The sequence below is a fragment of the Rissa tridactyla genome, chromosome 1 (assembly GCF_028500815.1).
Source record: "Rissa tridactyla isolate bRisTri1 chromosome 1, bRisTri1.patW.cur.20221130, whole genome shotgun sequence".
Lineage (NCBI taxonomy): Eukaryota > Metazoa > Chordata > Aves > Charadriiformes > Laridae > Rissa > Rissa tridactyla.
Window position 1 is genome coordinate 134,481,169 of NC_071466.1, and position 127,012 is coordinate 134,608,180.

The 127,012-nt window shown below is 40.4% G+C and overlaps 3 protein-coding genes and 1 gene segment (V, D, J or C); 1 reads left to right on the plus strand and 3 right to left on the minus strand.

Moving 5' to 3' along the window:
• Nucleotides 1–792, minus strand: part of LOC128907155 (T cell receptor beta variable 14-like) — an 823-nt gene extending 31 nt beyond the window's left edge. Inside the window, 2 exon segments of the V gene segment in view lie at nt 1–283; nt 694–792. The exon segment at nt 1–283 is cut by the window's left edge and continues 31 nt beyond it. Coding sequence covers nt 1–283; nt 694–736 — 326 coding nt within the window.
• Nucleotides 793–12,290: 11,498 nt separating this feature from the next.
• Nucleotides 12,291–15,745, plus strand: LOC128913001 (trypsin I-P1-like). Its single transcript, XM_054209891.1, has 5 exons — nt 12,291–12,345; nt 12,812–12,980; nt 13,589–13,842; nt 14,615–14,751; nt 15,496–15,745. The coding sequence occupies exons 1-5, from the start codon at nt 12,306–12,308 to the stop codon at nt 15,643–15,645; spliced, it is 750 nt and encodes a 249-aa protein (XP_054065866.1). The 5' UTR covers nt 12,291–12,305; the 3' UTR covers nt 15,646–15,745.
• An 11,401-nt stretch (nt 15,746–27,146) lies between these two features.
• On the minus strand, nt 27,147–92,094 carry PACSIN2 (protein kinase C and casein kinase substrate in neurons 2). 6 transcript variants are annotated; one of them, XM_054204558.1, is made up of 13 exons: nt 91,939–92,088; nt 71,008–71,118; nt 70,628–70,784; nt 56,958–57,068; nt 44,201–44,357; nt 43,220–43,455; nt 42,376–42,531; nt 40,284–40,459; nt 37,381–37,501; nt 35,112–35,236; nt 34,304–34,420; nt 33,168–33,364; nt 27,147–28,984 (listed from the first exon to the last, which is right to left on the minus strand). In XM_054204558.1, exons 4-13 carry the CDS (start codon nt 57,015–57,017, stop codon nt 28,872–28,874), a joined length of 1,458 nt encoding a protein of 485 aa, XP_054060533.1. In that variant the 5' UTR covers nt 57,018–57,068; nt 70,628–70,784; nt 71,008–71,118; nt 91,939–92,088; the 3' UTR covers nt 27,147–28,871. The 6 variants fall into 6 exon arrangements, with proteins under 6 accessions (XP_054060533.1, XP_054060525.1, XP_054060543.1 ...); XM_054204550.1 differs by lacking the exons at nt 70,628–70,784; nt 71,008–71,118 and adding an exon at nt 86,674–86,751 and having other exon boundaries at nt 91,939–92,089; XM_054204568.1 differs by lacking the exon at nt 70,628–70,784.
• A 9,008-nt stretch (nt 92,095–101,102) lies between these two features.
• TTLL1 (TTL family tubulin polyglutamylase complex subunit L1) lies at nt 101,103–121,076 on the minus strand. 3 transcript variants are annotated; one of them, XM_054218351.1, is made up of 10 exons: nt 120,986–121,076; nt 115,829–115,961; nt 113,835–114,043; nt 111,872–112,052; nt 110,653–110,787; nt 110,376–110,484; nt 106,969–107,112; nt 105,100–105,186; nt 103,825–103,988; nt 101,103–102,294 (listed from the first exon to the last, which is right to left on the minus strand). In XM_054218351.1, the coding sequence occupies exons 2-10, from the start codon at nt 115,939–115,941 to the stop codon at nt 102,165–102,167; spliced, it is 1,272 nt and encodes a 423-aa protein (XP_054074326.1). In that variant the 5' UTR covers nt 115,942–115,961; nt 120,986–121,076; the 3' UTR covers nt 101,103–102,164. The 3 variants fall into 3 exon arrangements, with proteins under 3 accessions (XP_054074326.1, XP_054074316.1, XP_054074336.1); XM_054218341.1 differs by lacking the exon at nt 120,986–121,076 and adding an exon at nt 120,822–120,935; XM_054218361.1 differs by lacking the exons at nt 115,829–115,961; nt 120,986–121,076 and adding an exon at nt 114,636–114,675.
• Nucleotides 121,077–127,012: the final 5,936 nt, after the last annotated feature.

Here is a 127,012-nt window from a genome sequence, read left to right on the forward strand (position 1 = left end):
GCACAGTAATACGTGCCAGAGTCATTCAGAAAGGCATGCTCGATCGAGATGGTCATCGCGTCTCCTTGTATCCCACTGCTCTTCAAACGGCTGCGGAGATCCTCCTCCACATCTGCTTTACCACCTTTTACTGCTGAAGCAACAAGGATAAGTCTAGAATCCTTCCCCAGGGGAATCTTGTACCAGAACACATATGTGCTGGTGGATTTCTTCTTGGAACAGCTCAGACTCACGGACTGGCCTTCTCGTGTCACTGTGTCTGGGGACTGTTCCAGAGCCAGCACTGGAAGGGAAAAGGAAGAGCATTGAGGACGAGGAAAAAATGGGAAAACTTTAACTAGGCACTGTGGGTTTGTAGAGAAGAGGGTGGGAAGGAACAGGACAGATTAAGGAGCAGTGGAAGGGATGGGACAGCTCTTCCGATCAGCAGGGGACTTTCCAGTCTCTCTCCAAGCGGCAAGAAACATTCCTGGGCAGTTTGTGTCCAAAACATGAACCATGTGGGGGCTGAGCACAGAAGAAAAAATAGACAGCCTTTGCAGGAGATTCAGGGATTCCTGCCCACGGCACTCAGTGCCCATCCTCAGCACTGGAAGCTTTGGGGAATGGAGCTCTGCCAGCAAGCGGGGATGCAGCTGGGACAGCAGCAGTGGAATCGCTGTAGGTGCTCAGGGGGGAGTTGAGATCACTTACCCATAGGGGCCAGCATGGCCACAAAGAACCAGCAGGGAGCCATGCGGGAAAAGCCCCTGTCCTTTCAGGGACCTGCCTTTTCTCGCTGCCCAGAGACATGGGAAGAGGAAGCCCTGGGTGAGGAGGATGAGACATATTAGACATATTGGGGTTGGGCAGGACATGAAAGGCGAGAAAGGATTGGCTGGCTGGGAACAGTGGGGAAGGACACGCACAGTCACAGGAAACTATAAACCCTGCAGAGATGGGGGGCGGTGGGTGTGTGTGTGGGGAGGGGAGAAGGGGGGGTTGTACGGAGAGGACCGTGCTGAGGTTGCATGGGAGTCTGAGTGCGTGCAAGGCAGAGAAATGCTGAGAGTTCCCCTTCTGCTTCTGGAAACCTCGAGAGCTGGAGACATGAGCTATGCAGGACACACACAGGTCCCTTGCATTTCCCCAGGCATTTTCCCTCTCTCCCCCAGCCATGGGTCGTTCTTTTTTTATAGGTATATGAGGGGTCACTCTGTGTGGGGGTGGGGGTGGGTGTGTGCAGGGCTCCCTCCAGCCTTGGCTCAGCAGACCTGGGGAGAGGAGTAGGAGAGGAAGGTAAATGCCTTTGAAGAGTGTGGCCCAAAGGGGGAGGCATGAGGGAGAAGAGGCGCTGAGGACTGGGGCTAGGGTGGCTTCTCCCTCCACTTTCCTTGCTGACAGGCAGTAGCCCAGCTTCCTCCAGAGATGGTTTCTCCCTGGGACCTGGGACCCAGCTGGGGACCCTTGGTTGTCTCAGCCTGGTGCTGCAGCCGTACAGTGCGATTTCATTCACTCGTGCTCCACCAGTGACACTGCTCTACTGCTCTGCTCACAGGGTCACGGGACTCCAGCCGCTGCCGTCATCCCCACAGCGCCCTCGGGTGTCTCTGCCCAGGGGGACAGCCACATGGCCTCTCCTGAATGGGGCAAACTCGGCACAGGGATGCGCAGCCGGGAGAGTGGCAAGAGTGAAAGGAACCCAGGCAACAAATGACAGAGGTCTCCACCATGCCCAGCGCTGCTGGCAGCACCTTTCCCTCCTCATAGGAACTGTCGGACCCTGTGCCTGGAGCTCTACCTGGTGACAGGCAAAGAGACAAAATGGCAATGGGCTAGGATCCCTGGTGGTACTCCTGCCTCATCATGCTGGGAAGAAGGAGGCTAGTGGGATGTCACCCAGCTCAGTGTTTCTCTGAAGAAGACAGTTCAGGAAAGGCATAAGGAAAACTGTATGCGGGTGCGAAGCGGGAGACTCTGGATCAACAGGTGGAGACTGTGGTGTTGCACAGTCCACTTGCACGCCAGACAGCATCTCCCTCTCCCCACAGTTACAGCATGAGCTGGAGCACCCCGGACTGGACCTATCCCTCACACTCCATTAAGGATTTCTCAGCTCCCGTCCTTGGTAAACTGTGAAAATATACCTGAGCATCAGCTTCCCCTGGGGACTCCCACTCTCTTTTGCCATTCTCCGGCACGGGAGAAAAAGAAGAGTGGGCAAGTCAGGGCAGCCCTCTTGTCTTGCAGCAAGCAGCAAGGGTTGCAGTGGGTGGGACAGACTAGATGCTACGAAACAATGGGTGTCCCAACAATCCCTTCTGAAACTTCTCCAGACTTTCTCATCCTGGCCATCCCATGCCTCATCTGGGATGTCTCTTGCTGGGAGTGGGAACAGCTCACTTCCTGTTGCCTGCCTAACCCTTTTAAGCCATAGACCCCAATGCCTGCCAGGACAGATCAGGTGGGGAGACCGTCCATGCGTTTGGCTCCAGGTAATTCCTGGGTTGCATCCTCCTGGAGGTTTGTGGTCTTGATAAACCCATGTCCTAGAGAGCTGGGGTTGTGGTTTGCAAGCTTGTGACTCCCACAATGGTCCCAACAGATTCAAATGTAGAAATTGCATGTCAGCGCTCCTCACCCTCTCCACATTGCTTTGTTCTCTGTGATCACCGTTTGTGGCCTTGCTTTCCCAACTGTGGTTCTCCACAAACCCAGAGCCCTATGGCTCCATGCTGAAGGGAGCGGAGAGCTGAAGGAGGTGGAGGCCTGAGGTTGTCTTTTGCGGGTGAGAAATGAGGACAAACGGGTATAAATTGGATGCATCCCTGTTTGAGACATGGCTGTTTCATCTACACACACGAAGAATCCTCAGATGTGATGCGTCCACCCCTCCTTTCCATTGACCCTGGGATAACTGGCCTCCAGTGCCCCCCAAGCTTATTTACTTCATGATGCAGTGAAGTGGTTATCTTTCTTCTTTTCTCCGAGGATTTTGTGGATCTGGGAGTGGGAAGGACCGCCTCTATGCTGGTTTTCTCAGCCTACTTCTGGGAAGCCAGCCACGTCTGCAGATTAGAGTCAGGTGTAGTGGCCCAGACACCTTGTTTTCTTTGGAGGGCAGTGGGTTTTGGGAATTAGACCAGGGTATGCCTGAACATCGCGTTCCCTGAGGAGGAGGCGGTTTACAGGCAGATGAAGGAAAAGCCTCCCACAGTCACTTTTGGGGAAAGGGTCGGGAGGTGGTTCCTAATTAACCAATGGTGGTGAGGTGGCAGGTGAACATACATCCCCCACCTGGCTGGGGGACCTCATGCCCCCCGGGGGTTTTGGGATTGCCACGGGGGCAGAGGGTTTTGGGAATCTGGGTGTGACTGGATTACCAGGAACAACCGCTGGGGTGGGGGTGGGCAGCGCGCCTGGGACTCAGCTGTGGGAGCATCTCAGTGAGGTGCCGCATCTCAGTGGGGTGGCGGGTTCCTGCTGAGCCGGGGCTGAAACTCCTCCGCACGCTTGGCAGGAGCCAGGTGCCGGCCGGGAACGTGAGGGGAGACGCGGGGACGGGGCGGCAGAAAATCCCGCTCTGTCAGCAGTTACTGGTGCCACCCAGGGGTCAAAACCCGAACTGCACCGGTCCCACGGTGCATTCTCCTGGCGGTTATTTAGGAGACAAATAAAACACCCAGCACATTAAATGGGGAGGTTGTCTGTACTCCACCTCCAATCAGATGCATCGCCTCTCCGTCGGGAAGGGCATAGAAGGAACAGCAGCCCCAACATCTGGATTCCTTCTGGCTCTGGCCATGCATCGCCTCTCCGTCGGGAATGGCATAGAAGGAACAGCAGCCCCAACATCTGGATTCCCTCTGGCTCTGGCCATGGAGCAGACGACTGTGGCGATACAGAAAGGGAAGGAGGTACTGAGAAGCCAGACGTCTGCGTCCTGTTCTCTGCTTTCATGCGGAGACACTTCATTCCTGGCTGTTAATCACTACGGTCCTGGCATCACACGTGCAGGACCAGACTGATGCCCACAGCAGTGAGTTCTGCCCCAGGGGACATCTTTGGATGTCAGCAAAACACCCTCCCCACTTGTAAGACAGGCACAATTATCACAAATGCAAGACCTTTAATTACTCACACATGGGGCTTTAATCCCTCCAGTCCAGCTTGGGCACCTGGGCTGCTCCCCCATTCCCTCACTTCTATTCCACTAAGACCTGGAATCTCCCCATGGAAGGGAGGAGGACCCCCGCATTCAAGCACTTGGTCCCCTACAGCCCCCTCTGCCTGTAGGGTGTGTATTGTGCCCCAGAGAGTGCCAGAAATGAGACCTTCTCTCTGTAGGCATCATATGTGGCCGTCCATCCAGAGCTAGGCAGGTTCTCCTCCACCCTGCCCCTAGAAAGGCTGTTCCCAGTGACGATGATTCTCTCCCCCCATCCTTCCACTGCCCATCACCTGAGATCTCCAGGATTCCTGTTTTCCAGATAAATGAATCGCAATCCCAGGCCCTGGAACTGTTGCAAACCACTCCCTGACACAGCAGGCCAGTGAGAGGAAAACAGTTTCTCAGAAATCATGTTTGGGGAAAGAGAGGGACATGGACAAATGGATGGGGACACACACACACACACAAAGAGAAACACACATGGATATGTATGCACACTGTTGGTTGCACACCATGGTGTGCACACACACACATACACTCCTGCGTACTCACACAGTGTTTCATACACACTCATTCCATGCGCACGCCCAGAAACAGTGTTGAACACACTCCCTGTACACACACACCTTGTTGTGTTCACACACCATTATACACACACCATCCCTCACACACAAAGACACTGCCACACAATCCCATGGTCACGCATACCGACCTTGTGCATGTGCGCACTCACACACACACACACACACACAGAGGCACAAACCCTACAGCTTACATATACAATGCCTGCCGGGCCTATGTGAAGTGCCTAGCACATTAGGCAAGGGCCCTGCTCGGGTTAGGCTCTTCCCCGTGGGTGGAGAGGAGGGGCCCGGTGCAGCCATCTGGCCAAAGTTCTGGTTCCCGTCAGCCCTGCTTAGAGGCAGCCGTGGAAGACAGACTCTTCGCCCTCTGTCTCTTCCTCTTCTTGTTCCTCCTTCTCTTCCTCCTGGGGCACATCTCGCTAGTGTGGTAAGGGAACACAGTGAAGCACCTATGAATGACAGTGTGAAAACGATCAAGTCTGTGTCCCGTCCTGTGGGCTCATGGGTTGTTGCCCAGCAGATCAAGTCACGGCCCTGTGGGCATCTGGCCTCCTAGTCCTTTCCTACCACCTACCTGGCACTGAGACGAGAACACAGGTGTCCTGGCTCCCAGTCCTGTGGGACTGTGAGGGTCACCAATGTCTTTCACCTGCAGGGAGCCTGGAGGAGGCTGGGAAGCTGTTGGTTCTGCTGATTCTGCTGTGAGAGGCACTGCAGGCTGTTCTGTGAAAAGGGGGCTGTTTCCAAGACGTCACTGCAGCTCCCCATTTGACCACTACACCCCAACCCCCCAGTGACTATCTCTGCCATGGCCCCTCCACTGAGAATTAGGGCAGTGGAGTTCCTCTACTGGGAAACGGGGAATCACAAAGAGAATCAAAGATTATCATTCATCAAAATAAACTCAATGTTCTTAGTGTCCTCCTAGCAGAGTGAATTTTTGGCTGGCTCTAATCACTCTCTACTGCTGTCGAGGGAAGGGGTAGAATGCCTGGGTTCTCTCTCCACGTGGGTTTAGGGACCTGGATACCTCAGTTCTTACCCCAGCTTCAAGAGGAGCAACAGAACTTGAGGCTTACAAGATGGAACAGGGTAGGAGCCAGTGGTCTCACAGTTGCCCTGGTCCCATGCCTGTCAGACTGCAGTTCAGCTCTGGGATGGGACAGTTGCCCCTGTGGAATAGGAAGCCCTTCATGCTTTCATGCACCGTTGTCATGTCTTGTCTGGGGTTGCAGTAGCTCTCTCTGTCCATGCCTGGCGGTTACCAAATCATGGTAAATGCTACAAGGCACTACACACTGTACTTTAGGAAGATCCTACTCTGGTCTCAGTTTCCCCATGTGCACAAGTTGGAACAGTGGAAATCCCATGAGGGCCCAGAGAGAAGTCCTTCCCTGGAGGACCCATAGCAGGACAACAGGAAGAACCTCACTTATAAGCCACTGACTGGGGACTGTGGCAATTCATTGGCATGGCCTTGAAGTCTCAGAGCCAAAATCTTGCATCCCTGAGAAACTGGAGAATGTGGATGAAAAGAAAACAAAGTTGAGGCAAAAGGGAGTGGCAAACAGAGTGACAAGCCATGGCAGATATTGGCGGTACCAAGAAACCTGATGGTGATAAAACAGGGCTTGGCTCAGGCAGGGCTGAGGTGGCAGAATCTGACTTCCTTATAAATCCAGCCTCAGGCTCAGCATCCTGCAGAGTCCCGACCTGAAGGGCACAGGTACCCCAGGTTGAGGAAAGAGCAATGGAGGGGCAAATTTGTGCTACATTCCTGACTGTCTTCTGGCGTTGAGATGCATCATGGCAGCTTTCAGGTAAAATGAGCTTTTCCCTAGTTATCATGGTGCCTTGGAATAGACACAGAGAGGGAAAGTGAGATTTAGACTAGAGGCAGAGGTGTCTTTCCCACACAAATGTCTAAGTAGCGGGGTTTGGGTTTTCACCAAGGACTCAGACAAACTTCTTTCAGAATGCTGACAGCTTCAGTGGCAATGGGATGAGTAGTGGTGGACTCTGTGTGGACATGACCACCTTGTCTCAAGGGGAAATTATGTCCCCAAATAAATGGGAGGCAACAATTTTCAGGAGGGGGAGGGTATGGGTCTACAATGGGACTTCCATAGGTGGAGGCAGATGTCACAGCTCCACAGCAATGAGGGAGATGAGCAGAAAACACGTCAAAAGAGATTAATAACTCTTTTAAGAGGCTCTGGTATCAGGACAGAAGTTTATGGGGAGACTGGAGCTCTCTGGGTAAAGGTCAAGATCCTCCATGCCCTAGGGAAGCACTGAGCATGGCATAGGTCCATCCAGTGCATTGGCATTCCTGGGAGCAGGAGTTTGCAAATCTTCCACATCTGATTATGTGTTTTCTGGAGATTTTAGTTCCCCTCCTCCAATCCTATACTCTTTCCTCAGCAGAATGTCAGTAGCTCTGATGGCACACTGGAGGGTCTGGCAGTTTCTACAGCAGTAGCATAAGTTGAAATGGAGTTTCTGCTTGGGTTAATATTAGTCAGGATCAATGTCCCCACAAACAGAATGAAGGCCAGGGTTGTCCAAGCAGTAGGGAAGAATTCAGGACAACTGGATCGAGTCAGCTCCAAAACACCAATCTGCTTGATGCAAAGCTTAAATGTGAATGTTCCAGAAAATGATGGGAGAATATAGCTGACTCCTCTACAACTCTCTGGGGGAAAAAAAAAAAGTTAAAAAAGAGCTCCTGGAAAAGCTATTATGTGCAGAAACTGAGCTTCTGGTGGAAGGGAACTGAAGACATGGGACTAGGGAACTGGAAACCTGAAAGACAAGATACTTAGGGCCCAGGGACCCTAGGGACACAGGGCCTGAGACATAGGCCTCATGGAGAGGGGACCCAGGAACATGTGAATCCAGGGATCATGGGATCCAGGGATGTATTACCTGGGAACAAGGGATCCATGGACAGGACTATGCCATTTCCAACAGAGTGGTCTAATAAAAGACCCAGGATTTTTCATTCCCTCTGTCCCATGGCCTCAGAGCAATAACACATCTTTCTATCACTCAGAATGGCTATGGGGAAGCCCAGATTTCTGTCAATATTGGAGACCTTCTGTCCCTCCATTTTGTTTCAGCCAGCTCTATCACATCTGGAGTGGGTGGGGGACCCCACTTCTGAAACTGGGGAAGAGTTGGGCAGTCAGAGGTGCAGCTGGGAAGGGACTCTTGGCAGGTCCTAGTCTTGGAAAGGGATCTTTGTATTTTTTTCAACCTTATCCCCTGCCATCTGATTTTTGCCTGCTGCTCCATGTTCCATCACTCAGAACAAATCAGCTCTGGTGTCTCTTGAGTTGGTCCTGGTTCTTCTTGGACCCTCTGGGCTACAATGATCCACCTCATCTCCCTCCACTCTCCCTGGAGTACGTCTTCCACCACGCCAAAGCCTCTCCCTCTCTCCTTCCCTCCTCCCCTTCCTCTCCCCCTCCCTCTCCTGGTTTCACAGCCCAGTCCCTCTCCACCAGAACAGGATCTTAGGTACCACAGCTTCCCTTGGCCACACTCCTCTCTAAATGCCTGGGTTCTATGCTTTGGACAAGGAAGAAAGAGGAGGGCAGGAAAAAATATCTGTCAAGGCAACTGGAGAATTTCCAGGACCCAGGGAAATATCGCTTAAAGGCTGGAGAAGGAAATGTGCATCACAATCTGTTGCTCTTTCGATCCGATTTAACGATTTATCCAAGCAATACAGGAACCAGCTGTAGGGGAAGGAAGGCAGAAGGGATCTCTACATGGAGATCCTTTCCGAGAAATCCTAGTACCTGAACACAAGAGGAATCCTCTGAAAAGAGATGCTCTGAGGGGTCTTTGTGTTGCCTAGGAAAGCTAGGTGCTTTACTCCCCAGGCAAGTCCCTTCCAGAACTAGGGACCATTACGGCAAATGTTTTAATGATTTAAGCCCCATGCCCGTTTCCCATCTCAGAACAAGAACAGCACAGCAGCATTGTCAGATAAACCCTCCTTCTAACATACATCTTTGTCAGGTCAGACCTGACCTGAGCCCTCCCATTCTGCTCAAAAGGGGCTGAGCTGCTGCCAGGGCCCCATCTACGCTCCAGGAAATGAAGGGATGAGTTTGGGTAACTCTCCAAACTTTCTCGCAGGACTTTGGCAGCCCTGACTATCCTTCTCTGGGTCATGGGAGACGCTCTGTCAGATGAGTGAGAGTCTAGAGGCTTCCACACTTCTCTTTGGTCTCTTACTGGGACAGAGGGGCAGGGAAGTGTCAAACACGAGGAGGTTCCAGGGGACAAGGGAGGTCAGATGGGGTGTCTTTCAACCTCATAGCCCTCAATGGATTTTTCTTCCACAAATTCTTCCCTTCATTATTTGAGGCCGTGTAAACTTTTTGCATCTACAAAAACCTCTGGAAAGGAGTTCACAGATATCCTAAAAGAGGAAGAATTGACCTTTGCTACTTTTGAACCTGCCAAACACCCTAGCATTTCTTGCAAGCCCTTAATTCTTGTACAGGCAGACACAGCAAGCAAACCATCCTTCCCCAGTCTCCCCAGGCCACTCAAAATTTTACACACCCCTGTCATGTCCTACCTCCTCTGTCTCTCTAAGATGCTGACAGTCCAAGTCTCTGACATGGGTGGAAATAGAAGAAAGTCAGAATGCTTTCCGGGGAAAGTGAAATGCAGGCAGAAAGAACCAGACAAGAGGCTGTGAAAGAAGGTTTGCTCAGGTGTAGAGGGCTATAGGATGGGACTCTTTGGAGACTGTACCAGCTCCTACCAGGCAGGGAGGGAGACTGGGGAAGAGAGAATCAACGGTGCCTCCACCACTAAGCTCAGTGAGATATACAAGGACTAGCCTCAGAAACTCCTCCACTTTATGCTCCTGGGAAGCTCTATCTATGTTAGTACATGGTCTCACCACCTTTCCCTTTCCCAGGATCTTGCATCAGCCTGGACAAATGTATGTACTTTATCTGAGTCCGGTGATGATACAGCTGACTGAAATACTTGAACTAGGAACATGGATTTCTAGAAATGCAAGGTGCCATTCCAACCAACACAGCTCCCCTCCACTCACTGATCCTCCTTCTTCCTGTGCCCCTGGAGCTGCAGCTTTGCATTAAATGAGAGACTTGTTTGCACCTGGAGATGTATCCCTGGAGTGTATTTTTTGAAAGACCCTGAAAAAACCTTGCAATGGGTCTGTGGGATGTTCAGCAGCATTGAGCAGAAGAGGGTATTTACATTCCAGGTAGGGATTCGTCATCTTAAAGGAAGGAAGGAGAAGCGGCAGGAGATGTTCCAATTTCATCCTGAATGCAAAGGATTCTCTTCATCCTTCACAGTTCCCACTGAAAGGCCTGAAGGGCTGTTCTGAAGCAGCCTGTCTGCTGGATGACCCCTGAGCTGTGCATCAAAAACAGCCCTTTGCCTTCATTTGAGATCAGTATCCTCCAGGAGCTGCCCTGCTGGCACACACCCTGGAGTTCTGGAATTCATGGGAGCCTCTATAGCAGGGGCCCCTTCTACAGAGGGGAATATAGGAGAACGGGAGGGACTCGGGTGAGGCATGTTCACTAGATATCTGACATCAAGGACTTAGGAACACAAGAACCACAGGAACTGTGACCCAGGACTTTTGCCGTGAGCTCTGGCAGTAGCCTGGGAAGAGGTCAGTACTGTCCTCTTGGTGACTTAAGCAAGTAGCCTAGAGAGTCTCAGAGAGACCTTTTTCTTCAAGGAGATCACCAGCCGTCCCTATATGATGCCTTTCCTGCTGTTGAGAAGAACTGATCTGTTAAAGACCAGAACAGGTTAAACAAGTAACAAGGGAAAAGAAAAAAAGTACCAAGATAAAGGCAGGTATGGTCAAGCTTCCCAATTCAAATGCTGAATTATTGGATTTTCCGAAAATTTGTGAGGATACTAAGCCAAATATTAAACCCTATGAAGAGAAGGAAAAGGAAGTTGTCCCTCATAGCCTAAGTGTTACCTCATAGGTCATTAGAGCTGTATCTCAGGAAAAAATATTGTTTTAAAATATCTGATGACAACCTGTCTCCATGCCAAAGTTATGTTTTGAACAAAGAAATTAAAAATCCACAGGGATGTCAAGTTGTACACTACTGTAGATTAGGAATTGCTCTTTCTCTGCTTAGTTATGATGGGATTAGATAGCCTTGGTAATTTTTGCCATGCTCAGGCCCATTACGGATCTTTCCCCTTTCCACAGGAAGCTTCTAATCCTTATTTGTTTCTCAGGATAAACCATGTTTGTAAGAAAACTGTGCACTGATACCAGTTTAAAGCCCAAGACAAGTCATGCAGCTGCTTGGAGGAGTCCCTTGGTCTTGGACTTGATCTTTAACGTGAAGGAAAATTTCCACCTGGACAGTGCCATTTTGTACACCAGTCTTCCAGGGCTCTCCAAAAACTGATCAAGAAACGGAGTAGAAAGATTATTCCGACTTAGTCTCTCATGCCATTTCAGCATCTCAAAGCACATGACTTCATTTACAGTCACTTGAGGTTACCCCATGTCTTTCAGGAGCTAGCATGATGAAGTTGGCAGCTGCTTGGAAAAACGGACATTCATCAAACGCATTAAGCTTTAGCAAAGGCAGCATCATGAGAGAAATAATCACTCTTTCAAAGAAGGATTGCAGAAGATGTCATTATTTGTGTTCACAGTATTTTTGTTCATACACATTACATCCATAAGCATCAATGTTATACTGAAATTCTTCCATGGCAAAAATTAGTATCTATAGAACATTCCACAGCTAAATAAAAAAATACGTGTTTTGGTACTTAGGCCAATATTATCATAAGGATTAGGTGAGAGAAATGCTTTCAAAGAGATGTGGTGAGAATTCCCACATTTGAGCTATTTAACTTGGAAGGTGGGGTTGGGCACAGAATAGTTTTTTCATCCTCATTGAAATTACTTTTGAATCATTTTATGTGGGGAAACGCTGTGTTCTATATGATAAAAACACACACGAACACATTACTCAAGAAAAGGAATTTGATAAAATACAATTAACAAATGAACACTGAGACGTTTGGGGGTGTTTTGTTTTGCTTCGCTTTGTATATCTTTGTTTTGTTTATTTAAATCTAAATGCATAGTATTACTGTCCATTACCTACAATATTCAGCTTCCAGTAAAAATATACATTTTTAATAATGACACCATCAGCGCAGAGGAATCTCAAAGGGGTTTGAGGGTTGCCCTCAACAGGTGCTGCGTATAGGAATGAGATAGACAGACAAACAACTACACACCTTCCAAAGCCCAAAGGTATTTTTAAGTTGAAGGCAGCCCTCTGAAATAATTTGAAATAGCTCTCTATCTTAGGAAAGGTTTATTATTAACTGATATGTTATTTTTACTTTCTGCCTGTGCCTGTTAATGACCACATTTGGATCTTCAAATTTTCCACTGTGTACTTTTTGTCTGGAGAAAACCTTGGACTAGAGATAAGGCCATCTCAAAAAATGTATTTCTAGCAGCTCACACTTGCAGTGCACCAGTCGGGGCGTGAGGCTGTGTCGAGATCATGAAATTCATACTGTTTCTCACCTTTGTTGGGGTGGCTGGTGAGTATGTTTTGTACTTCTGCTTTTGTGAGTTGTAAGGAAGCCCATTTTCTGAGCACATTTACAGGGCAGTCTACTGGGGGAAAGGGAAGTCCAGTTTCAGCTTGCACAAACTTTACGGCACAGCACTGCAACTTCTTTTGACTGTGTCCGTTCACAATTGCTTGTGTCACAAAATGGGGAACGAAAGCCTTCATAGGGGTTCTCGTCCCAGCACTACTGAAATGTGTGCGTCAGCTTCAAAAAAAGACTGTCTCTCCCTTAAGGAGTACCAAGTACGAAGGTAACACCGCTGGCCAGGAAGTCCTAAAGCTGCTGTAAAGTTTTGGACAATGGCTGCGTGCTTGCCCGCTGGTACTGTGAGTTTTCAGAGAAGTACAGCCTGCAAGTGAGACGCTTCAGTCAGTCGCAGGGGGACAAGACTCCTTATGGCAGATGTTGACATATGCCACTTCTTATCTCCCAGTTGCCTTCCCCGTCAACGCTGACGATGATGATGACAAGATCGTGGGAGGCTACACCTGTGCAGAGAACTCTGTCCCCTACCAGGTGTCCCTGAATTCTGGGTATCACTTCTGTGGAGGTTCCCTCATCAGCAGCCAGTGGGTTGTGTCGGCTGCCCACTGCTACAAGTCGTGAGTACAAAAAACTATATTCTTCCCTAAAGCTACTTCTTTCTTCCAGTTCGCTTCTAGCAGGAAGTCTGAGCTGTGAGATCCAAATCTGGAAGGGACTTTGTTCTGACAGGGGACAACCAAGGAATGGGTGGCTCGTTCAGGAAGCTGGGCTGAGGCATCATGAGGGCTTTTCCACTTCTGCAAATGCTTCTGGGAATGCAGAGCACTTTCTGAAATGGCAAGGTGATAATCGAGCAATGAGTTACGGGCTGTGACTTCTTACAAACTGCATGAATCTTGCTACAACTTAGTCACCGGAGAACAGGAAGGGCAATGAGGTCAGGGTGACAGCAGTTTGCCTTTTTCCAGAATGTTTGTATAAAGCACTGTTATATATCCGACTCGTCCCAGCTCAACAAAAGGAACCTGCAGAAACTCACCAGCTGTGCTGGGAGTGGGTAAGATCTCAGTGTGGATCCCCAGGACGTGTTGCAGGACAAGAAAGATGACCTGCATGAAAACAGCTCCCACAGTAGCGATGTTGCAGCGAGCGCATATGGTGACGGGGAGGTTCCTCATAAGCAGGCGGTAGCAGTAAAGTACGTGCCATTCCTTCTCTTTTCCAGGCGCATCCAAGTGCAGCTCGGGAAACATAACCTGGAACTCACAGAATCGACACAGCAGTTGATCAATTCAGCTAAAGTCATCCGCCACCCTCGCTTCAGCTCCAGAACACTGGACAATGACATTATGCTCATCAAGCTTTCCGTACCAGCCCAGCTCAACCGAGCTGTCCAAACAATTCCTCTGCCTACCAGCTGTGTGACCACAGGCACCACGTGCCTCATCTCTGGCTGGGGCAACACACTCAGCAATGGCAGTGAGTACTCTGTGGGAATGTACAGCATCGCAAGGGCCCGGGAGACGCTCTAAGACTCCGCAATTAACTCCAAACTGTGCAGGGTAAAGCTCAGAGAAGTGCTGTGGGACGGGCCTTTTTCACTGATGAGTCCGTATAGGACGGTAACAATTTAACTGCTTTGAAGGAAATCCTTTATAAGGTCCTTCCTCTTGTTCTGTGGTACGAACATGGAATCACTCGAGTCACCAGCATGTTCACTCCGCCATAAATTTTGTGGCCTGGCGCTATCAGCTGTGCAGTGCCAAGCACTGGCAATTTAACTAATGCCAATAGAGTTGTCAGTGCTCTGAGAACAAGATCAAAATCTGTGATTGTGGATCTCAAATTACTACAAGAGAGCTCCGTTCTCCTACGCCAATGGTCAGATGGCCAATGGCCAATGGCCACATGGCCAATGGTGACTGGTGTCTAATCCACCGACGACAACAAAACCTGCACCAGAGGAGAGGATGGTTTTCCTGAGGCGCAGGTTTCCTCCAGCATATGGGCTACAAGAGTAGCTCGTGGCACCACACTTGCCACTTGATGACTGTCTAGGTATCAGAAAAATTAACGTGGCTGCAGTTCCATCTGAACAAAAGGAATCCATGCTGTGATTACCGTTCAGAGGAAAAATGACGACCACTAAAACAGGATGCTCAGTCATTACTTTTCTGATAAGGAAGATCTCCTCCGGGCTCCAAAATGAACTCAGAGATGTCATCAACCACCTCTCTCTGTTTTCTTCTAGATTTGTTTCCGGACACCTTGCAGTGCCTGAAGGCTCCCGTACTCTCCGCAAGAGAGTGCAGCGATGCCTACCCTCGGCAAATTACCAACAATATGATGTGTGTAGGATTCCTGGAGGGAGGGAAAGACTCCTGCCAGGTAAAACATCTGTCTCTCCTTTCCCATATGTTTCTCTCCTGCCTGTTGCCAGTAGAAGAGGCCGTCGCATTAGAGAATCTGCTACTCTCACTGCACTGGCGTGTCTGAATGTCGTATTTTTGAACAACAGCAGAGACTTAGGGTGAAAGCTGCTTACTGAGTGAGGCTAGCTTTTTTCCCACTCTGTCGGTCATTGTCCCTTTTTGAGATGGCCGATACCTCTGCCCTAAACTTCCACAAGCAGACTATGCCACCTCCTGCACCTTGGGCTATTGAAAAGGGAGGAGTCCTGCACCAGAGAATCAGTAGTAATCACGGTGACTTCAGAGCTTAGGACACAAATGTTAGGTTTGGACTCACCAAAAATTACATAGCCAGTATGCCAAGATCCGGGTAGTCTGGAAAACGAACACACCTGACAATTGGTCTGCATTTTACATGTGCCAAGCTCCACGGAGTTATTTGGCAGAATAATGTTTAAGACACCCATATCCTAAGCGTCTGCCAAGGACTGCATCCATCCAAAATAGGCAGCTTACTCATCCTCAGCTGCAGTGCCCTTGGAGCTAAAGTAAGGCACAGGAGCATCAGGTGTAGAGTGGTAATCAGAAATGACCTCTGTAGAACTTCAGTGCAGAAAAAGCCCAACGGAGCTCCCTCGACTGTCAGTGATTTCTGGGATCTCTGCCTCATCACTTCACGCTCCTCTCATTTGCTGAATATCCGTATCCTTTATGTGCACAGGGGGATTCCGGCGGTCCAGTAGTCTGCAATGGGCAGCTCCAGGGCATTGTTTCCTGGGGTATTGGATGTGCGCAGAGAGGCTATCCCGGAGTTTACACTAAGGTTTGCAACTACGTCTCCTGGATCCAAGACACTATAGCTGCCAACTGAGACGCTCTCTCTCATTCTCTGATGTGACCTGTTTCTTCTCCTCATCATTTTCTTCCGTTTTGGGACTGGACACACCAAAATTATCAAAAAATAAAGACTTTCAGGCACCCCTTCTTTGTGCAACATTTCTCTGGGTACTTCCATAGGCCATTTGTATGGAGGGCAGAGGCAGGGAATGTCACTCCAGGGAAAACATTTAATATTTGTAGTGCCTCTCAACTAGCAGGGTCTTGCAACATTTTTCAGCTTCATCTTCAGGAGCCTGTCAGTCAGTTACAGGCAGACATCTTTTCTGTTTATCAGCATGTACTCAGGTGCTACAAAACTGCCTAAAAAAGCCGACGGAGTGCGCTGAATCATACAGGCAGCAGACTCCTGCTGTAGAAAACAGCAGGCAGCAGCACAAAGGCTCCCCATCGCCCCCACTCTCACCCCCACCCCCGACTATATGACTGAACATTCCTTAGTGGAACCTCTCCGAAAGCTCCACTTGGGGAATGAAACAACCTCTTGCTAAGGGCTTGTTCTCTTCGTGGACCAGTGCCACTGAGGCTGATCTCTATGCTGGGCTTGCTTAGTTTTCCTGCAAGAGCCAAAAGGACAGAGATGTTCCTGGGTTCTGGTTTTAACTTCTCCTAACCCCAACTGGCACTGGAATTGGAAGTCTATGGAAAAGCTGCCAAAGTTGCCAACAGGCTGGGTAGCTTCCTCCTGAAAAAGAAAAGGGAAAAAGAGAGTTTGAGCACAATAAAAGGATAGAAAAAACAGAGAACAGGTGAAATGGGGAGAAATTTAAAAGAAATCCAACACTGGAGGAAAGGCAAGGAGAGGAAAAGTGCAGGGCATGGAGGAACTAGTGCCATTTGCCTACAGAGATGTTTGTGCCTGGCTCTCTCAGATGCTTTGTCACAGAGATACCTCCTAGGAGATTAATAGGTGCCTGAGTCACTGAGACAGGCACAGTATACAAACAGGATCACACTCCAGCTTTGTGACCCATTGCTTTGGGAGCACTTGATGAATTCCTTCTCAGCATCTGCCCTTTTCCAGAAAACGCCCTCAGCCATAGCCTGGCATCCTTCCCTTCATCCTGTTTTCACCAGGAGACAGAGGTCTTACCCGGGAGCAGTTGAAAGTCACAGGTCCCTGCCCTGTAACTACCTGAGCCTGTCTCCCTCCCTGACCACTGTGAATGGAAGGTGGTTGATATCTTTGCTGGTATGTTAGGGGAAAGGAGAAGGAAAAGTTGGAGGACAGAGGAGAGGATGTGATGAAGGATGGTGGGATGAAAATGGGGGGGAAAAAATACGTTTATCATCATGCAGAGTGCATTCTCAAATATGACATCCAGGGATGATGAGAAGAGTAGCCTGGAAACAGTCCCAGTCCTCTTGTCACTGTTCCCTCAATGTGTCAAGGTCTCCAGTGGGTAAAGAAGAAATTCCACTTTCCAGATTATAGTCCATACTTGATTTTCAAATTGTTGGAATATCCTCACAGGATCTCCCCTCTTACATGGCTGGAACATCACTAATGCCTGCAGTGGACAGGGCCATCAAGAGGTTGCTGGCAAAGGTGTTTGCTCCTTTGTGCTGTCTGATAAGAGTAACAGGCACCTGCAGAGCACTGAGATCATAGAATCATAGGATGTGTTGGGTTGGAAGGGACCTTTAAAGGTCATCTAGTCCAACCCCCCTGCAGTAAGCAGGGACATCTTCAACTAGATCAGGTTGCTCAGAGCCTTATCACGCCTGGCCTTGAATGTCTCCAGGGATGGGGCCTCCACCACCTCTCTGGGCAACAGGTTCCAGTGTCTCACCACCCTCATTGTAAAGAACTTCTTCCTCATGTCTAATCTAAACCCACCCTGCTCTAGTTTAAAGCCATTGGCCCTCGACCTGTCGCTACATGCCCTTGCAAACAGCCCCTCCCCAGCTTTCTCATAGGCCCCCTTCAGGTACTGGAAGGCTGCTATAAGGTCTCCCCAGAGCCTTCTCTTCTCCAGGCTGAACAACCCCAACTTTCTTAGCCTGTCCTCGTAGGAGGGGTGCTCCAGCCCTCTGGTCATCTTTGTGGCCCTCCTCTGGACCTGCTCCCATAGGTCCATGTCCTTCTTGTGCTGAGGGCTCCAGAGCTGGACACAGTACTCCACTGTACTTCCTCTGGATGTGAGGACACTAGTTTTCTTTCTCTCCGCTGACATTTCCACCTACTGCTTTTATCACACAGCTCTGCACAGCAGAAGCGAGAGAATGACAGAGCTGTGAGCCCTGACTGGAGCCTGAGGGTCAACAGGACAAAGTGCCCTGTACTTTCTCTATTTTTCTCAAGAAAAATCCAGTGGGATCAAATGTGATGTGTTTGAGTGCACATAGGAAGGCATGAAAACCCTGCACCAACCTGGCATGGCAGGAAGGGAAGTAACCAAGTGGCAGCAGCACTTACCTAAAAGTCTCCTAAGGTGAGACAGAGCTAAAACTCTCACTCAGTCCAACTTCTCCAAAGAAGCACAACACTCAGGAGGAGCATTAAGAAAAGAACTGGGCAACAGATTCTGCTGGTTTGTGTAAAAGTCACCATGTCTCTTGGGGAAGAGCGGAAAGAAGGATCTGCGACTCAGAAATGACACTGTTCTAGACTAAAAAGGAATGGTTCCTGACAAAATGATGGGAGGAGGGAAGAAAGTGAGAAAGATTATCAGTTTTCAAGAAGTGGGGATTGCAACACCTTTGTTAGCCTGCGGGTCACAGCTGAGATGTCTGCTGTTCGATGTGTTTGGAAAAGGAGGTAACAAGGTTTCCAAGGAGATCTCACCGGTGTGGTTGTGCTGTGCTCTCTGGCTGCTTGTTTCAGCAGCTCAGGTGTCCATCTGGCCAGCCTTGAGAAGAGCTAGAGTGCAACCCTCGGATGTTTTTAACTTGCCCTGTTTGAGGTGAAATCATGTCTCTCGTTTAGAGTACACACCATGCTATCTGCTCTGCCTTGGTGGTAAATTATGGGTTTCTGTTTATAGTTTCATTGCCCTCTTCCTTCTTTTGAATCTCTGATGCAGATCACTCAGGGACATTGATCGAAGTTGATTTTTGCTTCATGCCTGTTGCTTTGTTTGTCAGTGCTGCAGGAGGGAAGCTGGGCAGTACTGCTCCGCTGCTGGTTGCTGGGATAGCAATGGAAGAAAGAGGCTTTAGGAAATCCTTTCCCAAGTCTATCTGAAGCTCAAGAAGTTTTCTGCCAATGGAGTTGCCATGACACTTACATCACTTGGCAAGTTCTCTAACTTTTCATGGGTGCACCTCAGCCTCTCTCCTGAGATCGTTGGCAAGCGCTGAATTCACGCAGCCTGTGCTCCTGTTGAATCTTCTTGCTGCTTTTTGTCACAAAGCAGTTTGTCAGACAACCGTCTAGTGAACGACGCTTCCAGTGATGGTTTGCTAGCTGGATATTCAGAAACAGGAGAGGGATGTAAGTTAGCATTTTTAAGCTGGATGGAAACAGCAACTTGAGTTTATTATTTATGTCTTGGCATATGTCAGATCAGGTTTGATAGCATCTTCTGCCTTCTTGTGATGCTCGATATGACCACGAATCTTTAGTCTTGTGCTAAGTTTTCCCCTGTAAACACTTCTCTGTACTTCTACCTGCATCTGCTTTTCTCCCTGTAAAACTGACAGCTGTTCTCTAGGTCTTTTGCTTTGTAATCAATTATATTGTTTTGCAGTTGAGTTTATTTGCATTTCTCTCTTTCCCTCTCCCTCTCTGTTTTGGGTAGCTGAATAATCTAATAACCTGTTAAATAGAACCAGATGTGTGTTCCCCGTTAAAGAATAAAATGCAGGAGAGAAAGGCAGAAATGCATCATCAGGACACATGTAAAAATGCAAGGTGATAGGCAGTTTCAGCTGTGTGTGTCAGTGGTGGTTGCTGTAGCCCTGTGCTAGCTCAGTGCTTCTAGCTTGAACTTGGTACAGACATCATCAATTCAAATAGTGGCTAATACCAAACAGTGAAGCCCTGCTATTTCAGGCATTGATCCTTGGAGGCTTTCAAGACTCTACTGGATAAAAACGCCCAGCATCATGGTCTGACATCCTCACTGGTGCTGCCGGCACCTGAAGGACTGCAGGATGAACATCTCCCCACCCGCGGTGTCCTTTCCAACTTGAATGAACTTGTGACCCTGTGATTTCCCTGCTCTTTTTTTCCCATCCTACTCTCCCCCCTGCCCCTCATCCACCTAGATCTGGCTCTACAGAGGGATCTGTGCAGGCTGGACTGATGGGCCAAGACGAGTGGTATGAGGTTCAACAAGGCAAGTGCCAGGTCCGGCACTTGGGTCACAACAACCCCATGCAGTGCTATAGGCTTGGGGAAGCGTGGCTGGAAAGTTGCCCAATGGAGAAGGACCTGGGAGTATTGGTAGACAGCCGGATGAATATAAGCCAGCAGTGTGCCCAGGTGGCCAAGAGCATCCTGGCCTGTATCAGGAATAGTGTGGCCAACAGGACTAGGGAAGTGATTGTCCTGCTGTACTTGGCACTGGTGAGGCCCCACCTCGAATACTGTGTCCAGCTGTGGGCCTCTCACTACAAGAAAGACATTGAGATTCTGGAGAGTGTCCAGAGAAGGGCAATGGAGCTGGTGAAGGGTCTAGAGAATGAGTCTTATGGGGAGTGGCTGAGGGAACTGGGGTTGTTCAGCCTGGAGAAAAGGAGGCTGAGGGGAGACCTTATCGCTCCCTACAACTACCTCAAAGGAGGTTGTAGCGAGGTGGGTGTTGGTCTCTTTTCACAAGTAGCAAGTAATAGGACAAGAGGAAACCACTTCAAGTCGCACCAGGGGAGGTTTAGATTGGATATTACGAAAAACTTCTTCACAGAAAGGGTTATCAAACATTGGAACAGGCTGCACAGGGAAGTAGTTGAGTCACCACTCCTGGAGGTATTTAAAAGACAGGTAGACATGGTTCTTAGGGACAAGGTTTTGTGGTGGTTTTAAGTGTGTTAAGTTAATGGATGGACTCGATAGAAGGTCCCTTCCAACCTAGACAATTCTATGAATCTATGACTCTAAGTCATCAGGAAAGTGCAGAGCCCTGAGGTTTGTGGGGCTATGAAAGCACTGCCAAGGGACAGGGAGGACAAGAAACAGCTTTCCCTCCTGGCACCACTGGTTTAATCCTCAAAACAGCATTATTTTGCTCTCAACAGCACCAGGCTCAGGATTTGCAAACATCCAATTGCAGTTCCCACACTAAAGGTACCAGGAGGGGACAATGTTGCTCTGCTTCACTGTCCCTTGGCAGTGCTTTCATAGCCACATAAAGCTTGGCACTCCATGGTATCCTGGTGATTATTCCTCAAAACAACATTTTTTCACTCTCACCAGACCCGGGATCAAAAGTTGCAAATGTCCAGCGATTGCTCCCATACGAAAGGAGCCAGGAGGAAAAGCTGTTATTCTTCTGCACTGTCCCTTGGCGGTGCTTTCATCACCCCACAAACCTTGAGGCTCCGCACATTCCTGGAGCCTTAATCCTCAAACCAATATTTCTCAGCTCACCAGGATAAATTATTACAAGCCACCAACGATTGTTCCCACAGCATTTTTTCACTCTCATCAGACCAGGGATCAAAAATTGCAAACGTCCAACTGCAGCTCCTACGCTAAATGTGCCAGGAGGGATGCTGTTGGTCTTCACTATCCCTTGGCAGTGCTTTCATCGCCCCAGAAACCTTGGGCCTCTGCTCTTTCCTGGTGACTTAATCCTCAAAATGATATTTCTCAGCTCATCAGGACAAGGGTAAAGAATTCCAGCCGACCAGCAATTGCTCCCACAGCAGCAGTGCCAGGAGGGAACGCTGTTGGTCATCTTCACTGTCCCTTGGCAGCACTTTTATAGCACCATAAACCTTGGTGCTCCATGATTTCCTGGTGACTTAATACTCAAAATTATTTCGCTCTCATGACGATTAGGGTAAAAGATTGCAATATCCAGCAATTGGTCCCACACGAAAGGTACCAGGAGACAACACCGTAGCTTTTCTTCACTGTCCCTCGGCAGAGCTTTCATAGCACAACACACCTTGGGGCTCTGCCCATTCCTGGAGGCTTAACCCTTAAAACAATATTTCTCAAGCTCACCAGGGCCAGGCAAGAAACTTTGCGATGTGCAGTGATTGCTTCTACATGAAAGGTGGCAGGAGAGACCGCAGTTGCTCTTCTTCACTGTCCCTTGGCAGTGCTTTCATCACCCAACATACCTTGGGGCTCTGCGCTTTCCCGAAGACTTAATCCTCAAAAGAATTTTTCTCAGCTCACCAGCACCAGGGTAAAGAATTCCAAGTGTCCAACGATTACTCCCACACAAAAGGCGCCAGGAGAGAACGCTGTCACTCTTCTTCACTGTCCCTTGGCAGCGCTTTCATCGCCACACAAACCTTGGGGCTCCACAATTGCCTAACAACATAATCCTCAAAACAACAGTTTTTTGCTCTCACCAGACCGTGGATCAAGATTTGCAAATGTTCAGCCTCCCACACGAAAGGTGACAGGAGGGAATGCTGTTGCTCTTCTTCACTGTCCCCTGGCAGTGCTTTCCTAGTACCACAAACCTTGGGGGTCTGCGCTTGTCTAATGACCGAATCCTCAAAACAACATTTCTCAAGGTCAACAGCGCCAGGGCCAAAAATTGCAAGTGTCCAGCGATTGCTCCCTCACGCAAGGTGTCAGGAGGGAAGGCTGCTGCTGTTCTCAGGTGTGCTTAGGTAAGCCTGTTCACGTTAGCAACGCAAGGGACTTGCAAAGCTGCAGCTGGAAGTAGCATCCCATTGCAAAACCCGCCTATGTTTGCCACATGACAGCATTTTGCCTATGCCAGGGCAATCAAATTTCAGTGTTTTCTGCATAGGGGTTCTAGAAATACCTATCATCACAGTACTTCGCAACTGATACGGTCATTTACCTCACAGGGTTGGAGATTTCATGGGTCATGCAGAAAGGTGATTTAGGTGAGGTAACAGGTGACTTGGATTTTCAAAAAGTTCATGCTAATGTCCCCCATAAAAGCCAAAGTTAACTGCCAGGACCTGACTACAGTAATAAAAAGTGGGAGATTACCAGTGTGTCCCCCAAAGGATTCATGCTTGGACTTGTAGATTTGAGTATTTATCTACAAAAAGGGTGAATAGAAAGGTGGCCGTTCATTGATATCAAATTCCTTACGATCACAGAAGTGGAAAACAGCTGCAAAAGGGTCTTGTAGAGTACTGATTGACCAGATAAAGCAACAAGGGAATTCTGAAGTCAAATGCAAAATAAAAACACAGTCTGAACCTCTCTAATGGGGTCAGAACTAGCTACTACTAAGAAAGAACATTACTGGTTCTCTTTTCTGACCTACTTGTTTTAGATCTGTATGAACAAAACTTTTCTGAACGACTTTTAGATCTGTATGAACAACAGCGTGGCGTTCAGTTGTTGCCAAAGCAGTGAACTGAATTTTCAAAATGATGAGGAAAGAATTAATTTTATCGTATTTCATAGGACCAAAGACTCAGTTCGTTGAAAGCCAAAAATAATACGGCTGAAGTGTCACTGCATGTTGTCCTATTCCCACACTCTTCCCAAGGCACCCACTACATACCTCTGGCACAGACTTCGTCTGACCTACTACAGTCATTTTCAGAGAAGAGGTTACACCTTCTGAAATGTGGAGAGGTGCTCACTAAAACTTTCAGATGTACGTAGGTACTCTTCCCTGAATAGAAGGTTCAAGAAGCACCTGAAGTATTTATGAAATTTGGTGCTAAAGGATTAATATAGTATCAGACAGGAATTGGAATTTCTAACAGGTGACAAGTAAAACCAGCTGATAAGGATACATACCCAGCATTAACAGGTAAATTGCTAGGTGTCGAACACACTGAAGGTATTGTCTACTGCAGTAATCACCACACGGCTCTTCTTAGGTTCTGAAATTGCCGTTTATGTTTTAGTTCAAAGGAAGCAAAAGTAAGTCCAGTAAAAGTGGGATTATTTTGCACTCTTCCATTTCAGGAACAGAATCTGCAGCTCTTCAGTTTGACGCTTAGGGATGCTTTCAGCCACAATTAGCAAGCTCCCTCTTGTGGCCAGGTCAATGAACGACTTTCTGCCAAACCAGAAAGACTGGAGAAAGATTAAGGAAACGCTTATGTAACCGTAAAGTTAATTTTTAAAAACAGCTGCAACTCCAGGAGAACAGGGGGTATTGCTGCTGGACATCCAGCCCCCAGTATACCATTCTTTATTCTCTCCCTTTTCTTCTTTGTTTTACAATAACACACAGCTAACACAAATGTTATCTTAAAAGTCACCCAAATCATATACTGGATTAGTACAAAACCATCTCATTTATTGCCTACTTTGATTTCCCACTAGAAGCCTCAGTATTTCTATTTATCTCCAATCGTGAAGCCTGCCTTAATTTTTGCTTGGCAAGTGTTGAGAATAAAGACATAATTGGAAGAAAGACAACATTAGAACAAAAAAAAAAAAACTCAGCTCAGCCATGGTGAGAACAGTTTTAGTACCTCAGGCCAACTTCACAGACGTCTCAGCAAGACCGAATAGCAAAGGATTGGTTTGTTACACTGAGGGTACAGCTTTGCTTTTGGCATCTTTTATGCGTATAGCAAATATATATATTTTCGTATTATAACTTAAAAGTCAATTAAGAGGCAGTTTGGGGAAATTGTGTTCAAAATTTTGCTGTCAAGCTGGCAGACTCAGAAACAACAAATTAAGAGGAATTTTAATATTACTTTGGATTGCGCATCAGGAACTGCTAAACTCTGCACCTTCTCTAATAAAATAGCCTGTTATGTTCCTGCAAAGACTCTCTTGATATTCTATTTTAACTAGACAAATTCATCAGTGTTACCAATTACTGGAAATAAATACCAGTATTACACTAAAAGAAAAAAAAAAAAAAGACAAAGCACCTAATTTGTTAGGTGATCGCTACAAATATCCAGATCAAAAAGTCAACAGCTTTTGTGAAATAAGGCACCGTGTTTTTTCAAAGCATTCAAGAAATACCATGCAAATGGCAAGTATTTTCATACTGTAAGGGTTGAAACATGCTCAAGGTTACCGCAATATTCAGGTAGCTCCATCAGTACAAGGAAATATACCCTAGTAAGTTTTGAAACATACTATTTCCCTTCAGAATTCTAAAGGAAACAGAAGGGACAGCATGGGGAGAAACTACATTCTGAGAATTATATTCTCCTTTTACACCTTGTAAATTTAATCCCGTGAAAGTGAAGTATAGTTGCTTAAACCTGGGATAAGCTTACAAGGAAAATTTCTCTACTGTTACCTAATAGGCTTTATTAGTTCCCCGCTTTAGCTAACCGTAGCAAGGCTTCTCACACAGCCTCCCGTAGCATCCTTGTGGCCAAACGGGTGACTGAATAGACTGGACTGTCAGACTCAGATGGTTGTACTTGGGCATAGGAAACCCAACTGACATCCTGAGGGATGGGTACTAGGGCCAATATTACTTACACCTTTATAACCTCGATGATGGGACAGAACACACTCTCTACAAGCCTGTAGGTGATACCAAATTAGAGAGCTTACAGACGGCCATTGCTCCTTGAGAGCTCAAGTCTCAAGGAACAGGCTGACAGGAACCTCATGAACACCAAAGGCAAACGCAGTGTCTTGTACCTGCAGAGAGTTACTACACCTCAACAGGACAAGCTGGATGCTGACAGGATCAAAAGAAGCTCTGCAGAAAAAGACATGGGAATTGGAGTGAACAACATGAATCAGCAGCATGTCCTTGCAGCAAAGGCGGCCCACAGCACACCAGGCTGTATTAGCAAGAGTGTGGCCAGCAGGCTAAAGCTACCTAATGGAAAAGTGCAGAGAAGACGGTGCCAGACTCTTAAGAGGTACACAAGCAAAGTGCAAGAGGAAACACAAGAAATTCTGGTACATATAAGGAAAAAAAATTCCTCACAGGGAAAGCAATGGACCTTGAAAACAGGTTGCTAAGAGAGGTAGTGGACTCTTCATCCCTGGAGGTGTTCAGCTGGATAAGCCTTAAATAACCTGCTCTGACTGGGCCTGCTTTGAGGTCCCCTGGCTGGGCTAGGTAGCCTCCAGAAATCCCTTGCATTCTCATTCTAATTTGGCTATGATGGGTATACTGAAACTCAGTATACAAGATAATGAGTTAAGATCCATGTTCTTAAAGCAAAATTCTCAACTGAATTCATCTGTGCAAGGTAAACAGTTGGCCATTCAAAATGAGGATGGAACTAGTCATTTTCATTTAACCAAATCCAAGTCTGTTTCACAAAGTTATCACTGAAATAAAGTATAGTAAGAGTTTCAAACACTTAAAATGTCCTATTGTTTATGCTTGTTTGTTAGCAGTCAAATAACTTCTTGAAAATACTTTATTAATTTTCAAATGTTTGATGGGTTTGCCATTAGCTTCTGCTACTCAGTATGATGGAAGACTTTGTCCAGTTTTGGACACCCTCCCTCCCCACCCACATTCAGTACGAGATCCTGAAAAAGCCTGAGCAAGTGCAGTGGAGGGACGTCAGGTGGATGGAGCACGTGCTCTGAGAGGAGAGGCTGAGATAATGGGGCTTGGTCAGCCTGGAGAAGAGATTAGTCTCGCAGTCCCAACCGCAGCCTTCCAGCGCCTACAATGAAGCTATCAAAATGACACAGCCAGGCTCCAACCGAGCACAGCAGAACAATACACAATAGTCATAAATTGCAATATGGCCGGTTCTAACCGCAAATAAAATGGGGGAAAAAAATTTATAATTAAGCATTCTAGCAGTTTGAGCAGAGAGGTTATGAAATCAGTCTTTGGGATTTTTCCAGACTAGCTCAAAGGCCTGAGCAATCTGGTCTGAATGCAGAGCTGACTGTGCTTTAAGTAGGACACTGGACTAGAGACTTCCCTTGGTCCCTTCCACTTGGATTCTATGGTGCTTTCATCAAACTGGACATCCAGCATAAAAAAAGAAAAAAATAGGACTTTATTTAGATTAAAGGATGCAGTATTTGTGAGGGAGTCGAAATAAAACTTTCAGCTAGCCATCACAAACACTTCTACATTAATCACTGCGAGTCACCAAGAAAACTCTCACAAAAGGCAGAAGAGATTCAGATATAAAAAAAATCCAAGCTGTATCAGACTTGACTGTACCACAGAAAGCAGCATCGCAGTAGATTTTTGCATATCCATAAAAGACACGGTCACCTCTTCTTCCACAAACATTTTGCTGGAATGCCTTGCCTAGAGCCCGTGTGCACTGCACCTCCCCTTTTTTGTGAACAGCGCAATGTCACTAATGCCATACTCCTCTTCATGGTTCTTTTAGACAACGCAGATTTTGTCACCTTGAACTGCAATGAAATGCACACGTTGTTTGCTTCGTAAGACTATTTTCACATACATGGAAATAGTAAGAGGTGCATTCTGAGTATTTAAGAGATTAACAGATTTTATTGTTTTCTAAAATATTTTACAATACAGAGACCCAAACCAGTAATTCCTGACAATCTTAGTAATCATCCTGTGGATGGACAATTATGTTGATAAGTTTTCCTTGACAGACACATACATACATCCGTTTTCTAAGCTTGCACATTTTGATTCATTGAAAATGATGACTAAATATCTCTATAAGCTCAAAAAGCAAACGATAAAGTCCAAGACTACCAACAGTGTTTTATAGTTACCTCAAAATAGATGTGTTAGCTTCATTACAGTGTAGCTTCCTAACATAGCATATCTACTTACCTGATACTTAGGGGTTTTTTTAAAACACAAATCTGCTGTAATTTTACAACCCAGTTTTAAATGTCACAAGTGTATACTATTTGACACGATTACAGATGACTGAGTTGTAACTGCAAACAAATGTAGATTTTACAGTGTTCTGCTACAATAATCCATGTAAGGACTAAAGCTAGTTTATATTTTGACCCACAAATTTGTCCACAAATACTGATTTTGAGTATGTTAGTGTATTTACTGTACTTCTGAAAACCTAATCACAGAATACTTCATCTATGGTACGGTAATGAATATGGCAGGAAAGCAGATTTAAATATACCTATAATTTAAACTCTTAAAACAGTCTAAATCTTATTGACATTAAAAGGCTTGATAACTAGTAGCCATGCTCTTTATATTTTGGAATATCAAATTATATGTACATATACACAACATAGATAGGCTCTTAATAAAAAGCATTTAGTCTATTTTACAGTCTTCTCTGTTCAAAAAATTAGTCTTCACAGATTTAACATTTCAAATCACTCAAAAATCATTAGCAGTTCAAAGGAGATTATTTTTTTTTCCCTGCAAACATGTGCTGGAAATAGCTCCTGTTCCGGGGCTTACGTATAATTTATCTTTCTTTTGAGTGCCATTTAAGATCTAGATGGAAAACTCTTAGTTTAAGTGTTAAACCATGTAAGCAATATTCATAATAGAATCCCAACCCGTGACACCTGCAGATCTCTCTGCTACAAATAGCCTCTGTAACAGATATTTATTAAATACAGTATTTGTTTTACAACTTCAAGCCATGCTGACAACATAGAAAGATTACTACAACATGGAAAGAGTTTTCATTCAGTCAACTGGTGACTCAATCTGTATCATAATTTAAGTATCAATTGATAAATCCAAGCATACAAAAAGGTGCTTAACTACATAGCATTTAAATAAAAAAATACTGCATCTTTCAGACATCGCTAAGAACAAATAGAAAATTAACTATAATAATCTTTAAAATTCAAGTTGCAAGTTACTGAAGGTCACTTAAAATAACTGATTAATTAAAAGTGAGCATAAGCCACATACCTAGGGTAGGATGAGGCACAAGCATAGAAAATGCAAAAATGTTTAGGAGTCACAATGACAGACCATGTGGGAAGAAAAAGCTTAAAAAGTATTTTTCCTATCATACTATTTTTTCAACCTAACCCCTTTCCTTTGCATTGTGCACAAGTTGTGAAAACAATGTCAAATTTTTAGTTCAAACTTTTGCCTTTAAATCACCACAATTTCAGTATCAAGCTCTCGCCTTTTCATTAAAATATATACACTCTATACATCATTCAGCTTCCTCTTGCTTTAAATATATACTGTACAGGCCTACAGAGCTTTTGTAACACTTCTTTATTTATTTTGTCCTTTGTCACTGGATTGGTTCTACATAGTTTGCTGGGTATAAACCAACTTGTCCATTGTCCAGACGTCCTTTGCACCATCCCTGCTCATCTTCATTCTCCATTTTAGTTAACTCATCCCCTGCAAAAAGAAGCAGCATTGTTAACAAGCTGTAACCTTTTAAGTAACAACTGGAAGATAATATGACAAATATCTACATGTCCGCTTTTCTTCCCCTGCCCACCCCAGGCCCCAGTAGAAAGCCTCCCTTCTTTGCTCTTCATGCTTTTGATACTAAGAATAACACTTAGAGATTTACTTATGGGATGAAAGGCCCCCAATTGCAAGAAAATAGGAAGAAGCAAGCTACTTTGAACCTAAAGCTTCACACTGATGGCATTTCAAAAAGGTCATAGCATTGTTTTTAAAGCACAATAAAGAATGCAAACTTTTGAAGTTACATACGGTGTTATTTCACTCTAAGATCAAAGACTCCCTTATATCTAAAGGGTGTGAACAAAGACAGTTGTGGATAGTAAAGCTACCTCTAAACAAGCAGAATAATCCTACATTTTTGGCCCTCAACAAAAAGTCATTGCAAGTGAAATAAATGTTTCATTAGGGTTACTGTGAATATATACTGTTCTAAGAGTTTGTGAAATATAAGGAGGAAAAAGCTACATTCATGGAACATAAGGAGGAAAATGCTACAAACATTAAAACTTGGCAGTAAAATTCTCTTGAATTATACTTGCAGCTTTTCAGTACACCACTAAGTTGTGATGCAGAAAGATTATGACCGATTATCCATTCGGACATTTATGAACTATAACATAACCGTGTTTTGACTGTCATTCACATCTAATCTTCTACATCCTCAGGAAATACTTTAGCATTAGAGAGGCTGCAGACTCCAAGATGTTGTATACGAGCAAATGAATGTCCACCTTAGCCAGGCAAAAAAGGCCAGACTAAGTAAGAACTACTTCCTCAGGTTCAACTTAATTGTGTCAAATTATTTCCCTAGACAAAACTGATTTGTGTTTCATCTTAGTTAGCAATAGGAAGTACACGCTGAAGATATTAACCACTTAGTACAGTCCCAAATGGCTATAAATATACAGTCTTGATATAATTTAGGAGAACAAAAATTAGCCTAGGGACTATCAGTTATTTGGCAGAAATGCACAAGCTTCATGTTAAATCTTCTCAGATATATATCTTTTATAGCTCTTCTGTTAGCTAAAAAAGGTTAAAGCCTCATCTCCTCTAGTTTGTAATTTTACCAGATAACTAATAAAAGAATGTTATAAACAAATATTTGGCACTATGGACTGTACTTGGCTTATGTAGACATTTTACAATTTTTTCCACCATTTCTGGTGCTGCAGAGTGTACAGTTTCAAGCTTTCCTGCCACTTCTATGACGTGTATTTTAATAAAGACTGAAAACAATGACTATCAAAGCCACACTGCATCAACAGTCAGCCCCAATGCAGTTGCACTTGTATTAACAGCTAGGACTTGGAAACTCAAGTGACCTTGGAGGTCTATGAAAATACTACCACTTTTAAGGGTCATCTGCACAACAGCTATAATGAAAACAGTCTTTAACAACTGTGATAAAGATAGTATATAAAATAACACATTTTGACAACATTGCATGGTCTACATTTCCTTTAGACATTTATTCTCAGACATGGCAGAGACACAGTGAGCTAGACATATGGTAGATGGTTGTGTCCCACCCTGTTACAGGATTATGAAACCCCTCATAAGGTATGAACAAACAAAAGTTATTCTTCCTCTTTGGAAGCCTCCCACAGTTGTTTGCCAAGAAAAAAAAAGAGACAGATGTATAAGGTATTCCACTAATGAAAAGGAGTTTCACGTATTAAAGTACATTTAATGGACCCTGTGCAGAGCTATATACTACAGCATGTACCTAGAAGTGATCACTAAAACTTTGTAGGCAAATTCTTTGAATATCCAAGGAAATTGCATCTGAGAATATCAGCATACGTTTAAACAGAGCCCTACAATGCATTAATCCTCTGCTGACAGCTGCTCAGGAGTCTAGGCATAGTCAACATAGGAATAACAGCGAGTACATTTTGAATTGGCTCCTGCATGACTTCGTGAATTTTTTTCCTTAGTCTTTTGTATGCTCAGTGTAAACCTAGTCACACCAATACTTCTGCCTAAAACCAAAGTAAATTTGACTGTAGCCTTTCTACAATTCAGCTTCTGTAAGGAGATTCATAGTCTATCATGCGATCCCTTTCCTACAGTTGATACAATCATAAAATTTGGTGTTAAAACTTACTTTAAAGCTCTTCTTTCAAAGGTATTAAGCTATTTTTAAGTTAAGCCTACGTACGTCTCTTACAGTTCATGCTTCCTGTACTTTTATTTCTACAGACCTCACACTGAGAACCAGTTGGTTCAAATAGTTTAATGCAAGTCATACAGCTGGTACTGAAGCACAGAATGCCTAACTTTGTATTTAACCATTACATCCGTGTGTATAAACATTGCATAGTTTTGCCACTTAAAGGCTTGTTACTGTAAACCCTTGGAATGCCACCCTGTTGCTTGACAAGCACAATACATATATTTCAAGAGGATCAGCACACTTCCATCCCCTGCTGAGAAAAAAGGAGCAGTTAAAGTCTACAGAACGAAGAATAATTTTAGCTGCTGTGCATTCCAGAGAAAGCTCCAGATGTTTTGTTAGTACTGGCCTTCTCTCAGGGCACAGTTCAGCAAAGTTAATGGACAAACCAATCAATTCCTCCTCTCCAGAAACCTACAATACCTGTCTACAAAGAAGAAGAGTCAGATGTACACAGTTTCACTACTAAAACAGGAGTGAGGTGAGTGGAAGGTGGCAGCCCCACCACCTGACTTGTGGGGCTTTTTGGTTTAAAACAACACAAATTGCATTTAGAATATGACCTGGAAATACATTGTTCTGAGCACCAACTTCCTCCATAAGCAGAATGGAAGTCTAGCAGTTCACCAATTAGCTATTGACTTGTTTACTGTATTAACTTTAAGTCACGACACCTAAGATCCACTGTAGGTGGTGTAGAAGTAGCATACTTCCTACGAACCCCAGCTGAAAGAGATGCAGAACCAAAAGATTTCTCAAACTTTCTTTCAACATTTGAACCCTGGTTTTCCTCTAAGTCAGTCATTACAGGAGAAGGGAGTAAATGACAAGCTAACAGGAAAACAGACAAGATGAATGAGATTGCCATTTTCACAAACTGAAGTTCTGTTTATTTTGCTAAACTACTTATACAATCTTCTTCTGGAATTCCTGGTTAGTAAGTTTTTCATGTGCAATCCTGGGCAAGCCAGTAGATGAGAGTTCGAATGGCATGGACAGTGTGTAGATTTCGCCTTTCATCACTAGAGGGTGCTGCCTCCGGGCTGGCCAGATGGTGAAAAACCTTGAGTCTGCGGGGGGAAGCCCACAACGGCTGGTAGAGCCAGCCCAGAGAAACTGAAGGCAGCAGCATTCATGGCGTGCAGCCATTGTACCCTTGTGCCAACTTCGTATGTGTGGAAACACACCGTGGCACAGCTCTCTCCTGTCAGTTGCCTCTATTGTGTTCTCTCAACTCCTATAGCAATGAGGTAAAAAAAGGAACGGGGTTTATGGCTCAAGGGAAATACAGCATCCTAAGAAGGGAGATGTATAATAAGTGTACCCTGATATAATGCAAGACCAAAGAAAACAGGTAAAGACAGTTAACGTATGCTGAAGGGGGCTGGAAAGAAAGAGGAAAAAATTATCTGTCCACAGCTAACTTTTCAACCTTAAAAAGTTAGCACTGTATAAGGATAAAAGGGATGCTTCCAGTTTAAAAAGAAAAAAATACCAGATGATTAGATATTGTTTTACAGTTAGCTGCTATAGTCTTTTCCTTTAAAAAAAAAAAAAAAACAAACAACTTTGTAGGGTTGGCATTTCTAGACAGCAAAAAGCAGCAGCTGCTACTGTCACAAACTAAGAAAACGAGAGAGAGGATTATCAGTTCTGCAGCTCGTTTTGTTTAACAGAAAATGGTAAGAAAGAAATATCCCGAACGGATACATCCCAACACATTCCAAACAGATTAGAAGTTCGTGCTTCCAAACAGGGGATACTAAGAAGGCCTTTCAGCAGGGGTGACAGTTAGGTAGAATCTTGTAAGTGGAGTTCTACTTTCAGAGAAACAGGTGACTTCAGGAAATTAAAGCTACAATAAAATTTTCCCACCACCACCACCCCTTCTCCTTTCGTAAATACTTTAGCTGAATCCTGTACACTTACCAGCTTTAAAGCTGAGTTCATCTTGCTCTTGGCCCTCATAGTCATAGAGTGCGCGCACTCTCACCTCCATTGCAGGAGAGGTATCTTCATCAAATGGATTGGTGTCTCCATTTGCATCAGTGGAAGAGAAGGGATTGTTGGACTCTTCATCAGACCAATCTGTAGGGTAGCTTTGGTTTTTTTCATAGCTGCTAACACTGAAAAAAATTTTGAAATTATTCTTTTCCACTCTTAAAATAGGAGACTAGAAATACCACTAAGATATCAGTTTCCCTAATTAAACTTAAACTCCACTCTAAGGCCCAGTTTTGAAACTTTATTTCTGGTTTGCCGCATTCAAAAAAAAGAAAAGGCATTCTTGCAATACATTTAGAAAGTTAGAAAAAGGCAAAAGAAAAAAGATATCAAAGACAACTTCCTCACAAACTCAAAAAACTTCTCTATCAAGAAATCCTTATAATCCATGGGATGATTTACTCTAGAAAGATGAAAGCTATGCAAGTAGTAGATGACAGGAATTATCTGGTTTAGGATAGGACATTTAAATTGCTTTGCAGAACCTTCCTCCCAAATCTCTATGCACCTCTGCAACAGCTTTTAACACTTTTTGTATATTGCATTCCACCAAAAGCAGAAACTTCATTATACTGCAACAACTTGATCATTTAAAGAAAAGTTCACTGTTAAGCATGCACATGCCATTTAAGAGTGGTATGACATCCCTAGTGTGTGTATTGAAGTAACAGGCAGCTGTTTGAGAAGGTCCTAAATAAAAAGAAAGCAATCATAAAAGCAGATTTATTCATCAAGAACACACAGAGCAGTAAAGCTCCAGAAGCAGTTTCACTAGAAAAAACTGTCAGTTTTAACATTTTATAGGACTGGTAAAGGAAGGAAAAAAGCAACAGCAGTTCTGTTAGCAACTGCCAATAACCCCAGTAGTCTCAAACCAAAGATCAAGGCAACAGATATGGCATCTGTTAGGAAAGACAAGTTAGGTTACAGTGTTGCTTACATAAACGTTAAAAAAGGACTTCATGCACTGACCAGCATAGTGTTAAAGAAACCAAAAATAGAAAACCCTGGATAGAGAAAGTGCAAGTGTGAAAACAATTAAAAGACAACATTTCACCAACTTTTTGATCTTATTGTCCTCCTTTTCACTGACAGTACTCCCAGTATCTTCTTCATCTTCAAAGGGATTGTAACTTGATTGTACTGACTGCACTGTGTTACTCTGGACACTAAGACTGCTAATTTGGAAAAGAAAGAGCATTATGGTGACCCTGTCTGTTTAAAAGTAGAACACTGTCATTGGTGTCCCGCTAAGAAGTTTCTTAGCAGACCCCTTCTCCAGCCAAACAAAAAAAAAACAAAAAAAAAAAGAAAACACCCAAACAAACAAAAACCCAAGCATCCATCAAATATAGCATAAGACCCAAGAAAGTTCAGGAAGTCTCACACAGGATACATTCCTCCATAATTAGAATATCCTTTGTAGAACATGATTTTTTTTTTATTACTACCTGCTATAAATGGCAGCACGATTTTTCCTGACAGTTTCATTCCTTTCCAAAGCAGCTGATGTTAACAGTTTTGTATTAATCACATCCAGGATTCTGAAGTGACTGAATGTTTTGCAAGGTAAGATTTCAAAGTATAATTGTCATTTCTAGACATGGGAAGATAGCAACGGACTAACTACCAGATTAGCTACAGAAAGTTCAGTTTCTCATGATGTTTGGTTCCTTTTAATTCACAATGCAAAGTGAACTGTAAAATGGAGATTAATTCCCAAAATATTTCGTAAGCTGCAGAAACACATCACTAAATGCTCAGACAATTAACATTTGATGGGACAGTAACTTTTTGATCCTGCAGAGCTTAGTGTACTTGAAGATAACAAGCCTTTCCAATTAGACTTTTTAGGCATAAAAAAAATACCTGCTATGTTTGTTAGGCTGTGAAACTTGATCTCCTGTCTGATTAATACCAGTCAGAGTCACCCCATCAGAAGCCTTCTTCTTTTCTCTTCTACTGAGAGTGCGGTTCAGATCTGCAGACCACTCCTGTCAACGAATGCAAACCGTGACTGAGAAATTTAACTGGACAAGTAATTATCACATTTAATTTTCAGACCAAGTTATGGAACATACATCTATACATACAATAGTACAAATAATTATTAAAAAGATAGGTTACTCTACATGTTTCAGTCACAGTTCTTATCTAGTTCCTACCCTAGCAACGCAAACAGGTATTTGTGCTACTTGCAAAATCCCAAGGCTACCTGAACTTCCCTGCTTAGTATTCTGAACACCTTGAAAAGACTTAACACACCAGACATCTGGCAGACAACTGGGGAAGTCAAAGGAGCTAGCCAATGCAGCTCTTTAAAAGTTGTATGAGAGGTCTCACTGTTTCAAATAATGCCAAGACATCTGACTTTAAGAGGTAAAGCTTACATTTGATTTAAAGAGATATTATAATCTAATTTAAAACAGGCCTTACTTCTCAAGAAGTGCTCCAGGGATGACCTATGAAGCAGCTCATTTTTAAACTTGTTGTCCCTAAGATTTGAGCCCTTAAGGTACTTCACTCTAGATTTAGTGAAATTTATTGCCCTTAAAACCTACCCAGAAGAGTTAAGGCTCAAATCAACACAACTGTTGACAAGACTCATAATACCATTTGTAAAGTATCCCCTCCTTGATGTTTTGAACCATTCAGATGTTTCACAAGGCAGACAGGCATGATGAGACCTAAACACAACTTCTACCTATCGAGTCAAACTAAGATGCATACTGATATAAAGCAGGAACCAATAGAGAACAAACTGAATGCAAGCAAATACCCCATGCTGAGACATGTTTCATCTCAGAATCCTTAAAGGTAAAAAAAAAATTCAGGAGATAAACACTGTATTTTTTATAGCAAACTAAGCATTTTTAACAGAAAATTCAGATTTTGCAAGTTGCTATTACTACTGCTTTATACATATAGCACAGTCCAACTGTGGTCTGTGCCAGTCCAACCACTGGCCAACTTCACACAGATGCCTCATTATTTTAACTCTGTACAAATACATATTGGATTTCTGAGTTACCATAGTTTAAAGACCACTGACCTAAGCATATTTGCAGTTTATAATGCAATTTCATATTTATTTGATCATGTCTTTTTTTTTACTTACTTCATCCTTGTAGCATGTAAATGAGAAAAAACTTGATTAGAGACGTTGCAACAACAGTATCTGTTAATTATAATGCTTATGAAAAAGGATGGTAATTTCCCCACACAGAAGTAACTGTAGTTCAGTGTTTCAGGCAAAGAAATTCTGCAGTACTATTATAAGTTTTCTTCCTCAAACCTTCTAATCTGAAGTTACTCAAAATTTTAAAAACAAATTATATTTTCCATTATGGTTAATAACAGAACAGTGAACACTCCAGAGCTGACACTTACACTCCATTAATTTAATGCCTAGAAATTATTCCCGCTAAACCCATGATTCTGGTCAGACAAACTCATCCCAGTTCCAGCTATTTGATACTCTGGTATTATGATCTACATTGACACATTTTGGTACTTGTTTCTTGTAGGCTATGTTAGCAGAACACCACCTTAAAAAAAAAAAAAACCACAACAACTTTCTTTTGAAGATGGCATTCAGCAATAAAGTTACCAACTGGTTCGAGGTGGAACTTTTTGTACTGTAACAGTATTGAAAAAACTAGTTGAGACGTATAAATACCGATTTTCAGGACTGCTTGAAGTATTTAGTTCAAACTTTTTCAAAGTCCTTGCTGCCTACATTATAATTACCTGCTAACAACAAGGAGATTCAAATTGATATCTGACATCAAAGGGCAGAAGTAAAACATCCAGGATAACATATACAGGTGTCAGAGATGTATCAACTAAACCATGGCTTACTAATGACTTCAGTAATGACTTTAGATTTTAAAAAAAGTCACTACAGGATTTACCCCTTTTCTCTTTAAATAGGTACCCGATATAATCGCCTCCAAAAGCTGGGGGATGAGGAGAGCCCAATGGAAATCAAGAAAATAAAACCACTATGATTTGTAAAAACAAAAAAATTCACTGCTGGAAACCTGAATTTAAGAGTTACACCAGAAAGGGGTAGGACAAAAAGCAAAAAGGAAAAAATAGATAAAACAAGACTGAGTTTTAAGTACTCTGACCTTACCTCAAACTGAGGCCAGTTCATTGACATCCCTGGACCTTGATTAGCTCTAAACCACCGCAAGTCTTCAACAGCATCTGCTGTTTTGATATTCTGTTCCAGTTCACGGTAGATGTTTTTGTAACTGCAAAACAAATTTGTCTTAAATTTAGTGTAACATTTAGAAACATGGCAAATCCCCTAGTCAGATAAAAAAATAGGAATATTTCGAAGTTCACAATGGTATTGAAAAAACTTAGAGCAAGACAGACATTTTAAAACTGACAAGTCTATTAACTGCCTGTAAAAAAGGAAGAGTAGTCCAAACAAGTAAGCTTGATGAAAGTTCACAAAAACATAAAGCGCTTATTTGCCAGGCTTTAGAATTATGACTCTTGTGTAAAGTAACTTAATTGTCTGTCATTAAATGTAAGATTTACATAGGAATGTATTTAAATTAATGAATGCCAATCTTGAAGTTTATTGAATTTAAAAGCTTGTCTACAACGCAGTAGAAACTGTTTTTGTGATAAGTCCATAACATTCTGTGAAAATTCCTGTCTTAATCCAATGAGAATTATAAATCACGATAAAAATAAAAATTTCAAACCTGCAGCAGAGTTAGAGGGCTTTCCTACGCAGGTATAATATATGTTAGCTGCTTTTATGTTTTAGGTATTCTCTGATTTTACTAACTGTACTGTTTATACAAAATATCAAATACTATAAAAATAGAACCTTACTACTTTTACTTATGTCTTAGTCTAATTGGTTTTTGTTAAGGTTGAGTTCTCAAAGTATTTTACAGAATATTAGTCATGTTGCAGATGCAACTTTGATCCCCTGATCCTAGACCATGCACATGATGTATTCGCTCTACAGACTGTGACTACAAATACAATTGTTTTATACCAAAAAACCCGATGTGGAACTCTGGGTATAAAGAGATCTTAACACAACAGCCACAAGGCTTAAAATAGGAGACACAGAACTGCTAATCTGTATTCAAGTTAGAAAGAATTTGGGAAAATCCTTCCAGACCAAGTCACACAAAATTTAGAATTAGAATACATTAGTAATACACTGTCAAGGAATCAAACTTTCTCAAAATGTACGTCCAAATTTCTCAATTTCTATATACTACTTGACCGCTTTAACATGTATGCAGAGTGGTTTTTCTTCTACATCAGTAGTTCTTTGAATGTATTTAAACAACCAAAAGGCATGTATTTTGAGATAGGGAATCAATAGTTTTAAATTACTTACTAGCCATCAGTTAAATCGACAATGAACTGAAGGTCTACATCTGTAGAAAACAGGGCAGGGCTATTTTCTGGACTGCGCTCTTCAGCATTATTAGTCTTAATGTTAAAAATCAGCCTTTCTTTTGGGGGTTTACTCTACTTTTTATCTCTGTGTATTCAAAGAGATAATGAAATAAAGAGTTCCCATTGCGTTATCCCTAGTTTTATCCTAATAGTGCTTTTCTTTGTTTGCACCTTATTAACATACCACAAGACATCACTCCTGAAGCCCCTAAGTATGTTAAGAGGAAATCATTGCGTTTCCCCTTGGTCACCTTTGGTAGTCTTCCCCCAACCTTATCCTCTAAGTCAACTACTTCTCATTTATTTCTGTCTGTAGTTTCTTTCAACCTGGTTAAAATGAATTCAAATGGGCAACAATCCTAAATATCTATCTAATCTACTCTGAGAGTAAAAAGAGCCTGTTTTCCACAGCAGTTCCGTAAGAACTTTGAAGCAACCCAAAATAACAACGATACTAAAATAAGTGATCTTGCCCTTACCTACTGCTTGCTCTCTATTTGTTCTTGTCCCTATGTCACCCCCTTCGTTTATGCTAGCATTAACATCCATGCAACTGCATAGCAAGTCAGTTTGGAACACTGACCAGGGTTAAAACCAACTAGACTCTTCCTGCCCTAGGTTACCTTGATCAGCTCCTTAATTCCACTGGCTGGACTACCATAAGAGCTTTGTCACTAGCAGAAGAGGGAACAGAACTGAGCAGCCAGCCAGGAGCACACTTTTGTTCTTTTAATTGAAGTGCCAACCAGAGTGCACGCGAAACTCTGCTGTTACAAGCGGGATGTAAAATTCCATCAGTGTTGCAGCATTTGCTGCACGTATTTCAGTGTTTGTCTTCTCAAATGCAAGAGAAAACAAAAACACTATAACCACTGTCTTGCTGACAGATTAAAGTCGCTTCATATCAAAATGGCCTGTAGTAGCTGATGACCTGCCACACGGTCTGCATGAGCTCTGGCTTGAGTTCCCTAGCAAAAGTTTAGATTTCTTGGAATGTAGTGTGGAGGGTCCGGGCAGAAAGAACAAAATACATGTTTTATACACACTGCAGTATAAAGACCAGACTTTGAAATTAAGATGGACAAGACTTGATCAACAGTCAACCAATAGATCTTTAACATTATCCCCAAGTTAAGGTAATTCCTTTAGACTGAGCTCTAATATTTTAACAATAAATGCATTTATGTTACAAAGTTCATGCTGTCTTATACTAATAAATTCTAGTTTGTTCTACGATAAACATATGAGACACATAATACACCAAAACCCTCCTTTCCCAAATCTCTGATCCAGCATTTTTTGATTCTAAACTCGGAATCCTTACTAATTGGCATACACTTGACTATAAAAAAATACAGCAAAAATGAGGGTTTATTGGTTTATTTAACACTGTGTTAAACAAAACTAGCAAGTGTTAGTGATAGATGCTAATCTGATTTTCCACACAAAACAAAGAATTAAGCTCTTTCACTTCAACTTTAAATAATTTGAAGCAACACATTAGAAACAAATCAGGTTCCAAACTCTGACCTACTTAAAGTACAGATTACTTTTCACTGAAAAGTAATAAGCAATTATTTTGAAGTTTTACAGTTTTACCTTGCAACATTAGACAAATCAAGGTGCTTTTGAACTTCCAGTAACACTTCTCGAAAGAAACGTAAGCGTTTTTCCTCAAACTGCTGACACTGTTCAAATACCTGCTCCATGTTTTCCATATATTGAGGAGTGGCATTATCTAATTCTTTCAGTGATTTTTCATACTTTTCTTTTGTCTGGGGTGAAAAAAAAAAAAAAAATCAGCAATATATTTTATTACTACCCTACATAACAGATTTAGCAATGTAGTAATGGCCAAGATTTAGAACAGAAGTTCCCAAACTGCATTCTCTTTCCATGACCACCGTATTTATGTTAGGTCACAATGAGAGTTACCGAACAAAACTGCAGAACAGTTACAATAAAGATCTAAGCCTCTTCTCTGGCTTTTTAACGGAAACCATGACAATTGTTAATGCAATACAAAAGATAAAAAACAAAGGAGCAACAGAGTAAATCGGAGCAGGCAGTCTTTCAAGTTACAGGTCACTTATTTAAAGATCTCCATATAATTTCTAAGTGCTGTCTTTTCTCCTTTGGTAATTTACATAGCCTGCTGTGAGTTATGACCAAAAACCCAAACACTGTATACATCCCTGTGAATATAAATTGCATGTTTTGTGAGCTCAGTTAACAGATAGAACCCTCAGACTCTACACTAATTTACAGAAGTAGTCCACCGACAGGAATTAAAAAATCCCACTCATGAAGTTCAACCGGGCCAAGTGCAAGGTCCTGCACCGGGGTCATGGCAACCTCAGGCACAAATACAGGTTGGGCGGAGAATGGCTTGAGAGCAGCCCTGAGGAGAAGGACTTGGGGGTGCTGGTGGATGAGAAGCTCAACATGAGACGACAATGTGTGCTTGCAGCCCAGAAAGACAACCGCATCCTGGGCTGCATCAAAAGAAGTATGGCCAGCAGGTCAAGGGAGGTGATTCTACCCCTCTATTCCACTCTGGTGAGAGCGTAGTACCTGGAGTACTACGTGCAGCTCTGAAGGGCTCAGCACAAGAAGGACATGGACCTGCTGGAGTGGGTCCAGAGGAGGGCCATGAGAATGACCAGGGGGCTGGAGCACCTCTCCTATGAAGACTGAAGACAGAGAGTTGGGGTTATTCAGCCTGGAGAAGAGAAGGCTCCGGGGAGACCTTATAGTGGCCTTCCAGTACCTAAAGGGAGTCTACAGGAAAGACGGGGAGGGACTCTCTATCAGGGAGTGAAGTGATGGGATGAGGGGTAATGGTTTTAAACTAAAAGAGGGTAGATTTAGATTAGATATTAGGAAGAAATTCTTTACTGTGAGGGTGGTGAGGCACTGGAACAGGTTTCTCAGAGAAGTTGTGGATGCCCCATTGTGGGGCATCCTGTGGATGCTGGAAGTGTTCAAGACCAGGCTGGATGGGGATTTGAGGAACCTGGTCTAGTGGGAGACATCCCTGCCCATGGCAGAGGGGTTGGAACTAGATGATCTTTAAGGTCTCTTCAACCAAAACCTTTCTATGATTTTATGTAACATTAGCCTTCCAGATCACAGAACAGCATTCTCAAAGGGAAAAGATGTCTTTGAAGAAAGTTACACAAGAAAAGCCTCTTGATAGCAGCCCACTAAAGAGATAAACTAAACTGGGCAACAGAATGGCATTTCCAAAAGCATATTTACTTTTATTTAAATGGACTATATCAGCTTGCTTTCTTTAAAAAAATGGATTCTGCAGTCAAGAACGACTACAAGTTGAGATGTTGTCAGCAAGTTTTAAGTGGTTATCTCAGCCTCTCAAGTGAAATAACTCAATCATCACTACTAAATGAGTAGAACTTTGTCCTAGAAGCTCACTCTTATTCTGCTTCATTCCCTGCTGAAAATAGGGGACAGTTTGGTGAAATAGAGGCAATACATTATTCATTCTTCACAGAAGAACTTAGCAATAACACATGCTTTGGAGAAAACTCTAAATTTTGGTATAGGACCGTTACAGAAAGTGAGCTGCACTGCAGTCCACAGCCCATTCAGGAAGAAAAAAAAAGCTTAAATTTGCACAAGATATAGGTTAAAAGACTGCATATAAACAATGTGTTAGCATACAGTATACCTTTAGTACATCTTGTTTGCTTCTCTCCACTTTGTCTTGTAACTTCTTAAGTTGTTCAGGATTTAGTGCTGGATCAGCTTTGCTGTTTGTTTCTCTGGATATAGCCAGTTTCTCCTCTTTGCAGGCCGCATGGTATGCTTTTTTTGCAGCTTCCACCTACAAAGTCGATTCAAATATTTGCATCTTGGACAGTTTATACAATAACCACCAACTGAATTTTTTTGCCTTATCATGTTGCAATGAAGAAAGTGTCAGGTTTTGTTTCAGGATGTTCTTTCTTTTTTTGGATTTTTTTTTTCCATTTAGGCCAAGGAATGAACAATACGCAATAACAAACATAAGGAAATTATTGTAGTTCTTATGAATCAGCATTCTCTCACCATACAAGAAATGTCACTCATACATCTCAGAGAAGTGTGGAACAGACTCAAGAAAAGGTTTACAGAAAGTCCCCAATGGAACATCTTTTCCTCATGCCCATGTTCTCCTGCTCCCCTTTTTCTACAAACCTATTATTTAAGAATAATGTTACATGCCAGGGAGAAAACCCACAAACACTTTTCTTCTGCTTATTTGTTTGAGCAATTCTTAATTTCAAATGCATGAAATCAGATACTGTTAAAATGGTATCTTACATTCCGCTTATTCCATATTTTCGCTGAAGTCACCAAGATTAGGAGAGACCAAGAGAAAAATACTTATTTTCAGAAGAGGACAGAAAGCGAGAGATCTTTTTGAGAAAGGAGGGTCCAGCAGAGAGAATAGGGAGTTTACTCCCTTATAGAGATTTGAGACATTAATATATTGTAACACAGGATATCTAGTACATAATCTACTGCTGTACCTCTTTCAGCTTTTTTGCCCAGGGTTTCTGAGCTTTCCTAAATCCATCTTCTGCTTCTTTGGTTTCCTTAAATCCTCCCATCATTTGCTTATGAAAGGCTTCCTTCTGCCAGTTCTTGATTTTTTCAAAGTCTTCATTCATCAGTGAACCTTTTACTTCTAGATGTAGTTCACTCACTTTTTCAGCTTCTGACATAAAAGCACACCAAGCCCTTTCTACTGTTCCATACTGTGGGCCTAAACACAACAGAAAGTGTCATTCTCAGTAACCGTCACCCACATGGAACTTATATTCCCAAGATACTACCTGAAGCTATTGACTTATATTCACTTGTAAACAGCAATATTGATGCAAACCTAGAAAAGGGAACAGTTTCTTTTCAGATAAATTTAGAAAATTACAAATTTTTACACCAGAAGTAGTATACAGTCTGGCCTCCTTATCCCTGTACTATGATTCTCAGTATTCCACCAATTAGCTCCTCTTTGAACTGCCTTCAATTTCTCAACATACTTATTGAAGCATGGATAACTAGGAAAGGAGAAACTATTTCAGAATACATTAAAATGGTTTCAGATTAGCCTTCCATTAGAGCAATGCCTAGCTCTTATTACTAGTCTTTCCCCCACAACCACTGCCCCCTTATTATTCAGATACACTTTTCAAATTGTGTTTTATATCTTTAGTTACCTAGAAACAGACAGTTCTCTAGAACTGAATTTATTTGGGTACCTCAACACTGGAGACAAGTTTCATCTGCTTCAGTAAGAAACAAGCAAACTAGCAAAGGAGCAGGACTATGTTTGGTTTTAATCAAGAAAAGCTTAATCATTTGTTACATTACTGGGCCTTTTGCAAAGACTCCATTATAGGCTAAAAAGTACAAAATTTCTACTTTGTACTTACCAAAACAAAGATATACAGAAACCTTTTTTTTTCCATTTGAGAAAGTTTTCAGAGTTCAAAATCAGAACATATTACCTTTTTCCACAAGCTGTTTCCACCTTTTTGCCCATTCTGTAAGCTGCTGAGCATAGACCTTCTCTATTCTTGCCCGTTCATGAATACAGTTCATAAGATCATTGCAAAGTCTGTGACCATCATCAATTCGTTTTACTGTCCGCTTGTAATTTCCAACCTATAAAGAGACAAATACTTAACAACTACCGCTTGAAAGCTCTGAAAACAAGATAAACCCAATTAACACAAATACTGTTACCTAGGAACAAGAGAATCTGCTAGTAGGAATTAATCAATATAGCATCAATATAGCATAAATTATTTTTCAATTAATCTCAAAACCTGACTGCAACACCACCACAAAGGCCACAGATTCTCCTGTAAAAAAGTTTTAAAAGTCAAAGCTTTATTATGATTTATTAGTCCTTCAATGTAATTATGGGCAGTCATCATAATTGTTGTGCATTATTATTGCTTGGTAATGTTTTAGATAAACAAGATTTTTAACACAAATACAGTATTTCCCTCTTCCATGCTTATTATTAAGTACCTTAATTTTGTGCTGTGTTTAATCTTTCAGGATTAATAAAACTGCAAAGACATGTAAAGGAGCATTGCAACATCTCTATCAAGCGTAATAATAGGGTTTTAAAAATGCAGTATGGAAAAGGCGCAACCACTATATATATATATAGCAGAGACTGGATGTGCCCTTTGTTATAGCTGTGCTTCACTGCTGACAAACTAGATAGCAACTTTTTCAAAAGTATACAGTAGAATTTAATGTGCGAAGATACTGACAGCAATGACATTGAGTTCCCATACCTAGAATTAACTCGCGAATTCTAAAGAAAAAAAAAACATAGTTGCTCAATGTACAGGCTACAAAAGGACAAGGATATGGAGAAAATGCACGCTATATAATAAAAATTCATTATATAATTAACACCCTCCTTTAATTTTTGTGTACACATCAACATGGAATCACGGATCTAGACGACTGAAGGGAAAAGCAGCCTGATACTGCTTCCAGAGTAATATTTCCATTGATTTCAAGGTCACTCAGATTGACTTTTGTAAACATTAAACAAGACATAAGAACTCGGTTAACAGAATTTGCAAAGCCTATTAAATATCACAGTCAGTTTCTTATCTGCCCTAACCACCTGGCTGAAAAATAAAGATTAGCTGTAAGGCAGTAGATTAAACATTCAAATACTTAAAGCATGATTGTAATTTTTACATTTGAATCATATCCAATTCACATCTTAAATACAGGAAACCATTCAACCTTTAGGTTTGCATTTATTCAGAATTTTGTCAGCAGATGTACATGCAAGCCATCTGCTTGAGGAAAAAAATACTCAAAGTATATAGGGAAATACTCTCTAAATACAGGGGGAAAAGCCCGCATTAAGTGCCGGAAAAGTAAGTGATTATGTGATAAATACAGACGTATGTTAGGACTCCTCATCAAAGCTGGGGGCAAAAAAAAAAAATCAAAACCAACAATGACAGGACAAAACCAATTCCTTTAGACAGTTGCCTAAAAGCATTCATTTGGGCATGTTCTCAGGTTTTGGACTAGATCCATTTCAACAGATCGAAGAAATTTAGGTAGTATCTAAGAAAAGCATTAGTTAACAGTCACTGATTTGTCTAAATCATGTAAGAGAAGTACACACATACACCCTGCCTTCAAACATAAGTCACAATATAATTGAAGATTATAAGCTACCAGCATCACAAAAGCTGACACCAAAAATCAAGACAGTCAATGCATCCACGTCAAAACACGTTTTATCTATTAATAAGAAAGCAAGAAAAATAACCTCTTATTTTCAGGAGAAATAGAAATTGAGAAGTAGCAGTTTCAAACTAACACCGTACACAAACAAATACAATATACACAGGTAATCAAAGCATTAAGAAAATCAAACACCTCAAAGAATACTTTCTAAAGCCTTTCCAATGGAAGGTCAAATCATTCATCTGCTCAGAATTAATCCAGCTGTAGGTTCACAGACAAGCAGACTGTTAAAACAGGTTATGCTAGCTTGGCACAACTACTGAAGCCTTATATTAGCATCAATTTGTGTCTCCAGTTATGCACCCAGGGATTTACATCTCTAGCATGAACATTTCCTTTCATAAATTTTCACTATTAAATTAGCATTTAAAATGCTAATATTGAATGGGATCTGGCTGCCTCACGGTATTTTTAATGCTTTCACTTTGTGTTGTCTGAGCAAATTCGAACCTCATAGTAATATCTAGCGGTTGCCAAATCTCAGACAGGTATTCAGAGAACTGAATTTAGCTTACCTATTACGGTTCACTCACTATTATCGCATAAAGCCACCTTTAAAGAGCTGCGTGCAGACCACAGATAATTCATCCACGCTACTTCCTCCTCCAGAGGAAGACTGAAGGAACTAGCATCATAGTTTAGAACTGGTATAAAGAACCACCAGGCCTACAATACTAGAAAATAACAACCTACTATTCCAAAGAAAGCCTTTTATACCAATATTTTCAAGGAAAAAAAAGAAAATGTTCACTTGATTTTAGACAACACATTCAAATTTCATGCCCTATGAGGAATGCTAGAATTTTGGAAATACATAATTTTCTGGTTTTCATGACACACATGACGTAAATTATATACTTGGCATTTAACATTTTAAAAACCTAGTGGTTAATTTAAAAAAATTGCATTTTAAGTTATGGACACTGCAATGACAAATTTTTTTGAGAAGTGGAATGTGCAGCCTGCCACTGTAGGAGGCAGACCTGGAGGTATGAGAGCACAAGGTACTCAGACCACAGAGCCAAGTAAAGTGAGGAGAACTCTAGTCTTTATGCAGCCAAGGAATTACTAGGTTAACTGTCAGTAAGTTAAAAAAAAAAAATTAAAACCTATAAACTAAAGACACCTTGAATTCTGGAGAAGAAAAACATGACTTAATACATTGTTTTATTCATGACTATTTTCTCCAATTCCTGAGGCAGACTGCAAACATTCTGCAAGACTTCCTTCTTCCCCTTCACAAGAAGTATTTGAGCTAAAACAAAAATGACAACTTCTTTTATTTGTAGCAACTGACCAGGAAAAAAAAAATAATAATCCTGTGTTTCTTTGTTTCAGTCAGGGCCATGTTTACATAATGCCTTGCCATTTTCAGATTTTTCGATTAGCGCTGTTCAGTACATGAACATATGATTTTACTAGTTAGAATAACTTTCTGATCATTTTGAGCATTGCGCTACTTCCTGTTAAACATACAGCAGGCAACAAAGACATGAAGTTTTTAGTTTCCTTGTCCTACAAATGAAACATTTGTTTCAGGAAAATAAACTGTAAGATTATAATCTTTCTTACAGTTTCATGAAGAATGAGAGATATTTAGAAACTATACCCTGCTTTCATTTTAGCATCAACACTTCACTCGTCTGAAAGAGACATTTTATTACATGATACCAAATTCATAGAATGGCTTGGGTTGGAAGGTACCTTAAAGACCATCTAGTTCCAATCCCCCTGCCATGGGCAGGGACACCTCCCACTAGACCAGGTTGCTCAAAAGCCCCATCCAGCCTGGCCTTGAATGTCTCCAGGGATGGGGCATCCACAGCTTCTCTGGGCAACCTGTTCCAGTGCCTCACTGCCCTCAGTGAAAAATTTCTTCCTGATATCTCATCTAAATCTACCCTCCTCCAGTCTAAAGCTATTACCCCTCGTCCTATTGCTACATGCCCTTGTAAAAAGTCCATCTCCAGCTTTCTTGTAGGCCCCCCTTTTAGGTACTGCAGGAAGGCTGCTGTAAGATCTCCCTGGAGCCTTCTCTTCTCCAGGCTGAACAACCCCAACTTTCTCAGCCTGTCCTCATAGGAGAGGTGCTCCAGCCCTGTGATCGTCTTTGTGGCCCTCCTCTGGACTCGTTCCAAGAGGTCCATGTCCTTCCTGTGCTGAGGAATCCAGAGCTGGACACAGAACTCCAAGTAGAGTCTCACCAAAGCAGAGTAGTGGGGGAGAATCACCTCCCTCAACCTGCTGGCCACACTTCTTTTGATGCAGTTGGATGTGGTTGGCCTTCTGGGCTGCAAGCTGTTTACCCTTAGTTGCCAGATACACTTCATCAAAAGGAAATAACCCCAAGCATTTATTTCTTAAGAATGCCACTATAATAGTCACTCTCTTGACGCAATCAGTGAATTCTCCAAAAATTGTGATTCACAGTTTTGTGTCACACACATCCCCCTTCCTAAGTTGAGTTAGCCACCAATTTCCCTTTTTCCACTGCAAAAAACACTGAGCTTCAATACAAATAAGCCTCAGTTGATCCTTTTTTGCCCCATTTGTCTCTTACGGGCTTTATGGATGCCTTCAGATCTCCATTTTGTTTAGTCAAGAAAACATTCCTTCTCATGTTGGTATTTCCTCTCATGCCTGAGCACAGCAATGTCACCTCAAATCCTTTGCCGAATCTAGAGAAACTGTAATAACCAGAAAAAAAAACACACAAGCACACAGTGACAAGGCATTTAGCTTTGCATAGTCAGCAGTTCAGGCATCTCTCCTTTGTGACAACCAGTGTACTAACATAGCCTAGCACTGTCATTGATATGATCTTTAGTGGGAATATTTAAAAGCTTACAGCTTCATTATTTTACAATTTCACAGCACTAAACACAAAGGGAGAGCCTTAAATTATCTCGTCTCCTTTACTTCAACTAATAGAAATTTTTTTTAGCATATTCATTGAGCAGGATAAAAGCCTATAAAGAGTTAAACACACTTAGCAGGTTTTTCTAGTACACTGAATGAAAAATAAGTGTACTTTAATTTGTCAGCAGCCCAGAAGGTGGCAAACATTCAGCTATTGCTAAACTTCAGCCAGTTAATCCTAGTATATCATGATAATTATTATAACCACAAATACTTCAAGAGTTTCAAATGCCTGAAGTAAGACTTGATGTCAACTCTTTTTCCAAGCTTGCCTAGCTTATTCATAACTAGTCAGCCTTTATGAACTGGAACCATCTGAAAGTCAGTCAGCCACCACAACATACAACAAGGGGTTTTTTTAATGGGTAAATATTCATAGGCAGGAAACACAATAATGAGCTTTGAAGGCTTGTAGTCAAACCCACGCATACTGATGGCCAATATAGGGACACACTTACTATTTCCAGCATTCCATTCAACCATGAGCGCAATTTCTTTACAGCTATGTCAAACAGGAAGTTTCCAAACATTTCAACCAGCAGTAACACCTATAATACTGTGGGGTTTTTTCAAATAAGAATTATCCTGGTGCGTAATTCGCACATACACAGTCCAAGTACCTAAGAGCACTAGCTCTGTGTATTTAAATTTTGTAAGTTTACCCATATAAATTCACTGCTGGTTGCAAGAAAAAAATCCCAAGGAAGCTTTTAAACCCACAAAATCATAAGCCAAACATACCAGTAAAGCAAACACCTGGCAATATAAATGGAGAACATCATGTTGCTTGACATTACAAGGAGGAAAAAATGCATATAGGAGACAGGACAGGAATCCGCTATTACAGAGTCCAGATATTTTTCAAATGAAAAAGCAAAACAGAACACTCTGCTTCATCAGCATAAAGCATTCACTCACAAGTAACTGAAATCCCTCAACATAGGAACACCTTTTTAATATTCAGGAGTAAGTTCTGGGAGCTTCTCCCTCTTGAATTCCCTGCATCCAATACACACACACCCTCAACAGAGACCTCATAGATGTTGGCCAACAGTAGTAGGCATGAAGCACAGGTATCAGGAGTACCAAATGAACCATGACCATCTGAACAAACAGCTCATAAGGCAGTTCATGGGAGGCATGCCTCTGCTATCCAGAGTCTCAGGTCTGGAGCTTGCTTTGGGGTTTTTGGGGAGAATGGGAATGCATATGATGGCCAAATTTCATCCACCCATACTACACAGGGGACCAACTTCCGCTTTCTGAATAAGCTGAAAATCTTATCTTGATAACGAATATCTCAACTAATACTATAGAATGCAATGAAAGCCATGTACTGAGCACCTCAAAATGCACATCAAGTCATATCCTCTTACGGAATCAGTCACAAGCCTGAGTTCATAGAGCTAATGCCAGTTGCTGGTTTAGCAGCTGTTCAGATGACTTTTTTTTTTGATAAGTAGGTGTTTTCACAGGGCAGTTAAACACCCCTGCAATAAATGGAGAGGGCTCCATACTGCTGATGCTAGTAGAAAATACGAGAGAGTCAGGACTCACATCTAGGGTATAAGTGGCACAGCCTGTGAGGGACCCATTGCTCATTAAAAATAAGTGCTTCCACAGGCAGGGTAGCTGTTTCTTTTGATGTCTTACCTTGCAAGATACGCATACACTTCTACTTTGATCTCTAGGAACACTTACTCATCACCTTTCTTACCTTCACAGGTATCTAAGTGAACAATAGCATTGGTCTCAGCTTGCTCAAGGCATTTTTCTTTTAATATGACCATAATAATAGTGATTAGCAAGCATAAGGCCAGAGCTTAATTAACAAAACGCATCATGAAATTGGCCTTCCACTTATTATTAATATACTAAATGCTTTCATGTCCATTTCAAAACTACTTCAGTAGAACAAGACAAATAGGGTTGTCTATTTCTCATGTTTTACTAAAGCAGTGCAATGTTGGAACCAACCAATTTTGCCACAGTCTGGTTTTGGATGCAAGAAAGTGGTATGAATGATCATGAAACTGAAATGTATTTACAGCAGTCGTGCAATTGTTGAGAGTCCATATGACAGACTAGAAAGAAATACAAGGGGTTTCAAATTGCACATCGGGTTCCAAATTTTCCACTTTCCCTTGGAAAAGTTACTGCTGTCCTGCTCCAGGCTATCAGTAATAACCTTTGACTACCCAAAGCATGCCACCCTTGTCAGCTACGTAACACAGATGAAGGAATTCCTTCTTGGAGCATTATCAACAAGATTCCTCAGTCTTCAATTGCTGTACACAGAGCAAGCCATGAGCTTAAGCAGATACATCAAGGTACACTGAGGCTTGTTAGAAAGACAGAAGAATGAAAAAGAAGCTTCCATTTCAGAAGTAAATTAAGGCATTACTACAGCTGAAACTTTGATTAAATCCTCCACCGTTATTGACATCTTTCAGAATGTCTTTTCGTATTATTTTGCAATTCCCGGCTCTCTAAGCAAGCTTACATGAAAATATGTACAAAATTTCCTGTCTCCTAAAGTATGTCTATTTGGTAAACACCTGGAAAAATTAGCGGGAAATATCTGTTCTCCTGAAAAGGATTTACCATCCTGCTAGAAGACAAAAAAACTTCTAGTAGTAGCTTGGGTTAACTAAATAATGAAAAAAATCCTCAATTTAACTGTGAAAGCTGCTGCTATTTCTACTTCATGCTAAATAAAGATGTATATTTCTGAAAACCTAATTTTTTCAGTTACATCAGCTGTTCTGATATATGATACTACCCCTACCTAAGCCTTCTCTTACCCACATTTTTGGACTGATATATCTACAGTAAGTCAACAACAAGAACACAAGTCCAAACAGCAACTTCTCCAGTTCCCTTTCAACAAGACTATTTTCCCGACCACAAATCTAAAGCTGATAACAACATCTATGTACTAATAAAAAAAATACTAGTCTTTAAAGGAAACAAATTACTATTCACATAGGATTTCAAGCATTGAGCTTGACTCTCAATGCCAGAAGTTTCCATGAACAGTACTGAAATAGCAATGTAATTAAAAAAGCTTCATAGATGAAGTAACCTTCATTGAATTGCTCCACGGACAGTCTAAGCATACGCAAACAGACAAGTTTAGAGCAGGAAGTTTAGTACCATGCAACCATATACTCTAAATTCACATTTTTAAAATGTGATCAAACTGCTAGTAATTATCTTTGTAACAAGGAACTCTAGCAAAGGCAGTGACAACTCCAAAAGAAAGCAAATGCATCTAGAGACAGAAAACTGATAAAGAACGAAGTTTCTTATTTCCTAAAGACAACATTGTATAAAATTTCTGTCAACAGCAATGGCAAAACTTTTGAAGTTGGTTTATCAACATTTTATTAAGTACAGTTCTTATTAGCAGCTCAACAGAACACAAACATTCAAGAAATAAAAGTGCTTTAGTTTCAAAGATATGCAGTGAGCAAAAAACAGTTTTCACAGTAAGTTCTTCAGATAGGTCCCACACCCAGCCAGCTCACTCTTTCCTAAGTGTCTTTCAAGAAAAAGATGGGCTTTGCAGCACACTCCAAAGGTAAATAAATTTGAGCTATTTTGGACTGTGAAGGAACAAACTCAAAAGCTCACCATGCCAGACCCTTTTCTGTGCCATGGTCATGTTTAAATACATTCACTGCTTTCAGCTGTGGCAGTAAAACATAGCAAGGTGGGTTTTAACAAACTGCAGGCTATCTTTAAAAACAAAGAAAAAAAAATCCTGTCAAATATCTTAAAAAACTCTAACGAAAGGACACAAATGACGAAACCTGTGGTAATGATACAATTTCCAAACTGATTAAGAGTTCTTTACTTATTGTTACCTGAGGCATGAACTACTGAGGCTGGCATTCCAGAGATGCTGCATCTTTTCTAATCAATCAAGTCAGTCAAAACACTTTGATCAAAGCAGTTTAGTTATCCATTTTGAAAAAGATTAAGACTGGAATTCAGTGTTGCAATCCTCAGAAACAAAATAACCAATTCAGAACATATGGGAAATGGACAAGTTTAGACTACAATTCAGTCAAATTCAGTTTGGAAAGATGGCTCCAAACCAGAATCACTTAAACAAGAATTTGGTAATTAAGTTTGACAGGCTTGCAGTTAGCTTCTCCATGGCACTTAACACTGAAGAGTTATTCTTAAGTTAAATTTATTAAGACTTGCACAGGACTTCCTTTACTTTACGTTCGTGTTCCACCAACAGCAGAAGCCTGGAAAACCTCTTCCCCACTCTTGATCTGAAGGCTAATTCCTGTCTTACTGTTTTGTCAGGCTTGTCTGTAGAAAGGCAAGGTTTAAAGTCAAATGCTACATTCTGCCAAGGCATTACTTGGCCTAATAAAAGTGCTGGATACCTTAATTATTCACTGAAATAAATCATTAGAAGTATATAAAAATCAAAATACATTCCAGGCTAGTATCAGACACACATGTCAAAATGCCTTTACCCTCACAGAAATGCACAGAAGCAAGAGTGCAGAGGTCACAACAAAACTATTCCTGGATTAAAGTAATCACCCAAAATATCCTGTATCAAGGCTACAGCAGGCAGCCCAGCTTTAGGTAATTTACTGCTTTCCCTTATGCTGTGCTTTAGTCCGAGCATTTTGTTCAAACCTCACCTTCCCTGCCACTTGGTGCTATACGCAACTATAAAGGCTGTCAACCAAAAGTTCCACGTCATTCACATTTCTCACTATAACAGGGTATTGCCAAGACTACCAGTCTTCTTCGTAGCTTAATATCCAGCAATAAGGAGTCATCCTATGATAAGTATCAGACTGCAAAGAAACAGTAATTTCTTTGCTTAATAAATTCTCTTAGCTATTTCCATTGAGAGAAAAGTTTAGATACATAGTTTTCTTAAGACAGCTTTGAAACATGTTTATTCTCTCAAGCTACACAGAGCCTGTAAATTTACCACGTACAGCATACATGCAGGTCAAAATTGGCTACCATGTCAATCCTTCCTATTAATAGTTTAGCATTACTATAAAATCTTTTATCATTTATATCAGAGTACTCTTTTTTCATGTTTAGTTCAAAGTATCTTAGTGTATCCGTAAAAGTTCCAGCTCCGCAGAACACCAGGGATGTCATACCACATATTTTTCAACTCTCAAAGTAGTTACATAAACATTTAGGCATTTCTACTACAGTCTTTCAACCATACATACAACCACTTTACGACAACCTGATATATCTCTCTAACCTATTCTTTGTTGTTTTTTGCTTTTTTTTTTTTTAAACCAGAACAAAAATGTCAGTGGTGATATTCTAAGCACTAATCAACTACAAAACTTTTACAGCCTCCCTTCTGTTTCACTCAAATACCACTTAGTTTCAACATATTGAAATTTCAAGCGTTTAATTACTTTGCTAAAATAACGAAAGCCTTTACATCCATACTAAGAACACAACCACCTCTATTAATGTTTTTTTAAAGAACCAGAGTTCAGAGGCACAAAACCCCCAAATTTGTCTGTTTGTCCTAAGAATCAAACACCACAAAGCAGAACAGCAAAACAAGTAGTGTTTCCTACATAAATCAATACTCAAAACTCCAAAATTCAGTGAGATACTCCCTCATATATTGCTAAACTGTCAAAATCTTAGTACAAGGGAAGATGATATTTTTTATGTATTAATATGCTCATCAGTTGCATGGAAAGTCCAATTTTGCTTTCAGGAAAACTGTTAATACTTCGAACACCCTTAAAATCACCTTAGTAACAAAGCCATTGACTTATCATTGGGATGCATTTTTTACGGCAGCCAAACCATTGTTTCACTCCTTAAGAGGTGAGTGTGAAGATGTTCTGTAGAATTCCTGATGAACTGAGCCCATTCCATGAGAATATAATTGCATCTCCAATTTTGGAGTTTACTTTTAAATGATTTTGTCATATTATTAGTTAATATGATATAAACAATGCTAGTTTTCGCCTTTGAGCAACTTGCATACCTGTTCTAGTCAGCACTTGTCAACTCTCAAAACATATTACTTTTCCAGGCTGATGTACTCAAAGTTTCAGAAAAAAAAATAAAGTAATTATTCAATCTGAAATTTTTCCTCTTGACCATTTTAACATACCAACGTCTGTGGTTATATACCAAAAAAGAAAAAAAGCAGTGAAAAGACTTAATCCTACAAAGAAACTGATTGCAATACCGAAGCCTAACTTTTTCTTATCCAAGGATAAATAAATTACACATTACTGATATTCCTTATGAAATAGACTGCAGTTCTGACCTTTTGGAAGGAATACATAGAAAAATTCAAAGAAACAGATTAAGAAGTAGTGTTTACAAAATGATATAAAATAAGCCACCAACAGCACAAACACAAAGAACACCTTTAACCCATGTGTAATAAGCATCAAATACATTTAAGCTATGCTTCATAAATGTTCTAGCTTAGGCTAATTGCTATTTCTGATCATCTATCATCCTTTAATATTAAATACTAGAGCTCACATTTGTCCAAACAATCATACTACTTTACAGAATTCCCATTCTCATTCATTCATCTTTTATGCTTCCAGACACGATTACTTGATGGAAGACAACAGCTTACTACAGAATAGCCAGACAGAAGTCATGTTCTCCTGCCAAGTATAGGATTCTAAATACGTACCAGAAAAATCCCCTTTGGTCCAAGGTTCTTCTTCCTGACTGCCTCCTCATTTTATTTTGAAACACTTCTACCAAGGAAGCCTGCCCAGAAAGTTGCCTCAGCATAAAATAAAAAACACAGAATAATTGAGGTTGGAAGGAACCTCTGGAGATTATATAGTCCAACCCCCTGCACAAAGCAGGTCTGATAGATCAGGTTGCTCAGGACCATGTCCAGCTGAGTCTTAGACACCTCCAAGAGCAGAGGTCCCACATCCTCTCTGCATCATACTACAGAGTACCCCTACAACAAAAGGGGTTAAGACTCAGAATCCAGTAACTTTAAAACCGCCTCTTTATAAATAGCATAAACATATTAACATAATAGTAAATATGTCTCCTCAAAAAAAAAAAAAGCTCTCTACTAAACAAGAATCCCATTTGCATCAGGGTCTTTCAGATAACATATCAAAAAATAATGGGAGATCCGCATCAATATGCAATATGCCTTCACCACCACACTTTCATTCAAAAGAAAGCACAATGTTAGGTCACCAAAACCAAGCTCTATTACATAGGCTCTGGTCACAGAAATATTCAGACATTTTCCCCCTAGCCATTTTCATGTTTGCTATAGTTCAAACTCAAAAGAGCTCACAGTCCATTGCAGAAATTTTCCTCACTGAATACGTTTCATCTGGACAGAGTGCTTACCTCCAATTATGTCAGTATTGACACTGTCAAACCTTTCTTTTTCTTGCAAGAAACTTTTTTTGTAAAACCCTTTCTGCTTTATGAAGTTTGCTCTCTGTAAAGCTTAATCAAATTGTCATTAACATCTGAAAGCCTTCTTCAGATTTGGGCAGAACAAATTACTGATATTACAATGTGCTTTGTATTATCTTTCTGCATGTATGCTCTTACAGTAAGATAAGCATGAGAACTTCTCTCCAAAAAGTGTGTACTTGTATCTAGACACAAACAGGAGACAGGCAGTACATTCACACACTATCTTACATTTGTAACTTATGTACACTTACAGTAGCCTTTAACCAGTTATTTAAGATTTAACATTGATCACTCAACCCCCTTGGTAATTTTAAAAGTTACCCAACCATACTCCTCTTCAGCAATAAAAACTGACAAAGGTTCAATTCTGAATTGCATATCCTACCCAAATGGATGATCCTCAAGTTTGTGCCAGTTAAAAACCCTTGACAGAACTAGGACAAAAGCTAAAAGGTCATTTCTATCCTGCAGATCACAATAACCAACAGTGTCTTGTATTGCAGCTCTCACCACAGTTTACAATGTACAAAAGTCAGGTTTTCCGTAGAAAGAGTGAAATAAAATCAAAATATTATGAAAAAACATTTGGGTTACCTCCCAGAAGCTATCACTTGAAACTTCTACTCCAACGGAATCATCGTATGAGCCAGACATTTCTATGTATGAAGAACTTGAAAGTATTCAGAGTTTAAACACCTTCAGAATCTGTAAAAAGATACAAAAAAAGTGATCATTATTAATGAAGAACAGTTATCAAGTGAGAAATTAAGTTAAGTCACATCCTTCAATTCTTTTTATATCTAGTGATGCTAAATAAAAACAAGAGGTAACCACACAGGGCATGCAAATAAGCGTGTTTCACAACAGAACACTATTCTACCACACAAAGTTCTTGGCTCTTATAGTGACATTTGTTGTTCAGAAAATGTTCAATCCATATGCCTATATCAAATTTCACCAAACTCTTGAATTTATTTTATCATAGAATTACCTCTTACAACCAAAAGAAAAGATTGAGTAGTGTAATACTTAGTAAGTATTCCACTTCAAAGCATTCCATAAGAGACAATCGACTGCCCTTTGCTACTGATACATTAACCTGCATTGCTTCCTATTCCTTTTTCACTTGAAATCTATATTATACAATGAAAACCACTGGAAATATTTAAGGCCAAAACCACTTGCCGATTTAAAGAAAAATAAATAAATCTTATTTTCAGATGGAAAAAGTTTTATTTCTCCAAGAACTTTAGATTCAAATCATCTACTTGCAAGCTAAAGGGCATCCACAAACGCAAAACAGAGCTTCCTCAACAACAATGTAAAGCAAAAACAACATGAAGAGCACTGCAGCTATGCAAGTCAAACACAGAAGACGAGACCAGCCTCCTTCCCAAAAGTCTTAGTACAGTTTATGACATTCAGACAGCCCCAGTTATCTCACCCAGCCACCTGTGACTAGATCTCTTACTGGGCTAGTAAATACCTGAGCTACTTGTTATTGTCTTGCCAACACTCTTGCGCATTTTAAATAAGATAATAGAATTTAAACAATGGTATGATGCATGTATCTAGTGTTCCACATGTACCAAGTAAAAAGTTATAGGTTCCATGACAGTCTCCCTGAAGCTGACAATTACTTGCCCTGGAAGTTGAAACTCCCACGCCTAGTTTAACTGCATTTTATTTGTGACGTGTTACCACACTATCTCATTGTTTTCTTTTAGCAAAACAGAAAAAAAATCAATTCCAAATTCTGATCTTTATTAGAAGTAATTACTTTAAAAATTCAGGCATCATCACTTATATAGACACTGCTGCATGTGAAGAAAAACATGATCTATCCTCATCAAAGGAGATGAGTGTTTATAGAGTACTGTGTATAAAAAAAAAATAGGGTTACCCTAAGTTAACATTTAAGGTAAATATCAAAAACCGTACTGAGGCAAAAATTCCAGCACTTATAGCCACAAATGTGGTTTGCGGGGTGGAGACCAATAGGTAGGAGAGGAAGGAAACAGTTCCCTCCCAGAACACACACATGCAAACCCCTGCCTAATCAAGTTCTCCTGTTTAGATTTCTCCTAACAAATTTGCCTACGACTACTGGCAGGACTACACATGGGTAAACAGATTTTTACCTCTGTGAAAGCGTGTGAGGGGTGAAGCTCCCTCTCTCTTCTGTCCTATGCATCTTGCTTCCCTTAATGCAATAGGGCCACTTCCACAGGAAGAGTAGAAAACACCTACAAACTTGGCCATCCTTGCAACCTAGTGATTATGACATGCTGCTGAGAGCAACGTAATTGAAAGCCTCCAAAACAGAGCAGAATTCAACACTAACTTAGCATTCTTTGGATACTCTGAAAATAACTGTGCCACAAGGGTAGGCATAAACCACTTGTTTGTAACAAAAACTAGCTACTGAAACCAAACAGTTGTTTGGACGGTTACAGCACAAACAGAACAGAGAACTGCTCTGGCTTAGAAGACAAGCTGTTTCTCCTGAACAGTTTTTTATCCAATTCATTTCCATAATCCAATTCACAGAAAGCTTAAATAACCTTAACACTGACTAAGGAACTGAAAACTACAATGGGAACAACAATTGTTAGATTTTTATTTTGAGAAGACAGCCAAAAATACAGGAAGGGTTCTGCAAAATGGCAACAATTACAAAGGAAGATGATATATTGAGACAAAGTATTTTTACATGTTAGTGTACTAATCTTCAACTTGTTACGTTATTAGTAATTACCAAAAAAACCCACTTTTCCACCTGTGCTTTTATTGAACGAAGAGGGATTCAGTGTCTTAACAGCACACCTTTACACAGAACGTGTTCTTTCCAGATAAATTTTGGCCCTTGCAATTCTTACAATACATCAAGGTAAGCAATGATCACATTTGAAAGCATTTATCTTTTCTGATAGCCTTTCTTAAATAGCCATAAGCAGCATAAGGAGGAAACACAAGCGCAATAAACTTGCAACTAATTGTACAAACTCTACATAATAGTTTGACATCAAACAGCGTTTACTAAGAGCTTGTTTGCTTTAAAGTTTTCACAAAAATATATGGTTATGCAGTGGTATCTTCAACCATAATTTTTGGTATTATTTTATCTGATCAAAGGGAGACCTAGAGTTTAAAGACAACTTGTTAGACCAATAAACATTGCTAGCTAAATTCTTTTACCTCTTTGTGTCCTCTTGCCTTTTTCCCATTAGGACAGCACTAACACACACATTACTCTGAAACCAAGTAAGCAATTGAAGCAAGCGTGTGACCCAGGCATGCCATGCAGAACAACAGAAGGAACAAGATTCCAAAGGTTCTCAAGAAGGGTTGTAGTTGTTTTCCTATAGTGCACCAAGATCTTTCACCCAAAGCGTTCACTGCCATTTGGAAGAGATAGGCAGACAACTGTAGAGTTCATCATCTTGGAAATAGAAACCCTTATGCAAAAGTATAAGCCTAAAGGAAAGTTTCAACAAGTCACTCATCCACCTCTCCAAACCACACAAGAAGTACTTCTTCCCCTCTAATTATGAAAAGACAGCAAAAGTGTTCTGAAGTAATAATATAGTGTCCACTTACCTTTAATAAAACAGCCTAAACTATAGCAGTGCTGGAAATTTAGTCTGAAAAGCTACATGGAAAAATTGGAAAAGCTGAAACGGAGGAACATTTTCTTAAATGAGGGAACAGGTTGTGGGGAATTATTTTTCTTTTTTAAACTTTTATTCCTCCTCAACTAAAACTACATAATACACAGAGCTATCCTTTTTTTCCATAAAAGCATGAAAATGATCAGCACTCAGGAAATTCTGATGGATTTAAGGTTTTTATATGCCAAATACTATGCTGTGAGAAAGTATGAGCAAGCGTATTTAGGGAAATATTATGAAGTCATAGCAACAACTGGCACAGAAAAACACTATTTGTACAGCTCTACTTAAAAATAAACTGAATACTGAGATAGGAACATTAAGCAGTATGAGTCATGCTACCCTCATGAAACAGAATTATTACAGCAGCCAGTTCTTTAGCACATTTTTTGTTAGGGTTTGGTTCTCCCATCCTTCAAGTGAATTTGCAGAGGTTTCATAATGAAAGTTCATTGCACTTTGATTTGCAGGGTCTTCCATTTCACTACAAAAGGTAAACCTATGAACAACTAAGCCTGGTTAAAAATCTGGTGAATTAAAGTCTGGGAAATTTAGATCAAGACTACAAAAAAGATGAGTTCTGCTCAGATTCTCCACACATGATCGTCTGCATTTTAGAAAGTTTGGGGTTCATCCGTCAGCTAGATTGCAGCAGAACAAATAGTGCATAGGAAAGCATGGTGCACACACCCAGTTCCTATATTCCCACAACAGTTTGGCTTTATCCACTCTGGCCTTTATCGTCTCATTCCGCAACTGCAGGCTCAACTCTTCAGAAGTACCTACGCTGCCTCTTTCTTGTCCCTCAACTACTTGCTGAGCAAGCAGTAGCACAGTGCTCTAGGAGTTTCCACCCACCTTCACACCGATTGGTAAACCAGCTCACCAAACAGGACAGATTATTACTGAGCTCACATTAAGATTTTCTTGAGCAGGTACATCAGTTTAGGTTTCTCCCACGCAGCTGCCAATTTTCACAGAACTAATAAGAAGTGTGTATCTTTATCTCTGCTCTTCTTTAACATTTGTCTGAAACCGACCAATCGATTCAAAAATTACGGAAGCAGGATGTTAAGAGAAGACAAAGGTATAAACCTCATTTTCCTCAGAAGGCACATTAAAGATCTCCACTGAATAGAAACCACCTCTGGATCAAGCTCTCCTTTTCCTCAGCATGCTCTTAACCAACACAAATGAAATCTCATAACTTTCCTACTTCTCAGGATATTTTCTTCCCCTGTGTCATAGAACTTTGGAATTTCCATTAAAAAGCAAAATCTCAATATTTCATTAATCAAGTCCAAAGGTCTTAAAACAAGTTTTTACCTGTGTCACCACAGGTCTCAACACACATTAGCCAAGAGAACTTATATAGGCTAATAATAAACCACAAAGTCTAACTGAAAAAAGTAATTATATACTAAATAGCACATGCTGCAATAGCTTTTGAAATGGTACAAACAAGCAATGCTCTAGTTTGTTGACAGTGATTTTTAAGCAATTCTTGTAAATTAGGATACAAGGATACATTGATCTTAAACACAAGGAAACTGACAAATAAATAAGTTAGACCTTTTTTTAAAGCTTCCTCTTAGGGAACATTCTCGCAATGTTATATGCGAGAGACCTTGAATTTCTTCTCTACTGCTGGTGCCCAACAATGTCAAAAGAATTGCTGTAAGTATCCTGAAGGCTTAACACATACGGATTTTAGAAAATATTAATAATGAGCAAGCAGACTTTCAGAAAACGCATACAAAAACATCTGAATAGAATACGCTGCCTCTGCTCTCAAGAAGTTGGTTTTGATGCTGTTACCTTGAAAGCAATTTACAAAAATCCTTGTTTCATTCACATTGAAAAAAAATTTATTTTTTTTTTTACTCCCTTTTTCTTCATGCATCAGGTGGTGGAGATTAGCACAACACATGACTTGCAAAAATCTGTGCAACAAATGCAGGTTTTTTAAGGTGCTAAAATAATCCTGTGAATCCCAAAGTTTCTCTTAAGGTGTTTTCCGACCAGAAAAGGGGGGAAAAAGTGTTTAAATAAACCCTTTTGTTTATCCCCCTCAGCTCCCATTAACAGATTAATTTGTTTGATGAACTCTTACCGTGAAACAGGCAGAGTTGTTTGTTGAAAGACAGATTTTAACATTCTGAACCTCCTTGAAAGATTACGTTTATTTTTATTAGATACTTCACTATAATTCAAAAAGATAGTATTGAGAAGAAAAAATTCTAATTAAGGTCTTGGTGCTGCTTACTGAATCCTATAATGAGAAAGAGTAGATTCCATGGCTGATATTCTAACACAACGAATGCCTGCAGGCAAAACACTCTTTCAAACACTTGAAACCTGAAGGCAATACCACACATCCTCATCCTGCAGACCTGATCAACATTTTGCAATACGTACAATTCAGATGACAAACAGGAGACGTGACTCCTTGTGCCTTACTTCTAGAACTTCACAGTTTCTGGAACACAAAGAACTGACAGAAGTTCTCAGTGCCAACATGACATAATATTTATCTCTTCCAATTATTCTCTCATGTACAAGAGGCTGCTTTAAAGCAAGACAATCACTACTACTATGTCTCTGACAAACTGGTCAACAACAGAGAAAAATCTCAGAATCATAGAACGACAGAATCTTTCAAGCAGGGTCAGTCCAGGTTGGTCAGGGCTTTAGACAGTCAGGTCTCGAAAAGGTCCATGGATGGAGACTACACAACCTATTTTAGTGTTTGTCTTCAAGATGAGAGACAGAAGAAAATAAATTAACCCATATTTAGAAAACCAAATGGTCTCTTCAGCTATTAATAGTATCCTTGTGTTGTCTCTAAGGACTCTACAGAAGCAAGCTCATACAGAGACAGTCTACCAGCCTCTCGAAGAGAAAAGCACCTGGTCACATTACCTTTTGAACTTATATTTGGAACAACAGGACTTGTAACCATGGATCTGACTCAGCAGGATTCCACATTTCACGACTAGGGAGTGAAATACTTATGTATAAGGACACCACTCAACTTGGATTAGCTGCTCATAAAAACTTTCAGCTATAGTATTATTCCTTATTACTCACTGAAGTCTCAGGTTTTGTTCCACACAGAATAGCAAGTGAAAGGGTAGTTCACTGTACAGAAACAAACATATCCCATGCTTTAAGCGCAAACTACTGTGATTTGCTACCAAGTGTAGCTACCATGAATATGCTGTATCTCTTATTCCCTGGTTAAATAAAGCAATTTAGACATCGCTTCATTTTCTATTCTGTCCAAAGAACTTGCTCTATAAAAGTTCCCAGTTTCTTCAGGGCTGCAATTTGGTTACAGCTTACATAGACAGAAAAAAAAAAAAAAAAAAAAAAAAAAAAAAAATCGACGTAACTTCTCAAGAAATATTGTGAAATCATGTACCAAAACCTCTAAAGAATCACAGGCATCGACAATGAAAATTCCAGAAATTAATAGGACAAGTAACTATAGGAAAAAAGTTCGCTTTGGATTACACATTCAAGTGACACCAAATAATTCTAGACCCTGGGTGCAGGGAACAAAGCATCAAACCATGATCATTCACTAGTACTCAGTGCTGTGAAGTCTTCTAACTGCAATCAGTAGACATGAGTGCATGTTATTAATAGACGTCAGGTCTCAGACTTTCAAAGGTAGAGTCTCAAATCAATGCCTTTGGCCTAATTCTTATTCTTCAATCTATAAAATAGGGAGAATAGAATCCTCTTTCACAGAGATTCAAGAAAATCCCTTAGTTGCCACCAAGAAAACAATTACAGCAACAAATACCAGAGAAAAGTCCATAAAAGGAAATTGAATTACTACTTCCTGGGGAATTCAGCCTGTATGTTCAAGTTAACAGAGCCAGGCACCAAATGTTTTTTGAGGTTTTTTTTTTTGAAAGAAGTTGACAGCAACCCATTTGGTGACCCCTGTATCCTGAGCACTAAAGGAAGGAATCTAGGAAACGCATGCCGTTACAAACCGTGTAAGCCTATTTCCTATTATGCATGCTCCTCTGAGACTGGGAGCAATATTCTTACATTTTCTAGTTTGAATGCCTGAGTATTTTGCCACGTAGACATTTTTCGGTTAGGAAATAACATAAAATGTCATTAAATAGCACAGAAGGTGCTAGTTCGTACTAGTCATTGATAACCCTAAGCAAGAGTAACGAGATTCCTTGAGCTTCTGTGGCCCTCAGACAGTGGGAAAAAGGAGCAAGCAGCACCCAGAAGCTGGTGGGAACTGGGAGGGCAAGTGTAGGAGCCACCAGGGCAAGAGGGACAGTGGTGGGAGCAGGGAGGGGGTGCTGCCTGGCTTCAGCCGGACCAGACGACAGCAGAGAGCAGGGGCTTCCACAGGTGTGCAAATGCTTCTGGGTCATGCCCCCTTCCCCATGCTCCAGTCAGCAGTCAGAAGCTGGTGTTAACTGCCAGTTAAGTAAGCCCCCTGATCTGAGGCTGCTTGGTTCCCAACAACTTCCTGGCTACGGGCTTATATTCACCCATACCCATGTTTGTTAAATGCTGCATGTGTAACATGCAACAGAAAACCACTGAAAGTAGCATTAATTCACTGCCTAAATACACAAGCAATGAACACTAATTCAAGCCATAGTTCTAGTTCACATCAGAACATCACTAAAGCAGTTAAAGTTTCCTTGATATTTACCACATGTAAAAAAAAAAAAAACACAACTATAGTGAGAAGACAGTATCTCAAATTAAACTCTCCAGACACATCAACACTGCATGACTGAAATATTACAACGTCTAAATTTCACAATGCATAATATAAGGAATAAGAACAGCTATTTTAGTCATTACACTTTTATTAAGTGCCATTTGAATATTTTATTAAATAAATGAAACTTAAAATTACTTAAGATTGGTCATCTCTGATTAACACACACAGCACAGAAATGCATCTCTGAAATGCAAGACAATGGCTCAAACACTGTCAAACAGACTCTTAGCCTGCACATTACGTTTCATATATGTACACAAATATTATCTCACTCTTGTACTCTAGAGAAGCTGGACCCAAGTTATAAGCCACAGTTTCTGTCTGATTTTACATTCAGGGACAACATAACTGAACCTTTCAAGCCTCTCGGGCGATTCTCTCTTGGAAATGCATGCCTTTACTGCAGGCGTGAGCAGCAATGGCAGAACGATGTAGCTGTCAGATCTAGCTCTCATCTCCTATCCTTCTTCCCCTTAATTTGCTATTAGACATGCTGGTTTTTTGCAGATTCAAGACCTAGTCGTCCTTACGAGCTCCTGCATGCCGGCCGCATAACCTCCCTCTGCATTTTTCCAACTAACCAGGAGATGCCTTAAATAGCAAAATACTGACTTTGGGGATAAATAGTTTTTCTCTGCCTGACAAGCCACTCTGCCTAGGTGTATTATTTTAATTGTGCATTTTTTTATTTTAATCAGTAAAGTTATTAATCACTTTCAGAGGCTTGGCAGAGTTTTCTGATTTTCAGTTAAATGGACACTGGCCACAGAAAATTATTAACACTGCAAACTACAAGCTTCAAATGGCATAGCTATACCAGCTAAGGACACAAAGTTGATATACAGCTGTGCAGAGACCTTTAAAATATTTGTACATACTCAATAAAAGCATTAACATACTCAGATTATACTTTTTGCTTAGCTGGAAGCATGAGGGATGATGCAGTAGCCAGAATAAATCATGCAAGGAAAAAAAAAAAAAAATCTAGTTCTGCAGATAGAAACTGCACCTGCATTTACAACACTGCTCAAAGTTGGAGAGCATTGTTAAAATGCTCCTGTTGTACACTAATCAAATATATGACCCACAGCATGCCAACAATGAGTTTTCACTTTGAACCCCTAGTACCAATCTGCGTGGAAATTACCTCATCACTAGGTTTTAGTTTTAAAATATCCAAAGCTGATGAAAGATTCCATTGCTTAACATGCTTCTGTTGTATTTAATCAAGAAAGTTTGATTTATTTTTTTAAATGACGAGCACTACACAACATTAAGTGGTTAAATTTGAAGTTGATTCACGTGAAAGTGTTCCGATACAATTTTTTCTCTGCCTTGAAAGTCAGCAAAGGAAAAATCAATTACAGAGATGTTTGAGCAATTATGATTCATACCAAGAATAATGCAAATGGCTATCTTCAGCTTCATTCAGGCAGACTTGTGAAGATTACGTTCAGAGCTCTTAAAACTATTACTTCAGTGAAGAAAAAAAAAAATAAAAGTGTGTGCACTGTTTCCTATTTTTAATTAAAAACAGTTTTCAACTCCAGAAGCCTACCACTGAGCAAAACCTCCAGCTTCGCAAATTTAGTTCCACAAGTGGCTAGGTACTGCAGGAGACATTTCAAACTACAGACTGAACAACATGAGCACTTAGTAATAAAGACTTCAATTTCCCTAAGCCAAAGTTTTACTACGCCAGAATTTCTGAAGTACTGTTTTGTGGCTTTTTCCTGCATCTCCTCTTCTCTGTAATGACCAACAGACTTTAGGTTACGGAGCATTAAGCATCATACAAGTTACAGAAAAAAAGCCTGTAGAGATTACACGGAGTGCTAAACAGAGGCAAGGAGTCATCTTTTGCCTTTCCAACCTGGTACTGAAGTCACGCTTGTTGCTAAAGAACAGCTCCATGAATTTAAGTGTCATTAAAGGAAAGTACATTACTATTGAAAGTGTTTCAACAAGGGGACACCTCCGTATGTATTCTTAGGTAAAAATTGTGCATTTTCTTTTACTTTAGAAGACAGAGCTCTTCATTTCAAATACAAGATACTGTCTGAATACAAAGTGATACTTACTGTGTCCTTAAGTAGGGAATACGTCTCTTAAATTACTCAATACACTGCAAGGTACTTCCTCCCTACGTGACTTTGTTAGGCCTATGCCGAAGGCCAAAACAGGGCCTTCAACACAGATGAAGACAGAAGAGAGGCGTATTAAGTGGTTCTCTAATACTGAAACATTGTAAAATTTCATTACAAGTTTTAAATGATGGAAAAGTTAAATATAATAAATTTCATCCATGCTATTTTGTACTCCTCAAAAATTGAGCCTGTAACATTTTTGAACGCCATCCTGTATAAGAAAGGAAATGTAAACAAGGAGCTAATCTCTACTACTTCATGAAGAGAGAGGGCATGATAATCTGAGGATTATCATTCGAGGATATCCAATTTCCTCAAATACGCTTCTAAATACAGAGATCTCAGGATTGAGGGCTGTCAGAGCAAGAAATATAATTAGAAGGTAAGTTAAATAGACTCTCTACAAGATCTGGAAATCTCTCAAACACCTTCTCAGATCATTTCCTGTTCTTCATAATCTACTGTAAAATCTAATTCTCACATTTTTAGACCTCCTTTAAAACAAGTTAGCGTCAGAGAGCATTCTAGCTTTTACAGACTTGAAAATCACACTGTAAACTCAAATGTGTACACAGTGTTAGAAAAGCGTGACAAATACAACAAAATAATTATGATTGTGTGCATACAGCTGCAACAATTTCTGTCAAAGGTATGAGAAGAATATGTAATACAAAATGAAGATTCTACGAAATGCATTGTATTCCCACTACTTTCAAAAACTTCAGATAGTCATTTAAGATAAACTTTGATGATCTTACCTAGTATTTGAATTTTGAAACTACAATGCTTAAGTGTTTCGTCTCACACAAAGCAACTCCAGTTTCAACTATTTTTAAAACGCGATTTTAAAACTCGATGTAGTATTTACATCCAGAAAAATGGACCAAAAAGACCACCACAGTTGAGAATTCAAAAATGTCTCCTAAAAAGCTACTGAAATGTACCTTTTTAAAGACAAACCCTGAAGTCCTCAAAGGATAGAGATACCATTTTAAAAGTATTTTTCTGTTGTAGAGTCAGCCTTAATTTTGTGTAAAAAAAAAAAAAAAAAAAAAAAAAAAAACACCAATGCCAAGCTATGACATGCATTTAAATTAACCTGCAAGACAGCCATTTAGGGGTTCTAAGCAAATTTATCTAGAGCATCTAGCAGCCAAAAAGCTTAATTTTCTTCTATGATTTCCCTCAATAGTGTACGTGATGCATATCTGGCATAAAAGGAACTGTGCAGTTAATATGTATTAAACAGACACTATAATTTGTTTGATAAACGATCCGATTTAACCCTTATTTAGCACTTGTCTTTTAGGTTAAAGTATTCAACATAGGCTTCTAAACTCTTGCATTCCATTAACATTTTTAAAAATTCTTAAGATTAGGAGAAATCTGAACTCACTACAGGAATTAGCTGGAGCCAAAGGCTCAGCTATTTCATTTCATCCCACTGGTGGTTGAAAATACTTCAATTGTTTGTACACTATGCTCTAAAACTTAATATTTTCAATTTAGAGTAGTTTTGATATACAGAGTTGTATCTTGTTTCCTGGATCAACAGTACTTCTTGGCAAATTAATTCTTCCTACTAAAACCATTATTAGCAACATTTCCTTCAGGATTCTTCTGTAGAAGAAAAAGGCAAAATTAGTAACAGATATGAAGCTGAAATCAAGGTGACCTTGATAAAAAAAAAAAAAAAGTAGTTGCTAAATCACATGAAAAGGACCAAACCATAAGCATTGTCTCTTTACTTCTATAAGTTGTAGATTATGTATCTTATCACAAACTTATTGTATATTAATCTGTAACCATGGAAGGGAGACAACTGTTCCCCAAAGTCTCTCTCCAAATTTTAAGACTGATTTCTATATTGACTGTTCTTGTAAACATAAAAGGAGACACTGGAAAATAATGGAATTTTAATTTAAAGTACTGCAATTAGGCTAAAAAAAAAAATAACTCTTAAAAAAGCATCTCAAGATTTTTTTTTTTATAATGAGTAAGGTGAAGATTGTATTAAATTGTTTTGCACACAGACTAACTGATCCTGACTTTAATCAATATTTAATTTTTGAAATAAACTTTGGAGGCATGCTGGCCTGTTGAGTACTGGGTACTACCTGCAGATTCTTCAGGTAACAAGGGAAAATACGGGACAAAGTATACCTCACTGACATTAGGTACTGAAACTAACCATGAAACATTAAAACAAGTAGAACATCCTCCTGTTTCTGTTGAGATGCACAAAAGAGAAGCAACATAAGAGAACAATTTCACAGCAGACTTTTTGGTCACAAAACTCCTTGGGTTTTAGATTTTAACCCCTGCAACACTGTTTTTTATTATAGAAGTTTCCCATTCCAAAGATATACTTCTTGAATAATAGATCCAGGAAAAGACTGTAAGGTATCGAGAACCATAAGACCTAGTTATCATGCTATCTAATATAGTATTAAGTGGCCAACCTCTAAATAATCTTTATAACGTGTTTCTTTAAGAGCCTCAGGTCTTTCTGATCAAGGAAAAACCCATATTAACATTTTATTCGCTGCACATCAAAATTGGCACTGAATAAACTTTGCCAGAAAACCACCTGAAGAACTCAAGACCGTTTGGCAATTAAAATAACTTGAAAGATCAAAGACTATTTTTTTAAATCAGAGGTTTCCATTATTTAGGTTTGAGTGACTGAAATGTTGAGAGCAGGAAAAACTTCAATTTGGTTAGAAGTGTTCACCCTTTTCTAATGTTCACTTTTGTAGTTCCTGTGACATCACCCACTAATTCACATGTCCTGTCAAAGTCTCCTAAAATGAAATTAACCTTAATATTTTGGCATCCTCCCCAAATAAAGTTGAGATAAATATACCTTTAGGTTTGTTTCAAAGAAGCAAGAAAGGGGCACAAGACAACATGCTTTCAACTTGCAAGTTACACTTCATAAGTATTTAGTTAGCAAGAAATCTTTAAAGTGCCCAGATACTTTAAAAATAAATAAATAATCAGATGGTCCTTTAGTTAGTGAAATTAGATGGTTAGTTATACACACTCAGAACGAAACCTTATTTTAGCAAAGTCTTGAGGGAAATACCTAAAGCATACACGCTTAATATTCGCTTTAAGTACAATTTTGCAATGGTGCAAAAAGTAGTGCAGAGGAATAATACTGACATATTCTCCAGCAGAGAAAACATGAAAGAGCATTTACAGCTGCACTGACAAAGTAGCTGCAGTAAAAAGTGGCATGTATACAACTGTTCTAAAATGGTATATAATTAACAAGCAAAATAGAGCATTACAAGAAGCACTGCCTCAGACATCAAAACTTTCTGAAGATAAAAGGTGCCATGGCACTTATCTGACCACACAAGTGACACAAAACATGAACACTACTGTACTTGAAAATAGCAAACCCCACAGAATTACACAAATAAAAATAATACAATAACCATTCTAGAAAGAGATGTGTGTTTTAGACAGCAGACTGAGCCCAGAACAGTCAAACATGATCAAACACACCCTCTTACATTCAAACAAACATTGCAAAATATTAGATTCACTTGCCCAAAAATACTCTCATATCAGCTATGACACAGTATAGTAAATTTTTTGCTAGGAAAAAAGCAACTAGGACAGTTGTTTGGCAAGTCATTAGATTACTGTTTGCAAAATACTTACCTTAAAAGACATGCCTTAATTCACTTTCATTTTCTCCAAATATGGACTTCAGCAACATAACTGCACAGATAGATGCAGTACCTGCACAGCTTTTCCTGGCCTCCGTTTCCACAAACAGAATTCTCTCATCAGAACGTACTTCATCATTTCCTGTGGGCTGATGAAAACCTTGTAGCTCAAGCTAAGGTCATTTTTTTTTCCCCACACACACACGGCAGCACTCAAACCAACACAGGGTTTTCAGTCACACACATTTCTAATAGTTCTGTATAGCCACAAAGTTGAACATTCAGGTTTACTATGGTCTTAATAGCCCATATTAAAGGAAGGTATTTTTAACCATACAACTGGCTTCAGTGGAGAACAGTGGTTTTAAATACCTCAGTGAAACATGTAGGCACATTTTGCAGATGCGTCACTTAGGAAACAGCTGTGTTGTTTCAGTGTTCCACAGTCAAAAGCTGTATTTTTCCATCTCAGGAAATACGGGGCTGTAATATTAATTAATGAAATACTGATGTGCATTGAATAGAAACATATCTAAACCCTTAAATTAAGGTGAAACAATCTAGTCTTCCTGAATCTGAAACTTATATTAAGGAGCTACTCTTCTCTACTTCAGCAGAGAACCAATTCAGAAGCCTCCTTTGAACGAAATCTAATCCTGAGATGGTCTCTAACAGATACTTGTTTCCAAAGACTAAACCACTGTTAGAAACTGTAAATATGTGTATTAACAACATGTCAGCATACTATGCCTTCTGTTCTTCTTAGAGAGATACAGATGATTATGCTTGGCAGACACTAGTAGGACTGATTGGGTCAGGGGAAGCTAGTTGCACAGGTGGACCCAGACCAAACTGTGCACTCTTCAAGTATTAGTTAATTCTTCTGTCACTTTTTTGAGATGAAAGTAAAATGAAGAAAAAAGGAAAATGGGAAGTGATGGTTTTCTTACCATGGAGAAAGTAAGAGAAAGCCCAAACAGAAGTTGACCTTCTTATATTGTGTCTCAAAAGGACACTACTGAAGATGATAGAGGAAAATACTCCAAGATCGAGGAAAATAGCTCAGTTTCTCAGACCGCAATGTGCTCACACTATACTTAGCTTAGAACAGTGCAGAGGGATCACTTTTTCATGCAGAACTCCTTAGGGCTCAACGGACTATTCTCTACTAGACAAAAACACCAGCTTTCTAGGATAGCTACTCAAAATATGTACAGTAACAAAAATATCCTATAACATCAGAAATGTTTTGCTAGTATAGCTTTTGTTCAAGGGACCAGTGTAAGCTAGCACAGAACTGTACCCAAGGACCCTTTCTAAAGCAGAAGTGAAATAACTACCCCATAATTGTTGGTTTAGTTCAGAGCTGTGAAACAGCTCTAAACAGTAGTTTCAACTACCACCAATCCTTTCTGCAGCCATTATCCCCTCACTATCATAGCCCTGATGACAAAAAGCATGTCAAGTCATCACGCAACATTCCTCAATTCTCAAAATACTTTCAAGGGTAGTTTTTCAGGGAAAACACTATCAATGTATGCTGTTATCACTGCCAGATAAACTTTATACATCACTTCAGCAGTGTCATGTCTGGAACTGATACCGAATTTATAGACCTCTGCAGAATGCAATTCATAAATGTAAAAAGAAAACAATAACAGGCACACTTAGTGTCAACTACCCTTCTTTCCAGTAAGTTAAATAACCAATTATTCTTTTAGGAACAATAAAAGATCTGTTCAAGTGTTTCAAAATCAATGCTATACTGTAACAGTACAAAACACCATGTGACAGTATTTCATATTTCAGATTAAATAAGATTAATTCAGATTTTCAAGCAATCTGAGCCCAGCTTCTAAAGAACAGTTAAGGAGCATTTTTTGCTTATGTTAAAGTGGGGGAGAAGGTTGCTTAATACTTAGTTACATTAACATAGACAGTAGAAAGAAAAAAAACCCAACCAAACTCTCTTGAATTCTTTTTAAACAGATTTTCAGCTTAGTGAATCTGAGGTAAACTTTAGCCATGACTCCTCATGTTTCCAGGCAATTTAATTTTCTGGTCTTGGAATGGTAATTACTGCAACAAGGATAGAAGACCTTTACTTACCACTTAGTGATCTATGTAACATGGGCTGTTGACCTAGTAGAATAAAATATTCCCTAAAAACACTTAATTTTTTTAAAAATAAATATAACATACTGGCTCCTTACCATGTACTAAAATCATTGGTCTAACCTACCTGGAAGTATCACTTTTAAGTATTAAGGTCACAGATCTCATTTTATGGCCTTTCTTGTATGCACAATTTGACAAGCTAAACTGGAAGTTAATTTTTGTGTTTGTTGTGGGGTTTTTTTGTTTTTAAAAATTTAACCCTACTTTAACACAATTGGAAATCTAAAGTTCTCAGTGTGCAAAACAAGGTGCTGCTTTAAAAGAGGCATATGAGATCAAGATTAGGCAAAAAAGAAGGTGGAAGTTTTTCTTTGGTTCTCAGAGTTTCAGTAATCTTATTAAGGGTTTAGAGGGGAAAAAAAAACCAACACAGAGTTGCTAGTCTTCCTTATGATTTTCAGAGATCTGGATACACATTTTACTTGACCTTATATAGCTCTCAAACACACAAATTACACAAACGTAGAAACTCTAAGTGCGATAATGTGAAATGAATACTTAATTTGATCAACTAGTCTCAGAAAGACTGGTCTCTTCTACCCTTCTCCTGCTTTTCAGGAAAAGGAAAGCTTTTTATGCCATTTTCAATTAATGCTTGACTGAAGTACATACAAGTAGGTCAGCCATCTACTCTACAATCTAAATTGGAACGAAGTTCAAGGAAACTGGGACAAGAGGCCCCATTAGCTACCAGTTCTTGTACTTGCAATTACCATTGTGTTTTTTCATTTAATAAGGCTGTGCCATCCCTAACTATAGGGCATTTAAACAACAGCCTTTAACCTGCATCTCAGCAACAATTAAAAGACAGAAAGAAGAGAGGCAAATAATACAAAGTTCAATTTATTGCTCTCTCAAGGTTAGAGCCTGAAAAACCCTATTGTTGAAAATTCAAGTATGCAAGACTATTTTTTTAAAATATATGTGCTCCAGATGCAAAGCAGATCAAAATGTTGAAGCAAAGTCTTCGTAAAAGCACATAATACACAACTGCCTTTTTTCATCATACGTGCTGCTAACTTCGGCATTTTAAATGGCTGCACAATGATTCCCAAAACCAGAAACAACTACTGCTAATGCCAGAATATACACCTTTTTTGCTTTATGAACTAACTTAATCTAAATTCATATGTCAGTAACATCTACACTCACAAACTAGTGGTATGATAGTCGTAACAGCTGAGAAAAGCAGGCAAAAATAGCTTCAGAATAAAGTGATCAAATTTCTTAAGCTATTTAGTTTACTGCCAAATCATTCTACGCATTGTAATCAAACTGGAAAACTGCATTACATTAGACTCCAGAAAGTCTGGAGTCATTACATTCAAATGCAACATCACATTTTAAATTAAAATAGAATTCAATTGGTATTTTTGTATGATGCATAGTAACACGAAGTAACCAGAGTAGAAAAGGTGAGTATCACGGAATAAAATCATGCTGGAAGATATCAAACTTGCATACACTCAAAAGGAATGGCTTAAGCCAGATTTCTAAAACATACTTTGTGCATAAACCATATGTACGGCTTACATGCACATACATATATAACCAGCCAGGAACGGAAAATAATTCTCTTCAGTACTACAGAGGTTTTGTTCCATTAGCCTAAAGCTATGTTTAACACATTGGGAATTTTCAGCAATCTTATAAGAGGTGCTACCAGGGTCCACCTTCAACTCAAGATTTTACTAACTAGCCAGTGATCTTGTGCTTATGAGTTCAGCTTGAATGTCTGAATAGATTACACACCATATTTGTCTTCCAAGATTTGAAAGCACTGTATTCAAGCTGACAGCTAGTATGGAAATACTCATTGTGATATCAGGCATGGAGAGGGGGCAAGGGGCCAATGACATATAGGCAGAACTACACCATGACACCATAAAGGCAGGGCTCTGTGTCACTGGTCACACTAATCTAGACAGTGTTCTAGAATAGCTTGTGGTTACTGAAATGAGTCACCTGTCTACATATGACTACAGTTACAAAGCCATATCTCCATATGGCTCATTAGCTAATAGGTTGAGCAGCAAAGGAATCAAAAAAGAAGTCTGAATGGTTCAACAGATGAAACAGCTGCAAGTTGAAAGCTTCGATTATGCAGAAATGCCTTAAAGGTATCACTGAAAATAACATTTCTATTTGACCATATAGTCCCCAAGAATAAGAAAACCAAGCCATGTGCTTACCCAATGAATAATAAACTTCACATTTAACTATCTTTACTATATGGTTGGGGTAAGAATAAAAGAAGTATTTAAGATTTTAAAATACTGCAGAAAAAAGCTTAGACAAATAAAGACAACAAAGAAAGTGTGATGAAAAATATACAAAATATATTATTTATAACTTTACAAGTGACATATAATGATCTTTTTCATTGTCCTACACTTATGATTTTCATAATCATACTCTTCAGCGTCATGGGTCAAAACAAGAACACTTCAGCTGAGAACACCTGTGAAACTTAAGTACAGGCATATTCCACTTCCAGTTCTGAAGGCTTAAAGCCTTAATATAATCATCTGATACAAACGGCATTAGAAAAAGTAAGCCTGCATCTAGAAAGTCTCCTAAAACCTATTCATTTCTTGTTTCCTGCACATCATTTTTTTCAATTTTCAGAACTTCAAAATACAACAGCTTTACTGGAGTGGCAGGCATTCTCCCTTTAGCTCCTAGCACAAACGAGAGGCAAACTGTGATAGCAAAGCATACCAAATCCAGGAGGCTTTAGACTGACAAAAGCCCAACTAGACCCACAAAGCTAACGTCAGCTCTACTAACAGTACACGTGGTAAATCCTCAGTCATTCATTGTAAGCTTTCTTGGAAAGGCCAAAAGTTTCACAAACCCACTAAGGGAATCCTTCCAGTAACTACAGCTATGATGTTGGTAACATTTGTTTGTTTTTAGTAGAGGCTGCTCAATAGCTGAAGAGTCATCATCATCATAAATGACCTTCACACAATCGAGCTAGGTCTCTGACCACTGTTGTTTTAAAGAGCAATCAACTGTCCTTACTCCTAAAAGAACAAAGTAATTACAGATATGTTTTAAAAGTACACTTTGGGGGATGTATATTTGGATTTAGTAAGGTTATTTCAAAACATGCAAAGAAGTGTTTCAGAAATATGTATAATTATAAAAAAAAAAGAACACTAAAAGCGTGAAAGAGATGGTGAGTCTAGCTGCAAGGTTTCTCATGCCATTGAGTATCATTACCTCTGGTACAACTATCTGAAGGCTACATACACACATACTCCAGCTGTAGCAAAGTTTCTTTCTTTCCTTTTGTAAGAAGGTCACTATCCTCACAGAAGTAGGAATACTAACATTTCTGTTCAACTTAAAATTCAGTTTATACTGAAAGAATTTGTACAACTGTCCATATCTGAAAGACAAAATAATAGCTGCTTCACTGAGGCAAAATATCTGCATATTTGATGCATCAAAGCTACCCCAAAAAAGAAAAACAGGTATTACACTTAAAACATAATTGTATTTTACCACATCTAAAAAAACAGCGCTACTAAAGAATGTGCTTTATAGAGTAGTCAAGAGCTCAATAACCTTAAGTTGATTCCTTAGACAATGTGCATTTATTCTCTACCTTGCAATTTATGAAACTGAAGATGAAATTATGTCTAACTAACACCTTCAAACAAATTGCCTACCTTTTCCCCTTATAACTGCTACAAGAAATTTGAATATTCAGTATGTTTCATAGGAAGAGAAACAATCTTATTACCTAGTTTACATTCACCACGCTATCTTAAAAAGCCTGTAGCAATAATTCCAACCCAAAATGCCAATTTGAAAACAAAGACAACTAATGTTTATTGATCCCTTCACAGACTGGTAACACTTGAGCACTGCAAACACTTTGCTCCATTTGACTCAGGCAAGCAACGAGCTAGTTAACTGTGACAGAGGACAGTCTACCAGAGTTTGTTTTCAACAGGAATGAAATCCTTTCCTTTCAGCTTCCCAGAAAATAAAGGTAAGATCTACTCACATTTTTAACACTAGATTTTTATAGTCAATGCTATAATTGATTGGATTGGCAAAAAACTAGGATTACAGTGAGGGTCACAGGGATCCTGAAAACAAGATCAATTCCTTGGAGCTGATGAGACTGGACTACCCAATGCGTCAAGTAGGTCTTCAAAGACTGTTCAATAGCCAGGCTTTGCTACAGTAACCAGATGCCATAAGAAATGCTTCAGCTGAGTATTTGTCAATTTATAACGATCACAGAAGCACAGAACAGCCCAGGTTGGAAGGTACCTCAAAAGATCACCTAGTCCAACCTTCTGTGGAAAGGGAGCCTAGATGAGATTATCTAGCACCCTGCCCAGTGATATCTTGAACACCTACAGTGACAGGGACTCTAAAATTGGCATCTACCAACTCACCAGACGTCTTCAATCATTCAACTTTCAAAAGACAAGAAGAACTTAGATCACAAGAGCACCATTCTCAGTGTCAGCTACATTTCATTTGCTTGTTTACATCCTGCACACGCACACACAATTGTAGTCTGTTTTTCTTTTTTTTTTTTCCTTATGCTAAAGTAAAAGGCTACACAGTTGAATCTTGTGGCCAAAGCCATTAACTAATCCTTTAACTATGAATTCTAACACCTGAAGAAAAATTTCATGGTAACATAACATTTTTCTGGTACAACACAGAAAATTTAAGCTATACCTAATTCATGTAATAATGTGGGGGTTCCATTATAGTCCATTTTGAATAACAGAAATTGAAAATACCCAAGTAACTAGTAGTGTGAAAACACCCATTCGGTACACACATACTCAAAAAATAGTCTTTGTCCTGGGTTTGTTCCATCCTGGTACAACTATCTGCCTCTTATCATATGAATACACTTTTATTGTAACATCCTTTGGCATGAAGTCTGTTCTTGTCACTAACTCCTCCCCCTCAGTATTTGCATTGTTATCTCATGTTACCCTCACACAATTATTAAATATTCAATTAGCTGATCCTGGGCTTAATGCTGCTCTGAGAGCATAGGGAATCCAATATTGCAATTCACAATGCAAATCACAAGAATGTGAAATGAGTCAGTAATGATCAATGCCCAACTACATTCCCAAAAAAAGATAAAGCTGTAAACCCCAAGCTGTAAACCCTTGCATTTCTACTGCTGGCACCTAAACCTCCTTTCAAAGGAAGGCAGCTATTCTTTCAGAAATGTTGATGTGTTTATTTTTATTTTTACACAAATTGAAGAATTCTAATGACACCAAACCAGTCTAAGTCTAGCCAACATTTTGTTAGAATACAGTATACACCTGTCATTCAGCTTTGACAGCTTTTTCTAAAAGAAGCTACAGTGGTTCACACAAAAATCTGCAAATGGTCTTCATTCTGAAGCTCAGAATAACAGTGCCTGGTACTCACTCGAACAATTTAGAGTTGCAACATAAGTAGTGTTATGTAAGACCAGAAGAGTTCTAAGGGTTTGGTTGTTTGTTTTTTTTTTTAAGTTCTCTCCCGTTGCTTGTATGAGAATATGTAAACTACATTCCTACAGTATTCATCAAATAAAGAAGTTTCTAAAGGTGGCCTTTTAAACCTAAAAATAGTGCAGCGTCAAAGGCAGCCACTTGAACAGGTTTAGTGCTGACTCACAGCTTTGACTAAGTCCTAGCATAATTAACATTGAAATTAGTTTTACTATCTCCATATGGTTCCAATTGACAGACATAAATCAAAACACAACACCACTGTCCACTTTCTAGTGTCTGGGAAAGGTAAAAGTCAATAGAAGCTAGCACCAAGTAATATAAGTAGGGTAGGTAGAAAGGAGGAAAAAAAGCCATACAAAATAATCATAATACAATGCCATAGAAAGGGTTCTTTTAGCTACATGAAAAACTTCTGGTTCAAGACACACAAGTAAAAATCCAGCACTTTTGCCTACAAGATAAAGGCACTGAAAGCTTATCCAAATTCTGAAATTCTCTAAACTCACCTTCTAGAGTCCTCTAGTTAGGGTATTTGAATAGTAATATTCCAAGAATTTATTCAACAGTTTCAGGATCTGGATGCAAGTTACCATCTGAATTCATTCACCTTAACACCAGTAACTCTATATCAAGTTTTAAATTCTAGACAAAATGAGAAGAAATCCAGTAACAGATTGTTAAGTAGATTTTCAAGTAGGTAAGGTCTCTCTTGCTTCAATATTTAAGTTTCAGTAGGCTAGCTTTAGACAAAACTTTAAAGTTGTCCCATTTTCATTTTATGCATTTGCCATATGTATGCCAATTCCTTACTTGTACTTGTCTTTCACCAAAGATGATTTTTTTTTCTTAAAACAGAAAAAAAACACATTCATAAAGAAGGTTAGCCAACTGGGAAGCAAAATTTAAAAATGTCTTTTTAAGCTTATGTAGTTAGATTTCCAGCATCCCTTTTAGTATTCATAGCTACATAAGGCTGTTAAGCACTTGAAACTGGGCGATGGTGAAACACACAGAAGACATGACTTGCATTCCTTCCTCTTTTAGGGCAGATACTATAGCCAGATTGAGATTTTTCACAGTACTCCAAATTTAAACATGCACGCTGACTCTGATGTAAATGTCTAGGTGCAATATGCTATTCTTTACATATTCCAGTAATTCTCATAGGCCAGCATAGCTGCATAACTAGAGAAAGTAGCTCAAGTTTAATTCAAGTTTCATGTGATACATTTTTCCTTGACAAATTCAAAACACATTTTTAGAGAAGCATGTTTATAAAATCTTCAGCTTTAGAGAGCCAATTTGTACAACAGCTTTTCACGGTATTTTTTCCTATCTAATAAATTGCATTTCAGTGAGTACTCTAGCCAAATGGGATACTACACACAACCCTCAATACTAATAAACTCATAGAAACTGTATAAACTTCACAGTTGAACTGCCATCATCAGTCACAACTCAGACAAATAATCACAAAAGATATGATACTAGTACAGCATCATCCATTTAAATAAATGTAGTATTTTATCCATATGTATGAAATGTGAAATAAACACTGCAAATGCAAAAAATACATAAAATGTGCACAATGAAAATACCTTTGGATGTACTTGAAAACATCAAAATCTGTTCAACTCTTCCCATATTTCCTTTCTATGCAGTAAGATCTCTTGGAAACAGCATGAAAACTGCTAAAATTATTACTGTAAAACTAGTAATTTTGTTCAGCAATAAATTGGTAGGCATTACATGCTAAATTTAGCACAGTTTAATTACACAAAGGAAAGTGTTTCTGCAATACTTAACATGTAGAAACAAAGATGCTTCCTATCTAGCCTGTTTTGCAAGAAAGATGAGGAGGGCAAAAGGGGCAGAAATATCAAAGATCTCCAATTGCAGTTTCAGTTTCTCTACAGGGCTAGTAAAAAAAACAAGCTAATTGGATCCTTAGAGAAAGTTAGACTACTTCATATTTTATTAGACTGATCAAAGCCTAAAGCAAAGAAGCTATAGGTTGTCTTGCATAACCCTAAAATAAACCCAGAATTAATGTATATTTGTTCTATCTATTTGCATGTATCAATTACTGAACTGCTACTGACTTGACAATGATTGAAATTGCACAGCACAGATTTTACTCATGATACCCATACAACTCACAGAATTTTTCTACCAGAAACTACGTAATGGCCTGATCTAAACCAAGTGCTAAAAATAGAGTAATTAAATACAGACCAGACCCACATATTGTTCTGTGACACAGGAATACTACAAGCCAAAGCAGAAGCAGCTGCTTATATGCTACTTTGGACAAAGCATTTCTTAGCCAAATTCAAACCAATTTCAAGGTTCAACTACAGATCCTTTTAAACTATATGGATTGTCCTTTAAACTCTTCAAATTTGTGGTTAGGAACATAAATAACATATTTGGTCCTGAACAGATAAGACATTCATGATATCCAGTGAATAAACTTTCACTTTTCCCAGTGCAGCGAGTAATTAAACAAAGAAAAGCAAAAAGTGTTCTACAATACTGCTCAGTCTGCTTTTTGGAAAAATGTTCTTTGCTGGCCAATCTGTGCACCTGCATCAAAAAAACATCAAGTGGAACAGTGCTTTGCTGAGAATAGCTAAGAAAGCAGACTGGGCAGTATCATAGAACAAAAGTCACAGGAGGATCCAACTAATTCTATTCAATTATTTTTGAGGGAACAAAACCAAAAAGCCAAACAGCACAGGCTACAATAAGGTAGAGAAGCAGTTTTTCCAGTCTAGGAAATAAGAGCTGGTATGGGTTTTGTGTATACCTAGACTTTTCCCAGTAAAAAAACCCAACAAACAAATAAACAAAAAACCTAACACTAAAAAAACCCTAACTTGATTCTTTCTGCAAGATTGATTCAATCTTGGAAATTAAATATTGAGTGGGTATTCAAAGCTAGTTCTTCAAAACCTGGTTTAAGAAAGTGTTAAACAGATTAATTTAAATCTGCTAGGAGTTTAAAAAAAATATTTAGCATTCACTTTTTTATAAATACAGCATTTCATTACATAAGAATATATGTCAGCGTTACACATTAGAAACATTTAAGCTACTTAGAACTGAGTGTTTTAGAAGTCAAAAGGCAAAGACTTTTAGCTCCTTTCTACTTAGAACTTGTTCAACTTTGAAAACTGTTTCAATTCTGTCTTCTAGTCCTTCCACACTGAAATATTTTAAGCAAGAATTCAAGAAAAAACCCAGCAAGTTTACCTTTAAATTTATGAATTCAAGATCATTTGAAACTTATTACCTATTCAGCCATGCATATAAATTGGTAAAAATCAAGAAACATAAGTTTAAGCCCATCTTCAATTCCCTTAACTATAAATAGTTTAAGGGTACAGCCTCTAGGCAATAAGTGTTAAATCTTACTCAGTTGTATTTCAGCAGCTCACGTAGCACAGCTTCAGCTGCTAGGATGAGCAACTCTGTTGCACTTATATACACTCCATTTTCCTTACTTTATTCCATCCTGACCATCTTTGGCATACATGAGATTATAAAAGTACTTACATGAGGACTTGTTTCCATCCAACATTCACTTTACAGCTTAACTTTATGGAAATTATTCACCGTACTGCTCATCTTAATACCAAGCCTAATCAATTTTATTGCGGTATAAATTTGTTCTGCTGACAAAGGTTGATCTGGTATTCTCCCACATTCCCAGTCACTCCTCCTGACCAATTCCTATGCCACTGATGCTATTCAGGAAACCAGGTGCTAAGCCTTATCCAGACGAAAATTACTGTCAAAAAGTTTCTTGCTGGACCAGGGAACCAACTCCAGTCACAGTACAGCCACCTAAACAGTGCCACCAGAGAGCACATCGCAGGAAAAAATAGCTGGGCACCAGGGAAAGAACCTGATTTCCCACATTAGTAGCAACACAAACCGTCACTGGTTTTGAAGTTACTTATCATTGTGAGTAGTAGCTGCAACAAGCTTTTGAGCTAGCTTAACGAGTTACAAGAAGTTATGCTAATAAAAGGAATAAGCAAGTGCGCATAGAACAAGAAAGATACTCTTCAAAAAGTCTGAAACTGAAAGACAGGCAAAAAGATATTTCAGTTGTTTATGTGAAAGTGGTAAGCACACAAGTAAGAAAAGTTAGATTTTTGCATTTGGGAACATAAATCAAGCACATTTCATAACACTTAAAACCTCACTGTACAAGTCACATGACTGAACAGTCTGTAAGTGGTTATAATGTATGTAAAGAGGATTAAATGGTCAAGAAAGGAGCAGTGACACTTCTGCAATAATACTCATTACTCATTTGAATTAACAACTTTAAAGAACACTAACACTCCACAGATCCTCTGCAACGTCTTCCATAGCTCATGCACCACATGAGCACTGACTAGTGTCTACCCAAGACGAGTAAAGCACACTAAACAACACAGCGCAGTCAGCTCCTTCTGCAGCAAGCTGCTGTGTGAAGGAGAACGCTGCATTACTGTGGGGCACTTTGGTCCCACTGACATCTGTTCCATGTTTCACTTTCCCAATTCTAAAATTGGCATGGAATTTAACATGCATTATAGGTGACAATGCCCTAATTCAAAGAGCACACTGCATGCAATATGAAGGAACTCTATGCATACTCTACCTCAAAAGAGAATGGATGACAGAACTAAACGTGACTACCTGCATACCAGTCCCGAGTTGACTCGGACCACTTCCAGCGTCAACTGAGACGACTCAGATTTGGCAATCTGATAAAATAATATTACTTTATCATGCAAGAATCACAGGGAATCACACAAGATTTTTTAACAGCTGCCACCAAACCACATTGGACGAAGAAAACAAATTAGCTACAGAAATAGCTACAGGTAAAGTGGAAAAGAGGGGAAGTTCATGGTAACAAATGTAACAAGAGCTAGGAATGATGAAAGACACCAGAAAGAACACAGAAATAGTTGTAGTGATAGACCTCAAATATATTTAAAGCTCCTTTATTGTCCATATTATAACCTTAGCAACAATGCTATCATTCATAAGTATCAATGTTTTAATGTTGTAACGGAGGCAGAAAATCTATGAATGCTGACAAATAATCATATCTGAGTGACATGATTATTAGCCCCCAAATTAGAAATCAAATGGGCTTAGGAGTCAAAACAAGCATGTCTAAATTACTTTTTGTTCAAGAATTTTAAAATATAATTTGGGAGGCTTTAAGTCATGAACTTTTAAGAAGTTTTGAATGGGGAAGTCCCAGAAGACTAGAGAAAAACTGATGTCACATAAGCATTTTAAAAGGGGCACTGTTAGTTTACTAAAGACAAGTCAATTAAAATGGAACAAATAAGATTCCACTTGAGCATAACAAGTTCATAATTATTATTACATAGGTAAAAAGAAAAATCAATACAACCAACTTCTTAACAGCACCTTCTTTTTATGAGGTCACCATCCTGAGTGATAACGACTACGGTGAAGACACAAGTTTCAACATAGCATTCAATTTGCTATCACAAAGTATTCTGATTAAGGTACAGAATGATACAAGCTCAGTCTGATATTGCATTTATTTTAAGCTCTCAAAATACAGAGTCAAAAAAATATAATGGAGCAGGATGTGTCCACCAAGCTACCGCTAAGCTATTTACCATTATTATTGGTGACGTCAAACAAGATCAGGAGTCATGACTGATCCACTGCACAACCGATTTAAGAAAAAGCCTGAGGAAATAGCAAGTAACAGAGAAACCAGTGCTGATAAACCTATTTGGATTGTTTGCCAAAATAAGCACAAGCTAAAGCTGTTAATTTGGAATCCACATTGGGCTGTACCAAAACAAAGTTTAATTTTCCTATCTCATAAAGATGGCCTAATATTTTAAGCACCAAATTTGAAGCAATATGAAATGGAGAGGAATACTCAGCTGAACGTGCTCAATGAATTGTGGGATATAAACAAAGTGTTGTGAGGTAGGCAGCTAGAAGGATATATTATCTGACATCAGAGAGAGTACCCTGTTTCAGACAGCAGGACTAACTAGCCAACTGGGCAACTAACAGGGTTGTGGTAGACCCTACATCCATTCTTTCTACATGGGAAGTTTTATTTGTGGCTAAATCATATTCCAACTTGGATTCATCCACAGAAGTCCTATGGCTTGTCTTTTCAGATAAGACCAGATGATTACAAATGGTTCCTTCCTCGATTAAAATCTATTAATAATTCTTTTGCATTTGTACTGTGTAGTATTAGCAACTGGACAATCAAACTATTTTAATATTTTAAGAGCAGCAGCAATTTAAATCCATTTATCTGAAGATCATCTCTTCAGATACCTACAGAACATCAATACATGATCCACAGATTAAAAAGTGCCTACTCATTAAAGCCATCTCCAAAACACACTCCTGAGGATATTTCCAAAATTGCAAGAAACGAAGATAAGGGAAAAAAAAACAGAAGAACAGGAAGTTAATTCTGAATTTGCAAATAAATTTATCTATCCTGCAAAGAACATGAGTGGAGTACATCCCATTAAAATACCTTTAAAAAAAAAATCTACACCAAATCATCACATGTATTAACCCAAAAGGCAGAACTTCTGGTATAATACAACTGCCATCGAATTCATTGTTAGACCATGTATTGCGTTTGTGTGGAAAGGTTTTGACAGCAGGGGGAACACAGGGGTGGCTTCTGTGAGAAACTGCTAGAAGCTTCCCCCATGTACGATAGAGCCAGACGGCTTCAAGACAGACACACCACTGGCAAAGGCCGAGCCCATCAGCAATGGGCATCACCTCTGTGATAACACAGTTAAGGGGGGGGAACCAACAAAAAAAAAAAAAAAAAAAAAACTGTGCAGCAGCAGCCGGAAGAGAGGAGTGAAAATATGTGAGAGTAACAACTCTGCAGACACCAAGGTCAGTGAGGAAGGAGCGGGAGGAGGTGCTCCAGGCACTGCAGCAGAGATTCCCCTGCAGCCCGTGGTGAAGGCCATGGTGAGGCAGGCTGTCCCCCTGCAGCCCATGGAGGGTAACCGTGGAACAGAGATTCACCTGAGGCCCACAGAGGGCCCCATGCCAGAGCAGCCCGAATGAGGCTGTGACCCTGTGAAAAATCCATACTGCAGCAGGCTCCTGGCATGCATGAACAGGGGAAGAGTGCAAGGAGGAAGGAGCAGCAGACACAGCACGTGAAGAACTGACTGCAACCCCCATTCCAAGTCCCCCCGTGCCTTTAGGGGGGAAGGAGGCAGAGAAAATCAGGAGTGAAGTTGAGCCCAGGAAGAAGAGACGGGTGGGAGGGAGGTGTTTTAAGATTTGGTTTTATTTTTCATTACCCTACTCTGATTTGATTGTCAATAAATTTAACTTAATTTCCCCGAGTAAAGTCTGTTTTGTCCGTGATGGTAATTGGTAATCCCCGTCCTTACCTCAACCCATAAGGCTTTTGTTATATTTTCTCTCCCCTGTCCAGTTGAGGAGGGGGAAGTAATAGAGCGGCTTGGTGGGCACCTGGCATCCAGCCAAAGTCAACCCACCACAGACCATCAATGATATGATAACCATATAAAACTTCTTCCACTTACCTTTTTATTTATGATTCTGTTTACTTAAAACAGCATCAAAGTTTGCTTTGGGAAGCAGCACTATGAATCACAGGTTATTGGTTGATCATACTTTATCCATATGTGCCAGTTGTTCCTACTTTCAATTGAACCAGCTTTCAGAAAAAAACAAAAACCTCAACTCAATGCAAGAATGACTTGCAGCTCTAAAAGTTCCCTGGGACAAAAATTTCATTGCCAAAAGAGGAACACCTAAACACTCAATTTACTTCTCACCGTATTTGAATGACACAAGACTGACAGCATTCTTTATATGAAGTTCTATCCTAACACACAAAGATTAAAGAAAAGGTCTTTGAAGAAAATGGTTATCCAGTTCCAGTTCTCACACGTAAACCAGAGTGCTCACATTTTGGAATGGAACCGTCACCTCAAACCAGCAAGAACTTGGAAATAATTCCCTTCAGTTAACGTCATCCTAGAGCTTAACCAATCTGTCCAGTTGCTCCTTCAATTTAAGCACAACTGTATGTTGACCAGATATTAGATTACTTAGATTGGTTACATTATTTCAGATAAATGACAAGAACAAACAGACAAAAAAGAGTATTGAAGCTTTTGTCAGTAACTACTAAGGGACAGAGAAAACCTGAAGACTTTGGTAAAAAATGCTTTAAAAAAATGTTATTCAAGGACTGTGCAAGTAAGCATGCCTACCAGATGATGTTGTATACATGTGGTTCCATTAAATACAAAACGTTGCTTTAACATACCTAGACCTGTTTGTTATAGATTTATCATTTCTCCTGACAAGAAAGCAGCATTGTTCCACTCAGCAGTGATCCAGGTACCTGTCAATTTGCCAAGAAAGACTCTATTAAGGGAGAGGATCAGAGACATAAGTCAAACTAAAAAGATGTCCCATTTGTCCTACGATTCATAGCAGGTCATTTATTGAAATCTGTACTTCACATTACTCCTTTTAAGAAGGACACATTAACCATATTCACCCCATACCCTTCATTTGACCTATTAAGTCAGAAATTAAAAAAAAAATCCAACCAAAAAAAAACCCACCACATAAGCTTAAAAGAATACTGAAGTATGCCTGTGCATCTGCTATTGAGAACAACTAAAATTCTTATTTCAATATTCACCTACCATTACAATACTAAGTAAGAAGTTCTGTGCAAGCTGCTTTTGGAACCCAGAACCCCTGGCTTAGAAAGCAGAGTTGCAGATGCAGGCATGAGAACTCTGCTAGCCCTTTCAGAACTCAGTCAATACACACCTTTTGTTGTTACAATCACCAGCTGGCAGTGCCTGATATGTGGGGGAGATTACCTTCTTATCGTACATAAAAATCAGATTTATGAGTCCTGTTTGTGCTACTCATGTACAAAGACCCAATAATAATAACAAGACAGATAATTTCTGCAAAAAGACACTTCACAATGAAGATTACAGAAACACCACAGTCATCCAGTTTTAATATTAGTAAACAACCTACTACTTTATAATCAAAAGCTAAGAGCTTCCAAGTACATCGCAATTCTGTGATACATAAAATCACAACAGGCATTACACGATATTTAAAATGCATACTTGCAAACTCTGAGCTCACAGTGCCACTTAGAACCTGCATGGCATCCATTCTCGGGGCACTTACTATGTCACATCTATAAATTTACATCAAAAGATTACATAAAACCCAGTCTCATTCAGTAAAATTGTTTGAAACAAACATTTAATAATATGATTTGACAGACTGTTCTTACCCGCACCATTTTTGCTGTTATATTGTAATCTGGTTTGTTATTCACTGGTCTAGAGTATAAGATAAAAGGCAAAGAAGTTTGTTTAAAATTGCCTTGGAATTAATTCTTAACTTTAAGCAGAGTCCTACACAAGGCAAAAGGGGTTAATAACATGCATTGGCCCAAAACTAAACATTGCAAGATACAGGTTTCCAACACTGTCAAAATATTTACAACACGTTGTGTAAGACAGAACAGTTTTTAAATATTTGCATATTCTAAAAAATTGAACCAAACTACATCACTTAAAGCCTTAGAGACATTTTCTTCCTGCTTCAGAGCTCATTACTGTGCAGCATTATAATATCCAGGCTAGCTCTATCCCTATTTACTAATTAGGGCTGGGTACCTTCTCAAATATTGACACATCCTGTCCACCAAGATTCACAGGACTCTACCAAGACACACCAGTTCACAGTGGCTCAAGCAGAATTACTCACGCTCCAAGGAGCACATATCAAGGCAGATTCTAGACCACCACCGTTAGAAAAACTTTGACTGTTCCCTTGCCCCAAGCAAGGAACCTTGCAGGACAGCACATAAAGGGATGACATTCAAGTCTCATGACAAATTCAACTGACAACCAATGCGAGGATACAACAGCCTTTTTACCACTGACTTTAGGTTATTCCTCCCAACCCCAGTAAGCCAGCTAGCCAGCTAACATTCATATTAAGTACACCATTGTATTCAACCACAGACTTAGAATACTTAGCTCAGTTTATCTCAATACAGCTACATCACTGTTATTTCCTGCTTTCTTCCTTTTCATGTCCTGAGAACAATTCATTGTTACATTAAGTCAAGTCAAAAATCACTAACTAGGTTTAGTTGAAAGGAACAATGCCACTTCTTGAAGTTTTAGGGATTAAGACAGAATTTGAATTAAATCCTATGTTACAAAGAAGTTGTTCATCCCACAGACTAGTCTTCAATTCAAGCATTAGAGACTTCATTCCTGGACTGAGGCAAGGAGTAAGTCATTAAATCTTATAATTTCTTTTGAAAAGCAGAGATCCCAAGAATCAACAAAACACTACTCCAATGTATTAGTTTACATGCATGTTTAAACAAATCTATTTAAAAAAACCTTCGATCTGCACCTACCATTCTCCTGCCCGATTGTACAAGAAGACGCAACTTTTCCCAGGACCTGCTACTCCCACATTGAGAAAACCATGCACCATCTCAGAAGCAGAAAGCTACCTTTTAGCTAGTTTATATTACTCACACAGGTTCCTACAAGCACAAGCAATTCTTGACTAGCAGCACCACTGAGCATTTTACCCTTTGCCATTCCTGTAACACGCATAGAAGTCTCTTGTCCTGCATTTAAAGGCTACCAATTCAAGTCACAGAAACTTTTGGGCTCATTTTAACCACAATCAGGGAAGTACAGAATTGACATAAGGTCATCTTTAAGCAAGTAGCTTGCTCAGCTCTAGAGAAGAAAGAGGTACACATATGTTGTATAAACAGACCACGAGAAAAAAAAACTTCTTATGCCTAACACTGAATCATTCAAACATGTCACCTGGTAAAAATAAGGGCTTCACAATACTGATTTTCAGACCAACATTCAAGTGCCCTCATACAACAAAAGAAAGCAGACATCTACCCATTAGAAAAATATATCATCTAGGTATTTTCTGAGGGTATTATTTACAAACAGTCATCGATCAAAACATCGCCCAGAATATCACTGCACAATCAGAAGGCCATGTTACTATAACAGTATTTCAAATACTAAAAGAACTAAAAAGAAGAACTAGAAAAATACAGTTAAACATACACTACAAAGTAAAATGAAGGTTTTGTCACAGAAATGACTTGTGGAATATAGAAACTCTCTCATGAACCTATGACAGATTAAAAAACAAAGTTAAAAACACTTAAGACCATCCACAAAGAGGCATACAGCTAACATCAAACCCAGCAATCATAAATGCCATCTAATTTGTCAGCTCAATATTAACTACTGCATCCACTTGCAGCACACCCTCTTCAAAATGACTGAAAAAACATTCAGTGAAAAAATAATTCCAAAACAGTTTTGCCTATCAACCATTAGTAAACTATTTCATCGCTAACTACAATTGTGTTATGTATCTTCCTTTTAACACTGATATTGCTGCTTGATGTGTGGTATGCAGTTTAACCCCACAGGGCAGTTTTTAATGTTTATTCTAGTACGGTACTGCATAACACATAGACCCTGAGCTGAAGAACGTGACTCTAGAACCATAAACTATGCACCAAGGGGAGTTTGGAGCACTTGAACACTAAACAGCCATGCCAAGGTTAACACTACAGAGCATGAGGTGGCACCTGCAGTCCTCTCCTGCTTACCATACCTAAGCTGTGGTATAATATGATCAGAGATCTCTAAAATGATGCTGCATTGTGCTAATTAAACATGCCCTGTGCACTAATACTTGCTACTGTGTAAGCTGATTCAGTCATAACTGGCAGAACGTAACTCTACCTTTGAAGGCAAATTGCAAGTTTGACAAAACATAATTTCAAGCAGGTACAGGTATGAAAAAGCAAGCACATTAGCCCTTGGTGCTAATAACCTTAATAGTTAAAAACACAATTAAGAAATTTTGCCCATCTGAAATACAGCTGGCAAACTGTTTTAGTTACCTCTCACCTTTAAACAGAAATACAAGCCTTTCCCCCCCACCCCCAAGAAAGCAATGAAGCAATGTTTTTATATTAGTCCCATCACAGACATAGGAGAATGACCTTTTTGTTGCACTAAAACCAGAATGAAAACTCAGTTGCTTACATAATGCAGTCTTCACTATGACTATTATAATAGTGCACTGTTCATACTTCTACCTTTTCAAAGCAGTGGAAAGGCTCTGTCTTTACAGCAGGGCAGAGCAAACTCTGAAATTAAATCCAAATTAACAGAAGGGAAAAAATACCCCTGTAGTGAGAGAAAACAGTCTTATGGCAACCTTTCAAGCAGTCTGTTACAAGGTCGTGGAGTGCAACAGAAGAAAACAAAAGTGTCTAGCACATACGAAGGCTCATTTTTTACCCCAGTGTGGGTCACGTACAAATGGTCAAACTTACTGAAATCAGTACAGGAAACATGAGCAGTGGTGTACTTGTTTTAAATTACCTTAACTAATCTATGGTTTTAATCAAGAATAGCTACCAAAAAAACTAAACATTTAAAACTACCAGATTACATCTAGTTTTCAAATGTTCAGTTTGCAAAGGACAACATGTGTCACTCACACCTTTCTGGCCTCCTCTACTGCTAGGGCAAAAGGATGAAGGCTCAGAAGACTGAGACTATCAGCTTCTGAGTCACTCCAACCAGAGACAGCCAAGCAGCCGGGAAAAATGGATACAGCAATCCAAGCAGACGCTGTAGATACCCAGTCTTTCTCTAACCAGGTAGCCTCGATGCACATAAAGAGACTTCTGTCTCTCACACAGACATTTCACTCTGGGAGATGAGGAGATTCTTTCCGCAAACCAAAAATGGGAAAGTCAAGAGGAGAAGGCAGCAATGGCAAGACTGAGAAGCCTGACGTAGCTGTGTCATTACCGGTACTCAGGAGGCTGTAAACCGTCTAAAATCTCACTCTCTCCCATAGAAACACCTTCCTCCACCAAATCTGCATCGTTACCTGCCGTCACCCAGAACGCCGGGATTTCAAAGCCGGGAAGGAAAAACCCAAGGGCTCAGTTTTAGGTCTCCCTCCTCGCCCTCTTTTCCTCCCCTCCCAAAACACAACGCCGTCACCCACCACCGAGTGGGTCACTAAACTTCCCCGAGCAGGGAGCTCTTCCCTCCTACAGGAACCGAGCCTCCCCACAGCCAGTGTCGTCATCCCTCGGCAAGACCCAGCCCTGCCCTTCCCCGCCAGGCGCCCTGGTAAGGAGACCTTCACCTTCCCCGCGCCCGTCGGAGAGGAAACCCCGACACCACCGCGGGGCTTGCGGGCCCGCACCCCCCCGCTTCAGCCCCCCGGCACCCAACGAGGCCTTCGCGGCACACTACGGGGCACGGGCAGCGCCGGCCCAGGCGCCACGGCTGAACCAAGCGCCCTCCCCGCGCCCGCCGGTGGGGTCCCACCGCCCGCCGTTCCGCGTCCCCCCCCACCCCCAAAAAGGCTCTGACAGGGGTCTAAACCCCCGGCCTCCAACTCAAACCTCTCAGCTGAGCCTAAGGGCCCCAGGGGAGGGCGCCGCCCTCACCTGAAGCGCCGGGAACTGCCGGTCTCCTGCGCTGCACCCGCCGGCAGCGAAGGAAGAAGGGAGAGAGCCGACGGAGACGGCGAGAGAGCGCAGAGGAACTCACGACAATCCCCAGCGCTCCCCTCCCCGCCGCCGCACCGACTGCCGCCCCCCGCGCCCGCCTAGCGCGTCCGCCAATCGGAGGGGCGGGGGAGGCGGGCGTCCGCCCGCCTCCCCCGCCCCTCCGATTGGCGGACGCGCCAGGCGCCTGGCTCGATTGGGCGAGGGCGAAGAGCGACCTCCCGCCTCGCCACCGCCCATTGGCTCTCCGAGACTGCCAATTAACGCGGCTTCCTCGTCGAGGGCTGGAAGGGGGCGCCGGGGGGCAAAGGTAGCTGGCGAGTTGGTGGGGGCGCGCGCTCCCCAACGGCTGTTGGTGGCCGTTAGCCCCCTACTCTCCGAGCCGGGGGCTCCTCATGACGGGGCGGCAGGGTAGGCTCCTCATGAGGGGGTGGCTGCGTCTGCCGGGCAGCCCGGCCGCCCGGACCGGCTGGCCGAGAGGGCAGCGGTTGTTGGTTACGGATAGATAGGGGGGTGTATACATATCTATACGTGGTCGGAAACCGCCGAGGGTCACGCTGGCAGGGCGCGACGTGAATAAAAACATCGCGCCCGTGGCCCTGTTTCCACTGCATGGGTCGTGGCGGGGGGTGGGGGGACGGCGAAGGAGCAGAAGATTTGGGTTTCCCGAAGCGGAATCTGACGGAGCCGACAGATCCCGAAAAGTGACGAGGGACTTATTTTTAACGCCCGAAAGCGGCGAAGGCTTTAATTTCCCTGCTGATCAGCCCCGCCGTGTAAGGCAGTGCCCTCCGACACCACAATGCGGCAATGACGGTGCTGCATTTATTAACGCTTCTCCCTCCTCCGGCTCTTCTCTTGTCAGCTGAAGCCGCGTCTCGCTCGGGGAGACGGAGCCGGACTCCGGCGGGCCCGTCCGTCGGCTGCGTTTGACGGGGAGGTGGCTCAAGGGCAGAGACACCTTTAAAAATAACGTGGCTGATTTGGTTAAACCTCTGCGCGCCGAGGTACGCGGCGCTTCAATAGTATCGCCGGCAGAACTGTTATTCCAGCCCTCGCCTATCTTTTAGACTTATTTGCTTTAGACGGAGGGTTATTGCAAGTTCCAAGCAGCAGCCGTCACGGTAACCTTATTTCGTCCCTTCAGCCTATCCCTTCTCCTCCACCAATTTCAGCGTTTCCCTCCCATCTGCCCTTCTCATCGCGGATCTGCCTCCAGCCTTGTCCCAGGGGACAGCCTGGTTTGAGGACAGAGCGAGCTTCGGATCATTGGGTAGGGCTGCAAAACAGTCCTAAGAGTACTTTCCTCTTGGCCATGTTTCTTATGCAAGCCTGCATATAATCAGCACAGACGCCAAGTCTTCCTGTACTCTTTCACTAAGTGCGTGACTCATTAACTTAAGGAGTTTTAGGTTCACTGGGAATTTAGATTAGCTCCATAGGACTGTAAGACCACAGCACTGGGGTAAATTTTACCTTCTGAAGAAATGTCCTTTAAAAAATCGATTTGAATTAATTGCAATTCACATTACTGCGAAATTTGGTCAGGATGGTAAGCTTTCTAAGATTTAACATGATTTCTCCTTTCCCTAATGTCAGTTTGTTCTCTCTCTCTCGGGTTGAAAGTTAAAAGTTCACATTTGAGAGGAGGAATCTTGAAGTTTATTGTTTCTTCTCTCACTTCTGACAACAGATGCGCTTCAGTTTTCCGCACAGTCTGTCTCATTAAATATGAGATCAAGCTTTGCATAAACCAGCTCTCATTACAGGAGATTACAAGTGATATATATAATCATAAATACAGTTCTTTCTGTATGGACACGAATCAAGCTTCCGTTTTGCCTAGAGCATTGTCAAAGCTGGAAATCCTCCCTGCCAAAGCACTTAGACTTTCTTCAACCTCAACATCAAAACAGTCATTCATCTCTTTGTATGGTCAAATAATGCTCAAACTTGTTCGAAGATTGAAGAAACAGAACAGGAATTCAGTGTAAATCATAGCACTCCCTGGTAAAACGAAGTTCGTATTGTGATGAAAGGGAATTCCATTTCAGCAGAGGACAGAAGTTCAACCTGCAGCCAGTGGTGGACTGACACAAAAAACCCCCGAAATGTTCCACACAGAGTTGATCAAATGCCACCTTGTGCCCCAAAAATCACTTTACCATGCACAAACCCAGTATCGATCACATATATGTTACTGCCTGTGAAAACCAGGGCTCACGGTCTTATATTAGGCCAGTATGGGGGCAATGACTGTAAATGGGGCAAGAGGTGTATATTCAGACCCCAGGTCTGGTTGCAAAAACTACTAGGAAAATAGTGCCTTTTTCTTCAGATCAGCTGTTCCCATGAGTGGACTTTGCTAGGCCTCTGTACTGCTTATACATTTTATATGTATATACTATATATATTATTATTTTACATATTACATTATCATGTGTATATATATACATTGTATATATTTTATTACTATAGTTACATCCATATTTCCTATATTTACATATATATATTTACTATGCTACTTTTTTAAAAAATAAAATATATATATAGATACAGTAAATTCAGCCCTTGTGTCACAGTGCAAAGGCGGCAGCATTGTTTTGGGAGTCCTCTTCCTATGGAACTTGAACTCGTTCTGCCTTCCAAGGGAATGGAGGGTGATCAGACATGACTAATTTACACAACACTTTCGTACTAACAACTGAATTCAGTTTTTAACACAACTTGAGAAAGAACAATTGTGTTTTCCAAATTTTCACTTAAACATCTTTATAAATCTATTAACATCTTTATAAATGCTATGAAACATCCTTATAAATGCTATGAAATTATAATTTTAAAGATTAAAGGTAAAGGCAGGGCTATTAATTGGAAAAAAGAAAGTTCACCAAAAGACAATTTATATGAACATTTTAATTAATATTTGGAGGTTCCTCCAGGCACCACTTTAGGGAACAGTATTTTCAAGCTACTGAATATTCTCTTCTGGTTGCAAGATGTTTCTTTCCTGTGCTTTTTACACTAAGATAAAAAATGCTTAGACACCTTTGGAAGTCAATAATACAGTAACAGCTACCTGAATTTTAAAAATACATTTTTAATTGTAAAATTTTTGTCCTTTTCCCAAGTGTATCACTTGAAACAATTTGGAAGCAACATTATTAGAGACATCTTAGTCTCCTTTTTGGATCAACACTATAGATCTTCCTGTGAATTGCCTCTATATGCAAAAGCAGAATTTGCCTGCATTGAGGTTAATACACATGCTGGTGCAGTAATTAGACTTCATTACAAATAGTAACACAGTCTAATGTATGTATAAATATACAGACTTGAGGCCACATGCACTGAATAAATACATATATGCACTTGAAGAACTGCTTGGGGAAATATAACTTGGTGGTTAATAAAGTACTATTTTTTTCAATTTATAAAATGTAAATTATCTTTATGCATATTCAAACAGTAAGTTTTTCTTGTAGTGAATGAAAAGAGATTACTGGTCTAATTATATCTATCATCAGTGATACAACCTCCCAGCATGATGACACTGTTATGATGCCATAAATAATTCACTGGTATAGTGAATTATACTTTTAACGTATTAATCATTTTGATTTTAGTATTTTGATATTTTTCCTTACGTATTAAAACTCAGTTGTTCTCTGAACATTTTCAGTTACATTCAGAATATGACATCCTGGGAAAGATTATCTCTATCTTTTTTCTTAGAAGAAACCATCTACACAGCCCCGCTGGTGAACATCTGATTTAGACTGCTAGGAACAGGACAGGAAGTTTCTGGAAAAAACTAAAAAAATAAAAAATTAAGAAAAAAAAAGAAAGAAAAAAATTCCTCTCTCATTTTAGATAAGTATCCCACGGTTATTTTTACTTTTAACACAGTCTATTTTTAAAGATGCGTCTTTTGCTGTCCTCAGAAATTCCATGTGTCCTTTTAAGCACTACTACTTTCTCTGTAAAGAAATTCTGTCTCTTGGCTTCACTCAGAGCAAATTTCAGTGTCATTTCTTGACTCTCACAATAACATTTTAGCATTCTCTTTAGAATGTTTATCTCTAACAAAGAAACTCCATGTGTTATATATATATATCTATTTACATTTTAAATCTAAATTTAAATGCTGAACCATATTTTGATTGCAACTGCAATGCCATTATTGATTATATATGCCAACCAATGACACAGAATTTCAGAATATTAAATTTAATTCCATTCAAATCAATCAATGTTACTATTTCATTGCCCACCTTTCACTAGGAAAGAACTTTTCATATAAAAAATACATTCTTCATTGAAATACTCTTTATTATCTCTTTGTTTTTCCCATTAATATTTTTAATTAGTGTTTCATACAAACCAAACTTTTATGTTCACAACAATTGTCCATGATTATCTCAGATGTGAATGATATGCTTTTAATAGGTACAAACTTTGAGAATAATTCATGCATAGAAACTCTTCTTTCAATAGTGAAGATAGCCTTATGTCATCATAACAATTGCAAAAGTTCTGGCTATGGACTGCTTCAAGTATGGGGAGTTTCTTTAAGCTTGCCTAAGCTTTGATGGCAGCTTAAAATAAGTGGAAAAAAGTACAGTCTAGCACAAACAACTTCCTACTATTCAGTAAAAACAATCAGTTTTTCCAAGATACTCATTTATGTTCCCATTTCCTCTTAATAATCAAATTTTTAACAAAATTGTGGCTACAGTCAGCTTTTCCCAGCTATACGCATTTAATTTAATTTCTGCAGAGAATACAGGGATAAAGTTTTTGTTTGTTTTTGTTAAGGAACCCTACAGCCTAGCACAACTAGCTATGGACACCAGTGTTATATTTTGATACCTACGCACCAGATGGCACGGAGTCCTTCCCACTGACCTGAAGGCTTGAGTGAGCTATTTTATAGAGCAGGCACAAATCTAAGTTGCCTTCTGTTTTTTTCCACAGAAGTAAACTGAACAGTAACCACTTCAGAAACAGCACTAGTTTATAATGACAGAGTAAAGCCCTTCCTTTACTACAGATAAATGAGCTCTGCCTGACATGTTCTGCTGCTGAAATGCAGGACTATATATCTTCTGTGAAACGTCTATTGTTTTGCTAAGTTTATAGCAGGAAGTGAATCAGGAGACAGGGACATTTTAGGCAGAAGTTCTATTGTAAAGCCAACAGCAACAAAGTAGCATTAGGGATAATACTGTTTCTTTTCTTCTAATTAAGTTCCTAAAGTCATATAAAGAAGCTATTCTCTGAGAATCTTATTAATTCCTTCCATGTCAAAGAATTAATAGGGAGAAAGGTTAGTGCCCAGGAAGCAAGCCCCACTATTCAGCTCTAGCAATAAGTTCCTTCTACACTGATGTCATTATAACAATTCCCATAGCTGTTCAGAGCTTGTCTATTTAATTCTTTGTACAATACTGTCGTTATGCCAGCGATCACTTGAGCATATGAAGAACAGTATTTTAGGACTGAGACGCACATTTATTTTAGCTCTGCCTGGCAAGTTACTACGCTAGCCAAAGTCAGAACTTTTGACAACTGTTATTTCTGATTTATTTTGTTCCACTGAAAGGCAAAACAGTTTCTTTATCCTACAGTTAAATACATGTGGAGGATGATTGGCCCAGGGCCATGGTTAGTTACTCAGAACTAAGAGCTTGTCTGCTTGCAGTCACTCAGATTTAAGCCTGCTTAAGCCCTCTCAGTCAGAGGTAAAAGAGTCTTTAACGTTTTGGAGAATTAGGCTCGGGCAAAACAAGCTACCTTACCTTTGAATGAGAGCATCCACACAAGGTTTAACATCTTTTATTATACATGTTAGCATCGCACCTTTAATCAGTTCGGCCTTAACTCCTATCGTAGACAAAATGGTGCACCCATCTCTCTAATCACCTCAGTTCCAGCTGATAGCAGGGCACGCCCCCGGCTGTTATCAGTTTATACACCACTTTGTACCACTAGTTCTATCCTACTACTGCAATAGATTTAGTTAAGGACGCAGGAGTGAAAGGTTTAAGATTTTACCCCTGAGTAGGCAATTAAAGTTTTCATTTCGTTTCTCTTCCTCCTTACCAGACATTCACCTTTATCGTTCAAGGCCATGTACAAACAAGCATCTCACACGGCGATATCCATGTACTACCCTCCTCCCCCTCCCCTAGAACTGTAAGCTACGACTGCTTTTGTTTCGTTGCCATCCTCCTGTTTCAGAGTCTGCGACAAGCTGCTTCATGCACAGAGCAAACTCTCATTCCAGCTAACACTGAACATGACCCTTTGCTTATTCAAATTCTGTCAAAGAAGCATTGTATTTTTCAACAGGTCTTACACAGAAAAAAATTGATATTACATAGCAATGGATGTTCCTAATTTTGAGTTTCTCAAGAACATTTCTCTTATGTATATGAGGCTTCAAGTTCTTTGTAGAAAAGAAAAGGTTTTGGGAAGTTGGTTTGTTACTGATAATCAGAAAGCCAATCTTAGTCATCTAGAATTTCATGTTATTTCAGTTTTGTTCCTTAAAACTCCCTTTGCATACGTAGGTTTTTCATGTATTAGAAGCAAAAATAACTTCAAACTTTAACCTCTGCAAAAAGCCTGTTGGAAAAGGAAATGAGGAGAAAGCAGTCTGATGTATCTAAAACACTGATCTATCGTTTTTAAAAAGAAAGCAGAATGGTATCAGGAAGAGAGGGTCACTGTATCTACAGCCTCTTTGACTTCTTGCTCTTTAAAGACGAACATTGCATTACAGAATTCATGTTTGGGTCAGCAGGATAAATTACTAGCAATACATTGGTTGGAGATCTAACTATGTAAAATGTGAAATCAACATTTGAAATCTAAATTCTAGTTCTGAGATTAAGTACTACATAACCAAAGATTCCTATTGAAGCTTTTTTCTTTTTTCCCCCCACCAATTAGTTATACTTTAGTGTTTTGATTTTGAGGTAGTAATGATAAGTTAGTAGATATTATACAGAGATATTTCATTGAGATATTACATCCTCAAGTGTTTGAAATATACTTTCCCAATGCTACAGAGGCCAAAGAGAAGGATTTGCTTGTTCCAAATTCATAGCTCTGCAACAAAAATATTTTCCATACAAAATACTGCTCTCCAAATACTATATGTGAATGAAATATATCTGCTACACACTGGGACAGAAATCCTTATTCTTTGAAAGCAATAGTAAGACTTTCTCTGATCTAACATGGTGACAATTTTTCAGAAGTCAGGACTGGAAGACGTGCATTATTATACTGAGTAATAAGAGTGCAAGCTCAAATGAGTTGACCCTTTCCAAGCCATTAGAGAACGCCCAAACAATTAAAACATTCAATCTTAGTAGTATTACAGGTAATGCCATTCCAATTCTGTCTTGTCAACGCGTTCTGCAGGCCCTGATTCAATTCACTGCCTACCTGAGAAGACACCGTTGCCAACACAGAGCACCACCTACAAACAAGTTTGGAAGAACAAAACTATTTAGACGCAACCATCAGTTTTGCTTCATGGTGAAATTATAGCTAAAAGTGGCCCCTGAATTAAGTCTCCAAGGCCTTCTACAGCAATAAAGCCTAAAAACCCAGGTGTGGTTTTGCTTTTACAATAAGCCTTCACAAAAGGGACACCGAAAGTCACTGCAGCTCAGATATGTTATGACTTCCAGATACAACAGTGGGAAGTTGACTTTTTTTACCAGCATCTGCATTTCTCACTATACCTCTTCCCTATAAAGTCCCACCAGTGTAGGCTGCATGAACAGGGAAGAAGCTAAAGGGAAGAAGTAATCATTCCATTGTAGCCATCCTTGCTAGTGCTGCTGTTATGACAGAACAAGACTACAATAACCTCCTTTGTCCAAGCTAATAAAGAAATGAATTATAAGCAGTGGAAACTAAAGTGAGAGAAAGCTGCATTTTTCTTCTGTCCAAGTATCCTTGTTGTGTTACCTCTCTAAGGAATATAGCCATACTACAAAATACTATTTACTACAGTCTCACAGTTCCTAAGGCTGACGCTACTTCCTACTTTACCCCCAACAGGCAGCTGGGGGTAAAGCCGGAAACATCTGCCCACTAAATATCACATCATTACAACAACCCTTAATATCTGACCACACATCTACCTAAGAGTAGCACAGGTATCAAGGTTCAAGTATACAAGCAAGACTCACACTTCAAAACTGAAAAAAAAACAACCAACCACCAACGAACCAAACACAAAACCCCAGCCCCAACAACTATGAGACCTGGAATTTAGAGGAGCTTTGCTATGCTGCGGTAATCATCTTTTCTTAGCCTTATTTCAAGAGCCAACTTGAATGTGCTTTTCTAGAGGCCAGTGAGAAGATTCAAGTCTCATGACCAGAGAATCAGTTGGATTTTGGTCTTTATTTTAATGGAATATACAAGATTAACCAAGATGAGGATTACACTTGGGAGTGACTCATTCAGTCTACGTACTTCATTCTTTACTTCAAGGATGAATCCCAGATCACGTGTAAGGATATTGGTCAGCCCAGCCCACATCTGCCCTCCCTTGGGAGCCCAAAACTGCTCTTGCCGGATTCTGTTCAGACTGAGAGTCATCAGCACCAACTGTCCCAAAGGCCGCAGTTTGTGACCAGCTGCCCTCTTCTAGAAGGACCTTCAAAAGCAGGAAAAGGACTGACATTTTCTGTGGTGCAGGTGATCTGTTTTACGCTTTCAAGAAACTCTAAACTTTTGGGAGAGGTTAAAGTTCACTTTGCATGCACTTTTAGTGGCCTGCCACATAGGAGGGCAAAGCACGTAACCCGCTGTGGCAGGCAGACTGAGTATCACTGCAGTAGTGGCATCCAGATTAGAGTGTATTATGGTTACATAGACATTTGCAACTCTCAGCCTCCTTCATCTTTCTCTCCCTTCATCTTCTTTCTCACAATACTCCATCATCCAAAAAAAAAAAAAAAAAACCATAAAAAGGGAGGAGGGGGAAGGAGAATAAAGACGACCAAAACTACACATCGACATTTATAAATAACCGCCCAATAACTGGTGGAAATGCAAGTGGAAGCAACAGCCAATCACAGACCCAACTAGTTTATTTATATGCTATGCTGTTAGAAGACTGAAATACCTATTTTTAACTTTTGCTCTATACATTTTGGTAGGTAATCATCACAACTTTTGTAATAATCAGAGCTACCAGAAATAGCTTACCACGTGCAACAATATTTTTGTTATAGTGCACAAAAAATATACAAAAATATACAGATAATGTACTTCCTATATACATACATAAATACTCAAAGAGATTCTGGTGCAAATAAGGATTTATCATCAGCTTCAAGCAACAAGATTTATTACAGTATGTAGTTGTTCTGTCTGTTTTTCCACAGACATGCATTATCTTGAAATAAAAATGGCTAATGAAATAATGCATCAAAATACCATTTGAAACACTCCCTTCAGTCCAAGAATATTTCTACCTTTAAAGAGTTAGCAGCTCAAAGCACTTAAACGAAATTAAAAAAACCCCAAACCCTCAGCGTATAAAGAGCTGCTTTTCTACTTCTTAATACTGGTTATAAATCATTAGCTGCATTAACTGACAATAGCCTCAACTCCATGCATTGCTATTTCTTCTAGTTGCTCTTCTTTTACTAGCAAGAATCTGAACAATCATTGTGACAATATTAACACTCACCACTACAACACTTTTACAGAATCCACAGCTCATTTATTATAGGGGCTTAGGGATAGGCTACTATAGGAAATAAATAACATCCACAACAGCAAGGCATTTCTTTCAGAAAGCATATTTTGAGTTGTCATCTTTATAAAGAAAGTATAAAGTTGTCATCTTTATAAATAATCATTACTGAGAGAACATTAGTTTATGCAAAGTATATGTATATAAAATAATTATATATACATATTATATATATTATTGTAATAATCATCAAGTCAGTGTATGTCTAGTACAGTTCCTGGTTTTAGACTGTTTATTTCACTTCTTTTCAAAGGCTGTATTGCCCTCTTTTAATATTTCCCACATGCAACGCAGCAAAATAGAGGAATATGTTCAAAACTGCATTTTTGTTCATGATGTCTTCCTACCAAGAGTGCAGCTGTTTGTTCTGTTATCACTTCCAGGTGGTTAGTACAGGCTTTCCTGAATCTCTTGCACGATTTCCTTTTACTCCACTGGACTGGCCAGAACGACTTCGCAAGTCACGATCAGGCCCATCACTTTGCGCCATCTCTTCATCATATCTGAAAACAAGATAACCCATTCAATGCCTTGTCCTGCTATTCACTACACGAACAAGAGTGGGTCCTCTATATTCTATTTTGCTTAACATCTAGCACTGGAATTTAATATAAGCTGTTCTACACACAGGTTTACACATGCATAGTTTGATATGCAGCTATTATTCAAGGAAGTATACTACCATATGATATGACAATACAGACCAACTGAAATACTTTCAGCTACTTTTTGAAAGAAACAAATCATCTGGCAGCTTTGGTTGAACTCCTGAGTTTGTGAAATGTTATGCTTGTGAAATTTCACATGTACTTCTGTATTTCTCCTCACTACGTAGGTCTGTGGTTAAGCAGGAACATAAGACTGCTGGCAGTTTTAATAAAGTCTTAAGCTATTGCTTCAAACAGCGGCTTGTTAGCTGCAGTGCTAAAAAACTCCACTGTTGCATCGGAGAGCGAGTAGGGAAACAATGAGGTGAACAGTGTGCTTAAATTAAATGCATTTGATGACATATATTTTGTAACACTTAACCACAGTGACAAGTAGTTATTTAAATATCTAAGCCCATTATGGCCTCAGATAACCTTAGTATATACTTACCCCTCAGCCGCCATGCAAATTCCAAGCAGAAGTTGGCTATAGATGCATAAAGACAATACTACAATATTTTGTAGAACAGTCATAATATACCCTTAGTTACACTATTGTATAGGTATTCACAGCTATCATGTATATAACATTCATTAAAACTTAACTGATAGTTCATCCAACACAAATATAGTTAACTGTCTTTACTAGAATATAGAAAGAGTACTTAAGATCAGTGTGAACTAGTGGATCAGCTACATACATAACCACATTCCTGACATATTGAACAATTGCACCACTAGTGCTAGAGAACCTGTCTGAACATTTTCTCAAAAGATATGAGAAACTGTATCATCAATATGGTATTTAAATCAGCATTCCTCTGTATAAGACCAATAAATCCTAGATAAGTCCTTCAGACACTCCAATGTAAAGAACTCTGTCTCCTTCATTTCTCTCTTTGTAATACAGATTGGGGAATTTAAAAAATACCTAAAAAACTAATTTTTATTATATCCATGAAATGCAGGAGTCAAGTGGCATCATTTCTATGAACTGAGAGAAAATTTGTATCAAATAGCTATTATATCTATTTAACTACCATCTATATATTACATTCAATACAATTAAAGTTCTACACATGTAGAAGACAAACACTCTCTTTGCCTTTATCCCTCAAATCCAGCTGCTGGAAGCTCAGAAGGTGCAGGCAGGGGCCTACCAAGCAAGTAACATTCCCTCTGGAGATGAGGTGAGGTAACCCTGCTTTAGTGCACGTCCACCTCCCACGTTGCTATCGCAGCACCAAAAAAATGAAGTGGCACTTTGTGCCCATTTTTCACATTAGAATGAAGTTCACTTTATCTCTGTCGTCTACATTGCACATCAAAAAAGTGAGGTGACTGAAAAACATTTGCATATATATAGAGAACACTGATAAAACTTACAAGACTTCATAATTCCCAAGAACCTCTTTTGGTGGAGATTTATTCCATTTACAGTCTGGAATTTCCCCATTAGGCACAGCAATGTTAAGTGTGTCATTAATAAGATTATACTTCAAGATGCGATCATTAGCAGTACTGGAAGTAAGAGAAGGGGAAGCATTAACCTACAAAAGAAAAAAAAAATGTCAGCATCAATTTTTTGAGTGTTATATAGTTCTCCAAACAGCATGTGTCATGACTATATGTACTATGTGGGAAACTAAGACTCAGCGTCTCAAAGCACATCTTTCAGTTCCTCAGATACTAGAAGGAATCCCCCACTGGGCATTTTTCTTTTTACTTAAAAACAAAAGCATCACACCACTAAGTGTCTGCCTTGTCAGCCTGAAGATTTTTGTTGAGACTAGATTCGCCAGGGTTAATCGACAAGACATAGATTTCAGGGCTTACACTTTGCCTGGTTCACTCCAACAGCTGTTATATACAGGAATCTGTGGGTTTCTTCTAGGTAAACAACTTTTATTTATGTTCTTAATCTGAGTTCTCCCCTGTTAAACTGTGAGCTGGAGAAACACATACGTCATCTCTAGTCAAAGCACTACATTGCATCTTGTTTTAATTAAAACTGGGCTTCATTTAACATCTCTCTTGTGTTCCACATTTATTATGGAGAAGTGGTATCAGAACAATAAACAGGTTTTTTTATATTTTTTTTTATAAAGTCCATTTACCTTTGATCTTTCACTTCCAATTAGATTGAGAAGGAAGAGGGCTGTTTATAATTTATTTTGAACTTACAGATCCAAAGTTAATACACTACAGAGAAATCTACGTGAAAAAAAAGCCTTCCAAATATCCCAATTATCCTTTGTGTGCCCCTTTTCTATCCTCTCAAGTTGCAACATTAAGGCCATGACAGCATTTAAGTTTGATGTTACGCCCAAGCCAACGCCAATCTTCCAGCTACTGATACAGTATCTAATAGGGCTGCTAACATTCAGGCTGCCTCTGAAGTCCAATTGTATGGACGCACTGGATTTAAAAGACAAAACAGAAAGCCACAAACAAATAGAAACACGAAACAAACAGGAAACAAAAGCATATCCTAGCTGGGTCATCACATGGCCCATTTTACTTTCCAGCATTTTTCTTAATCCACTTACCTGAGGAACAAAAGATATTGTTTCAAAAGAGGAAAGACTACAGTGACATCTACTTAGTTTTATTCTGTGAAATGAGAAGGAAGCTTCGTTCCTGTATTTTTTGTATCTTTACCTCAATTAGCCATGGTTTAAGCTTGTCATCAATGATAATGTCATATCCATAGCACTCAAAGCAGTGTTTATCATTATTCATAACAGGCTAATTAAAAAAAAAAAAAAGAAGAGACAACAATATTAAAATCAACAATTCAATAAGTAACCTAATTACACACTTCGTTTGCTAGAAACCACATGCAATTACATTATGAATCTTCTACAACAGTTTTCAGCATTGTAATTCTAATAAAAGCTTGCTAACTACTAAGTTCAGGATTGCCTCTTTTTTCCAAGCTGTACTGTAAGTAAATATTTCAATATTAATGATTGCATTAATGCCAACTACTAAGCTACATTACTTTTACATTATGTTTCTAGCGTGAAAATAAAAGTGGTTTCATATTTTGCAAAAGTAATAGCAATATTTAAAGCCTGCACACATCAGGAGAAATCAGGAAGTTATAAAATTTACATAACATAGCTTCACATAATCATGAAATCTTTAAACTTCAGAAAAGGAGACTTATTCAAATACATTTCTTTAACTATACTCTGTAACTATGCAGACATTTGTGGTCAAAAAATTACCAGATACATTTTAAAATTATAATTAGCCTAAATCAACTATGATCCCAAAAGCCAAGAGAGACCAAGGACCAAGTTGTGCTGAGATGCACATCCTCTAGAGAATCAGTAGTTTTCCAGTATCTGCTAAACATTTGCAGTATGCATGGTAAGACTTTTCTTCTATGCAAATCTCACCAGATCTTTTAAAGAAACCTTTGTAACAGATTAGTGCGATGATTTCCCCTAGACTAATAATGAAAGCTTTTCAGTTCTTCAGGGAGTGAAAGGGGGAAGGAAGAACGAGCATCTCTCACTGCATTTGCCATTGTCAGAAAGACAGAGGACCAAAGCGTTGCATGGTCAGTAATTCTCAACACTTTCTCCTCTCTTTTAAGGTTCTGCTAACATTTGTATTAAATCCTTTTTCTTCTCATCTGGTTTCAAATTTGATTGCACATCAGAGGCTGAGTTGAGCTATCCTTCCCCATCTCCCACTCATCCGCACTTCACGACCTTGCCCCTCTTTCTCCTGCTGATTCTGGTGTTCATATGGTCCTTCAGTGAGGTGATTCGGCTTATTACATTGGCAGAACACTAAGATAGTAATTGTCAGTTGGGTGAGCGAGCTGATTCAGCTCATGACGGAGCCAGGACCAACCCAAAAGAGATGACACGACCATGCACTTGGGAATAGGACAGTCCTTGGCATCAGTGAGCTCTTCAGTTACCCCAGCTGACCCACAGGGTGATACCTGCTCTGTAAGGGACTCATGGGATATTACCCAAACACTAGAAAGTCACTCAAGCATAGGATTGGTTGCTACTTTTCTTTGCCTTTTTTTTTTAAATATGAGGTTGTGATAAGTATGTGACTCGTGTATAAAAGCGGTGAAAGTAAGTTATGTAACTCTGCTGAACTAATAGCCTTACATTTTCTTTGATAAATTGTCCTCCAGAGCTATTTTTTCTTTGACACATTTGTTATTGCTGAAATGACGTCACGCAACTTGGCAGAGCTTAATTCTATTCACAAGGGCAGTATCAAGTCATATTAAATAGTTCACAGAGCCCTCAAGGAAAGACATGCCCAGAGAGCACACCCAAGATGCACAGACAGCTCACCCACCCACCCAAGATTCAAGTTCACTCAGCTCAGTGAAATCGAGAGATAACAGAATTGCAGAAATCAGCATCAACGCCATCACTCAAACAGCAGGAAACAGATTTTAGGGGTTTTGATGGCAAACTCGCTTTCATGGTTACCAGAAGCCTGTGGCCGTAATGCTATCGCTGGCAGCATTCCAGGAACGGTACTCACTGCAACAGCCTTCAGTGACTGCACAATTATCCAGTGAATTTCATCAAATAATTTGTTTGTGACTTCCTTTCCACGGGTGCTCTCCAGATACAGTCGTAAGTTACTCACTGTCCACTTGCCTCCATGGATATGATTGTAATCATCCTGAAGAGTTAAGAAGTTAATTCAGCTTAAGATTTTGAAGTTGTTCAGCAGTTTTGTTTCATTCACACAAAAAAATCCCACTTATACTTACATGCAAGTATTGCTCTAGAAACAAGCTCAGCAAGTTGCTTTTACTCTACTTTACAGCTTTATGAAGACTTCTGTTTTACTTTGAACTGCCCACTATATAAACAACTGTCTTTATTATAGCTGTATATGTTTATATCACACATTGCAAATCAAGTAATAAATCTTTCTCAGAAGAAAAAAAACAACTCTACTTTGACAGTTTTATAGTAAAACATAATTTATGATTGGGAAATACAAGTTTTAAAACGTGAAAGGAAAGAGTTGAACTTTTTCCTCCTCTGGGGATAAGGGAGAAGTAATTAAGTCAGCAATAGACAAATTTAACTGAAGTTAGCTGTTTTAAAATGCAGCACTTGAAAGCGCTTGTCTGTGTTTATTCATTTAAAATGCGATTTGTCTGTTTCCCAAAAGGCAGACACTGTGTCTTCTTAATGGTGATACTGACAACAGTTACATTCAAGAGGACAGTGAGTTTATTTTTAAAGGTTTATTTTTCAGGTAATTCAGTATTTTGATATAGAAAAAACACTAAGTGCTACTGAAACAGATCAGGGGAAAAAAGGAGGTTACCTTATATTTGTCTTTTCAGAGGTTATCAAGGCTCTGCTCTATATTCTCTTTAAATGGAAAGACAAAAGCAAACTGAGGGTATTCTTACTGATGTAAAGACACACATCCGGACCACAAATAACTCTCAGAATAAATGTTTTGTCCCTCTATAAAGGTTCTCCTCAGAGCATTTCTAAGAATTAATGATTGTATGCACACTAAATTATAAAACACAGAATGCACAGAGCAGAAAAAAGTTGTCAGAGGAATGAAATCTCTTGTCCTCTAAGACAAGGTCAGAGAAGCCTCTATCTATTTTTAGGCTTTTTCTACAGCTCCCCCCTTAGTAAATTTGGAAAACTGGACTGTACAAATAAAGATCTGAAACACTGTTCTCAGGACTTGCTGCATGGAAAAAATGTCTTGAGATCAGATTCCAGCAAGGGAACAGAGATCAAAGTTTCAACCCTTTTTGCATTTCAGAACAAGTACTCAAATCAAAATAGATTGCAACTGGGTAGAAAAGCTTTACACAATCATAGCTGTTTTTAAAAAAAAAATAAAACAAAGTAGAATATTGCAGGTTACTTAGAAGATCACTAACTTAAAATAATTAAGTAGAAGAATTACTGTTGTTTTGTTTGTATTACACATGCAGTGAATAATGACTTAGAACTGTCTTGTCCAGCACAAACATTGCAATGTATACTGACTTACCCCCCTTCCTTCATTTTCTCCTTTCCCTCTCCCTGATATTGAATTGTACGCTTTTCCAATTAGGGATGCTTTCCCATGAGCTTGTAGGGCTCAAACACAATGTAACTCTATGGTTCACATAGAGGTTACAGTAGAGATTAACAGCTAGAACTTAAAGAGTTTTTCCAGACGTCATCGTAATTTTGACAAATCACTTGACAGTTCAAATTAGGTTCTTGTTCTAAAACTCTATAGCCTAAGTGCCTCCAAAGTTACAAGACACCTTTAAAACGGAAGGGTAGATAGGATGGACATAGTGGCTCTACATTAAACTTTTCTCACTTCTTTCTGCAAACCTCAACAGGTATTAGCAGTTCAGAATTTCTAAAAAGTTTTTCAAATACTCTAGTAATGACTCCACATCTTTAAGCTATTATTTCTGTTGTCCTTTCTTCTCTCAAAGTGACCTCACCGCTACTTTCACTTCTACTTTTATTTGGGAGAAATCTTGAAGGCCATTCTTTAACTGGTAGAGAAGATGAAAGGGTGCGTAATAGTGGGATAGGCAACATATCACGTGCCTCGCTTGTTCACTGCTACTGGCAACTGCACCGTGATTTATGTTTTAAGTTGTATGAGATCTGCTTTCAACACAACTAATTCTCAGTCTGCCCTGTCAAACAATAATGTGTTTGAAGCACTTCGCAAATCAGCACCTGAGCAAGAAAATATTTGTCGTGCTGAAAAATGCCATATTTTGACACTTCCCTGGTTTATAACTACCGCCATAAGTGATATTTATAATTCACATTGTTGTTACAGGAATACCCAGATAAAAACAGTTCTGCTATGTTGCACATCTTACAGAACAAAAAGAGACAAGGCACATTTAGCAAGGTTGCAATTTAAGATACACTATATGTATCTTGCATGTGGATACACATATGAATATATATATGCATAAGTGTATGCGTATGCATATGTACACACACATTTTCCATACTCTTAAAATAAAACCTATGAAATTAGGAAGTGCGACAATAGAGCTTTAATTACTGTAACAGAGGCATGGTTTATAAATCACAGACTTCCGCTAAAAATGCAGAAGGGACAGTCATCATCATCAAGTGGATTCCCTGAAGAAACAAGGCTTGTGCAGTGACAGTGTATGCCCAGCTGTTCATGTCACCCCTGACCCACTAGCCTTTCCTCCTACTGGCGAATTTCAGCCTATTTTGACACAGGGAAGTGCTGTCAAAGCTATCAGGTTTCCACATGTTTTATGAATATCAATGGCAAATTATAGGACAGAACTGTTCTGCAGGCAGAGCTCCATCTTTGTCCATTCAAGAGGAAGCCACCATCTGGCCAGGCAGCAAACATTTATCTCCAAGCTCACAACTGCACATTCCCTTTCTTACCTAGAGAAGGAAGCTGGGGGCGGGGGGCAAACCTAGGAAGAAGCTGGAAAGTACTGTGATGAATAAGTACTAGAAATAGGAAACCTGAATTAACTGCATGGGAGAGAGAGAGAGGGAAGGGGAGATCAGGAAGGCGATATTGAAGTGTTATTATAAAATACAAATCCACAGGAACCAGGCTTCATTAATTCCACTGCTCACAGAATCAACTGCTAAGTGAGCATATTAGCATTTAAATGACAGGAGACTAGAAAAAAAACCACCCTGCTTTTAACTACTGCAAGTCAATACTGAGATATCACAGTCTATTCCAGAGCTGCAACTTGTTATCTTGCATACTTTTCATCTGCAGTCTTCTGAAATTTATTTGTAAGTTCAAGATGAAGTATTTTAATTGCAAGATGATGAAGAATATGACAAATAAACTTTTTTATTCCAAGTTTTTTGGGACAATGTAAGAAAATCAGTCTTGCTACAAAAGAGCACCTAGGAACTCAGTACACTTACCCCATGTTTCTGAATGGCAACATTTGTAAGATGTACAAACATGTTATCCAATTCACTTGTACTTGGTGTATATTTTACTGTGCAAAACCGGCAAAATCCAAGTTTATACCTTAAATGCAAAAAGTCATTAAAATGTGTTAAACCCCAATAAGAAATAAGGAAAAGAGCATCCTAGGATACCATGTACATGTTAAACTTCTTTGTGCAATGCGTGCAACACTATTTTGACTACATTAAACATTCTCTCAAAACAAAATACAAATATATACAATCTTACATGTAACATCTCAGTGGACGATACGTAGATACTAAAACATATAGACGAAGATCAAATTTCTTTCCACCAATAAGTAATGGATTGTTGATGTAAAGAGAAATCACATAGGCTTCTTTGGAAGACTGAGATACAAACCTGAAAAATACAAACCATGTTTCAGAATGTAACAATTGCAATGACACAATCTGCTAAGTCTCTTTCCTCTTTAGAAGCAGTCTGTAAATTTTGGATTGACAGAAATCTTGCACCTTTTGCCAAGATAATGTATAAAGTTGTAGTGGTTAGTAATACACACTTGGCATCAGGCATTACATACTAAAAAAAGTTAAAAATACTAAACACATGACCAAGATCAATGAACCATTTAAACTCAGTTTTGAAGTAAACAGGGTAGCCGACCGAACTATTCAGAATGCCGCTCTACCAGCCAGTCTTTTCCTAGGAGAGCATTTAGAGCTTGGCATGGTTCAGACAAGCAAAGAGTATGTATGACATTACATTCATTAGTTAAGGTCTTATACTCCTAGAATATTTGTATTTATGCTTAATGTGCAATTGCAAACCACTGTGAAAAGCTAAGATAACTTTCAGACTGTGACATTCTTCAGATTCCAGGTCAAATGGAGGGGGGAAGACTCACGTGATATTCGGCCAGTCGCTTTATAGCAGGAAAAAAATTAACATTAGTTGTGTGATCAAAACTTTCAGTAGACAGAGAAAAACATAGATTGCTAACCTGTTTCATCCATTTGAAAGTAGATCACCACCATGAGGTGTATCATTTTGTGCTCCAAACAGATAGTGTATTTATTTCATATAAATGCTTTGTACTAATTTAAAAAGTGATTTAATATATATTAAATAAAATAATTATTGAGATTGCTTAGGGAAAGATTTTTCTCTTGCTTCCTGTTATTTAATAATATGAAACAGAACAATTTATTTTTGTGCAATTTTTCCCCCAACAACACTGAAAATATTTGTATAAAGAATAGTTAATTGAACCGTTCTTTGTACCTCCTTATACCAAAACAAGTCGTATTAAAATCTGCTTGAAGGAGGAAGTCAGATAACAACTGAGATTAAATGCAAAACTAACTATATAATGACAAAGCAATAATAACGAAGTACTTTTCCCATGCATCAGATAATTAGCATGTTGATGAAGTTCACCTGATTATAGAAAGTACAATAAAGGGTTTGCATTTTAAGAACTTACGAAGATGTTTTGCTATCTCGAGACCATTTTTTAATTTGGGAGAGTTTATTGATTAGAAATATTCCTTTTCCTTGAGCTTTGCCACAAGGTTTCATAATCCAAGTGCTGGAGGGATTTTTTCTGAATTCTTCAACAAAGAGATTATAATCGGCAGGAAGCATAAAAGTAACAGGAACAAAATCTGAGTTAAGGGAAAAAAAAAAAAGGTGCACAATTAAGGACACTGTATCTGGTAAGGCTATTGACAAATACAGACTAAAAAAAATTTCAGTCTTTTCAGTTTTCCAGCCTGGCATGATCCACCTTCATTAAGACTCATGTTGCTTTTTACCTCATTTAAATTCTGGTTGTAGTTTTTACTTAAACAAACAGTTGCAAAATATTGCATGCTGCTAACTTCAGATTAATAGATTTTAATTCATGAGTCAAGTTTCTTCTTGTGTTTATATGCTTTGAAATTAGAGTATTACATACAATTCCAACTTAACTATCAAATCTTCTCAATTTCTTACGTCATCTTTTACCATTCCACCAACGATTATCATTCTCTGCACATGCAAAATGTGGGTCATCTTTATTTCCATGTAACTCCCATTAGTCATTCTTATTTGCTCCACAGTCAGTATTACCATGCTTACTGAAATCTAAAGAAAAGCATGTCTCGCTTTTTGCTGTCAGATTATCCTTACATCCATCCATACAGGACTGCTTTTTTTCTTACATGGATGAATCGTTTCACTTTCCCAAGATGTAAATCCACTCAACATACCCCTGTCTCTGTTTTACTCCAGTGCTTTCTGGCCTCCAAAACAACTTTACCCTCCTCATTCCTGATCTATAGCTGGTTTGGTTTTGGTTTGGGGTTTGTTTTTTTTTTTGGTGGGGTTTTGAGGTTTGGGTTTTTTTTATTTTCTAGCAGTCATTACTTGTTCTCCAACTTCCCCCAAATTTCTCCTCCGAAGAGTTTGTTCGTTCAGTTCTGTATAGAGCTTTTCTGCAAAAGTTTAACATAGCTTTTGCTCCAGTAAAAGATTTTCAGATAATGTTCTTTCACTTTTGAACTGAAGAAACTCCAACTTGTCTCATATGAAGTTCCAAAGCCCTTTGGTTTCACCACTAATCTTATTGCAAAGTACCTTAATCCCACAATTTTCCCTCTTCAACACAATTTAAAACAACACCAACAAAAACCCAACCAACCAAGACCTCCCCCAGATTCCTCCCTGCAAACACAAAAAGCCTGGTTGCACACCTATTTCTGTACCCTTACATTCAAAAATAATAATTTCATTATCACTTCATCCAATGTTGCTTCGGTTAATGTTGCACTGTTAAATTTAGTCTTCTTTAAGGACCTTACTACTTACAAAACTAAGTCTAAATACAACTTCCATGCATACAAACTGGGTTTGTTCTCCTCCTTGAATACTGCTGAATACTAGCAAGTACACAGTGGAAGAATTGGGCCTTAGTGCTGTGGTAACAGAAATGTTCAATCTTTTATTCCTGCTTTGTCTCTAATTTCAATGAAGATCCCAATCGAGTGGCATCCCCTCTATTCCTCTCAATTTGTAAAATATTAGCCATTATCCTTCAAAGCAAGGTTTGTGAAAAGCTTTGAAAATACAGTATTTCATGTGAAATATTCACTGCTACTATTTTTATCGCTTTCCCTATTCTTGTGTTTCCCTATGCTCTAATGACAGATTTGAGGGGAGGGAAAAAGAGGAGAAGACAGAGAGAGAAGGTTATTAGGTTTGCTATTAGGTTTGCAGAATGCAGCAAATAATTTTAGGACAAAGTGCACTTTATTTAATTGACAGGGACAGAGCATTTAAAGATAGTCACTTTAATGTTCTAACACTTCAGAGGTTCAGTGCCGTATGCACAGAAAAGCTAGCTCAGTTCCAGGTTATTGACCACGCGGGAAAAAAGATTAATGCTTACAACGAGAACCACATACCCAAATAAATATATTTCCCATTTTCATCCTTTTCTGCAAGAGGACTTCCTTCTTTCTCAAGTTCTTTTCTGTAGCGCTTGATATTCTTTACCATCAAATCTTTTCTGGTCAGTTCATAGTGGTTTGGGAAATGATTGACAATTTGGTCATCAGAGAGGCGGTAACCAGTTTCCACACTGAAAACATTTCTGATTGTTTGTACACTCATCCTGAAAGCAAAGACAGATACCAAATGATTTTTACCAAGAAACACAATTCAGGAGGACAAAATTGAAATTATATTGTTACATTAATTTCATCTTTTCTCCATCTCATTTCTCTTTATAGTATAATATTTTGCTGCACCGACAATCCAACATATCCCGAACTTCTATTAGAAAAACCAATGAAATCCTGCCAGAGGGTTTATTGATCCCTCTACTACTACTGAAATTGGCACAGAAATTGAGGAAAGGAAGATGAAAACTTGGTCCTACTGGACTCCGGCTTGTGGACAGTCAGGTCAACCCCCAGCAGGGCCTAAAAATGACTGATGCACTCTCTGGAAATTCAGCTTTCCTCTTAAAAAAAAGCCACAAAAATAACTTCCTAGTGACTACCTTGCTACTCCAATTGCAAAGGACTTCAAGCATATGAACTGAAAACAGTGATTCAGAGATCTTGCTAAAAACACTTGTAAACACGAGATCAGAGGGCTGCAGTGACAAAGTCATCAAATCAGTTATCTACTTCATTTTTCACAGAAGATAAGAGCACGAGAAGATAAGAGATACGAAGAATTTTCTGTATTAGATGTCTCACATTGGAAATTTAGCAATATTTCCTGAATGCCATCAATCCGCTACGTTATCATTTCAGGAAGAAAAAAAACACAACCCTAAATCAAAACAAAACAACCAGTCACACAACAGTTTCCATGAGTGCCCTGTTCCCCCACTCCCCCCTAACCGCATTCCAAAAGCATGAGCAGATTACTAGATTCCTACCCATTTAAATAAGTGGTTCACAAAGGGTACATTTGGCAGCACAAACTGCCATTCTGTCTTATTTGAAAGGGACAATATAAATTGTTTGGTTTACTTAAACAGTATTGTTTCTGCCAATTAAAAGATTACTGCATTCTAGGACAGCACTTTACAGTCTTATATTAGAAAAATGCCAAATAAGAAGCTAGATTATTTATTGTCCTCCTTTCACCATTATCTTGATTTAATTTCACATTCACTCTCAGTATTGAAACGCCAAATAATTAGTCTGCATATAAATCATTACCATGAAGGAGAAGGAAAGTACAGTTCTCAAGGCCTTTATTACAGGAGCCTGGACTCTGGTAACAGGGCAAGCCCCTGTCACACTTATAAAAGAATATTTTATCATATATTGGAACTGTGTACTCTGGGATTATTTTGCTTATGTTGTGTAGCCAGAAAATTTTGGGAAAAGATACATTCAAAGATTCCCCTCAGGCCACAAATGCCCTCCAACAGTAAATGAAAAATCCTGCTTACTGCATAAAAAAAAAAAATCAAATAAAATCAGGTATCACATTTCAAAACAAAAAACACTGAGCACAGCCTTTGCCCTGGACTTTTTACAATTGGTATTCCCAGAAGTAATTGATATCTTGCTAGGTCAGTGACTTTCCACACCTTGACAAAAAAAACCCTTGGCAAACTAATGATACACGAGATCAGTAGCATAGGAATGGATTCGTGCAGATGGGACCTTCTGCCCTGCGGAACACAAATGACTTCAGCAGGTCTGCACAGATACAGGAATGTACCAATGCAAATCTGAACAGAAGACCAGCAACAGCATAAGACATTACAGAAGCAATAAAACAACATTACACTCTTAGCAGCACTGCAGTAAATCAGTGACAATTTCTGCATCTTTCTTTTTTCAGTATGCACTTTAATATATTATTAATGGTATTAACATAAGATGGTAAAATGCTTCACAAATTTAGAAATTGTTATTTTTAATGTACTTACCAATAAAAATTCCAGTCTTCATTTTCTGCCACCTGAATCCAGCCTCTTTTTTCAAAGTTGTTTATCAGAACAGACTTTTCTATGTCAGTTACCCATTTCACTTTTCCTGCCATTATTCTAAAGCAGAATCAACCTGTTAGCAAAGAAAAGTTTAAAGATGTGAAGTTGAAAACAGGGGAGAATACAAACAAAGAAAGTGAGAAAAAAGTGGCATCTAGAAAGCACTTTAATGTAAGTAAAATAGAAGTAGTAAATTAATTTAAAAATCAAGGAAAATAACATTTTAGGTTCAGACTGAAACCCTGCATTTGTCAACTGGACAACTAGAAACAAGGACACTACTTACAAGGACCTTTCACACTCCCCAGCCAATCCATCTTTCATGAATGGGCACATAACTCATGTCTCCCCCTAAATACACTAATGACAGAAATCGCTATTGTACACTTACTGGGTAATGTTTACAGAACCAAGCACAGAGCACAGACATTTTATTATTTCTAACCAAGAATTAGATGCATATAAGTTTTTGCTTTGTTTTGAAGTAGGAGAGTTCACATGGATCACTTAGTGACTGTAGAAGAAAAGTAAACGATTCCAAGAGAAATCACTTACATGCTCTATCACGAATTAGGATTTGCTATACTGCGAGGAAAGGAACCAAAGTAAAATTACCAACTTTATGTTTTCTTCTCTGTATTTCATGCAGCCATGATTGTGCTTTTTGCTCCAGCTGGAGGGGATATGGATAAACCAATACCACTAAATCCTTGACAGCAGGATTTCCCCAAACCTAAGGAACAGTGCTTATAAGCTGCATTTCAACTCATGACACCTAGGTGTCACTTTCTGCATTAGATCTCTCATTTGTCCAGATCAGCCTTTTCTGTTAGGATCAGGTGATCATTCTGGCTGGAAGGGATCTCCAAGAGGTCTCTTGTCCAGCCTCCCACTCAATGCAGCGTTAGCTATGAGGTCAGGCCAGGTTGCTCAGAGCTTTATCCAGCCACATTTTGAAAAACTCCAAAGATTTACGGATTCTCTGGGCGTCCTGTCTCACCGCTTGACTGGCCACATGGGGAAGGGTTTATTGCCATATATTTTTCCACATATTCTGAACCTCTCTTCTTTCAGCTTATACCTGTTGTCTCTCATCTTTCCACCCTTCACCATGCTAAGGAACCTGGGTGTATCTTTTTGATAGCTTCCTCGTAGGTACAGGCAGGCTGCTTTTAGGTGGCCCTAGAACCACCTCTTCTCCAGGCTGAAGAAACACAGTTGCCCCAGCTTCTCCTCACCAGACAAATGCTTCAGCCCACTGCCCATCTTGGTAACCCTCCGCTCGACTCACTCCAGTTCATTGATGTCTGTCTTGTTCTGGGAGGCTCAAGTGTATTGGGTTTGTGTGTCAAGGTTTTGGTAGCAGGAGGGCTATAGGGATGGCTTCTGTGAGAAGCTATTAGAAGCTTCCCCCGTGTCCGATGGAGGCAGTGCCAGCTGGCTCCAAGATGTACCCACCGCCAGCCAAGGCTGGGCCCACCAGTGACAGTGGTAGTGCCGATCTGACTACTGAAACGATGCTCTTCCCCCTCAAACCAGGACGTCCTTCATGCATACATAGTCTAGAGTCAAAACCTACAATCCAGCTGATGTGGACAGAACACTATATTTTATAAAATGAACAACATATTTACCCCATCTCTCAGTGGTGAAGCCCAGCCTCCCAGGATCTAGGCCTGATTAAAACTATTAAGCAAGCTAACATATTCATAAGCAAATGATAATAACTGATAAGGCCGGGGGTAGACAGCTCTCATAAGCAGTTTCAATATTGCTGTTTACTCTTTCTGCAGTTCATTCCACAAATTAGTTTTACAATTGCAGCCTAATGAATTTTCCTAGTTTCACAAAAATCAACCACAGAGAAGTGCTGATTCAGAAGAAAATCTCTTTGAGACAAAAGCAGATTCTTTGGCACATACCTCTCTCCCAAGAACAAAAACCACCATGCAAGGGAGTGGGAGACACACACACATAACACCATCTACTGCTCCCTCTACATATACTTTTCCATTAAAAAGTCAATTAAAACTTCAAATTATCTTTACTAATGTAGTACTGTAACTAATGCAAGTAAGTAATGAATGTAGTTAATACAATTTCTGCAATATTGGACTGGAATTCAAGGGGTCAGTTTCTGGAATTCAGTTTCTAGGACTAGATATGGAGATGCACATCTGCTAGCAAGCTAACACCCCTATGGTTTCACTCTTCCTGGGAGGCATAGCCCATTACATAGCGCTCCCACTTTTTCCTTCCTAGACTATTTAAACTCCACAGGGCAGAAATGTTTACTACTAGACTTCCGTTTCAAAGAGTTTTAGACACACTTATTTTTATTCACATTGATAAAACAAGTTGAAATCAAGCTTAAATAGACAGATAGAAATGAGTATACACAGGCCCAGGGTCTTTTTTGTCTGTGCTTATGCCGTACCTAGTTCTACAAGGTTGTGATCTTTCTCTGGGCCTTCCAAATACTACAAAACAAAAATAAATGAAACAAAGGGATTCATTTATTTGTACTGAAGTATGTATGATTCACAATCAGTGACTCATCAGTACCACACACTATCTTGTTGTGGTTTTAAAAGTTCAGGAATTAGTCAGCTTGGAATAGAATTGCCCCTTCAAAAGGAAATGCGCTAAATGCTACGATGCGTTAACCAAACACAACATAAAATTTTCAAGAAGCCTTAAAATGTGTCCCCCACATATCCAAACTACCCTATTAGGTTTACCAACATCCAACACCAATGCTATACACAGAGCTGTACACACCTGTGTCTCTGTCACACGACTCCCTGATCTTGCTCCCTACTTTGCAAGTGTCTCACTCCAGCATCCTTAGTACATAAGCTACAAGTACCCTCAGGGCTTGCTCTTCCAGAAACGCTGCCTCAGACAAATGTAGCTGCCTGCTCCTCTGTCTTTATAGCAGCACATAGCTGCCGCCTCGCAAAGATTAAGAGATCTGGTGTACTGCCACAAGCAGGGCTAGCTTGCCAACACTTCTAACACTGAAACCTCATTTCTACCCTGGGATGCAACAGCTGTCACAGCATCCATTCTGTAGGATTCTTTAGGAAGAGATTTCAACGCATGCTACACATCCTATAGCAAGGAACCCTGAATGTACTGAACCAGCAAGCAGATTTTGTGGTAGCAGGTGGGTCTGCTCCATGATTCACTGGGCTCCCAGAGACTGCACTGTTTGACTTCAGAAGCCAGAGACAATTCAACAGAAGATCCACCCACAAGGCGGCAAGTTAAAATTAAACCAAAGCTAAAAATTGAAGATAACTTCTACTACAAATAAAAATTACAAGAGTTTCATTATTTTCCTGTTCTGGGAACTTTAGGCTTTATAAAGCTATTCCACTACAAGAGGATTAAAAGGATAGTATTACAACAGCGGACTGAAAATTAGTCCTTGGTTTATGTGGACCGTTTGATCATCTCAGATGCTGTTTAACTGGCCTGTAAATAAAATCTGCTGATTTTGTGTAATTTGATTACTGAAGCCCACAAACAAGGAGTCACAATAAATAATATAAGTTGTACCAAAAACTTCCTTATTTTCAATAATATAATTTTAATACAATACAATTTTCCACAGGAATCCTCTAATCTGCAACTAGGTATTCTAGATAACCTCATGAGATTGCACGAGATAACCACGCATTCAAACTTATGGTCAGCTGAGATACACAGCTTCAGTAAGCATCAAAGAAGAGCTGTATAACATGGCCTTAACCCGCATATAGGAGGGTAACGGTACAGTAAGTCAAATCCTTCTCAGAGCACCAGACCTCCTACCCAGAAGACAGGAAGCATATAGTATAAGCACAGCAGGCCTGACACTTCCCCAAAACACTGCCTTTCCTGGTCATGGCAACAGCACTTTAAGGAAGCCTGGCAGAAGCCAGACCCAAGGCGAGGCTCTCTTGCCCCAGCACGTGACTGGAATAAATTCATAAGGTGATAGCGAGACCCAAAACCATCCCAGTCATCGCTCTTCCCGGGATTTACTGCCACTAGGGAAGCTACTCGCACTGATCACAGATCATCTTTTCATGCTGCAAATTAAGCGTATGCAAGCAGGGTCGGCGACTGCATGGGGACAAGCATTCACAGAATCACAGAATGGTTTGGGTTGGAAGGAACCTTAAAGACTATCTAGTTCCAACTCCCCTGCCATGGGCAGGGACACCTGCCACTGGACCAGGTTGCTCAAAAGCTCCATCCAGCCTGGCCTTGAACACTTCCAGGGATGCAGCATCCTCAGCTTCCCTGGGCAACCTGTTCCAGTGCCTCACTACCCTTACCATAAAGAATTTCCTCCTGATGTCCAATCTAAATCTACCTTCTTTCAGTTTGAGGCCATTGCCCCGTGTCCTGTCATTACACTCCCTGATAAAGAGTCCCTCCCCATCCTTCCTTTAGGTACTGGAAGGCTGCTATAGGGTCTCCTCCGAGCCTTCTCTTCTGATCTAGCGAGCTCTATTTGCTTCTAACAACTGAAAACATTAATTGTGGTTCATTGTTAAGTTTATCATTGGAAAATCCAGTTCGGATGATGCAATTGTGCCATCACAGGAGACTGGGAGGGCCTGCCAGAGCCAGTCCTAATATGTTAGGGATAAAAAGAAGCTGAAGAATGAAGCCGCCGGGTCACTGGACCATCGGAACTGGGGAGCCCGGGGAAGCAGACCACCAAATGCCCCAGAAGCAGACACGTGCACACCACACACACTCCCGCAGGGAACCGCAGCGGAGGCAGCCGGGCTCGGGCCTCCACCAACGCCTCACCCGTGACGGGTCTTGTCGCGACAGCGGCACGAAGAGGCTGAATCTGCCTGGCTTCTCTCCCGCCCCTCCCTGGCACCCTCCGAGAGCGGGCCCGCACGGGGAACCTGGGCCAAACGATTACCTTCCCCCTCCACCTCCCAGGAAGGGTCGCGATCCCACAGGGATCTTCAGCTGTCGCGACAATCGCGGGGAGGGAGGAGAGGAAGCCGAGCGCCTCCTCCGACGGCGGAGGGCGGCTGCAGCCCGCACCGTGCGTGTGTGTGGGAGGACCCAACCCGCGCTCACCTGCCGGCGGGAGGGAGGGGTGGCCGCCGCTCCCCTCACGGCCCGCCGTCCCCGCCGGCCGCTCCCATCGCCCCCCCTCGGCCGCCGCCAGCCCCCGCTTGACCCCGCCCCTTCCGGCGCCGCTCCTTAGCAACCGCGACGCGCTGGGGGCGGGACTTCCGGAGGGGCAGTGGCGGTGGGGGCGCGGTTGCCAAGGAGACGCACAGCGGCCCCGCCCCGCGAGCGCGAGGGGCTGCGCAGGCCGGGGCGGCCGGCGGCCATTTTGTCTGCGGGACGGGCTGGGCTTCGGTGTCTTTTTGCTGCCCAGGGCTGGCAGCCACGTCAGGGCAAACCCTCGGTATCCGCCCTACGAGGGAGGAGAGGGGCAGAGGGTGCCAGCCGAGGCCGGGGCGCGGCGCAGGCCCCAAAGGAAGGGAAGGGGCACATTCCTTTTGGGGCCTGTGGCAGACCCTGGCCTTGCGTGCTGTTTTCCATAACCCTCTGAATACTGTGAGCCTGACAGGAGGGCCCTGAAACCTCCCCGACCCTCGCACAGTCATCCACTGTATGTGGGGCCGTTTTGATCTTAAGGTGCTGTGGCCTGGGCCTGCCTGATGGTCAGAAAAAAGTCCCTGATAAACATCTGATGATGAGTAAACGAACGTTTGTGGAAGGTCATAGCATGACAAAACATGCGTCGATGTTCCCAGAATCCCTAAAAAAACCCAGGTCACTCGGATGCCAAAGCACAAGTCCCTGTTGGAGTGCATCAAGTGCTAACAGGTTCATCACCATACAGCTGCCGGAATATCTTTTTATGTATCGATAGTCTTCTCAGGAAGTGTGTAAATTTCCCCCAAAATGACTAAGAAATATAATTCACAGTGAAAACTGGGTGAGAGAAATACTACGTAGTATTGGCATTATATATATATATACACTATGTAGTCGTAGTATTGGCATTATATATATATATACACTATGTAGTATATGGTGTTAGTGTCTGTGTAGAGAAGCCTGATTTACACATACAAAATTCCTTCCAAAATGAGAGTTTATGTTAAGACACCTGACATACATTAAGGTTACTGACATTTTGTGATAGGCTCAATACAAAACAATAAGGTATTACCTAAAGAACTTAAGAGATTTGAAGAGTCTTCTGGGAAAAAAGGTAAAATAAATTATTGATTCTGCAAGACAAATTAGTTATTAAAAAATAGATCCATCAAGACAGTAGCAGAAATAAGCAGTTTGCAGTGTGTTGGCGTACAGCAAGACAATCTATATTCCCCAAGAACCTTAATTCCCCCAAAAAGCTGAATATAATAAATGTGCTCTATGATTTACCATGTCATGCTATGGTAATAGGCTCAGTTTCAAGGATGCAACTACAAAGAAACAGTTAAATTTAATAATTAATATAACCGGAGCTATTAAATATTCCCCAGTTTAACTGTGAAAGCAGCCACAAAACACAGTGCATTTTCCTTCAGTCACGTGCAGTGGAAATTTCCTGGCACCACAACACCTCTGGCAGCAGAGGAGAGCACGGAGCAGCCTTCACGGCCGTCTTTCAACCAAGAAGGTACGTCTGCTGTGACAGCTGGCAGCAAGAAAAGTGAACCTGAACCTTCTCCTTGCTATCAATCCATTTTTGTCCTTGCATCAATCATACCTCAGGGGAAAGCTGAAAAAGTACCACTTTTTAAATGTATTAAATAATGCATTAAGGACAGAAACAGTTGCTTGGGTTGTTTTGTTTTGTTTGTTTGTTTGTTTTTATGTAAGAATCTTTTAGCTTAATTCAGCACTCTTTAATCAAAGTTATAGTTCCATGGTATAAAAAGCTGTTGTTTTGGTGTGTCTCTGAAAATTACATCGACAGTATTACATCACAGCTAATAATGGATGCTCTGGTTTTTAATATTAATGCATATCCACTTTGTGGACATTATTGTTCCACCAAGGGAAGTTGGGGAGAATCTGAGAGCAGCTCAATAGTACTTACTATTATTGTATCAAGAAATGCTGTGGCAGCATCAGCATGCTATCTTTGCAACAGAAATCACTCCTACAATGACATTTGCGTATTTTATTTTAAGCTTGAGTCAACTCACTGAATTAAGCAAGATTGCCTGTATGTGCAAAATTAAGCCTGGTTTCAGGAGGGGAACTACTATTGATTTGAAGCAAAGTAAATACGAAAATTGAAATATCAGAACTGGTAAAGAGGGCAAAGTCTTGACAATAAGTGATATTATGGAGGTTAATTTCCCTTTTATTATGTTGTACTTTCGAGGCAATTTTCATCTAGCCTATTGTATGTGTAAATGTAAACACCATCCTCGCAACACAGTCCTTGGCATGAGTTGGAAGATAAGCATTGTCATGTTCATTTTACAGATGACTCAGCCTCAGCTACGGAGCTTGGAAGATGAGAGAAAAACATCCATGTTACAAGGAGGCTTATTATGCATCGTGCAAAAAAAAGAAGCGGTTTGCGTAAGTGTACATATATACACAGACATATAAGCACTTTTCAACATTTAAAAATTTAGCTGCAAAGGTCTACGGACATCCCAGCTTCAGGTGGAGCGGCGGCTCTGTGCCACTGTTCCGCTTCTCCTGGTGTTTACCTTCACTCACACAGAGATGAAATCATACTATAAACAGAGGGCAAAGTCCGCTCTGGCATTACCCGCTAAAGCCTCCTGTTTGACGTGACAATAAAGCGTGGGGCAACAGGGGGTTTTGGTTCTTCAGAGCTCTCCCGCCGTAAACCCTGCTCTCCAGTGATGGGTGATACCGACTGGATCCGTCACCACCCTGTTATCCACAGCACAAAAGAAAAACACTGCAAGTCCCGTGACCTCACTAAACCTTTCGGGCAAGAGGTCGGGCAGGGTTTCCGTGGGTGTCTCTCTCTTCAAGCCCTCAGGAACTCTGCCCTGGCTGTGCTGCCGGGGTTTCTCCTCCTTTCTGCCTACAACCTTCTTCCCTCGGCTGCCCTGGGGACAGCGAGGAATGCACGCGCGTCTCGCTTCTGCTCTGAACAAACTTAGGAGTAAAACCCGCTCCTCCCGGTTCAAAAGCGAACAATGCCGCAAAGTTCCCAACATTTTAAAGGCTATCTTTAAATTACAAAATACGAGACGGTGTGGGCTCCGGCACGCTCGGGGGGGCTGAGAAAAAACACCCGGCCCCACCGACAGACAAGCGAAGCCCTTTGGAAAAGGGGTGCTTTGGCAAAAAGGGGACCGGGGGGGGGGGGGCCTGGTCGTCCCACTCGCCACCTCCACCGGTGCGACCGCAGAGCTTCTGCCGTGATGGCCAGAGTCCTCTCACGTCCCATCGCCGTGGTGACGGGGGCCACCCCACCGCGGTGGCTGGTCGACCATCCACGGGGCCACCCCGGCCTCGCCGGCTCCACCTCGGCGCGGACGGCGCCCGGCGGCGCCAGCCCGGCCCCGGGGGAGGAGGGGGGGCGGCACGACCCTGCGTTCCCCCCCCTTCCCCCCCTCGAAGCCGGCAGCGACCGCCCGGGCCACCGGGGGCGGCGGGTGTCCCCCGCCGGGGCGGAGCGGGGCGGGGCGGGGCGGCGGGCGGACAATAGGGACAGTCTGCGAGGGACGCCGCGGCGAGTGGCCGGCGCGGTGGGGCCGGGGGACGCGGGGACATCCCGCCCCTCTCCTGACGCCTGCCTGTGTGCCCGCAGGGCGGCCGTGGCTTCCAGCCGAGCCGAGGTGAGCGGCGGGGTCCCGGCAGGAGCAGGACGCTGCCACGGCCCCTTTGCCTTGAGGACGGGGGGTGGTGGGGAAACCGGCCGGGGTCTCCCGGGCAGAGCCTGACCGCGGCCCCGGGGCGGTGCGGGGGGGCTGCGGGAGGCGGGAGGTCCCGGCACCCGCCGCCTCACCTGCGCTCCCGGTGCCGAGAGGGGGGGCATATCCCGGCCCCGGGGGTTAGTCCCGGCGCATTTCCACACCCTGCACCTCTGCCGGGTCTGGCGCCGCAGCACCTTTGGGCTCGGCGAGGGGTGGGGAGGGGGGATCGGTGTCGTTTAAAAAACAGGGAACGGAGCGGGGGTGAACACCGTGAGCCGAGCGAGCGGCCGGAGCCGGCGGTCGCAGGCTGCGCCGTGCCCGCGGGCGGTGGGCAGGGCCGGGGCTCCGGACGGTCGCAAGGAGCGACCTGTCCCGGCTGCTCAGCCTCCGGGAGGGACGTCTGTACCCTTCCAAATGATGCTGCGGGGACCTGTGTGCTTCGTACTCAACTGCTCGCTTGTAAGCAAATGAGGAGCGGAGTACGTGTACTTTCACTCTTAGCAAAGCAGGAAATAAGCCCTCAAAATAAGTCTGAGATGTATAGCAAAATGTGCCACCGATAAACATTTTTTAATGTTCCTGAAGAACTCGTTTTCTATACCTGGTATACGTTTACAACAATGCTACCGATAACAGGAATCATGTGCAACAGCAGAGATGTATAAAGAAATCTGTACGGCAGTAAATAGTGAATAACATTTAAGTCATTTCACAGGGAGTGATTACAGGAGTGTGGTGAGTTCTATGATTAAGCAGATTTCTAGGTGTTTAAATTGCAAAGTGAGTATTAGCCTGAGTCTGCTTCTTGAGGCTGTAGCAGAAAGATGTATGTATAACACGAAGACAGAGTGGTCTCCATTATCATTTTCTCTCACAGGTACATGAACAAAGTTATTTTGAGTTAACGTATTGTGGGTATGTGATTTATTTATTTTTTCCATTTAATGCATGTTAGTTGAATGGGAATTAGGACTGAGTATAATGAAGAAGAAAATCGATGTTTGTTCGAGGTGTTTGATCTCTACTGATGTCAAAACATCACCACTGTAGAGACCCTGTCTCTCTGAAAGGAGAAATTTGAGAAAATTGACTGTTTCACCTGTTCAGTAGGTGTCTGTGGTAGCTCTTTCTAAGGATTTTTGTATCAACAGGCCATTGACCATAAGACCATTTGGAGAGGACTAGGAAAAATTGAATGCGCTCAGCTTCTGCAGGTAAACAGCCTGCTAGTCAAAGCAAGAGCTGGTGGGAGTAGGATGCTAACTGTGAGCTTGACCCCGCATTTACTGAAGGGAGTAGTAAAACCCCTCCTAATGCAGTATGGATCCGAAATGAAACCAGGAAGCGAAATACTGAAATAAAATTTATATGAGTAAGGGCTACAAATCTACAAAAAGAAAATGAGTGAAGAACACACTGTGTTTGAAGAAATACAGCACTGTATCAGGGCAAGATGACTCCTGTGCATAAAACCTTCATTTGCTCTTCACAGTCAGTTTTATACATTTGATCTATTTAATAAGACACCCTATTTTTATTGTTAGTTACACTGTCTGCAGGATGTGTGAAATATACCTTACCACTGGTAACTAGGTGATTTTATGATGTAAAAATACCACTATAATATTGTAGTTGAACTAGATTTTAACTCCTAGTCATTTTGTTGCAGTGTTTGTAACATTGTTACTATCAGCGTTTTATCAATACAGGAAGCCTAAGTAAAACTGAGAACAGGGTGGCATTTTAATGCTTTATACTGACATGCAGAACAAGAAAGACAGCATAAACAGTGAGTTACTTTTGAGTTCTTAGACTTACAGTTACACTGTACCCGCAAATAAACAGTTTCTCTCATCTTCCCAATCTGGCAGCAGTAAGTGGGATCTTGGAGGCATTTGTAGGAGAGAAGACCACCAAAGGTCATAGAAGGTGCTGAGTTTTCTGACGACAAGTCCAATTAAGTGTCCCTGTTAAATGGGACAGGATGCAGGTGCAAGGCGGCAATACACGACAGTGCATGTGCCGTGCTGCGGAGTGCTGAGGGGGACCAGGAGAGGGAAAACGGCAGCCCATAGCTATCCCTAATCTGCTGGCTTTCTGAGGCTATGAATGATCATGTTTCAATTAACAATGTTATTTGATCTGTTGAAGCTAAGCATCTGCCTAAGTATTTTTATAGATTACAACCTTGGTGATAAGCATGCTGTAATCCTGAATTTAATAT

What these genes read in the sequence shown, in the direction of transcription:
- LOC128913001 (XM_054209891.1), top strand. Translation starts at nt 12,306, where the DNA reads ATGAAATTCATACTGTTTCTCACCTTTGTTGGGGTGGCTG. An exon ending in CACCTTTGTTGGGGTGGCTG is followed by an intron (nt 12,346 to 12,811) that starts GTGAGTATGTTT and finishes CTTATCTCCCAG; the next exon opens with TTGCCTTCCCCGTCAACGCT. An exon ending in CAACACACTCAGCAATGGCA is followed by an intron (nt 13,843 to 14,614) that starts GTGAGTACTCTG and finishes GTTTTCTTCTAG; the next exon opens with ATTTGTTTCCGGACACCTTG.
- PACSIN2 (XM_054204540.1), bottom strand. Translation starts at nt 57,017, where the DNA reads ATGTCTGGCTCATACGATGATTCCGTTGGAGTAGAAGTTTCAAGTGAT. An exon ending in TGAACTGGCCTCAGTTTGAG is followed by an intron (nt 35,237 to 37,380) that starts GTAAGGTCAGAG and finishes ATTCGTTGACAG; the next exon opens with GAGTGGTCTGCAGATCTGAA. An exon ending in TGAACTCAGCTTTAAAGCTG is followed by an intron (nt 28,985 to 33,167) that starts GTAAGTGTACAG and finishes TTCTTTTTGCAG; the next exon opens with GGGATGAGTTAACTAAAATG.
- TTLL1 (XM_054218351.1), bottom strand. Translation starts at nt 115,941, where the DNA reads ATGGCAGGAAAAGTGAAATGGGTAACTGACATAGAAAAGTCTGTTCTG. An exon ending in CGAGATAGCAAAACATCTTC is followed by an intron (nt 110,788 to 111,871) that starts GTAAGTTCTTAA and finishes TGTATTTTTCAG; the next exon opens with GTTTGTATCTCAGTCTTCCA. An exon ending in TTGCCATTCAGAAACATGGG is followed by an intron (nt 107,113 to 110,375) that starts GTAAGTGTACTG and finishes TTAACTCTTCAG; the next exon opens with GATGATTACAATCATATCCA.